General features: G+C 37.7%; 2 protein-coding genes across 5 annotated transcripts; one reads left to right on the top strand and one right to left on the bottom strand.

The window, feature by feature from the left end:
• Window positions 1-48,428: 48,428 nt before the first annotated feature.
• Window positions 48,429-88,666, bottom strand: myom2b (myomesin 2b). 2 transcript variants are annotated; one of them, XM_088610548.1, is made up of 37 exons: window positions 88,510-88,666; window positions 85,147-85,286; window positions 84,700-84,819; window positions 82,800-82,935; window positions 82,055-82,212; window positions 81,213-81,305; window positions 76,047-76,135; window positions 75,913-75,963; window positions 74,040-74,204; window positions 72,196-72,357; window positions 71,761-71,902; window positions 71,185-71,384; window positions 70,554-70,607; window positions 69,458-69,585; window positions 68,339-68,522; window positions 66,305-66,479; window positions 65,707-65,828; window positions 64,648-64,835; window positions 63,188-63,314; window positions 62,713-62,891; window positions 62,425-62,539; window positions 61,304-61,460; window positions 60,593-60,699; window positions 60,126-60,170; window positions 58,656-58,792; window positions 57,188-57,332; window positions 57,031-57,090; window positions 56,525-56,592; window positions 55,957-56,070; window positions 54,991-55,078; window positions 54,249-54,287; window positions 53,371-53,476; window positions 52,062-52,225; window positions 51,346-51,382; window positions 50,655-50,677; window positions 50,477-50,532; window positions 48,429-49,338 (listed from the first exon to the last, which is right to left on the bottom strand). In XM_088610548.1, exons 2-37 carry the CDS (start codon window positions 85,260-85,262, stop codon window positions 48,973-48,975), a joined length of 4,416 nt encoding a protein of 1,471 aa, XP_088466674.1. In that variant the 5' UTR covers window positions 85,263-85,286; window positions 88,510-88,666; the 3' UTR covers window positions 48,429-48,972. The 2 variants fall into 2 exon arrangements, with proteins under 2 accessions (XP_088466674.1, XP_088466675.1); XM_088610549.1 differs by having other exon boundaries at window positions 85,147-85,283; window positions 88,510-88,658.
• A 1,681-nt stretch (window positions 88,667-90,347) lies between these two features.
• On the top strand, window positions 90,348-98,951 carry rnaset2 (ribonuclease T2). 3 transcript variants are annotated; one of them, XM_088610553.1, is made up of 10 exons: window positions 90,348-90,826; window positions 92,601-92,694; window positions 93,057-93,111; window positions 93,668-93,720; window positions 94,652-94,709; window positions 95,046-95,110; window positions 95,651-95,764; window positions 96,089-96,134; window positions 96,505-96,579; window positions 97,417-98,951. In XM_088610553.1, the coding sequence occupies exons 2-10, from the start codon at window positions 92,621-92,623 to the stop codon at window positions 97,615-97,617; spliced, it is 741 nt and encodes a 246-aa protein (XP_088466679.1). In that variant the 5' UTR covers window positions 90,348-90,826; window positions 92,601-92,620; the 3' UTR covers window positions 97,618-98,951. The 3 variants fall into 3 exon arrangements, with proteins under 3 accessions (XP_088466679.1, XP_088466681.1, XP_088466680.1); XM_088610555.1 differs by lacking the exon at window positions 90,348-90,826 and adding an exon at window positions 91,336-91,450; XM_088610554.1 differs by lacking the exon at window positions 90,348-90,826 and adding an exon at window positions 91,378-91,529.
• The last annotated feature ends 13,728 nt before the right edge of the window (window positions 98,952-112,679 follow it).

Raw genomic sequence — 112,679 nt, 5'->3', positions numbered from 1 at the left:
ACCCCCATCTGTCCCTTAATGAAGCAAATCTGCACAAGGCCAGAAAAAAGGTGTGTGATTTGTGTGTGTTATTAGCAACAGAAAACATTTTACACACCACCTCTGTTTTTATCTTTATTTTCAAGACAATATTGCACTTTGGGCCTGATTTCTGCGCATTTAGTTAATCATGCAAATTTTATAATTGTTCTCATTTTCCTAGATAAGTATGCATTTATGATTGAAATAATTTAGTACACAGATAATTGAAACAATGGGCTGTATATTACATGTTCATATGGTGGATGTGCATTTCTTTTATTGGTGTATATAAATAAGGCAATTGAAAAGAAAATGAACAATATCCTTGGATAAATAAGCTACTAGCAGCAAAACAAGCAATTATAAGCAAAACATTCTGATGTAAAAATAAAATATACCAGAAAAAATAAGGTCTGCTTCAGAACACAGTTCTTTGAATAAGGGCTATTTAGACATAAAAGCGTTAGAGACATCAGCACAGCAGCTTTTCACACACTGTTTTGGAATGATTCTGAGACATGTGTGTAGATTCTGTGTGTCCTGTTTGCAACTTTCAAAGCAACGTGGGCTTTAGTTGTGAAAAATGACCTTCTGCTTCCAATTTTAGAAACATATCTTCAGTCGCAAGACAGCTACACAGACAGAGATCATGCAGATTGAACAGAACAGAAACAGGGTCTTGGTCTTGCTCTATCTCGATTTTCCTTCCTTAAACCTTCTTTGATTTCCCAAACTGGGTGGTAGAAAAAGAATAATCAGCCAGCAAAATAAACATTGCTTAAGGAGAGCATCTCATGCAAAAAGCCTGTGGCACTCTCTTACTTAGTATATATATATACTTTGCCTAAAGCCATTATTGAAATATTTGGATCTTGGCAATAAAAGCTTGAGTTTGTTATTGTTACTAATATTGCTCATTTTCTTCTTGATTGAAATAGTACAGCAACACATTTTTGACTTCAGGAAAATTCTACACAGCTATCAAATGATGTTGCTACAGTATGTGCTGAGGTATTACAGTGATGTACTGTATTCACCGGTTCCAATGATTTTCCATTTGGTAGAATTACAGAAATGTACACAGATTTTTTTTAATTGAATATTTTTAATCCAACAGAACACCTTTACACTCTAGGGGAAAGAACTTAAATGAGGCTTAAAAGAAGCAAAAACAAAAATAAAAAACAAGACACTATAGATCCTTGAGACATTGTGTTATACAATTCAAATCTGAATAATTTTACCTGAGTTTATCATTATTCAGCTAAGGCAGTCATTCAAGTTAAAGTCAGCCAAATATGACGCATTCCGCTGCACCCATTTAAAAAGGTCTGTTCCTTTGCCTCCTAGGAACAGCCAAAGACATGTTTGGAAATTCTCCAAAACCACTTTTCAAGGTCATTCTTTACTTGTGGAAAAACGGTTGAGGTGAAAAGAATACAGTGTTGTTTGTTTGACACTTGGTTGCCATTGCAGAAAGTGCAGAAAGTATTTGCTTTGATGATAAATAAAACCAAGTCTAAGAAAATTTGCAGCTACTTTTTTATTGCCATGGTTAAAAGTAACATTGCTGAACTCAATTCAAACTTTTCTTTACAATAACATATTTAAGAAAACCTTTAATTTTTTGTACTTAGGTTAATGTCTGACTGATGTAACAATTAATAAACATTTGATTTTTTCCCAATTAAATAGCAAAGAACTCCCTTAATATTTACTAAGCACCATGAAGCATAACTCATGACACAAGGTCTAAGTGGAATAGTGCCCCAGTGCAGCCTGACCACACACTCCCATCATCTGATCAGAAGAACAGAAGACTCATACTTCCATGTGGATTGGTGGATTGTCTGCTTCATTAAGGGGAATTCAAAAGAAGTTTTGAATCAGGAATTAACCTAATGCTTGCTCCAAAAATAACAAAACTGAAACATACAGATCTCTTGTACCTTTCATTGTCTTAGTTACTATATCCTGTACACCCTGTAACATTTTCAGGTAAAGGTTTATTCCATGCTGAAAAAATAAGAAAAGAAACACAATGTTTTGGCTGTGGAGCCTTCTTCGGGCATAACTAATTGATTCAAGAATCTCATCCAGCTGTTTCTTGGAAGAAGCCAACTTCAACAGCATAGCTGGACAGCATTATAGGTTTGCAATTTTATATTCCCACAATCCTTTGGGTGCCTCCTGTTCTCAGTTTTAAATCAACTTTCACAGATTTTCCACTTGTTAAACACAAACCAGAGGACTTTGAATACTTCAATTCCCCTCAATCTTCTCTATTGAACACTGAAAATGTTCAGTTCTTTAGTCCTACAGTATCAATGTATCAATTCCTATCAATTCCTTTTGGCCCATTATAGACAATATTCTAAATGAGGCCTTTGTAGTGCATTATATAATTTTAGCATTGCATCACTAGATTTGATTTCTATGCTTTTAATTATATCATAATATATTTTTGCCTTTTTAGCTGCTTTCCCACATTGTACAGTAAATGATGTGTGAGCATAAATATCCACTGTAAATCTCTTTTTTCTTAAATAGCTTCTTCCATCTCAGTGTTTCCCATTATGTATTCCAGTCTCTGCATTTGTTTACATTAGATGTTATTTTCTGGGGGGGGTTCCTAGTCTTGAATTAAACCTACATTTATATATTGAAAATTATAACTGTATGTGGTCTAATATTTTCAAGACTGGAGTCAATGAAGCTGGCTGGCATACTATACCTATGATGGCAAGCTTTATCTTTCCCTGATTAATTTCTAGAATTGCAAGTAATGAGTGTGAACAGTACCTCCATCACCAGTTTCTACAGGAAAAACACTCATAGTGCGCTGCAGGACTGCCGGCGGGTCCAAGCTAAGTCAATATTTACTTAAGACACATGTCTCATTTCATCGTGTTTCACCAACAAAACCAAAAAGCCTTTACAGAAAACCTTTTATCAATCGAAAATAGACAACTGGAGCTTCACAAAACCCTTTTCAGAACCAAAATACACCAAAGCAGTCAATAACAATCATTTTTAGCTGATGACGCACATCAGCAAACTTCCAAAGTGTGTCGACAAATAAACAATAACGCAGCAAAATAAGACCGTAAAAGCAAAACCCAGCAAAAAAAAAGTATACATCCCACGTTTTTACCTTGTTCAGGGCATCTGTAAGACCAGAAACATATCCACAAAACGCCAACCTTACTCATCTCCAGACCTGGAGGAAACTGAGAGGTATTGGCTATTGGAACTGAATTTTGAAGCTGACCGCCTCAAAAAGCTGGCCTGATTGGTGGAAAATGCTGTCATTCATTGTATTTTCAGCCACTCTTAGCTCTTAGGGGATGGGACTTCCTCTGGGAGCCTTTGGCTGCATTCTAGCTGTCATCCAGCTGTCAAATATTGACAGCAATAAATTCCCAATGCCTAACAGCAGAAAATGCTCTCTAGCAGCGCTTAAAGGCTTTCTTTTTATAGCAATTTCAATGGCTTTTACATATTTGTATTGTATTTCCAAAAACGTTTATAATTTTTTGGGGAATGTGAGAAATTTCATTCAATTTTGTTATCCAAGCTAGTAGACACCTAGGACAAGGCCTACAAGTATTTTCAACCTTATCACAGGCCTAAAAATGGGAAAAAAGACCAAAAAAACAATTTCACCTGCTGTTTTTTATTTCATTTTTTTGTCTGCTGAGTGGACACATTAAAAGATAAAAGAGGGTTAGCTTCAATTTAAGACCTGAACCAGGCTTCTGCTATGTTCTACTGCAGAGATATAACAATATTTAAGGGGAGAAAATTCCAGGCCTAAATTGGGTATAGAGGTCTAGGACAATAACAGGACAGGAGACAACACAACTCGTTGTGTTGAAGACAAAGCCCATTGCTGAGAAAGCAAATGGGTGTTTGCTTTTTGGGAACAGCATTTACAACCGGTGCTTTTTGTCAGACACCACAAAACGAGCTCACACCTGCTGCAGAAATGTCTGTTCTGTTGGAGTCAGTAAAGAAACATAACTGGCAAATGAGTGACATTTTCCTTTATTTTCAGTTGGCACGGCTCATCATGTACACTGGGGGTAGAAATGTTCCTCAAGAAAATGCTGTGCTGATGTCTTGACAGAGATTTGTTAGGGGAGCACTGCTTTCTTTCAAATAATTGTTTTAGAGATGGATGAATTTGTATTTGCTTCTATCCTAATATTCAGTTCCAAAAGCCTTCAGAGGATGCTGTCATTCATTGAAACTTGTCGGCTTTTTTTACCAGATTTCAACATTTCTGACAAATCTCTGCCTAGGAAGAAGCCAACTCAAGCACATACTGTACGTTGCAAAATTACAATTCAGATATATCATTGTGATTTATATGTGTGATTACATTGTAATACATTATAATACAGGATGAAGAAAATAATGCTTTAATAATAAACTTTACTTTATATAGTTCCTGTAAAGCAATTATCAGTGCTGTTTAGAAAACATAACAGTGGAATTCACAATAACATAAAAGAAGAAGATAAGATAATACATAATAGTGCAATAGAAATTGAATAAAAAAAAACTCAGAGCTCAATATAAATAGAGCCGCAATGTGTCCAGGGTGTATGCAATACATTATGTCCAAGTAGTGCAGTGTGCCGAATACAATGAAAACTCTATGTCCATGTAGCTATTACAGGTGATTTGCTAAAGGAACTGCAGCTTGGCTATTTAGCACTTCACAACACAGTTCATAACACAGTTCACAAGAGAATATTACTCAGAGGGGAGTAAACAGATGTTTAGATATTGTGGAGCTATACAATCTAGAGCACCAAATGTAAAGCTCACAAATTGTGAAATAAACTAGATACCTGAGATGGAAGCCTGCACTAGGACATCAAAGACAGGAGTGAAATGACCACCTCCTTGCAACCCAGTCGGAACTCTAGCTCCTAAATATTGAACATAAATCTTATTGTAATCTACTTTTAGAGACTGCAAAAGTGGAACGTGGGGTGTGAAAACTGTTTCCGTTAGCTAATATTTGTTTGTATTCCTCATGTTTCCACGTTACCCACCTGTTCTTCCTCTGAGGAGTAGAGTTCTTTATTTCAGCTGACCAGGGCCACTGAGGAATGTGTGACATTCTGTAGAGCAAGCCATTCTGGATTTCAATGAAGTCAGTAGTAGGCAGTTGTAGTAAACGGTGGTGTTAATGATAGAGCTGTGATGGAAATACCCAAGAACAATTAACAGTTGCTTACTTGGAAAAAAAATCTTGAATCTTGAATCTTACTTTTGAGGCTCATCAAAACATATGTACCGGTATATATTAAATTTATAATGAAAAACCAATATGGATTTAAGTCAATAGCTGCCAGTCCAATACCCTGAATATTCAATAGCTTTTTCTACGACCAATACAGATTTCTGCAAATAATCAGAATGTTGATTACTTTTTTAGAATAATCTTCTTCTCTTACGTGAGATCAAAACTATGAATAAAAGTGTGTATTCAATAATACAAGTCTGTCTTACTCTTTTAACTACATGCAATATTTTTAAAACCTTCTCTATTAAAACTTCACAAATGGAGACAATGCTACCTGTGCCACTCACTGCTGAAAATTAAAAACACTTTGAGGCTCCTGGGGAACAAAGACTACATAAAAGAACAAACAGTATTTACCTTCTGATTAAGTGCTACTGTATATCATTTGAAATGGTTCTAGAGAAAGACTACTCTGATTAAACAAGTTGTTTTCTCCTGTGTATTCTCTATAACATTACTGTACATCCATGTTTGTCACAGCTTTCAATCTATTAGATAACAGTGAATTTCTGATGATTTGACTTACTGAGAATAAAATAAGTTATACACAAGGTTTTGATCATTGATGATTGTTTTATTTTCCTTTTTCATATCAACCATATCTAAATGGTTTGTGTCCCATTTGCAAGTAATATACAGTACAGTATTGTTTCTGACAATGTATACAACTACGCATTATTTGGCAACACAGAGTAGGGATCGAGACTCTGGAATAAAGGGTCATGGGTTCACATCCCAGATGGAACACTGTTGACTTCCCATTTAAGCAAGGTACTTCACTCAATTTGCTCCAGTAAATGCCCTGTTGTGTAAATGAGTCTCCAGGTCATGATGACAAACAAGAACTTGTTCTCAGTTGACCTATCTACTTAAATGAAGAATTAAATAACTTTAAGCCTTTTCCTTGCATTCATCATCTTCTGCATAAGCACAGTGTGAGTGTAACATGTACTTTAATAAAGCAAAAGGGGAAAATGTGATTTTCGGTTACGCTAATTATGATTCTTTGTTTGTATTTCTTAAAGCACAGCAGACACATTTTACGCACAGATATTAAAAAGAAACAGGATGGTATTTGATAGCCAATGATTAAATAAAGAAGGAAGCAAACCAATGGGAAAATAATTACCGGTATTCTTGCCTCTGATTCAACTTAAAATCCTTCTGCTCCAACATAAAATACTTTCTTTCCATCTGCTGCAGGGACAGCTCTGAAACTGATTTTCACTCAACCAGTTCTGTTTTATCACAGCACTTTGTAACAGACTTCTGACTGCAAACATATGGGAGAGAGCCAGGAAAAGCACCAAGTCACAGGCATTGAGGCTCTGGGGTAACAGAGCATTGCTGCTGACAATCAGGAAAAGATCGATGTTTTCCAAACCGGTTTCCAAACCGGCCAAAGTAGGATTCTGAATCAGCTAGCATCGTATTTAATTAATACATTACACAATAACTATTCTATAAAAAGACTCAAAAAAGCTATGCTCTTTGCTGAAAATATCAGACATTTCATTAAAGGAAACAGGTGGAAGAATTATAATTCACAAAGGATTTCTGACCACAAAAAGACATATGAAGGCATTATGCATTTATACCCATTCCAGTAAGAACTACTTCATAGCATGTGCATCTGGTCCAGAGTAAAACAATGAGTAAGAGTTTTACAACCACTTTTCCAGGCTCCATCAACTGCTGTGAATTGATCTCATTAGCATTTTCAAATGACAGTATTGTAGAGTTTCCTTGAGAAAAATGTTTTTTTCTCCTCTCATACAAGTGAGATTCGTCACATCCTTCTAGCTCCATCACATGTGGTAGTGTGGAAGATGCAGACAAAATGGCCGTTCTTGTCTGAAATGTTTTCCAGAATGCTCTGGGAGATGACCTGCCACTCTGGGTCACCTGAGTACTTGGTAAAAGACAATTGGTCAGCTGGCATTTTAAAAAGTAGGAAGCAGGGGCTTCTAATTAAGTTTATCTCTGCTATCGGGGGAGCAGAGCCTCTTAAATATACTGCACATGAAGGAGAAGGGTGAAGGACATGACTACCTGTGGGACTGAGAAGCCTGTGTGTTGGTTAAGGAAAACTTGTTTTGCAAGTGTTGTTTTGGAGAGGCTGTTACATTTTTTAGATTTTTTTTCAAAATGCAGTTCTCAGTGCAGCATTAAAGAGCAAGGAATTTGGACTTTGCAATAGAGTAGATTTGTATTGTATTTCGAACAGGGGAATATGAAGTGTAGCAGTGGCTGGACTTACCCTATCTAACGGTCCAGCCTGGAAAAAGACCCCGCTTGGCAGCGGGGACCAGACTGGACTTGCCCTGTTTAGAGGGGTCCAGTCTGGGAGAGCAGGCAGGGAGTGCGAGGCCGAAACTGTGAAATTTGAAAAGGTAAGCCTGCCCCGGAATAGACACAGCACGGGACAGGTAAAAAGAAGAAAACTGGTCTCAAGCTCGGGTACAGTCCCCTCCGGGACTGCCGGTACACTGATCCTCCCCTTCCTGGAGGGGCGGGGCTCCGGGCGCCTTTAAAGAGCCCTCCCAGTGGCAGCTCGGCCTTGATTGGCCAGAGCAGCTGTGATTACAAAGGGGGGCGTCGCCCTTCCTGCAGGACCCCGCCTCCACACTGGACACGCCCCTCACGTGTGGAGCCATAGAAGGTATCGCCTTTTCCCTTGTACTCCCCAATTACTGTATATGAGGGTCATTCAATAACATTTTAATCTACCAAATAAAGGACAAATAGAGCAAGCAAAACAGACCAAACAACTTTGTGAACACATAATGCAACACATTATGAGCACTTTAGACTTTATGCAAGTTTAAAGGAATTCAAATGGCTTTTTTTTTCTCTTCTGGTGCATAGTTGAACATACCCCTAGTACAGTACTTACAATCCAAAGCCTCCAAAAAAGGCTATTTGTTGGAATTTTTTAGCTAAAAAAAACATCTCCATTTCTTTTCTGTACTGAAGGCCTGTACTGAAGGATGAAGCCACAGACATAATAATAGAAATACAAAAATGCATCTACTACAGTAACTGCAGTAGTTAAATTCAAATAGGATTGAAATGCAGTCAGTGGCAGGTGAAAGAAAGGAGAGGGACTAGATATCAGAAATTCATTTTTCATATAATCCACAAATATTGTGTTGAAATAAAACCAGTAATGTAGATGATTATGTAAAAAGATTTTAAATCTTTTTTGAGAATCAAAGTACTATAATTTGATGGATGAGTTCACCTGAAATATTTTAATCATGAAGGCTTTGATGAAAGCATAATAATAATAATAATAATAATAATAATAATAATAATAAAAATAAAAACAACAGTAAACTTTATTTTATATAGCACCTTTAAAGGTGGCTTCTCAAAGCGCTTTACAGAATGACAACAACCATAAATAAAAAGAATACACAAGATAAAACACAATTACAATACACAGAGGAGACCGTGGATGGTGGTACTAAGTATAGTAGGAGCAGAAGGGTAAAGAATGGAACCAGTTAAGTGAAGGCTCTTCTAAAGAAGAAGGTTTTGAGTCTGGATTTGAAGGAGTTTAGAGAAGGTGACTCTCTGATATCCTTAGGCAGAGAGTTCCAGAGCTTGGGGGCATAACAGGAGAAGGCCCTGTCACCCATACAACGTAGACGGGCTTGGGGGACAGTTAGGAGACCAGAATTAGAAGAGCGAAGGTTGTGAGGTGGGGAGTAGGGTGATAGTCGTTCAGACAGGTACTGAGGTGCCCAGCCATGCAGAGCCTTATACTGTAGGTGAGCGTGAGGATTTTAAAGTCCACACAGAATTTGACAGGAAGCCAGTGCAAGGACTCCAGGGTAGGAGTAATGTGATCAATTGAATGCTTTTCCAACTCAAAATTTAATTTCAGATGTAAATTTTTCAACAATCTATAGCTGACAAGTGGCCTTTTTTATTTTACAAGAGCTTTGTAGAAAGACTCATCTGTTTTAGACAATCAAGGGTATTTTCTTGGCTGATCTACATTGATTGCCCACATTGCTCATTTACAGTATAAAAAATACAGATACGAAAAAAGCCTTAATTTTTAATTTTTAATTGTTTTATGGTAAGAAACATAAATGGGCTTTTCATAGTATACATACTTTTTCATACTATTGTTCATGTTATTGTTTCCCCAAAAAACATTGCACCTCCACTTAGGTGTGTGCTAAATGCCCTGAAGAAGACAATGAACGCATTGTTTTATACAGATTGGAAAATAATGTAACACAGTTTGATCAGAAAGTTCCAAAAACAGAAATTTCAAGCCAAACGTGAGATGGATTACCTATTGGTAATTCATGATTGGAAGTGGCAGAATAAAGCAAGACAGTTTGTTACTGCTTCTAGACTATAACTTAGTGGGCCAGCTTTACCTCATTTGAAATTTAACATTTGGGAGGTTCATTCATCTGCCTTCAAGCAAATTAGTACAGGTTGTTCAATGCGATAGCTTTGGTTCTGTTCATATGGGAAATTGTTTTTCAATACAAAATGATGTATATTCAAATGAATATAACAAAATTTAATACTCTTACATATTTAAACAATGTTTAAAAGTGGTCTAGATTTGCCTGAACATTGACTGTAATTTCCCTGACCCATTCATTTTATTATAGAAATCCTGTTTTGTGAAGAAAACAGCTTTCAACAACTTTTTACTGCTATTTTTTTGTAACTATGGAAAGTTTCTTTCAGTAGGATAATTAAATGCAGTTTGAGTACTTGAGATTAGTTTTGTGCAGTACACCTGCTAATATTTACTTTTAGCTCATTAAGAAAATATATGAATATTAAAACTACAGGGAAGAGTTTTCTTTGAATAACAACAGTGCCATCTTATGATGATAGACAGCAAACCAGCTGGGCTTCAGCTGTAATTAAAAATATTTGATGTTTCTTTTATTCCAAATGGCCAATGCAGTTAAAACCATTTACATCCTGTGCCAGATGTGTGTTACTGTTTTGGTTTAGTAATCACTTGCTGTAAGCAAATCAAGAAATTTCTATGACACTTGACTGAGCAGCACTTTAAAACTGGTTTCAGGTTGTGTTATTGAATGCCCTTCACATAACTTTATTAACACCAAATACTGTTCTATCCTGTTGCTACCTGGAGTATCAGTTCTAACAGTGCTATAGTAACACTGAAGATGCATATTTGTAAAAGAGGTACCTATTCACACAATTAAAATGTGGTAATTAAATTAACAACAGTTCAAATTACTCTAATTATCTAAACATTTAACTTTATATCTTTGAGATGCAGGAAAGAGTGCCTGTTTAATCAAGCATTTTATGTACTGTATGGAAGAAACACTGGAGCAGATGTCAATGCAATCCAAGTGAAATATTTTAGCAAAAACTTTAGCAAACATTTATAAAGAAGGGCCATAATATCATTACAGTAGTTATGAAGTGGTAGATCACCTTTTAAATGACTTACATCTGGTGACATAAGTGGAATATATTTACCTTTACAACAGAAATAAATCTGCATTTGAAATTGAATGTACTGTACTGCTGTTACTGCAAAAGCAAAAGTGGTAAAAAAAATAATTTTACACTGTCTTCAAAGTAAATATTTTGTTAGGATTCTTAGGAGCTATAAAACAGTGAGTTAGACATGAAAAGATGTAAGAATATAAGAGCATATCGTGCAGATTTAAGCTACATCTGACAGAGCAGTACAAGGGAAATTGTTTCTTTTATGTTTGTTTTGTTTTTACTTGAATAAGAGGTCTGAATGAAGGGCTTAAACTCTGTGACATCCTGAAAGCTGAGCATGTCTTGAATAAACCCTTTGATTCAGTGGCAAGTTTTCAGTTTCTCAGCTCATGAGACACCAGATTTATGCATTATCACAGTAAATGTGTACAGTATAAAAAAAGAAGTCGAGAACAGAGCATTACAAAACCAAATACTTGTATTGCCGTACAGAGTGTTTATTTTTCTTCTGAAACCAAACGTTTAGCAGTAGATCGGGATCTGAAAAATGATTAACGTGTTCCCACATTATCCTAAACATAAAATCACCTACATTCAACCAAACAAACTTTAAGGACCCAAGATAGGGTTATTAAAAGGATTTCTGAAGGTTAATGAGGATTTGCTGTATGGTAAGCATTAGATCATTAGTGAAAAAGAAAAGAAAATAGGCAGAGATATTGCCCTAAATCAAGCAGGCAGCATTCAGCACCCTATTAAATGTTGACACAGACAACTGGCAGGAGGGCAGCTCCTACTATCTCTGCCTGCAGCTCCCTTGTGCTGTTGCCACCTCTGTCAGACACAACCCTGCTTTACCTTGATGTCTCCAATTCACACGAAATACTCAATTTATTTGCACTCCAGAACCTTAACTCCCTCTTGGCCCTTCAGTACTGTACCTTTAAATGCACTTCTGTTGATACCTAAGAACCAGCCCCTTCCATCTAGCCGCCTGACTGCAGCTAACCCTGTACTCCCTGTACTGTATCCCCTTACAAGGGGACACCATACCGCAGGTTTTTGGATATACTGGACCAATAACTAACCAACTGCTGAAAACCTGGAGGTGCTGTTTGAGTTGTCCAATTAGCCAAATAAACGGTATAATTTTGTAACACATCTGAAATGAATTCAACTCCTGCTCAAGGTCCTGCAGCCCCAGAGGGCTTGCCTTGGATGTCAAAGACCTTTCAGATATTTCTGCAATAAAATGATGAAATTGCAGACAGTTTTGGTGGGAAATCAGCCTCAAAATCACTTTTCATGCCTCAGTGATTCATGTGCCTCTCTATTTGTGCAATTAGAGCCAAATCATACTATCACTGGTGCCCAAGCTGATGTAAGAGATAAAAATTGGTTTTCAACAAGAATAATCTGAAATTTTATAACCTCCTAAAAGAGAGAACATTATAGCTCAAGTACATTTAGTCTTTTCCCAAGAAAACTGAAGATCACTGTGCCATATATTTGAACTAAATGTTCATAATTTAATTCCTTTATTTCTGTTTTTCTGCATCTTCAGCAGTGTGTGGTTTTAGTTTTAGAAGGATTCACATTGTTCAAAGAAAAAAAAAACTCTTTATGTCATGAACTTTTTCATTCTTTTCCTTCTCCTAATATATGTTGCTGTCAAAACATGTGAGAAAATGAAGGACATTTGTAAAAGCCATCAGTCTTGTTTTGACAGTTCTCTGACACTTCCTTTCAAAGGCAAGACACTGCTCTTAAGCTTCTGATGGAGAACATATCAAAGGTTCACTACATTGTGTTTTTTCCTGTGGTAGTCACACAATCCTGAAGTATGATATATGGTTGAATCTGTAGCTTCAGTATGATTACCATCATGATTTTTAATTTCATGAAGAAATATTCTAAATTTTAAGGGGGCTTACTTATTTTTGTGAACTGAAAATATTGCATGGTAATGAAATAACAGCAGCCTGAAAGCAATGCAGAATTCTGCTAAACTGCTCCAATAAAGCATGTATCTTTACAATTTCCCTAACAGCTTTCTCATTAGTGTACTTTATTGCCTCTCAAAGGAATACTGTGAAGTCTCTGAATATTCATTTGAAAAACTCCAGCAAACAAAATAACAGCAAGTATAATTTTCAGAAAAAAAGTATTACAGCTAACCTCATTTTACCCAACAGCCTGTATGCACTCTGCAATCTATTTTGATGGGTTAAGAAAGGCCAGCACAATCTTTAAAGAGTAACTTAGCTTACTTGACAAAATATTTTGTTTATAGAATATCTTTGAACAATAGGCTACATTAATACATAGATACAGTATAGTATAGATGTGGAATGCCATAGACTCTTCTTTTCAAAACAGAAAAGCTTTTTCGTATCCAGAGATTGAATTGAGTATGGCTGGATTGATGAGAAGCCATTGTGAATCCACACTCCAGCATCTAATCTTAGTGGAATTTATTTCCTGATTATTTTGATTGCCTGTGCAAGCAGGTCAATAACACAATAACACTTAAACCCCATCTTAAAAAAACAGATAAAAAGCACTGACTAAGAAAAGTAAGGACAAGGGCAGAATGGTAACTGAGTTAATTTATTGGTATTTCATAATACTTCAGATAATGTTTCAAAAAACAAAGCGGGTTTGAATTGCGGCATTGAGCAGTAGTTGACATGTATTCTGTTATCCTTGTAAGTTTACAGACTGTCCCAGACAACAGTAAACAAAAACTTTTGATGCTGTACTAGCAACACCACACATCCTCAGTATCAACTGTGATTTCACTGTCGCTCTTTGCCTCCTGTATGATGCAATAGAAGACACTGGAATAGTCTAAAACGTAGTCATTTCAAATGTCAAAAAGTTACTTTTTTATGTGCAATTAAATGTTAATTTAGCTTCAGCTTAAAGATCCAAGTCAAGCCTTGACTGAGAAAAGGTGGTGCAAAGAATGGGTTCCACTTAAACAGGCTGGCTTTATTTAACGATTTCACTGCTAATAAGCTGCTCATTTCTTCTGTACTCATTGAACTTTAAATGGGTTTTGTTCGATCCTGTCTGAGAAAATCTCTGCAGAATTTCTCAGAGCCTACTTGTGTGCTTAATAAACGGCCTACAAAATGTTAGGTATTGCATCCTGTATAGATCAAGAGGTTGGCCCTGTTTAGTCCAGCTATGAGAAGCCAAAGAGAAGCGCAGTGGTCACACACCTATTGTATTGGCTGAGTCTTGAATATTGATGACTGAACAGAGCACTAATAGCTTTGAATAATTTAACTCAGGCAAATGGTATATGTAACGAGACTCCAACAGGCATGGAAACAGCAAAGGCCAAAGCAGTAAATTCTTTCAAACGAGTCATTATTACCATTAGGACAACAAAACAGACATTATTTGTTGAAAGAGGGGTTCTATGAATGATAACTGATTTACCCTTTCGCCTTTAATATGTCATCTTATGCAGTGACCTTTATTTGAACACCAATCCTCATTACGTTGAGAATAATTAGAGCATATAATTGTCTTAATCAAGCTAATTAAAAACTTGCCATTAAAATGACAGTAAGTCTACCATCACATTATGTTATCCGTAATGGACTAGAATATTTTATCACATGTAAAATGTTTTTAGAAAGATATTAAAGATGAACAACTTTTTTACAGAACTCTTTTTTAGTTTAGTTAAATTTAGTTAAATTAACATCCATCTATCCATCCATTTTCAGACCTCTTTATCCATCACAGTCATGGGGGACCCGGAGCCTAACCCAGCAAGCAATGTGCACAAACACTCTAGATGGGAGTCCAATGGAGGGTGCACACTGACATACACAACAGGACCAATTTTCCCAGAAGCCAGTTAACTTACCAGTATGAAAAGAGAAGAGATAAAAAACACAACTTTTCGGCTGGGAAGCTTTCTTCGGGCGTGAGAGAGAGAATGGAGGAATGCATTAGTTTCTTCAAGTATTACCGGAATTTAAAAAAAAGCGTTACATTTTAGGTAAATTCCTTTAGGGATTATATTATAACGACGACGTCTGTAAAGGAATAGGAGTTGGTTGGAAAGCCTGGTTTCGGAACAGATCACTGAAGAGACGGAATGCTCAAACCTGAAGAAGGCTTCACAGCCAAAACGTTGTGTTTTCTCTCTTCTCTTTTCAGCATGGAATAAACCTGTTACTTGTTCCTTTGCAGCCTACGCATGCTGACACAGCTACCCACCTGAACTACTTAAATTTACCAGTATGCCCTTGGAATGTGGGAAGAAACCAGAGCACTTGGAGGAAACCCACGCAAACCTGGGAAACACAGTACTGTACAGTATATACAAACTCCACATACAGCAGGTTGCACTCGAGGAATTGAACCCTGGACTCTAGCTCTGCTAACCACTGCTCTGCCATGCTGCCCTACTTACTGTAAATCACTTTCTTAGTAATGTCAAGTGTGATTGACAGATTATAATAACAGAAAAACCTGTTCAAAAATGCTTGAAGAACACTGTGTACCAAGCATATCAATAGAATATCAAGACAGTATTCACTCAAATTAGCTAGATACAGTATGTTAATTTAGATAATCTAATTTAATATAGATTCTCTACTAAAATGGAAACTTTGTGTTAAAAAAATCCTAAGAAAATTTATATTGGACAGACAATCAAGATATTCAGCTACTGTATGTCAGCCTTAATTGTGGTACCTGTTCTAAAGACCAAAACAAAGATATAAAAAATAGATTGTCTCTATAAGAAACAAAATCTAAATTAAAATCTGTTTCTCTTTTGTGTCTAATACAGTATATCAATAATATATACAGCAGGAGACATACAGTATCAGGAGCTATCTATATAATTGTAGGCAAGGGCTGCAGCCTGATTTTATAAGTTGCACTGCGGGATGTGTTTTTGAAACTCTCATGGACAGTTCATAATTTCCCAAATGTCTGGAAAGGTCTTTAACGTAATGAAAATGCCCTTGAGATCCAGCACTGCTACAGGCACTAACGAGCAAGACTCCCTAGAACTGCTTGAAGCAGAGTCTATTCTTGTGAAGTAGCTATAGGGCAGCAGTGTATTGTAGCGGCAGCATTCTTAAGGATCATAGACAGGAGAGGCCCTGAAGACACAGGTGACTTAAGCATTGTTCTCAGCCTGGACCTTTTTATACTGTCTTTCTGAATAAGACTGAGTACATTCACTTGTGAGATTATGCATAAACATGAATATAGCCCACAGGTGTTTTATTGGTTCAGGCAGGAAATGTTATGAAAAAACAGCCTCTTTCTACTGTCTGCAGTACCCCTGTTAAACAACCACATCTACCCTGAGCTCATAAAGGTTCAGGTCAAAGAAGCAACGCACAAATTTTACAGACTTGTGTCTTTTGGGAATTTATTCTATTAATAAACATTTATACAGTATGTAGTATTTGCAACTTCTAATCAAATCTGAATAAACAGTACGGTTACTGATAATTCTTATTTGACATGGCATTTATAATTGAGGTGACAGAGCAAAGAGCTTTTTCTCCACTGTCCTCATATACAGTATCAAGCACACCAGTATTCATCACTGTGAGCTGTTCCCTCTACCCTGTCATCACCCTAACAGCAGTTTCCTGACTCAGTCTAGCTGGTGGAGGTGATCCAATAGTCTCCTTCTCCCAGCCAAGTGGGGGGTTTAAGCTCAATTCTATCTCAAACAGCTCCTGCACTAAAAAGCTCAAAACCATTTCTTAGAGTCTTCCAAGTACTAGTGATGATGTGCATCCTTTTTCAATTTCACCTACGGCTTCAAGACCACAGATATCCGTCAAATAGTCAGCATACATTGGAAGAGCTGTTCTGTGAATCATTTTAAATCACACCTGAAATATACAAGAAACAGGAAACAATTTTCCTTTGCAAACCTATTATTATAAGCGTGCATGTGAGTCTTTCCAAACTGTTAAAAGTAGTAGTACTTTTTCAAGTGACATAAAAACAGGAAGGCATTTACTTTAACCACAAAGGTGGGTGCAAAAACAAGGGCTTTCTTTTCTTATTTTGAAGGCTTAAACCGCATAATGTTGGTTATTAACCTTTCCTCATCAAGGAATTGAAAGAACACTTGACAGCACAAACTAGAAATACATTTCCATACTTTTTTTTTCCTGTGGTGTACATAGCTAAAAATAATCCCTAAAGTAGAAACTTTTTCCATGGTGATAATTCATGACATGTTACCAAATAAAAGGTGTGCTCCCAGGCTTCACACTACCAGCCTCCAGTAATTGTCAGTTTCAAATTCATCTTCTCCTGAATGCAAGCATGAAACCTGAGTATGCTGAAGGTTAATGTATTTTTTGAGCTTACATTGTTTTCATTTTCACCTTAAAGTCAACCAAAATAGTCGCACAATCGGCACATTTCATATGAGAAACAAATTCAGGTTTTAGACCTCTCTCAGGAGAAAGCAAGAATTCTTCAGCAAAACATTATGTGATAAAAATGTAACATAAGTTTTTACACCAGTTTTGTGAGACTGTTTGAACAAACATGTAGTGCAGTGAAAAATCAAAACAACTTTTGTATTTTATAAGTTTTACATATTGTATTATGTAAATATTTACAAAACTGTTTTTACAGAAGTTAAAAAATAAAATTATTCTATTATTATTTGTTCAGAAAATGGTCTTATCCAGGTACACAAGAGATACACTGTATGCAAAATGTATATTTTGACTTTGTCAAGTCTTTCAGGATTCTCTTAACCTGTCAGTGCAGGACACTCCTTTAGGCATGGTAGTGTATCTGATTGCTGCTTCCAGACCAGCAATATCTCTGAAGTGATGTGGTGATAATTGCACACAATGTTCTGAGATTTTGCGCATTGTACAATTTGTCCATATCATCCCCTGATGCATAATCATCATTATTAATTATACAGTATATCCTAAAATTCTGCTTACCTATTTATTGCTTTTACAATTTCTTACTATAATCCCACCACTGTCTAGAAGATGTAAGCATGTAAAGTGTCAACATAAACATCTGATAAAACAAAGTACTGTACTCTTTTAAACTCAGTATTTCCCCCTTTTTATTGATATTTGTTTCTACTATTTGCATGTAATGCTCTGCAGATCTTCAATTCTATCAAAATACTTTAGATATTTATCATTAAGAAATATGTTTGCTAACTATACCTGCATCTACAGAACAGCATTTCTATAAATTGGTCAAAGTTGCAGTCCTAGTAAGATCCCTGTAGTACCTCTTTAAAAAGATGACCTCAGTTTCCTATTAATCACTAGTTTTTCATACAAATAAATGCACTACTTTGAATGCCTACTATCTTTAATTTGAGAATGAATCACTTAAAACTTCATTAAACGTCTTCTGAAAAGCTAAACACTATTGTTTGTTTTAGGAGTGTCCATTACTGTTTGTGGTTGTTCAAAGATGTCTAACAAATTTGTTAAGACAAGTTTACCTTTCTAAAACCATGTTGAGTATTTTCATAGAATCTGTCTTCTGTATAGATTATTCTCTAATTTTAATCATGATTAAAATTCCACGTAACAGAAATAAATATTTGTTATACTGTAGTTACTTGGTTCAGTTTGTTCACCCTTTTTCTAGGATGGAACTGTACATAGACAATTTTCCAGCTCATGGGTATTTCCCCCGTCCCAGGAGACTGCTGGAAGAGTTCTGTTAAATACCCGTAAATAAGTTCTGTTTGAATCAGTTCTCTACAACTGGTAGAATGCCATCAGGCCCTGGAGATTGCCTTATCTTACTGTATATACTGTACTTCTATTACAAGTAACACTTCTGAATCTATTGCGACAGTGGAACACACCTCCCACTGCACGCCCCACTCCGCGGCACGTGGGAATGCGCAGCTACCACACCTGAGGCTAATCAGGGCTGCGCTTTAAGATCCCCACGCGTCCGCGGACGGCGTGTATGTCTAGAACCGAATGTGTTCACAAGTTGGCTACTCAACCGATGGCTCAACTACAAGAGGATTTATTCTCCTCGTTAAAACACGATTCTCTCCTATACCGGAGAACAATCACCTCCGCAGACGACTACACACCGGCACACCACACAGGGATAAAAAGCGCTCTTTCGGTGCTCAGGTAGCACCCTATTGAATCCGACTCTATCACACTATGTTAGTACTTTCCCCGGCTGAGGCGTCTTGTCTATTTTTTCTTTGGTAAACACCTGACTAATATCTTTGCTTGAAACATCAGCCAAAGTCGGCAACAAATGCAGTGCAAAATGCATGCTTCACGTCTTTAGTCTTAATTTCATCTATTGTTCCCTGCAAGATATTTCCTTTCAGTATCATTAAATATCAGACACGGTCTGAAAAAATACTTTCAGTCTTCTGTCTTTTACATGAACTGTAAGTAATCTTACAGTAGGTTGTCCACCAAATTTTTGTGGCTTGTGTGTAGGTGTGACTGTAAAATAGTAAAATAAAAACACTATCCAGAATAAAAAATACAATAGCAGGCTAAGCAGAGACTTTGTAATATATTCAGTTATATTTCCCCACACCACTCTTTATTTCACATGCACAAGTAAAATAATGAGAAGAAATGAGAAAATCTGGCACCCAGCTGATAGTATTTGGCTTCTGGGTGAATAAATCAAGAAAGACTGAGTTTCTTGTGGCAAAAGTAAACATGAAACTTGAATGTGTTTCAAAATTCCACCCATCTAAGAAATTCAACATAAATAAAATACAGGGGGTTAAAACATGCAGAAACTTTCAAATTCAAATTGGAGTAAGAATCGAGGCATCGAGAGCACACATAAAAGAGATTGATTAGAAATTAAATTACTTCAAAAACACCGTGAATGACAACGTGTGAAGTGATTGGTAATACCGAATTGGGAAGATCAGACCAGATTAGTGATAAGACACAACATTTAGTGGATCAAAGAGGAGCAATAAAAGAAAGACCTATTCAAAGTCTATGTGATGACTTTAAATACAGGTACTGTATAAAGCATTGGGTAAAGAAGTCAAAAAGAGCGCAGGAAGAGTCGAGATTGACTGGTATGACAAGCTGTCCTATAAACTTCAAAAAGCAGCAAAAAAAAAGGGTGACTCCAGAGGGTTGTTCAGAGGAGCCAAACTACTTGCTGGAAAGAATGTAATTTACAATAACCGACACAAATGGAATACCAATGAGAAAAGAAAACAAAAGAAAGAAGCCGTGGGCAGAACATTTCCAGGAGCTTTTCAATGCAGGTCCATTTGCTAATACCAGCTATGGCTTGGAGGAGGAATGCAACAAGCTAGAGGTTGGAAAACTCTGATGAGGAAGTTCAAAGGTGATCAGACAGAAGAACAGGAAAAGCCCAGACATTCACAAAATATCGGCATTACTTTAAACTGCAGGATCAGTTATAAAGTTATAGCCACATGAAATCTGTTGCCTGATTGGGTCAAGTTTGAAATTTCCCTAGGATGGTAAAAGGGAGTCATAATTCTCATCCACAAGAAAAATGACAAAATGCATTGCTGTAATTAGACAGGAGCCACACTTTTATCAATAACTGGCAATGCATGGTAGTGCTCGACAGTTCAGGCTAAGAATCAATTGGGAACCAAGGAAAGCAGAAGTTGTATTGACCAAATATTCTCACTAGGGCATCTGATAAAGAATTGTACAGAATTCCTAACACTATCAATAGCATGCTTTGTGGACTTCAAAGCACCATTTGAGAGTGTGAACCAACCACACAGCAACCACCCATCCTGAAAGAATAAGAGACACGTCAGAAAATTAACCATCAAGAGTCTTTATACAAAATCTACCTGTTGCATATGAAGTGAGGAGGTTGACTGTAACTGGTTTGAAATCAGTAGATAGACATGTGCTGTATTTGGTCACTGCTTGAGTCTGGTACTTTTACTGACTGGATACTTAGAAAGGCACTAAACCAGCAAGAACACACTATAGAGATAGAGAAAAGACACCTCTGATGCATCTAGGCTAGAAACAGATTTGGACTTTACAGATGATATCTTGTTATTTGTGCCTGCTGGGACTACTGAAGGTGGAAAGTGTGGTCTGATAATAGACAAGGTCGAGACTAAGATCGTGAATATTGCCAGTTGTGTCAGCAAAGGCTGATTTCAAATTCCTGTCATGTCAGCCTTGAGGCAGTAGAGCAATGTACCTTTCTAGGGAAGTAGAGGATGCTCCCAGGAAGTGAACATACAAATTGGAAAGGTGGCGAGAACCCACAAAAGCAAAACTCTTTAACGCAGATGTGCTAACTACACTGGATGTGAAAACTGGACATTGAACCAACAAGACAGTGAGAGGTTATATCCTTTAAGATATGAGGAGAATATTGAAGACGGCAAGATCATATAACAAATGTCAGCCAGACAATAGAGCTTAAGCGAATATCTGTCATTATCAGAGAACATCAGATGAGATAGTCTGGACTCATATATTAATGCAAGATAACAGAAGATGAATAGGCCACCAGCGGGTAAACACCTTCTAGGAAGACCTAGAAGGAGATGGGCTGATAGCATTAGCCAGAATATGGTGGAAAACAGGACAACATGATAGGAACTAGACGCACATACATCTAACATAGCAGGATTTCGAATGTCAATGAGGTTTCTTATAGCAAATACCAGGGTGAATAAGGAGTAGGAGAAGAGGTCTTCCTTATTTTCTTAATTGACTTTTAATTACTTAATTTGTCCTTAATAATTTAATTGACTGTACTACAGAAGATCACTTTAATAATTAAGGATGTGTTGGATGAAAGATGTACAGTACAATGGACAGAAATGGAGGTTCCTTCATTGCCTGCCCCTAATCTGCAGTATGTAAAAGATTTTCAGTGAGCATGCCTTCAGCATTTCCACACATGAAGCTATTGACAAAAAACATATTTTCCCTTCCATGATTTTAGGGCTCTTTGAAGTTCCTGTTTTGGGACTTCTGCCTTGGGAGGGTAATGGCACTGATCAAAAGAGACAGAAGAACCTACTCATACTTGCTGTAAGGAAGGTGACACAGTTCTGTCCTCTAGATAAAAATAGAAAAAGAAGCTTCTGTCTGCGCTCATAAAAATAAGCCTATTAAAGAATACTTTTATAAAATGATTTCCAAATGCATAGTCAGTTTAAATGAGACACTGAATGGGTTTTATTTATATGTACAGTATATAAACAGACATAATTTAAATATGTTTTCTGTTTCTTTAATCAAAAAACAAAGGAAATCTAAACGTATCCAAGAGTTTCAAGTATCTTAGCACAGGGTAGAATGACCTTGACATAACAATTACAGAGTTAATAGACATGACAACAAGAAAACAGAAACAGTTAGATGATAATACAGTACTGTACATATCAATGTAAAGCAACAGAGCACATGAAAAAGAGTTCAGTTGAGCCTGGTATGCTGACCTGATCACCTGTTGAACTGTATAAACAGTGTAGAATTCTGCTGTGACAGAAGACCTGGACTTGTGTAGTGGAGTTCACTGCTTTCTAAGGAGTGTTGCTGAATATGCTCTAAGCCTGCAAGCATCTGTGACTGAATCCCAGCTGGGCCCAAGAAGAGCTGTGCCTGTTACACATGCATATATACCTGTCAGGATCCGACACATGCCTGTTTTACATGCTGAACCCAGTTTCTCTCCTTCGCTCTGATGACGCCGCATTACCCCGAACATTACTTCACAGATCAGTCCATTGAAGCTGAGAGAGGCCCAGGGTGGGAGTCCATTTGGCTCATGGAAACTACATGGGATCTTCCAACAGCACGTCAGGCAGCCTTTGTGCACTCTCCAGTCAATGGCACACACATTCATGTCAGAAGAAAAAACAGGAAGGGGCTTGGCAGGTTCTACCTATCACTTAACCTCTTTACTTGATGTGAGGCATTGAGTTACAAGGAATAGACAGAGTCACAAATGGGAAAATAATTTTCACTGCAATTATTATTTATTTGCTTAGTATACACTCTTTTACAGGGTGGCTTACAATGTACAGTATACAAAGCTTTAATGTTGGTACTCACTGAGTTTTATGAACTGCAGTATTACAATTAGGCTGCTCCAGCAAATCTGCCATCCCTCTGAAGCTAGACAGCGAACATCTCCATTCCCTTTTCAACTCGATACAGCCTTTTCAAACTGAAACAACAAATAACATAATGGTATACCAAAAAAGATGATTCTGTGTAATCTGATGAAATAGAATAACTGGGATAAAATGCATTTTGAGAGAAATTTCACCCTTAAAGAGCAACAATGGCTTTCTACAATATAACCATACATTTACTGAAAGTAATTTTGAAAAAGCGCAAGGTAAGCTACAAAAATACCATAATGCAGCCTTTATCTTGTTAAAAGGGAAAAAAAAAATATTTACTTGAGGTCTATAATCTGTGCAGTATTCACTTTCTCCAGGCTGACAGATTGTTTTGCTCTGTGAATAAATCTATATTTGTGATAAGATCTAAAATTAATTTTATGAAAACTCCATAATTTATGACTTCTACCTTTACTTCAGAAAAGCAAGAACTTTCTGCATCTTATTCATATTTCTAAAGCAATCTTTTCAAAATGTCTTACATTTAGTCAGAGCAAACTAAAACTGCAATTCAATAACGTTCAGGGGTTATGATGACATCTTTGACTTTGCCGGCCTCCTCCAATGCCTACTGATCAATGAAGCAAGCGAAGGGGATTAATAGAAGTGTAATTATTGTGACAGCCAGTTTAGAGTTTTTAGGACTTCACAGGGTGAATTTCAATGGATTTCACTGTCTAACAGATATACATTGTTAACTCTTTGAACAAAAAATAATTGGACAAAATCTTGTATTCTTACAATGCTCTTGTGTCAATGTGAGAGTACAGGAAAGGATTCTTATGAGCAGCCCACTTCTCAGGTTTGTATTTCAACATTGCTTCTGAACTGATGAAGTTTGACTAAATGTCTTGCTTTCCCAGGCGACCACAATGCACATACTGTAACTTCGGCATGTTGTTTATAAAAAACTGTATTTCATGTGTTCAACCATTCATCTGCAAAACCGCTTATAATTGTGGAGAGGGAACAGGCACTCGCGATAGTGACTGCTGGAATATCAAAGTAGCCGCTTGCACTGATGTCTTCCCAGTTGACTTTTCTTTTCTGGAAGAGCACTAGAATGATTAGTAGTGTCACTGTAGCTACTGTCCCAGTGCCCCAAGTGTCACCACTGCAACCCACAGTGCTGACAGCTCTCACAAAATGCTTTTGCAGAACCTCATGCATTTTAACTCTTGATCACAAAATTACTCCCCTGTCAGTATTTATGGGGGAGCATTTAGTGCTACATTGTATTAATGGTATTCATGAAACTACATGCAGAATTGTAATTGCTGCAGGGCAAATATTTTCAATAGCTTTTATGCTCACCATTCATGAACGGATGCAAGAATCACTGGAACCAGACGGAATGCAGGTTTGGAAAAGTGTTACAAGCAGATCTGGACTTCTTGTTGTTATTAGATGTTGAATGGGATACATTGCTAATTGGGGACAAGACTTTGACTGGATGACAGAGGAAGCCAACCCCTATTCCCCTCTACAACAATCATCTAATCTAATATCACTGGATTGCCTTGAGGCTGTCAAAGCTAAACATCCAAACCTTCTAGAGCTTTTCCTTCTGACTCCATGTTCTCCAGAAAATGTCATCAGGCAATCAACTGCAGGCTAAATAGTCACTTACGAGTCACTTACTAAAAGGCTGTGAGAGGCATCCTATTTAGAATCTGTGTGTAAAATGCCCATTCTTAAACCTTAAGGATTTCACCAGGAACCCAGCTGTGGTAAAAGGCTCCCAGCACGTACCGACAACATGCTTACAGAATCCTGGAAGGTCACTTCTCCTGTAGGGCATGCATAGCTTTCTCAAAGAAAGAGGGTGGCCTCCTCTGGAAATGAGACATACGTACAGTATGTCATCTCCATCACAGACCAATTCGTGTTTTAAAGGTTTGCGCACCCTAACTCCACCTAAGATGGACTGGGGACACCACTTCATTATACAAGAGTGTGCCACACAGCCACGTAACCACACTCAGCGTTCAATTCACTGCACTGTATTTCGAGTGGATGGAGCCTGAAGTGCTCCCACAGAAGATTGGAAGTTGTTACGTTCTCTGATGGATCAAAATTCAGTCTGAGCTTTGCCAGTTCATCTGAGTTTCAGCTGGTATTTATTGTGATGCAGCATTGTTGTCTCATTGTTCAACATTATTATTATTTATGAAAACATGTATTTCCTTCTTATAGTTATCAGCAAAGCTCAGACTGAAGCTTGGGCCATCAAAGTGATTTCATTCAACATCCCAGATCTGTGCCATCCCCTCTTCCTGGCATCCAAGTACGCAGGGATGGCACAGATCTGGGATGTTGAATGAAATCACTTTGATGGGGCAGGCAGGATGGCCCAAGCCCCGACCAGCGATGACCATCCAGTAAGGGGCCAGTTCATCTGAGTTTCAGCTGGTATTTATTGTGATGCAGCATTGTTGTCTCATTGTTCAACATTATTATTATTTATGAAAACATGTATTTCCTTCTTATAGTGCGTGCACCAGGCCAATAATGTTACACTTGTTTACTGATACTGTATATTATTTTAAATCAGGAAAAATGTTTCCATTTGTATAATATCCATTTTAGGTAGTGATTTAGTCCTATGTAGTGTACTGTAGGACATGTTATTTCATAAGAAGCAGGTTCTCTCTTTTTCTTGTACAGTAAGTGTATTTGTATCTCAGCGTCAGGACAGAGCTGATTTCAGCTTTTTCAGCAGGGCCCTTGTACTCACATTCCTTTAAAATATTTGTACATAATAAGAGCAGATGTTGTAAATTATATAAATTATACATATATATATAAATGACCCTTGCGTTATTAAAAAAATTGGTCTGTTAGGTTTTGCTGCCTGATTTATAACTGCACCACCAGGAAACAAAAGAAACACATCTTAAAGTATTACAGGTCCATATTCCCTAAATATAGGGGATGTAATTGTAATTTTTATAATTAACTTGCATGGAAGGCTAGTGTCAGGACCCAATTTTCTTTTTTATATTAACCTCCAATATTCAATTATTCTCCTCCAGCTATCTGTCCTCTATCCAGTTATACCTCTATCTAATTGCAAAATATTATTTTAGTAAGGTAATACATTCAAAAGTAAAACAGGTAAAATCTCAATCACCATAAAAAACAACTAAAAAACATAATTTGCAACTTTGCTATTTACAAACTTTTTCTAGTTAAAAAAGAGGCTTAAAAAGGTGCTAAGGCAGTACAGATAATTTCTTCTTCCACAAGATGAAGGAATGTTACGCTTACTTATTTAATGAAAATAATTATCTGCATCATCCTTTAATACAGAACTGTCTTTTTAAAGCTAGAAATTGAAGAGCTCTTCCAGGTCCAAGGTCCTCACTGACCTTGACTTCAGATCAAAGTCACAAAGACATCCTTCCCCATTTCCTTAATTTTACACCTATATATGGCCATTAAAAGGTTTGTGTGATCCGCCAATTAGGAGATTCATATGTTCAATCAATTAATCCATTAAAATATTACATAATAAATGTAACCCTATTAGATTGAAATCACTCTGCAAATGTGACCCATTATCAAGTGTGGATCTGGACTGCCAGAATCGCAGACACTTATTTTGATAGGATGAATTATCTCATTTTGTGAAAGATGTATGAGCTCATTCTGAAGTAGGACACTGATTTTCAATATGAAGAGCTGTAGTTCCTAAAGTCAATATCATAAGTCAGTCATCCATACTCCCGGTCCTGAAGAGTCATGGGGATTTCTCGTTTTCATTCCCCCTGTCTTAATGTCTAAATTGAATCAAATGATGGCTTAATGTTCTGACTCAGAACTGTTTCTGAGTCACTATTTAAGGAGTGTGGGTTACCTATAAAATCTGCAAGATTGTGACTGTCTAGGCACCAGGACCAAGGATCACAGCTATGAGCTATTTTGTAAAAGCTCTACCAGCAACAGTTCGGGCACATTCCTTAGCAGTTTGATGCTTCCTGTGTTTTTGTATTAATCTGCGTATAGTCTGTCAGAGGATCCTCTAAACGATTATTAAGGCTATTTAAATATCCACAACCAGATAGAAAAAGGGTTTTGCTTTATTAACGTTTATCAATAATTTATTGTGTCTCAATATTCTAAAATATTTATATAATTTCAAAATGAAAGTAAATATATAATCTAAATGATCCACGTATATACTGTATGTAATAGTGTACTTTTACATTTGTTGTTCTCAAATGGTTCTCCGACAAGCCTACAGTATGTTTAGGAACTTTCGGCTCAAAATTAAACTTTGTGCTGCTTCTCTTGATACTGACTCTTTCTATCAGGATTTCAGTGTGGGAATTTGTCATCCTTGACCTCAGACCCCCCACTTGTTGAAGTGTGCTGATTGCTTGAAAGCAATGCGCAAAAGCATCCTTTTGTCTCAACTGATTGACAGCCAGTATGTCTCTTAAATGCTCTTGTTCTAAAAGTTCAGTCCGTTGTCAGTGAGTCACAAGCTCAACTTGACCTTGATGTTGGACAACCTCTACTCGACCTCAACCTTGAGGTTTTGTGTGCATTCTTTATCTTCCACTTCCACTAGCAGTCCAAAATCAAGGAGAAAAGAGGAGGAATCTAAGAAGCTCCATGTTACTTGAGGCTTATTGTGCATTTATTTGTCCTCTATTGACTCTCTCCAGTGTACCGCTAAGTCATAATGTGATATCTAGCTCTTAATGCCCTCAGGACAACTCTCATTGTGATTCCTCAGAATCTCAAAATTGTATATTTTTCATGTCTACAATGTGGCCATAAGCCCTCTGTGATGTTTGTCTTGATGACCAGACCATGTGCTAAATGGCTTTAGGAAAAGAGCACCTTTTCCATGCACAGTGTCCACTGAGTTCAAGTCCAAAACCAGAGGTGCTGAAGTGAGCTTTAATTGGAGAGGTGCTAAGCTGGGCCACTTTTGTGGACTTAATGCACCAGTATACCTACAAGTTGGAAGTTCTAGTTTACAACTAAGAAACAGCACCAGATCTCTAAGCCCATTAGTACAGCGCTCAGATTCCTGCATGGAAATTTTTAATTCTGATTGCATTAGTTTTTGTGAAAAAATACATTACAGAATTGCCTTCACAATTCTGGTTTCACTAGGAATGACAAAACCCGAGAATCAATTGTACTGAAAGGATTATGAAGTGTTTAGTCAAAATGTGTTTAGTCAAATTTAGTGATATATGAAAAATGATTCATGACTCAGCTACCACCTTTTTATCACTCTGTTATAAAAGTGTCATGTATCAGTAACATTAATTTGGAAAAAATCTAAGATCACTTCATTGCTTTTCCTTACAATAGCAAATGTGTTTCCCAGGCTCTTCGATGCCATCTTGTCTATAACATCTACAGTAGAAGGAGTGCGATCACAGAATACTGTAAGTAGGATAGGACAAAACTGTTTCAAAGTAGTGAGAAGTTACAAAATAGAATGCATGGGAACAGGATAACACTGAGTGTTTGTCTTCTGATAAAAAGTATTGTTCATTTTTCATTTAGCTTTGCTTCAAATCTGGTGTTATCTGGGTTGACCAATACAAAACCTTGAGCTGTCATCAGTCTCAAGACTCAGTGAAAAGCCTTAGTCCAGCAGTCACTTCACACAGGAAATATGCCAGGCATTAGCAGGAACTTAATTCTGCTCAAAGAGCCCACAGGGGAAACGGATGAAGAATGAGACTATAAGAATGATATAGCAAAAGGATTTCTGTGGAGAACAGGGCTTATATCAATTGACTGCTGGAAGTTACATCCTGCATCCTCATTTATTCTGTACTTTACAGATTCATGAAAACAACACTGCGTTAAGAACACGAATCCCAGACTTCATTAGCAAGATGTAGCATCATTGTTCATTTTACAAGTTGCATTTAATAAAATCTGGCACTTTTTTTTCTTTTTAATCAATAATATCCTTATATGCACCTCAATAAAAAGTGTCTTCAACACTTTTAGCACAATAAGTACTTAGATGAATATGTTAATTTTTTCCCATAATTCGTATAGGTCTTAACCACAAAAAAAATGTTGTGTGAGATGAAAGAAAAATGCTTTACTTTTTTACACTCCCAGGACAAAAGATTAATTCTTCTTCACATTTCAAAGACCGGTGTTATGCACGCATATTCTTTGGATTTTCTGACTGCTTGTGTGACTCATTTTCATCTCTTCCTCTTCATCTTCTCGTGTTTCCAATTTTAATGTGCAGTGCCCTAGTTTTTGGTAATTTCAATGTGCATACTACAATGGTGGTGAATGAACCAGTGTTTATGGGAGGGGGGCAGCAAAATCGAGCACCCCCATCCCTCCACCTCATGCATGCCTGCCTTGTCATTACAGCTGTCTCTCCAGTCTCTGGCATGACAGCTAATTATCACATCACTACTCTTATTTAAGAATCTCTTTTTCTTGCTTGGTGGGTGTGCGTGTATTAGGGGGATTCTTTTATTCTGAGCAAAATGGATATGACACACATTTTCCTGAGATTTTGTTCTCTCTAATATTAAAGGAATAGTATGAGTGCTATTCATTTTCTCAAAGTTGTCTGTCTTAGACAACCCACTATACAGTATGCCTTCTACATTGCAATTGATACTTTTAGAATTCATAATTGCTCTCTCCTGCAGAAACCTGAAGGGACTTTCACTAGTGTTATTGGTATGGCTGTAGTAATGACAAAACATTAATGCCCTTATGGTTTATCTGTAAGCTGACTAGATATGCCCCATGTGCCTCTAAGGCTGACTTATAGTAAGTAGGGCTACAGGTGGTTTTAATACCGTAGTATTTGTTCAAATATTTAACTATATTGAATGTGACATAAGAGTCAAGTAAAGGAGTGGGTTTTGACACAGAAAACAATTTTTTAAATATTAAATTAACACAGCTGTACAACAGACAAGACAACTTTACTCTCTGATACTCGTTTTGCCCCTTGGTATCGGTATGCTTTTGTTTTGGTTCTGCTCCCTACCTTTCTGATTAGAATAACCCATGATTTTTCTTCCTTTGCTCACACATTTGCACTTTGCCGTAAGATGATTATGGGACTTGCAGCCCTAAACTATGACATTGATGAAGTTACTTGCCTAAAAGCACGGTGTGAAAGAAGAAATAACATGGTTTCTCATGCTTGAAGACATTCCTCACACAGACGTTCCTGTACCGCTCACTAGAGATCTAATTATCCATTGCTTGCTCTGTAGAGAACAGAATTCTAAAATCAGGACTATAACCAAATCTAGATTTCAAGCTTTGAAGCTTGATGCAGAAATTGTCAATTTATCTTACTTGCCATGTCTTCAATAATGGGCAATTCGTTATCTAACACATTAGTATTGATGTGAAGCTGTTGACCCTCATAAAAACAAAGGACAAATAGTAAAAATAAAAAATAACATCCATTGTTCAGAAGTCTTAACACTCTTTATCAGTACATATACTGTATACCTAACCCCTAGGAAACGATCACATCGAAGGAAAATAGGTCAAGAAGCTTCTAAGTGGGTGAACAAGTAAAGACATTCACTCAGAGTGCAGATGAGCCTATGGCCTAGACGTCATGGGTTCAAGCTTGGGTTGTGCCCACTATTCTTCATGTAGCAGCTCACAATTGGTAGAGAACCCATGAGGCAAGGCAGGTACTAATTGACAGTGTCGCATTGGCTCCTGGTGCAGCAGGTATAGCATTGAGTTTTCGAGTGCCCGCAGGCTTGCAGTGACATGAAGGAGAGACACGCCGCTCGTCCTTTAAGGCACTTTGGAGCTGGTCCAATGACAAATAGCTTTGACAGGTGGACGTGTCACAGGTGCATATTTACAAATCAGGTGGGCAGAAAATAACTGGAAACAAACATGCCGGAACAACTTTTGTGATTTCCACAGGCACAGCAGACACATCAAATTTATTTTAAGAAACTTTCAGAAGATAAATCAATGTGCTTTTTAAAGGATTACTAACTACAATGTTTGTAGGTCAGACTTTGTTTATGTAAGGATGATTCTTTGACATACTTAGATCCTTTCCATTAAAATGCACAGCTATTTCAAAAAACAATAAATGAACAGCACGAGTATTAAATTATTACAAGCCTAGGCTGACAGAGTCCAGGTCGTTAAGGGGTTTGTAAAAGCACGAACAGAGCAGACAAAGAAACAATGCCTATCAGTCCATGGGAGGCACGGTTGTACAACAGCACTGCAAGCAGCGTGGTTGAGTACATCACTCCAGTTTGTGAGATTACTATGCTGCTCCCATTGATATTGCTTACAGTGTGCTGGCAGGCCTCAGCACAGCCCTGGCTACACTGTTCGAATTCTATTCACACTTTTGCCCTCACTTTTTTTATGAATGCAACCCACTGAACCTCACAGCAGGTGATCAATCAGCAAATAAAACCTGCCCACAATTAAGCACAGCTTGCTTTAGAATTCCACTTGTCCAGCTGTTTCAGGTCACAGCTGAAGACAGACAAAACAAGCTAAACAATAATATTCAGGCATGTCCAATAATTTGGTGGAAATAACATAAAGTGTAATGTGTACTGGGGCTTTCTGGTGCTCCTTACATTTGACTTGTAATTTTGCTTTCTTCGGCAGATGTCAAATTCAACATTATTACAGTACAAACCCACGGTATAGATTTGGATATTGCACTAGCTAACCCATTGTTTTTTTCACTGAAATGTTTTACTAGTTTTGTAGGATATCTTCAGGTGAGGGACGGTTTCTTATTTTGTTTTGAACAACAAAATAAAAATCGAAAAGCATAAATAGTGCATCACATTCATTTTATTATAAGTTTTAACTTACTGCAAACCTACTGTACATATAAGCACTGAACATTGGTTGCATGACCTGCTTCTATCTATCTGTCATTTCGACTTTGTGCATTACTGCAGAACTGTAAATTCTTCTGGTTCTGTATCCCTGTATTTTGTTGCTTATTATAAAATACTCACAACCCAGTGTAATTGTTTTGCAACTGCACTGTAATTAGCAGAGCGGTGTGTATGGTTCCTGTAGATTGCAATTATCCTCTTTTCTCCACCGTGCTTCCAGCGTGATTCTGAAAAAAAAACTTATCCACAGTGCTGTTAAACGGAACCCCAAGTATGACAGCTCACACTTCAGATCTCGCCCAAAGAAAAATAAAGAACAAATCACGCTATGAAAGGCTGGAAATTAGGTCTTGGCACATGGCAGGTGCATCTTGGTCCTGCATGACAGGGTGTTCAGGCCTTTATTCCTGAAGCAGAACAGAGAGAGATTGGAAGTGCCAGTGGGAAGCCTTTGTAATAGGCTTTCTGCCGGGAAAGGCACTGAGTCAAAGTGCCCAGTAGCTGTGGCACGGTTTGAAAGCACCCGGGGCAGATCTTCGGAACAGGCAACTGGTGGTTCGATAAGTTTTGATTAGCTCCCTCTCAGAGTCCCTGATCCCCTGTTATTTTTAGAAGAAAAAATTGCCGGATTGAGGATGAATGTGTCACTCGTTATAGCCTCACAGAGCCAAGGTACAGCGTACCACCTGCATTGAAAGAAGACAAGACATAAATGTTTTCTAGCAAGAAGCATATTGGCAGCCTAATGTTTCTGCAGGGTCTGTAATTTGTTTCTGTCTTTTAACAAAAGAATAATGATTCAGTAAAAATTGCTTCAAATTCAGAATCACGCTTAGTGGACATGATCCTAGACATTGTAGCTCAAAAAGACTAACAACTTTGATATATTTGTATTGTGCTTTTGTATCACTTCCTCTTTATTTTGTTTAAAAAATGTTTTCAGAATTTTTAGCATTCATAAAAGCATTATTTTTTAAATCAAAGAAGCAGTAAGCAAAAAACATTTCTATTTATTGATATAACCTTGATAAAGACAAGATACTCTTGCTTCCATACTACCATGTTGAAAATACCTATTATAAACTTTTGAAGGAAAAGAAACACCATGAAAATTAACAGTGAACTGGTTATGGGTATAGGTAACTAACAAACAAATAAAACATTAGCCCACATAACTCATAAAAACACAGAATGTGCAAGAATATTGTGAAAACTCAACAGAATTTGTGTTTAAAGAAAAACAAACAGCAGCACAAAAAATAAAATAAAATTTTTTACAAGTTATAATTTAATTACATATAAGAAAGATGCATTGAATTATTCTGCATGGAGGTTTAAAAGAAGCCCAAGAGGAAGTCAATCCCTAATCTTGCCCTCTACCACCTACAGTACCTACAAGTCAATATCATGCTTCTTGCTACCTGTTGCATTTGGTGTTTGCTCTTGTCAAAAACTGATCTTACCATAGTACTCTCTGTGACTCCTCTTTTTCTATTGCCTGCTCAGAGAAAATGAATGCTTGTGTTCCTACCAACTTAGCAAGCCATGGGACTGCAGCTGATTTGAAAGCAAAACCAAGTAAGAAAAAATATATATTTAGTTTTGCACTGTACTATTTTGCAGTGCCTTTCACATGATATAGACATTACTTTGTGTCTATGCGGCTGCTTCTTCTTACATAGAGAGAAAAATGCTTTGCCTTTGTACTCACCAGAGACTGAAACTAAACGTCAGCTCTCTTTCTGCCTCAGCCAGCCACTGAGCTCTAGCTCCATGTTAAAGTGCACTTCTACACTGGCCTTCTTGCAAAACCTATGACCAGTAGTCAGGTTCTTCAGGTTAGGGAGATAACCTTTGTCTCCCTACTTTGCCAAAGCTCACAACTCTCCCAGCAGCTGAATCCTGTCCCCCTTGTTCCAAATTAGCCATTCAGCCTCCTGACATCATAGAGGCTACTTGCAAACCCAGGTCATCACGATGTTCTCCTTTTCCATCAGCACCTCTTAACGATGTCCTGCCCGAGGTGGCTTTCAGTCCTTCACTCTGTGCCAGTTCTTTCTCTCTCACCTCTCTCAGTCTACACCAGGATACTGCCTGTCTTTTCTTTCACCACTGGGATGCTTGCTCTGTCCCTGAGTAGGCTGCAGCTCAGTTGTATCAGGTCTGAGCACCTTTTCCACAAGCCCATGTGGTCCCAATATTTCTACTTTTATGCAAGATGGTGTGGTGTCCGTCTTCTCCTGCACCTCCTTGTACAACAGGCTTCCTGGAGTCGCCAACACATATACTCCTATCTCCTCCTCCAGTGCAAACAGCTCCCATACCCTTCCTCTTTTCTCATTTCTTCTCCCCTCTCTTCTTTCTCTCTTACGGACTGCAATCCCCACATGCTCTGCTCTCCTTTCTACATCTCCCCTCTCGCTTCTGTCTCATCATTGGGGTGCCCTAACCATCACAGCTTCCACCTAAGTAATATCTCTGTGGTTTGCTTCTCTCCCAAACCCTTCATTTCCACTATTCCCCCAGCTCACGATTCCCAATCACCACCCTCTGTTGGCTGAGTGTCTGGCTGTAGCCCAGCTTCCTGTACAGCTCTCAGTGCCAAATCATACACATGCTTTAGAAACCTTTCTATTGCTTGATGAAATCCATCAAATCCATTCATTATTTGTTATTAGAATCTCTTTTAAATCCTTTGCCTTTGTAGAAGTCTTTATTAAGCCCCTACCTTCTGCAATCTAATTCTCAGTGCTTTCTTATCCCCTCATCTTCATTTTTTCTGACCATGTCCTCATTCATGGGGTCCGACTCACTGGTTTCTGGGGTTCAGACAGCCATGTCCTCACAGGAAGGTTGTCGTTCCCTCAGCCTTGCAAGTTAAGCCCATCGAGCAAACTAATTCCAATCATGCCACTACGCCATCTTAAACAAGATTTGTCCAAACCGTGTAAATTAATTTCATGCATTCTTATTAGAAAGTAAAGTCTTTTGAAGAAGTCAAGCACCACAGAAAATATGGTACATCATTGCATGATTGCAAAAAAGTCAAACAAAATATCACTTAAAGCACTTCCATGAAAAAATATAAATCCATACAACACATAATTGACCATTTCACCAGCTGAGGCCTTAGATTCTTCTGTAAATGTATGTACAAAAGCCAGTCAAATGGTACAACTTATACTATGTCTTGATGCCTTTTAATGACCAATGTTGAATCATACAGTATATGCTTTTTTTATTCAGAACCATTAATGGTTTGTGTACCCACGCTCTGACAAAGCAGAAAAATCCAGAGGGAAAATGTATATATTTCAAGAGAGAGGGCGTTAATGCATGCTTATGCAGTAAATAGACCAATGACTTATTCACATTTCCCATTTTAAATACATATGAACAGTCCAAGACTGACCACTTCTTGCACAGGACAACCTGCGTGTTTGTGAGCTCTCTATAAAGCAGTAGCACGCAAACAGCTGAGAGCATCTGTTAAATGGGTCCAATCAAGCCTGTAACTGGCTTTCTCAAAATTATCTTAAAAGTTGTACATAGATCAGTTAATCAATTAAACCACGGTCCAAAAAGTCACTTGGGTATTTTACAGAAACAGTTTTCAACTTGGGAAATGTGACAAATATATACTGGATATGTTGTTTATTTTAACCTACTTTCAGTAAACACTGTTCAACAGCATACGCTACTGTCTTAAATGGACATTTTTAGGTCCAGTGGGCTCTTGCATTGCCTTTTCTATTTGTTCCAAATGCATACATTATCAGAAAGCAACTTATTCGCAGTAAGGATTAGTGCTTGTTCCAAATACAAAGTAGTATTAATTTGTATAGCATAGTCAGGGTATATGAATATGAATGTAGTTGTTTGCATAGATTGGAATACATTTCTTTATAAAAATGCATTTAAATTGTGGACTCCTTAATATATTGTTTTGAAGGTAATTGAGTACAATAATAAAAAAAATAAACCTCCTAACTGAACTATGCAAAATGTAGAGTGTGCTATATAGGCAAATCTTAAATGTAAGAAAAAAACATAGGCGTAGAATAATACAAAATTATTTTTCTGTTTGTATTATAGTCTTAAGTCTAGCACATTGCGAAGGTAATTGACTTCCTATTCACAGAATTGGCTTGCAAATAAACTGTGTTAGCTTTGTCTGTGCATATTTATACCACCCACACACTTTCCTTCTCACTTACATACATTATATATGAGAAAGAGCTGTTTTCCTCAAGGTTTGACCATCACAGAAAATATTAGCAAAACACTCAGGTTTGAAGACTTTTGGCTTCCTGTATTTGGCAGGGAAATGTGTGTAAGTTTAAATATTGACTATATTTAAAACATTAATACTTTTAGTGATGTATTCAGATTTAGATGAATCTGCATGCCATTAATAAAAGAGTTCCAGAGGGCATTGGGGCATAGTTATTTTCTGTTACACAGGAAGGTATCTAGACAGTAGCTAAGATCTAGATGCATACACATAATAGTGTAACAATCACAATCATGTAAACGATAGCATTAAATGGGTGGTTAGCATCATCTTATGTTACTTGATGTTAGATGAAGTTTAAGTTTTCAACAGATTAATAAAATTAATTATAATAAATGTCTAAAGAGTGCAAAACCAATTTGAAATCAGCTGATCATTTGGTACGGTTTGGTGTGTGTTTTGTATTTTTCTTGAAGTGAACACGGAACAGTCATACATGACATTTTTCAGAAAGCTACAGTGTTGCTACTTGTTGTGGTGACATCAATGCAGTTTTTTTCAATGTTCAGACTGCCACAGTAGATGATGACATGGTAATGTACATTGCTGCTATAAAAATATATATGATTAATTTAAGCCAAGGCAAAAAGTACAAAAACAAGTAATGAGCTTGTATGTTAAGTTTAGCTTAATTATCTCTTTTTACTTGACATATTTGTTTATATTTCCAATTTAAATGAATGTTTTTTTTTGTAAATTGGCTATTTTGTTCACATTCATACTATTTTTGTTATGCGTGTATGTACAGTATGCACCCTAATAATATTAATAAGAATAAAACACAAAATTTACCGATGGGCTAGTTAACAGGAGTTAGGAGAGCTCTGGTCCAGAAGTGGTGAAAAAGTGGGAGTGGCAGGCCCAGTAGTAGAGCTCGTATTAGTGACAGACCAGGCTGGCTTAAAAACCTGTAGGACTAAGTCACCAAGGTACCTTGAAGAGACTGTATCTTCGACTGTACTGAGGTGCATCACAGGTTGCACAGGTAGGCTGCATGTTTGACAGGTCCAATGGAGATGATGAGTAAAGCCGAGGGACAGCGTTGGTCTGTTGAACCAGGGCGGAATGGAGGTGTTAGCACCTGGAGGAGGAGGGTGTTACTTGCTAAGGCAGGTAATCTCTTTGCACAGCTGAGACAGAGGAGCCTGGATGGCACAGGTTGAGTCCAAAGTACTTCCTGGTCTTTAAGAACAGTGGACGGGATGGGTGGCCTCAAAGTGAGGATAGCAAGTGAGAGTAAGGAAACTGCAAACCTGGCTGCTGTGTCAGGGATGCAAGTACTTGTTAAAGAAGGACAGCCTTGGCCAAACAGGATTAGCCAGGAGAGTGAAGAGTGACCTATCCACTGCTCCAGAGAAGAGTAATAATAAGACCAGTTAAATACTCCAGTTACTGGTATAAAGATAGTGTGAGCAATAAAAACAAAACAGAGAGTATAATGAGAAATGAGTTGTATGAGTTGAGACCTGCAGTAGGAAGGCCTGCATATTGAAGGAGTCTGTTCAGTAAAGACAAATTCCCAATACAAGAAATTGTATATGGCCAATAAAGTAATCTTATCTTATGTAGTCAGTGTATTCCCTGCCACAGGAATATTTACAAAATGCTAAATGCAGGAGAACAAATAAATAACCCCAAATAAATGCAATTTTTAAGGTGTACAATACTTATATGATTACTAAACCAGTTGTAGATGTTACTAAACCATCTGTAAATCTTTGTGATTTGATGTGCATTGTTCCTATTTCGAGGATATGCATACATTTGAAAGGAAATCATTACTTTCTATATATGATAAAGGCGACACCAAGGGAAACATTATGTTCCTACAAAAGTATTTGAGTAATGTACAAAGTAGAATGAGAAAATATTAAGCATCCATTTTCTCAAAGCCAGACCTGTACAAGTGTGTTGACCACCTGCTTTGAACGTTTCTGACATTTCAGCTGTGATGTCAGTCAGACCTGACAGGCCTCTCTAACATTCTTTTCCGTCTGTCTATCACTAAACATTTAAGACCCCAGCTGGCTGTCCAGGAGATTGGTTTAGCTTTATTTCCAAATCACTGAAATGCAAAATCTTGATTGCTTGAGGGAGCTCATGCAAGTATCTGTCCCAGGTCTGTTGTCATCAGCTCATCGTTTAACTTGTATTTAGTGCTTTAAAATGATCAGTCTCTCCCTTTCTGCCATCCCTGATGATGATGATTAGTAGCAGTTATAGACGTTTTATTAGTCACAATATTAATGTACTATAATAACAATAATAACTTGCACCGAAAACAAAATGCAGTACTTCAACAGTATGTAGAATCATAATTGACTAGCATTAAATGTACGTGGGCTCACGTTGATCATTTGTAAATAAGTTTCTGAAGTCAAGAGCACAGTAACAATATTTCATCGATTCTGTGTTATGTTCTGCTAGCTTGACATGTCAGGAATTTCCAACAGCAACGTGTTAAAACTTCTTTACTTTCAAGGTGGTCACCGATAAGCAAAATTAACAGTGGATAGGCAGAGGAAGTAGGTTATAAGCACTGCTACAGAAAACGTTAAATGAACTGAAACTTTAGTTAGATAGCCTATGTGATGTTTATAGAAATACTAAACAAGCTAATAAAATTGCCTAAGCTGGCATTACTGCCTCACAGCACAGGGGCCTGGAATCAGCTCGTGGTTTTTGTATCCGCTTAGAGTTTGCATGTTTGGCTCGTATGCTTTGTATGTTCGGTTTTTATGTGTGTGGCTTCCTCCAGGTGCTCCAGTTTCCTTCCACAGTCCAAAAACACGCTGGTAGTTTAATTGGCTTCTGGGAAAATTGGCTCTGCTGGGAGTGTGTGGGTGTCTGTGTGTGCTCTGCGTTGGACTGGCATCACGTTCAGGGATGGGCTCCGGGTCACCCAAAACCCTGTGTCGGAGAACATGGTTAGAAAATTAATGGAAGGATCACCTGAGCAAAACGTGTGAACAGAACACAACAGATTCTGACGTGAAAGCCAGAACAGGCAGTTCTGCGACTGTAATCCACAAAACATCTATGTATATTGTGGGTTTTGCTTTCCTCATGTTAACTCGTTAGAAATTGTCAGAGGTACTGTAGAATCATGTACAAAACAAGTCTGTATCAGAATGTGAAGAACATATTTGTAAAGACAGCTCGGATATTTTGTGTATGGTTGCAGAGCTACATTCAACTAGTACTTTTTATTTTGTAGATAAATATTTACCAAAACTGTTTTGATGCAACCCTCCTGCTATTTTAAACAGGGATAAATTTTCAATGTTGAACAATTTGCATATTTTCACTTACATTTGGATGTATTGTAGTAACTCTGAAAAGGGCATACTGGATCATAAAATAAAGATGTACTGTATTGCAGTTTTATGAAATGTTTTAATTCTGACCACAGTACATATCAAAAAGTCAATAGCTTGGCAGAATTGTGCTTATAAACCAGGCAAGAATTTGGAAGACTAATGCAGATTATCAAGAGAGCATGGAATATTCCAATGTTTTAGCTGTCAAAAAAATGCAAATGCACATGCTTTAGAAATGAACCTAAAAGTACAATCCAGTACTTCAAAGACATGGCTTTCAGCTAAACAGACCTGGGGAGTGATAAACAGACTGGAAGAGAATGGTGAATGCTTTAGTGAGTGCAAATAAAACAAATGTGACTAGAATTCATTGCATAAAAACCAAACAATAGCCCAGTCAAGAGTCAAAGGAGCTGTTTATGAAGGGACTGATAGGACTCATTAATTACAGAGGACCTCCAGGCCGAAACGGAGAAGAAAAATTAAATGTTAGATTCAGTCAGGGGAAGACATGGTTGTTGTAACATATTAGAACTGTTGGAAGCTGACAGAGATGACAAAACCAACAAACATGTTATAAGATATTTTATTCCCCAAAAGTACGTCCACTTATCTGGATCTCAACCAGCTGATGACTGAAACCAAATTGGCCAAAGTAAATAGCATAGATCCTCTCTTCTTACTGAGGCAGGGGAAGTGGAAACAGTAAAGTAACAGAGCAGTAAATAGATTGAGGCCCCCAATGCTGTTAAAGGACAGAAAAGACAAGAACAAGCCAGTCTCAACCAACTAAGACTTTGTATTGGTCAAACTATACACAGTCATCTTCATACTAAGGAACATTATTCAGGAATGCAGAAAATGGCAGCAAAGCTTCTAAGGAAATTATATTGATTCCAAAATGGCTGTTAAAAGTCCTGACAGAAGAGTCTCTGTTGAGTATTATACACAAGTAAGGGATCCTGAAAGAACACATGATCTCAAACAATGCTGTCCCAACCACACTTGCAATGCTGGTTATACTACCTTCTTTTTCTTAATGGAGACACCACAAGGAAGGATTTATCTTGGATATCACTTAATCGCAAGGAAAACGAAAACTGAGAATCACAACAGAAGCAGATGAAACCAGTTCTGAGGCCCAATATTGATTCGATATGTCACCCAGAGTCACATATTGAAACCAAAAAAAACAACAGTATTAACAATGGAGTCCTGACATGGATGTGTTAGGGATGAAACAGGAGAAGAGCTGGAAATAACTTGGTGAAAAGACAGAAAAACCGAGCCACTAGCTTAGAACATACCAGGGAGCTCAACAGAGAGCCAGTACTAATGGTCGGAAGATGGTTAGTGACTTCATAGCAAGCTATAGAGGACACCTCCTAAGCACGTCCTTTATAGTTTTTTGTCAATTGTAAACCTCATGAATGCATGGCAATAAAGGCCTGTCATTTTCCAACCAAGACCAAATCACACATCTCGGTTTCTGATTTTTTATGTTAAGAGAGCTGTGGGTACCTTCATTCTAAATGAGTGTTGTTTGTGAGTGTAAAGCTTAACTAAAAAAAAGGCAGTACAATGAAAGATGAGACCATTTTCAAAGCAAGTCATATCCTTAATGTACCGTAAATATTGGAATCCCATTCATTAATATTTTGGGATGATTCTTGAGTGAATTTTACTCTGCATTTCTTTGAGTTCATACACCTAAAAAATGATTAAGGATTACATTAAAGAATAATGAGGCAGAAATATAAATGACTTGTATTGCACAAAGATGAAAAGAAACATTTACTAATGTTGTGCTTTACTTCGCCCCTTGTTCCTGATGGGGATTTTCCCTGATGTTTTTTTTAAGATCGCTATTAACATTGCAAATCTGATGACATTTTTCAATCTGCATCACTTGTGTGAAAGATGATTCAAACTTTCAAATGGCTTTGTGCTTTTGTGGCCCTATCAGTTTCCATGCCTCCATGCTCAGTTAAGTATTATTCATTCAATCCTGTAGTAACATTCTTAAGCCATACTGGAAAGACCCCATTCTCATTTACTTAAAAAGAAGGTTTGCTGCTAGAGCCATACATATACAGTACTCAAGTATTGGTGACACATATACTATTCAGGTGTTATTTCTGTTTAATTCAAAATAGAGGTTCATCTGATGAAACCTAACAGACGTAGGAAAAAAATAATTGTTTCTGATTCAATCAGTTCTCACTTAAAAATAATCTTCTAACTGACCTCAAAACTGATCAAACTATAAAATGAGATTATTTAACTCAAATGAGACAAGGTTGAAGAATAATAGGTTTCTGCTTTCCACAACGAGGAGGGCCAGGAACTGTTTTTATGGTTTCTGTCTTGATATCCATTGAAAATACCTCTTTAAACAAAGATTAACAAAAGTACCCAATTTGATGTTTACAGTTAGGATGTGTGAGGAAAGTGTTACATGCAGATATCTTGAAAATTTGGGGTTACTCTAGAAAAAAACTGAAAGATATCACCCTAAAAATATTGATAGGTTATTAGAAAAGAACTGCAAATACAGTAATAATAAGTAAAATAATAGCAGGTTCTGAAAATATGTTATTTCCATTTTGTAAATGTATCTGGAATATGAATATTATACCATATGTGTATTTTTTTCAAACATAGGAAAACTGTAGTTTATAAAGGTATATTTGCTTAGTGACAGGAGACAGTCAATGCTACAGAAGATTAATCCTTTGAATATAATTTGGGGGTTCTGTGAAAAACAGTACTTTACCAATAATTCAAAATAACTAAAAATGTTATTACCAAACAGCTATTTTCTGATGTTGCTCAGAAGTGTAAAATTTCCTTTCTCACACACTACACAAAGAGAAGAAAAGCTCATTGTAAGCACACAACGTTTCTTTAATTGAAGCATAAGTGGAGCACTATCTAAAATCACTCTTTTGTGTTGTAGCTCTGTGCCGTGCCTGATACTGTATGGGCTAGATGAGAAAATCAGAGCCTTTGCACATACAGTCTCATTTTTTTCTAATACAGTATGTACAGTATACTGCTTTTATACAGTATGTTCCAGATGCTGTTATTTTCTTACATACCTGAAACATCCTCTGAAGCTGCAAACAGTCAGAGAAGATGAAATAGGGAATACATTTTTCCCCAAGAAATATGGTGTAAACACCAGGCTTGGGAATAAGGCTCTGTGATTGTGCAGGCCTCCAAGCTTGTTGAAAACAGTGTGCTAATAGACAGGTTTACTGAAACAGAATATATCCAGGCTTTACAATGCTGTGTTTCTAGTCCTCCTGTCAGTGTTTTAATTCATCCAAGCATACCAACCTCCACCGAAATCTGTCAAAACACATTGTGTTTAATACCAATATTAAGTAGTTAGAGGGTTAGAAACTCTTAATATTTTAAAGATGCTGTCTTAAATTTGCCCTGATCGAATATAAAATAGATAATATTCACAGGTAATATTTTATTTTGATCATTTCCTGGTTTCCCCTGCAGGATCGTTTGTGGACTTACAGCGCCGGAACACTGTCGCCACGCCCCCCAGCGCCGGAACACTGCCGCCACGCCCCCCAGCACCGGAACACTGCCGCCACGCCCCCCAGCGCCGGAACACTGCCGCCACGCCCCCCAGCGCCGGAACACTGCAGCCACGCCCCCCAGCGCCGGAACACTGCCGCCACGCCCCCCAGCGCCGGAACACTGCAGCCACGCCCCCCAGCGCCGGAACACTGCAGCCACGCCCCCCAGCACCGGAACACTGCCGCCACGCCCCCCAGCGCCGGAACACTGCAGCCACGCCCCCCAGCGCCGGAACACTGCCGCCACGCCCCCCAGCGCCGGAACACTGCAGCCACGCCCCCCAGCGCCGGAACACTGTCGCCACGCCCCCCAGCACCGGAACACTGCAGCCACGCCCCCCAGCGCCGGAACACTGCAGCCACGCCCCCCAGCGCCGGAACACTGTCGCCACGCCCCCCAGCGCCGGAACACTGTCGCCACGCCCCCCCCCCCCCCCGTCAGTCATCCCGTCCCGATCCTGCCGTGTTTCCCTGTCGCCCTTCTCCAGTCTCTTCCGGACTGTACTGTCGGCATAGCGTCCTAAATACTCACTACACGTCAGTCTGACCGGCTCCCGTTACAACAGGTCTGCAGACAAATGGAAACGTCTGTTGTGCAAACAGGAAATGCACAATATACAAATATCTAAACCAATTACAATGTAGTTGTTTACCAGCGATGATGAAGTTACAATAAGAATAAAAGTTAGAATCAGCTGCCTCGCCCTTCACTTCCACTTTTTTCTACTTTATTTTCTGTTCTTCATCTCAACGTAAACTAGCAAAGAACATTCGTTTACCATAACAATCCACCTGTGTTCACAGAGAGATTTAAAAGAAGCCATTCTACAACATATTGCTTCATTGCACATTTCTGGGATTTCAGGAGTGATTCATGGTACACAATCGTGGATATATCAACATACAGTATTGTGAATGTAACAAAACTGCAGTTTTAGCTATGCCTCTACTGCTCAATAATAGAGTGTAGGTTGGAAGGCACAGTATACATTCTTAAGGAGAGGATCAAAGTGACAAATGGCATTATGATAATTTTTCAAAATGAACTTATGGCACAATACTAAGCCTGTTACTATCTAATCATACTGATGTGTGTCTTGGCGAACTGCGATGAACGTCAGATCGACTTCCCATGCAGTCAGTTTGGGAAGCGACTACAGACCCTGCAATGGTGTCAGGAGAGAATACAAAAAACAGACAAAAGAGATTGAAAAGGGCTGTGTTAACTAAACCCATTACTTGGAATGGTACAAAATTTACTGTTTGTCGGATCAATCTCAGTGCCAGCGAGAGTCCAAACGACACACACACAAAACAAAATGGCAAGAGATGTATTTGCCTCGCATTTGTGAATACTTAGTGTGCTTTGGAAGGCACTGTCAAACATGGCTGGGCTGCAGAGATCTGGGAACCGGCTGCTGGCCACTGTCTGACAGCTTTCAAATACTGTTATTTATCTGTGTTGCACGTACTGGCACTTCATCCACCTAAATACTGCAATTTAGACAGATCAAAGAAATGCAGAAAATGCAAAAGAAACCATAAAAAATATAAATATGTTATCTGCGTCGCTTATCATTGTGGAACAAATTTACTAAATCCGCTAGAATTCTTTGTGAGTTGCTTAGCTGCCCTAGAATTACAATTACAATTACGATTACAATTTGCTTTTGCGGTTTTCCAAGTTACAGGTGCAAACATCTGAAGATGAGAAAAAAATGTATGATCATATACCTGTATTAATGCAAAGTTTATTTTTTTAATTTACAATTTAATTTTCACATTGCTGATCTTTCAAGGAAACAAGAACTACAGTACCTAAGCATTCTCTCAGCTAAGAAGTAAAAGATACCTCATTAAATACCACTCACAAGTTTAATACTGCTCACATATTATTTTAGATCATCAGAGCTTGCATGCAAATCTGTGTATATCCTGTGTGTACAAATATACAGTATATGCAAGCACATGCCCATTTAAAATATGTTATAAAATAATCATTTAATGTTTAATCTTCTATCTAAACAATAACTGTACTACACACTGGGAAATAAGTGTACATATCTTTGCAAAACGAAAGAAGAATTGTCAGCAATTGCACTTGGAAGAAGAATTTTGTTAGCATTGTTCTTTTCCTACAGTATGTACAGAGAATAGTGTCCTATCTTCAAAGGCATAAAATTCTCCACTGCTTTTATCTCAAAGCACAAAATGTCTTTTGCGCCCAAAGATAACAATTGCCTGGCTATCTGTTTCAAAGTAATCTAACAGCCTGTTTTTAAAGGATTCTGTGCAGTATAATTTTTAATCTAATTGTTACTACATAAAGTGGGTTTCTGTCTTTTATATGGCTTGTGGATCCACAGTGTGTGCTCTAAGAAAATAAAAAAAGACTTTTTCAAGTGAGGCAGGTGAAGAAATTCCAATGAAACATTAAGAAACTGGGAGAATCAAGGCTTGAATAATAGGGCCTTAAAAATACTAAACATGTGGGAGGACATTTGTCATATTTTCGTTGCATAATACAAAACAGAAAACAAAAGGCAAAGTGCCACACCATTGTGCTCCTACTGAAAGGACACTTGAGGGCAAAATCTAGTTCACAGCTGTTGAGATGACATACTTCTTGAAATAAATAAGCTCTGAATCCCTTACTAAAAGAAAGTGTAAATTAACGTTTAGTTGTTTGAGCACAAATTTATATTCCAGGTACTAAGTCATTGTAAAAGACAATTATGCGCTTTGATAGGTACATTTTCTGGCACTTGTTTAAAAAACAACAGCAAAGCCAAGAAAAAAAAACATACATATTTCTCTATACCACAGCAAATCAATATATGGAAGAACAATCCTGTGTATTCTGAGTGAAGCCTTTTTTTTTTTACTTCGGATACACTCACTGGTACACTGGTACCTCTTTTGCTTGAAGTAACAGTGCCATCTAGTGGCCCTTTCGTTTTCGGGAATTAGTAAGATTAAATCAGAATGCTTCTTTTAGCATCAGCTACAGCAAAGTAACTGGGATACACAAAGAAAAGGGAGGAAACAATGATAAAGATATCAAAAGACTTTCTACAGGACCTACTGTATATACAGACCTGTATACGTACTGAACACCATCTCTAATGGTATGGGGTAGTTCGTGTTCGTTTATAACAGCCTACAATCTCCACTTAAGGAATGAAAATAAATGCCCAATGCTGTTGCTGTTATATTTATAGCAAAGACAAGCTGGAAAGTTAGATTTCCTGATTTGCTAACTTGTTTATTAAATGTTTAACAACATCTTTTCACCTGCCCCTTGTTCCCTGTGTATTTTTCTGTATTTTATGGTTTTACCCTTCCGTGTCCCACTTCCCTGTTCCTGTGTTAGTCCTGGATGGGCTTTGGACGGCTTCTATCATACAGAAAAAATCACCGAATTTACCCAGTTAAGACTCTTGTTACCCAGCGATTTAAAATTAATATAGATGACAAATGTGTTTTTTGTGACAATAGCCCCGAAACTATTCAGCATTTGTTTTGGTTATGTCCCCAGGGTAAACATTTCCTGGTCTAAGTTGCAGACTTATATTAAAAAAGAGACCAATATTGATATTTGTTTTGATGAAAAAGATGTTGTGTTACGTTTCAGCCCCATCGAAAACAATATTGAAATTTCGTTAGTAATTAATTTATTATGATGGCACGTTATTATATACATAAAATGAAGTGGTCTGGGAAGACCCCTGTGTTTGAGCATTTTTAAATGGAAGTAAGGGGGTATTTGCAGACTATTTCGAAGTGCAAAAATATGAAAGCAGTGCGGACATTATTTTTACTTACTTTGTTTAATCTTTTTTCATAACTTGAATTTATGTAGTAATATGTACCCCTGACGATATTGTTGTCTTGAATTGTTACATGTACTCTTGTTTGTATTGTAATTTTTGTTCTTTTGTTAAGCATAAATAAATAAAATTAAAACCAACTTTGGACTGCTTCCTGATTTCCCCTGCAGGATTGCTTGTGGACTTGTTCGCCTGCGCCACGCCCCCCAGCGCCGGAACACTGCCGCCACGCCCCCCAGCGCCGGAACACTGCCGCCACGCCCCCCAGCGCCGGAACACTGTCGCCACGCCCCCCAGCGCCGAAACACTGTCGCCACGCCCCCCAGCGCCGAAACACTGCCGCCACGCCCCCCAGCACCGGAACACTGTCGCCACGCCCCCCAGCGCCGGAACACTGTCGCCACGCCCCCCAGCACCGGAACACTGTCGCCACGCCCCCCAGCGCCGGAACACTGCAGTCACGCCCCCCAGCACCGGAACACTGCAGCCACGCCCCCCAGCACCGGAACACTGCAGTCACGCCCCCCAGCGCCGGAACACTGCCGCCACGCCCCCCAGCGCCGGAACACTGCAGTCACGCCCCCCAGCACCGGAACACTGCAGCCACGCCCCCCAGCGCCGGAACACTGTCGCCACGCCCCCCAGCACCGGAACACTGCCGCCACGCCCCCCAGCGCCGGAACACTGCAGCCACGCCCCCCAGCGCCGGAACACTGCCGCCACGCCCCCCAGCGCCGAAACACTGCCGCCACGCCCCCCAGCGCCACAGTCGCCACGCCCCCCAGCGCCGGAACACTGCCGCCACGCCCCCCCGTCAGTCATCCCGTCCCGATCCTGCCGTGTTTCCCTGTCGCCCTTCTCCAGTCTCTTCCGGACTGTACTGTCGGCATAGCGTCCTAAATACTCACTACACGTCAGTCTGACCGGCTCCCGTTACAACAGGTCTGCAGACAAATGGAAACGTCTGTTGTGCAAACAGGAAATGCACAATATACAAACATTCTACAACATATTGCTTCATTGCAAACTTGGAAAGTTAGATTTCCTGATTTGCTAACTTGTGTTTAGTAAACGTTTAACAACATCCCTTCACACATTCTTTACCTTTTTTCCCCGGATCTGTACTTTTAATGCTTGGAGAACATTAATAAGTACGTCCTTTTCCAAAGTAATGAATTCCAAATTGTTTTCACTGGTTTGGGGAGTCATTAAATTCAACTGGTGCATTGCGATCACATGAACCGCTAATCTGTGGGCAATTGCAAAATGGAATTGAGTGTTTTGTTTAGCTTCTGTTATTTTAAATGTGGTCTTGAACACACTAAAAAGCGGTATGTGTCACCGTACTGTCTTGTTCCTATCTAAAAGACCTTCTGCTGTTACAAACAGTAAAGGGTAAGGAGAAGGCCTTATGATGGTTTATGATGTTTTGCAGTTGTGTGTTGCAATCTTTGGTGTGGACAGACCAGTGTGACTTTCGTGGGTGAGACATTTCATAATCACAAGTCTGTTTTTAGAAATAACTGGTAAAGAAAACACACATTGATTTCTAATCTTTATTAACACAAAGCAGAAGGAAACACAATACAGCTACTTTGCAATGTGTTGTAGTCAGGTGACGGCTGTGCTGACAGCACAGGCCCTAGGAGTATTAGCAATTCACTATACTTACTGTAGCTTATTCATCCACAAGGAAATTAATGCTTTAAGACTTATTCACTAATTGAAAGTGCAGCTTTTAAACACAGATTTAATAAACTAAACATCAAAGCTGGTCATTTTTCACCAAAGAGCCTCTGGGAAAAGTAGCCAAGTTATTAGAGGAAGCTCTGCTCAAGAACTATGATGACAAGCAGTTTCACAGCGGTAGTGATTTTGAAAAGTTAAATGCCTAATGCACTGTAATTTGACTTGGCTATGACTTGTTTTCAGCAATAAGTTGAAAAATATAAAGAAAAGAAAAACATAACTGCCCCCTTAGTGAAAAATGACTGATAGTGCCTACCTTGGCTTTTTTAAGACTAATGCTACAAACTCATAATTTTATAGTTTCTCAGCATACATACTTATTTTTGCCATTGCATATTTACTTTCTGGATGTTCTTCCTTTTTGGGGCTCAGGCTGCTTAGCTGCTGCTTTGGGGGCGTGAGCTGGGGCAGCAGGGGGTGGCGTGGGTCTGGGCATTTGGCCCAGTTTGGGCGGTGGGATCTCCTCCCCCTGCTTGTAGACACTTACGGTGATGTCCACAGTCTCCCCGCCATACTTGTTACGGACATTCATGCTGAACCTCCCAGAATCCTCGGTTGTCACACCCTTGATAGTCAGGCTGGCGTATTTTCCCTGTTCGAGGGTCACCACGTAGTGATCATCAAGCTCCACTTCCTTGTCATTCTTGTACCAGACCACCTCAGGAGATGGGTCACCGCACACAGTGCACGTCAAGCTTAGTGTCTGTAAAAACAAAGAGGCAGGATGCCGTTTTTCAGTGAATTCACCTTGAATGCAAATTCAGTGAAATTACATTAAGCATCTACTTTTATATTTCAGCAAAGAAGTGCAAAGGCATCTAGGGAAAAATAAGAATAAACCTTAACTTCCATTTTCTGCTAATGACTGAGCTATCCCCTTCTTTGTTTGTGGCTCTGATTTAGAAATAATGTAAAAAAAACAGTTGCAAGTTATTTAAAAGTCCCCTAACATGCTTTTTTCTTTTTTTAAATTGTTTTATACAGTACATGCACAACCATGCAAAAAATTTTACTAATTATAAATTAGTTTATTAATTACATTCCATTTTCTGATCAGCACTTCACATTAAAGAGGTTATTAAATGTTTTATCAATATTTTACACATTTAATAAACTGTTAGAAAGCATTAATTATTCTAGATTAGTTATTAAGACATTAGATTTGTTATTATACACATATTGTACTATGAAGGAGTTTTTTGTTGTGACGAAAAAGTATTGTTACTATTTCAATACCCTGACTGTAGTGTAGTGAAACATCTGATCTGAATGGCCTAGATAGCACAGTGTGTTAACAGTATGATACTGGACTGGATGTAATAAGAGATTTCATGTCACCATACATTTAAAATGAAATTGTGAGGTGTCTCCAGAAGTTAGATTAGATGAAGTCAAAGAGAAGTGTGATTCTCAATGCAACTAGACAAGTAATCTCTTTTAAAACACTCATGCTTAATTATTCATCTGAGCACCTATTATTGTTTTTCTGAACATGTGTGTGTTTAAAGCTCTCAGGTTTCTCCTCAATGGCCCTTTGGTCACCACACACACCACATATATGCTTCCCTGGGGTGAGACAAACTGACCACAGTAAGTCAATGACAGATAATCAACTTCGAGTTCTATCGCCAGGATCAATCTCCAGAAAACATGAAGTAGAATCTGGTAAAACATTTTCTTATGAGGGGAAACATTTCACTTATAACTAATCAAAGACGATATTTGTAGCTTTTAGAGTGTTTTTTGTTTTAGCCTTACTTTAGAATAAAATAAATACTAATGAAATGATCAGAACACTGGGATAGAGGAATGTGTTTTAAATGCAGATATCATTGCCTTACCTTCTTTTCCATGATTGTAACCACATCAGGCAGACCACCGACCACTTTACCGCGGTCTAAGGATAGAAATATTTGAATGTCAATTAACTCTTTACAGGGCTAAATACGAGAACACGCACACTAGAGTTAACATTAAGTTTCCCACTCCCTCTGAGCCCGCTGAATGAGAAATACTCACTTTTCTCAGCAAATGCCACTTGTCTGAAAGAGACAAAAGACACCAAATCGTCACCATGACGCATCAGCGGTGCATTTACAATAGCAAACCTGAAAATCTAAATATTTTTTAAATGTTCTATATTGGCTCATTTTGTCTAGCATGAGCCCTCCCAAGCCAGTATCGGCTCGGATTGTCTGGGCTTGTGTCAGAATGTGGAGGGTTGCAGGCAGAAAGATATGTTTTCTGAAAGCACCTCCATGCTCAGGGCGCCCACGTTAGTGCTGCACGTTCCCAGGCCTGCCTGGCAGCACAATGCATATTTAATGCTAATTTGGGGCATGTATTAGTTGTTATTTACTGTATAACTGATTAACAGTGGTGTATTTATTTTCTGTTTGTTCCACCATTTTGTGTCAGGATACAAACCCTGATGCGACCCTAGTTTAAATGGAGACCTTCCTGTCCATCCAGAGAATGTAGCCTGTGATTCATGGTGTAGGAGTCAATTTCTCGGTTACATGGTTCGTGTGCTGTATCACTGCTGTCTAAGTATTGGGCCTATGCCTCTTAAAACATTATGGGGGCAATTCTGTGGAAAACTACAGTTTTGTTACTTTTTTTGCTGTGTTCTCCTTTTCATACATTTTTCTTTGCACAAGAATTTCCTGCCTATTATCAATGAGGAGTAGTAAAAATCTAATTGTCTTACTTGAGTCTCTGGAACTCCGCGTATGCATCAGTATAAGCTGAAAAAAAGGAGATATAGATATTTTAATTTTAAGCACAAGGCTTAGATGGATAGGATAAGTATACTGTATGTATACAGATAAATTGATACATCATTGCACATGAATTAATTAAAGTATATATATAAATTTGCTGTATCCTTTGACTGCAAACAGAAATGTGGACTGAGTTTCTCAGTAGAAACAAGCATTAGAGCATATCTTCTATTAGCTTGATTTTCTATACCTGATTTCCCAGAAAATGTAAGTAAAATAAAACAGCTTGTATTGCTATTGCTAAGTATTGCTATTCCACCTTGGAATTGGCAGAGGTGTTCCTTGCTTTACTGTTTTGACTGTTGCATTGTATCACCCATTAGTGACCTGTCTTTATGGATTTTGTCATTACAAATTGTGTTAATTTCTTTATGTGTGTGACACAATAATGCCTTTGAACCTTTTGTGTATAATTTTATACAAATGCCTTTGTCTGACTATTTGAAGAAATACTATGAAAAAGGCATTGACCTTTCTTTTCGGCTCAATTATTGATGTAAGAATTACACTGACAACACTGACTTTGGTCATTGGATAGTTTAAGTTAATGCGTCTTGAAATGATTTGGTTCTATAAAAGGAGTGGTTGACTGGTACTGACATGCTTTATCTCCTCAGGCTGCGTTTCTCAAATGAGTTTTTACCTTGTCCAGAGAGGTCGATAGTGCGGGTGTAGGACTGCTTTGCATCTAGAATCTCAATGGTGTATTTTCCCTTTTCTCTCTCTGTTGGCTCACAGATCTGCATCCAGACCATTTCAGAGGTACCACCAATTCTCATCTTTTCAGAAGATGAAATCTTTGAGTCTCTGCAGAAGATGAAAAGTTAAAAAATCAAATAACAAGACTGGCACTTTACTCAGAAAGCAAAATCTTCAGCAAAAATGAGGATCTAAGGCCACACAGCCAAAGTCCAGAACATGATTAGAAGTTGTGGTTAATAGAAAGAAGAAGGAACTATTGGTGTAGCCAGCCTTTGTCTAAGATAGATTTAGAGAGATAGTACTTACAGTACACTGTATAATCAATGAGTCCATGTTTCTTTTTGTGAAAAACTAATCAAGCAGGCCACTTCCATACAGTATGTTGACATTCAGCTATCTCTCATCACTAGGACAACTACCTAGAGTTGCCTCTACATACAATATATTAATGGTGGCTTACAAAAACACATTATGCTTACCTTCAAACAGCTTAAACAGCTTTGGGATTGTTTTTCCCAGAAACCTTTAAGCTGTTTGGTATTGTACATCTCTCTCTAAGGCGCTGGCATCAGTTTGAGCAGCAGGTAAGCAGCTTAGAAACAATGTTAGAAAATAAGTGCTTCCTCCTGGACTAGACTGAGGAAGCACGCTTCGCTCTCCCATGTGCTTATACTGAGAAAGCCCTCTTCTGTAGGTTAGTCAGGGGAAGCTCAGCTGGCTGACCTATACGGGCAGGTTATATGGGTGGGGGCACAGTATACAGTAAGTTTAAACAAACGGGGAATCCATTCAGGTAATACAGGTGAAGAACCAAGTTAGGGTGAATGATTTTTACACCCAGATTGATCTGACCTTGGCCTGGTTTTCACCATTTCCTACAGTTTAATATTAGCAGAGCTATTATCAGGTTATAGTTAACAGACCCTTGCTAACCAGGCTTCAGGCTTGGTTCCATGCAGCCTGGTCAGGGGGACCCGACACAGGTACGAGTGTTGACTCATCGGAAAAACACATGAGATGTTTTTGCTTCACACTGTGATTCCAGTGTGAAAAATAAGAGTTAAACTATACTGCTCCGATGCTTGCTTATGCCATATCTAAGGCTAATGCAGATATCCTGTATAATTTCACTTAAGAATCAATCTCTTTATACAGTATGCAATATGGAAGCAATGCTGTGGGAATCACAATTATTATATGGATTTTTCCCATATATGCTTTCATAATGAAAAAACAGAAAATCTGCATACTTGTGGTACCAGACAGTTCTCATTTCCTCCGTATAGTACTTCATGAAGCACTGAAATCTGATTCCTTCTGGAGTACACTGAATCTTCAGCTCAGAGGCACTGGCCCCTTAATGAACAAATAAAGGAGAAAACATATATAAGAATGTGTATATATAGTTATTTATTAAACAGTTATACCACTAGAAAAAATTGCATTGATTTTAAAAGTCCTATGTGGCTTTTAACAGAGTATTGTCCAAAATGCCAAACATTAAAAGGCATGGGAATGTCCCCCTGGTGCTAGTTTTAACAACCTTTGTTATACTCAGCCACCTACTGGCCTGCTTTGTTCATTATTGATTGTGCCTCAGTTTCCTAACTGAAGGGAATTACTTGCACATACTGTGGCACCAAAGCATACTCTGTGGTTGTACAAAATGTGATGTAGCACTATACTCTATACAATAAAACAGTGTGAGAATCATTATTAATTCCAAGAGATGAGCTTAACTGTTATTTTTTAACAATGACTTATGAGCATCTGTTCTGTACTGCTGTACACATAGTGACTGTGTAATTTTGAAGACTGAATAAGATAAAGAACAGCATTACTGTTTAATATGGGTAAATTCCATGTCAAGCTTTAAATAAAAATACATTTACTTTCTGTAGTGTATTTTAGAGTGTGCTGGGTTTTTAAAATGATTTCAACATTCTTGAATGCAGTTAAAATTGAACATACTCTCAAGGAAGCTAGCTATATTTTGTGAAAAGCTCCAGATGTAAAACTATTGAGGGATGATTGCTTTGGCTTAAAAGCAGTACAAATGTTGACAAATGTTAATTCTTAACCCTGTTACTGAAATGATTAAAGTCAAGAATATAACATGAACCCTCACCTGCTATTTTGCTGATGCCATTTATGATATCTTCAAACACTAGAAAACAACCAAAAATAGCATGAGTATGCTCCAAAATAAACAGCCTTACAGTAGTTTGCCCAAACCTTTTAGATGCAATGCTTATCGTCAATAATAAACATATTATGTATGTAGACTGTCATCAAATCAATAACACACAAATTTCTATCTATACTTTAATCTAACGGTAAGCTCAATTAGATTTTAGATATTTTGATTTATTTTGTGAACAATACATTAAAGAAGAATCATCAGAAAAAGAAAACACAAACTTGCCTAATTCTGATGTTTTAATAAGGATAGCAGTTTTAACAAAGAATTATTTTCAAGTGATGAGAAATTGTATTAATTTAATATACTGTACATGACAGAAATTGGTATTTTAATATGCTAATAATACTATTATTATTAATAATATATTACATACACCAAAAAAGAAAACCCAGGATATCCTTATATAAAATCCTTATCATACATTATTGAAGTAAAAAAATGGCCCTTTGAATACTGAACTGAAAACCATGATTCTCCTTTACATGAAAAAGAACAGCATCTCATTTTATCCATCTTTGAAAATACTGTTCAACAGGGTAAGTCCCATCTGCAGCATGGGATTCTACAACAATGACGTTTGTTTTAATGTTAGTGTAAGTACTACTAATCTATCGCTTAAACACAATTTGAAATAATTTCAACACAGGACACAAAAAAGTGACATTACCTTTACCAGAAACATCAAGAGTTGACACATCCTGTCCTCTGTCATCCTTGAGAATGGCCCTGTACTCACCCTGGTCTTTCTTAGAGAACTGCAAGGAAAACAAACAAAATGACTGTGATTTGAGATACTGTATGTGTTTTTAATGTACAAGTTTATATTAAATACTCATAACAAGTCTTACATACACATTTTATTTAGCACATCAACCAATTCCTGCTTATTATTTTGCAATTGTCCCAAGAATTAAAATAACAGTACCAGCAAAAAATGATTATCTGTTAAGCCAGTTTAATTTTCATTCACTTTTTTTAAATTTCCATCAAACAAATTTTTACAATTAATAGAAAAATACACAGAAATGGAGGAATGAATTTGTTCTGAAGATGAGAAACGACATTTGACCAGATTAAGTTGAGTCTCGCGCTGGACTTTAAGCTTAGCAGTATGCAAGTACTGCTGAATATCATTAGCATTACCATCGCTTCACAGACATGACCTTCACCATCACTACTGAAAGCATAGATTGCAATATCATCCCATCAACCACTACAAAAACTCCCTTCATCTTGTTCAGCACTCAAGAAAAAGCAATGACTGCATAGTGTTGATTTTGAAATCTGTGAACATCGTCAGACTTCAGATGTAAAATGATTTGAACATTGTTAGAGTGCAAGAATTTTAAAACATTTAGTTCTTTTGTACTAAAAGGTGAATTTAAGCTGTATATGTTCCAGGATTTGGCACTTAAAAAGTTGTGAATTGAAAATACAGTAGTGAAGGACAGTGCCTTCCCTAGGAAATAGTTTTGAAACACATCAATAACAAGCAAGAGAGAAAGATGTAAGCATATACTGCAGTTAACATCAAAAAGTCAACATGATCAGATGGAGATCAAACTACCAGATATACCGGGTTTAACATACACTGGGAACTGTGCAATTTTATCCCCATATCAGGAAAGGGTACCTGAGGGATAGGTAACTTGCATATTCCAGACATAACATCCACCGGCTCATCAAGAATAACTTTTTCATCATCCTTGAACCATTGGAAGACAGACTCTTTCTTAACATTGGCAACCTGCATCAAGGCACAAGAAGAAATACAGTTGTATGTTATTTCATACACCCACTGACCAAGCAATAGGAAACCCCATGGAATAATATGTTGGGTTTCTCCAAACAAAATAACTTGAATAGGATGTAGCCTGCGATGGAATAGCAGCCTAACACCACTAGATTCTTCTCAAGGCTGTGATGAGAATAAAGGAGTGTAGGACTCCCATGTCAATTCCACTGGATCCACTAGACCTCAATAGTACTGAGATCTGTGGCTTGCTGTGGACAGGGAAGCTGATGACCGTCTATCTTGTTCTCCTCAATCTGACCATACAGTCTGCCATTAAAAATACATTTGGTCATTTTACTTTTTTTTTCATGGAGGCCAGTTAGTGTAAGTATAGTTGATTATAAATCCCAGTATATGTTGCACCTAAAATGATACGGTACGTAATTTAAAGATTTAAAAAACATACCTTGCAGACAAGCATAACAGTACAGTCTTCCTCCACATGCCAGTGGATATACTCCAGAAAATGAGGACCTAGTGTTACAAAAGTAACTCTTTAGATACTGCCATGTATTTTCACAGATTACTTCCCTAATTTCTTACACAGAACAGTGAGTTAGACAATCACGTGGAACATAAAGAAAACTACAGGTCTCAATAACATTGTGACAGATGTTGGTTAATTGTTATCTTTTACCAACTTACTGTACATGTTTGCATGCCAAAGTGCATCAGGTGAGTTTCTTTTTCTTAATCTTATATGTGTGTTGTACTGTATTTCATATTTGTGTGATGTGCTTTGTTCAAAGGTAAACAAAAGCTTGAAATTTAATTTCTGGAGGTAATTAATAAGGCTTTTCAAAGGCAATTTCCACTATATACTGGTGCTTACAGGAATTTAGAAACAAAGTTGAATGAATTCACATCCAACACCATGTTCTTGTTTACATTAAGTTTGAAAAGGTCATATACCTTGTTTCCTGAGGTACTCCCTTCTCTGGAATTCTGCCTCCTCCAGGGCAGCTTTGAAAACTTAGTAAAAAACAAAAGCGATATAAATGATGGCATTGTAACTCCTTAGAGCATTTTATTGCAATACAACACATTCCCGTTGTAGAAATTCCCTTACCATCTCCAATGAGCACCAAAGCAGACTGGTTCTTGGCTTTACCATCTTGGATTTGAACAGTGTAGGTGCCCTCACTCTGTGAGGTGAATTTGTCCATCACCATCTCAATAATACCAGTAGAGATATCGCAGTGTATCTTGTGAGACTGAAATTACGCAAAAACAGATGAAACAGTTTAATATTTGGCTTTGTGGAACACATTATTCGGACTATTATTAAATATGTTACATTTTAAAAGATTAAAGGCATTAGCTTGGGGGTGATGGTTACCCCCTGGTTCCATTGTCACACAATCATGGGTTCAAGGTCACCGTGTGGACACTTTCCTCACATTAGTGACCACAAATGCTCAGTCCACTTAGTCATATAAATGAATACCCCATGGGCCATATTCAATGGCCCATCTTTGATGAGCTTTAAAATCAGTCCACTGTCAATTATAGAATAGCCACTTTAGTATGCAAAATTACTTTAAAACTTTCCACTGACCACTTAAGCATTTTGTTGTTTAAAATGTTTTGGTATTTGTAAGTGTTGTGTCAACAGTAGTGCATCTGTAGAAATACAAGGCTGAAAAAGACCTCAGTCCCTTTGTCATTAATTCAGAAATTGGCCTTGAATTTATTTCAGACTACATTCTTTCCTTTTAAATGATATTCTCTTCAGGCATAAATTCATTAATCTCCCCAGTTTAATTAAGACAAATATATTCTGTGCTGTCTGGGTTTTACTCTTTAAAATGTGGCCAGAATTTTACATTTTGTTTTAGTGCAACATACAGATAATTACATATTTATCTAATTGTCAGATAATCTCATGTAAAGTATATGGCAAACAACCTAAATTCAAGGGCACATTCCAGAAGCTAAATTAGGAAATTGGTTAAACAGAATTGGAGGAATTACAAATAATTTGAATCTATCACATGAGTTTAAATCATATCTAATCATATTTTATTCTTTTTAACTTTCCAACAGAATCAGGTCAAAGGTAATAAGGTGTCACTTGATCAATAGTATCTTCAGCCACTACCTATAAATCCATCTTTTAAATAAATAGTCTTTGACCTTAAACCCAAACCCTAAAAAAAATGAACTAATCCTTTACAACAGGCAATAAAAGGTAATTTCCTGATATCAGTCCACTCAAACTGAATACTTCATTCTTCAAATGCATGCATTATACAAAGCAATTAAATGTATATTCTATATTCCTGAAAAATGTTATTTTAATGGATGGTTCTCAAAATTCACTTATCTGGGACTGATGAATGTCTTTCTAAATAGGATGTTCCAAGATTAACAATGGGAGACTATATCCATACATTAATGGTATTTTAGAGAGCATGAAAAGCATAGAGCACAATATGTACATTAGAAGTATTCATTTATGTATTAATGTTTCCTAGTGAATTCTAAATCCATTTAAGTTCCTGAAATTTCATTAAAGAATGAAGCAATCGGTGTACCTCACTGCTGGTGACCTCCCTGTCATTAACAATAAATTTGTAATTGACAGCAGAAGACAGCTTTTCAGCCTGCAGCCAGAAACGAACTTGACCTCTCTCAAAGATCTCGTAGGACAGCTCCTTTTTCAGAGGAATCACTAAGAAAGTGAGAAGAAAGGCAGTTCAGCATTAAAGTCATTGTGACCGTCCTTGGTAATACAGACACGATAGAAAAGGGAAGTGTCTGGGCTGTTTGTTAATTATTCAGGCATCTTCTACCAAGAAGTCAGGTAGGTATGGCAGTTTTCCTCCTGTGCCTGAAACCTCTTGCAACACATGTAATTTACTCTTAAAAATAAAAATATATATAAATGACTGAATCAAACTAAAAAACAAATATACAGTAACAATCTTCTACAAAACACATGGCCCTGCCTCTACTTTGTTTAGTAAGCAAAACCCCACTAAAAAGGATATAATCAGTTATTTTTACCATAAACATGTTAAAAATACAAATAAGCAGAGTCTGCACTGTAATGGTTATTTATAACCCCTATATTTATATCTATAAAGGTTATTTAATACAGTATTCCAGACAATTATTACAAATGTGCAAATTATCATGTGAGCTTCACAGACACTATAGCACTGAAAAAGAAAGAAAAGTTGTTATGATGCTCACAAGGTTTAAATTATGACAAAATCATGTTTTGTTTAGGACAAAAGTGTTCTTTCTTAACAGTCGAAAAAGGACTTTTGTTGGCCGTGCCCCAGAATCAAATGATCGTTTAGATATTTAAAAATCACCTTTTCATTGCACATCAACCTTCTCTAATACAGTACATATCACATTTGGTTAACACAAACTGGACATTTCTAGAGCTATTTAAAAAAAAATAATTCACGTTTGTTTCTGAAGAGCTAAAATCAATTAAATCCAATTTGTCATATGTACCGAAGAGATTTCAGCGACAAATTCAAAATGATTAAGTGCTTTTTCATACTATATGTTTTACAAATCAAGTGCATTGAATTGACATACTGTAAGCTTACAATACTTCAATACTTTTCAGTAGTTTGGCCAACAGGAATGAGCCAGGGAGCTGCTGCAAGGGTGAAGATGGGGTGGAAGGGGGGATGTCAGAAAAATGTGCAGAACGGGTGCAAAACAGGTGCTGAACAGGAGAAACAATTAAACAAGGGAGAGCAGACGTGGATGATATTAGAATTTGGTCTCCACCAAAACTCACATTCAAAAGCACCATTTGGGGGCTAGCAACTAATTGGATGTTCTTGATGTCTTTTAGGTATGTTATAGGTTATCACCTAGGAGCACAGGTGAGATTAAACTGAATTTATTTGACTTTTTTTTATTTGAATATTCTGTGTAATGTTGTTTATCTGTGCATGGAAAACACAAAACTGTATATATTTATACATTTGTATTTGCATTCCTAATAAAGATTTGAAAAGGGAGAAAGGTGGACTCACAAGGGTTTCTTATTTCATGGCTGAGAGCCATCAGTTTTTCCAGCTCTGCAACACAGTAAAGAAAAGATTGGAATAAAATAATATCATATCACCATTTTCTGTCACCTACAGGTACACTTTTGAAAATAAAATTAGATATAGACCTAGGCAGTTTCATTCTCTCCAGATATAACAAAAAATCATTTTACTTTTCCACTGAATGAATGAAAACAATTTCTAGAGTAAACTTTCAGATTTTCATTAAATAAGAAAACAAAGCCCCTGAGCAAAGATGAAAAGCAGAGGGATTGCACAGGAAATAAAATGCTAAATAATTATACGTATTCTGGCACACTGTTCTATTATAAATGGAGCACAATTGGTTTAACACTGTAACATATAGGTATAGTGCACAAACATATCCATACATTGTACAGTATACTGATACACTTGACACAGAGGGGTCAAATAAGACATTTATAACCTACCCTTCTCCTCCAAGACATAACTTGCAGAAACACCCTCTGTATCAGTGACTGCAACAGAAAAGGTTCCCAGATCCTCTTTATCTGGATTTTTGAAAACAATCTTAGAGCTGAAAAATAATTTAAAGAGCTTTGTAAGAGACCTTAGACAATTCAAATGTTATTCTGCACTTTTCTACATCTGCCTACTTACCTACTTAGATTGGTGTGAAGAAAAAAATATGAAATATATACAGTAAATAAAATATATATTCCATATTTATATATACTGTACATATGAAGTATTATATATAAATAAATAAAATATATGAAGTATCTGACTATACAGCAAATTGCTATTTCACTGACCAGGTATAGGGGCTTAAACAAAATTCTCAAAATCAGATTTATTAATCTGATTAGGTATGAAAATTGTTTCATCTGGAAAGAAAATAAATAAATCCAATTTCTTAACAAAAATAGGTTGTGATAATATTAAAAATAAATAGAAACAATTTATAAATAGACTTGCATTCTTGAAATGACAAAGATTAAATTAAATCCTCTATGATGTTTCAAGTTTGTATGGTGATAACAAATTTTACTCCAATTTCATTTTTATTCAGTTTTGAAATTTTGAGTTGCTTTTGAGCTCACCATCATAGTAAGAACATTTACTAAATTCTTGCCCTTAACAAAGTATTACACATAAAACAAAAAATCTGTTTTACTTACAAAGTTCCTTCGGTTTCAATGGAGACTCTTGAGAAGTCAACAATTTCTTCATATGATTTAGACCAGATAAACTGAGAAATGTCTGTCATTTCATTGCACTCAAATTTCAGGTAAATGTTCCCTTCTTCATCTACTCCAGAAGAAACCTCCTTTGTATCTACAATTCATGATAAGCGTAATTAATTAGAATTTAGATAATCATAATATTTTTTGCTGGAACAACATTAATTTATACAAAACCCGTAAATCACAAGCTTTAAAGCAGTTGTGTTTAACCTGAACACTGTGTATTGAACAGCTATGATTAAACAGCTTTGCACCTGGTGTAACTGAAGTTTTCTTCTTTACCAAGAGGTTTAGTCATCTGAAATGTATGTCAGATATCATTCTCAAGCACACAATTTTATTTTATTACAAAACTATAAGGAAGTTGTTTGGATGCAGTCTCCTCACAAGCTGCACAAGATTTGTAGTGCAATTTATCAAAATTACATCTGTATTGATATTATTTAACAGTGAACACTAGTGATTTATGTTCAGCAAAGAGTTTGTAAAATGTATTTGTTATTATGCTCTTGATCAGGAACATTTCACTTAATTCAAAATTTGTATTTTGGTTGGATGTATCGCTAATAGTTTCATTGTGAAACATCTCTTTGAGAACCTCCAATGCAGTTAGAGAGAATGTAAAATTGCTCTAGGGAAAATATAAAGTAATGAAAAAGGGCAAAACAACATTAGCATATGCAGTACAACATCGACTTTAATTTTTTTTGACTGAATTTATGTTTTTAAAGAAAACTAAGTTGGTGAAATGGATCTAAAACAGAAGAATGTCTAACTATATAAAAATGACTTGGAAAATCTAATTCAGAATTAAATGGGCATCTCACTCTTCTTAGAAATATTATTTGTGAAATGAAATTGAACGTTTTTAAAAGTGGTTTTGTTTGTTTCGGCTATCTGCCACTTTTGGGAAAAAAAATGAGACAATGCAAAATTTTGTATCAGTAGCAAACAATTATTTCTGTGTGTTTCCTGAATTTATGTGAAAACGCAACAAAACATTTTACACCTGGACTGAGGCCCTGTATTCCTAGGGCTAGTTTATCTTCATATACCTGGTCTTGCTTGAACAAACACTGGCTCAGAGACATCTGATGGCTTCCCCTTGCCAGCTGCATTCACAGCACGTACCCTGAACATATAGGAGCTGGCTTCTTCCAGATTTGTAACCTTTAAGACAAAAGGAGGTACAGTACTCAGCTACAATTTTGGAAACCTTTAAAATAGTCCCATCATTTACATGTTAGCTACTGTACATAGTAAGCTTAAGGCGTTAACTAAATGTAGTTTATTATATAAAGACGTGAATTGGAAGGGTAAAGTATCTGTCCTGGTTTCTTTACCTTTAGGTAGCAATGGGAAATGGCTTTTTCATTCACTGTAGTCCACACCTCTGACCCCACTGTGCTCATTTCCACATAGTATCCAGTCACTGGACTTTTCCCAGCATACAATGGGGCCTTCCACAGAATAACCAGAGAGGTATTTCTGATCTCACAGAATGACAGGTCATAGGAAGGTCCTGATGAAGAAAAGCATGTAAAAAAAACATACTCACCCTGTACGTGCTCTTTTGAACCTAAAATCACCACACACAGTGCTTTTGTGTTTTGCTTCGCAATCTTCAATATCCATTCATGACACACGGTTTAGAAGGTATGGATGCAACAAAGGGTGTCTACAATTTAACCCATGTTGACTGATATTTGTAAAAATAAAAATAATTTATTTTACTTCATCATGCTTTCTGCAAAACTAAATACTGCTTTACAGAAAATGTGCCTAACACCCGCTAACAAGCAATGTCTTATACAGCACCTGGCTCTGGCATAGTCCAGGCTTCACAGTTGAAGGGATCACTGGTGTCTGAAGGCAGCCCGACTCCAGCCAGGTTAGCAGCTTGGATTTTAAACTCATAAATTTTGCTTTCTTGCAGATTTTCAACCTATAATGAGAAGAGAAAAGCCATACCTGTTTAACCTATAAAAACACAATACTACTATTTCTTTCAGGGCAAATTTGTATATACCTCTTCCTTTCAACAGTTAATTCTAAGTCACGTGTTTTAGGTGTATTATTAACAACTCTCTTTCCTCAAGTCCCTCACTTTCTGCAGGAACATGAACTGCCATAACAGCAGCAGATATCATGAGCATTTCTAGTTCTATTAATGGAAGAGTAACTACATAACAGGCTCATTACAATTTTCTACTTGCATTTAAGTTGATTGGTCAAATTCTAATAACTGTGAAATGAGCCAATGAATATAAAGGAATAGTATAACGTCGTTTCTTGACATTCGTGAAGGTTTGGTACAGAGAATAGCCAAATTCAGATATAATCAAGCTCATCCATATGCCATTGCATAATATGCTACAGTATACTGTATAGTACGTATAGTTAAAAGACATAAGTAAACCTTCTTTATATATTAAACATGAATTCCTCCTCCGTGTCCTTCCTTTTTTTCTTTCTCTGCCTCTGTGATTATTATACACTGTATACACTGTAATGAAACAGGTAACAGCTGATTGCTGATTGCCTGTTAAGAGTGTTCGTTACAATATAAACACAGGACCACATCGAGATAAGGGTGCTGGGTAGAGGGTACTTGGGCAGGCGGCAAGGCGAGGCTCACTAACCAACTGGATTCGCCTCATGATCCCAGTCTGTTGTGCTACTAATTTCACTACCTTCAGTTCACTTTCATCCTGCTCTGCTCTTTTTCCACACAAGACCCCGTCGACCAGACCGAATCGCGAATAATCAAATTCGCAGACGTCGAGACCCTACTGTCCGTAATAATTTGGCATTGACTCGTCAGATTGAGAAAATAATCAGAGCTGTCACAACTCTCCACGCTTATGAGAAATGAACCAGGGAGGCAGTTGCAAGGGTGCAGTTGGGGTGGAGGCAGGGAATCTAGAAAAGTTGTGTCCAGAGTTGTAGGCAGCCAGAGAGTATTTTTATGAGATAGGAGGGGAAAGATTAGAATTTAAACCTCTTCCCAAAAGTCTATTAAATGACAACATTCAAAACACTGTTTCCTCCAGGGTCCTGTACTAATGTTGCCAATGCATTATAATCATGCAATTATAAGTGTACCTATAGTACTATTATTTATTAGTTAATTATTATGTATATATGGTATATTGTCTGTCATCTATGTACATTTAAAAATGAATGAAGTACAAATACAGAAATCAATGACACTAAAAAGTAATATGATCAATAAAGCAAAGAATGTTACAGTTGTGAAATGACTTTGCATCTTGTACCTTGTAAATCCGTTCTTTGATAGGAGGCACATGGGTCTCCCTCCAGTGCAGGTGCGACGCCTCACGCTGGTCGATGTAGTAGTCGGTGACTTTGGCTCCCCCAGAATATTTGGGGTGTTTCCAACCCAGAGTCATGGAGTGTCCATCGCAGTACAGGAGAGTAATGCCATAGGGTGGTGAAGGGCTGGCTGTGATGAAGTTGAAAGGCCTCAAGTGAACATTTATATATATGAATACAAATACATCAAATCAAATCTAATACCCCAAATCTGTCTGTCAGTCTAAAAATAATAAAGACCACATTTATTGTATTTCCATTAATATCCACTGTCTTATAATTGTCCCTATTCAATAGAGAGAACCAGATGTTACAGTTGTGCTGATGCTTATATTGTTTTTCAAGGGAAAGGTGACTACAAGGTAACTGACACTATCCCTAAAAAAGCATTTATTTGGAACATGGCAGATGGACATTAACCTTAGCCTTTCCACTTGAGAAAATGCAGAGAGATGTCAGATCCATCTTGAAAAGTGGGGCTACCTATAAGTGTGCAGAACTTTAGGACATACAGTGCAGTCCATGAGTATTTGCACCGTGACACAGCACTTTTTATATGGGAGGACTATGTATAAAAAAGGGCTGTGATTCCTATATGGTTCACCCAATATAGACGCAAATGCCCTTGAATTAAAGCTGACATTCTGCACTTTAACCTCATTGTTCCATTTCAAATCCAATGTGCTGGAGCACAGAACCAAAACAACACAAACAGTGCCACTGTCCAAGCACTGTACAGAAAAGAGCAACAGGAATCTCTGACAATGGAATTTAGAAGCAGCATCCTGAAAGCGAACATTGAGTGAAACCCTCAAAATGTAAAGTATTGATGGAAAGAAATGGCAATATTGACTGTTGAGTCTTAGTTTTAACGTAACCAGTTGAGTCGATGTCAGCTACTCACATATCTTTAATAGTGGATTACCCTGAAGCAAATCAGCCTCTCTAATGCTGTGTACATATCTCTGTTCCATACAGGTACCCGAGAGTCAGACACTTACTGAGCGCAGCTTGGACAGAGATGGCAGACGACTCCTGGGAGTCTTCACTGAATCCCAATTCATTGACAGCCTTCACACGGAAAATGTAGCTCTGTCCAGTTGTCAAACCATGAACCACAAACCTAAGCAAAGAATTAAATGTCCAATATTTGTTTTCTGGAACAAATGGTATGGTAAATACATTCTTTTTTAAAACATTTTTTTTCCCCAAAGTTGGCTGTTTATCCACAAAAGTGTGGTAATATTTTTTGCCTTGAGTCATGGAAAGCATTTGTAGGATTTTGTGTGTCATTATACTGAAATCATCACACTGTTTTTGTGTAAAAAATGTACGAAAGGCATAAAGCGTTACCGCAAGGTAAAGCTTAATGAAAGTTGAACACACTTAATTTTCAGGAATAATAAATTCTATGTTCCTGAATATTTTCATTATTAAACAGTGCATAATAATCTGTAATATGTTGTTTGTTTGTTTGTTTCACATTCATATCTGGTTTTGTAGTTGCATTCTTTGGTTGAGAAGCCTTGTTTTGCTCTTTGGAAAGGCTATATTTCATAAAGCATTGATACTGATAAGCTTTTGAAGCTGTTACAATACCTGGTGTGTTTATATGGTTTGTGGTTGCATGGAGCCCACTGCTTTGAGCCTAATAAGCTGGAGTCAATGTAGTAGCCAATCAGGCCAGCTGCTTGTTTAGGAGGGTCCCACTGCACAACCACAGACGTTTTTGTGTTTCTCGTAGCCAGTATACAGCCAGGAGCAGAAGGAACACCTGCAGGAGAAAGAAATGTGACCTGAGACTCTGATATGTGCATGTGATGAAAAAGCATGAACATAACATCTAGAACCATTGAATGCAATAAAAATTAAAAGGACTGCATGAACAATAGTGTGTGGTTCAAAATTCAAAATATTCAAAATTTTCATTATCCTGTTAAATTGGTTCATAGCCTGTATCTGGGGGACGCCTGTCTACAGCCAATTCTTTAATCACAGCTCAATGATTTTCGATTTCTATTTGTGACATTTTGAAATTTGCTTTCAGCTCCTATTAAGCTGAATGAGATTTGCAAAGGATATCAGTTTCTAAGTTTCAGAACCCAGCCCTCATTCGGAGAGTAAGCTGAAATATAGACAGACAGAGATCTGCTGATGGAAGAGCTATACTTCTTGTGGTGCATGTTCATTCCCAGTTGTGCCTGTTCAACGTTAATAAACATGATAAGGAGAGACTGCACAGTGTTCTGAATGCTGAAGTTATTGCATGAATATGCGTGAAGTTGGGGATTTTTCAAACCAAGGATTGAGTGCAGAGACAAGTCAACAACAATTCTAAACAAGCAAGCTTCATAGTCTTAAGTGAGTTCTGGTGATTAAATGTTCTTTTGGAACAAAAACCAGCAAACACAATGGTCCCCCAGGACCAGGGCTGGGAACCACTGTCCTGTTGCATTAACAGACAGGGGAACAGAAACATAACTGGGCACTATTGTTTCATAAATAAACAAGGGCCTCAATCCATTTACACATCAAATGTAAGCTGTCTTCGATGCACATATTGAGTTAGATAAGGTTTGGCTTAGTTTTCAAGATTATTTCCCAGAGAGGAGTTGATGAACGTACCATTCTGAAAAATGTATTTGGTTTCAGATCATACAGTATTTTTCATTAATTGTGACAGGTGTTGAACACAATACACAGGAAAACAATTAATACGTACAGTATAAACATACTGTCCTGCCACAGTAAGAACAACGTTTTGTTCTCTAAGACCATTAATCTTTGACCCCTCGTGTCCACACGAAAGCTAGAAGTGCCCAAATTTGGAGAAAGTTCTAATCATTTGACATCGTTTATCTCATTTCCAAAGTATTAAATCCAGAAACACATGATGTATGGATGTATAAGGTTTTAAAACATTGGAAAATCCCTCAGTGTAGCAGTGTGTGTAAGGTATATTCAATGGTTTCAATATTACAGACATACTGTAGAAATGTGATGTATTTCAAACTGTGATGCCTGTACAATTGTATCACAGATGATGCTAGATAAACTTGACATTGGCATTAAAGTTATGCTAAGTGAGTGATGATAAGTTACCATGGGGAATGTAACTTGTATGGTGCTCACATCTTTCATTAAAAGGGAATATTTTGCTGTCAGTGAAATTCTTGTTATTTGAATGCCGTCTCAGGAGCCCTTTATGTTAGTTTGCCACTAAGTGCTTGAGTGTGGTTTCTCCATCTTTCACCTAAAGAAAATAGTCAGACATAATGTTGTTTATGTTTAAAACATTAAAACAAGGCAATTCATAACAATTTGCATTACATCTTCCTTAGGCCTAGATAACTCAAACAATGAGATGGGGGCACACTGGTACACCCAATCTAAGCCCATGCACACACAAGGGACCATGGAAGCTCCACACAGAAAGGAGCTGAAGGCTGGTCACTGGAGCTGTGAGGCAGCAGTGTCGATATCAATGTCAGCCTGTCGCCCCAGACATCAAGCTCTGCCTTTATCATTTCCAACTCGTAGGTGAGCCTGATTATTTAGCAGGTGCCGTCGTTGTCCTAAGCATTGAAAAGCATCGCTAAAAACACTCAGCAACATGAGAAACAAAGGACTCACTGTGCAGCTCCTCCGTTTGAATGGGTGGAGTGGGCTCTGAGGGCTCACTGGTACCGTGCTTGTTGGCAGAGAGCACGCGGAAGAGATACCGCTTTCCTTCAGCCAGGTCAAACACAGCGTACCGTGGAGATCTCACGGGGATCTGGGTGTTCACCCGCTGCCAGTTTCCCCCATCAACCATGCACTGGAGAAAAACACAAGGTCTGTGTCAAGCTGACTGGGATTTTTAAGAAGATACATTTGTGTGACATAAAAGTATCGGGGGTAGGTGAGCCTCTTCATACCACTGGCTCTCATTCAGGCAAGTCCCTTACTGCAGATTTTATCTCCAAGCTATTCCATTAAAAAAAAGTAACATCGGCTGTGTGAGCTTTTTGACTGTACGCAAGGTCTAGACAAATTGTGTGATCAGAGGGAGCTCACCTACTCCTTGTTCCTTCAACACAGCAGTAGATGCAGTACAGTAAGTGTGCTTAAACAAAATCTGGACTGAGTTTTGCAGTAGGAGGAAATAGATTAGGAGGGAAAATGAAAAAGGGAAAACTAGCATTTGAAATAAATGAAAGTGAGTTAGAAAGCACATTGGTGTATTTAAAACCATCCATCTTCAACCATTATTTCATATATTAGATGCAATCCACTGAGGAAACATGAAAATCGTTTCTAGAACAGGCAACAAAAACAAATAACTTCCAATTGTATCATATCTTTATAGTATATCTCACAGCAATAATTTGCAAAGGGATCTAAGCCATAGACAGGCTCAGCAATGAAAGATTAGTGTAACAGTATTTTCTATATTTCAGCCTTTTATTTGTTCCAAGTAGGAACAGCTTGAAATATTGCCTTAGCTTTGTATTTCATGACTGTAAGTGCCATGATAATCAGATAAAGCTTAATATGATGCCATAGATTATGTATAATACTTATGAATAGTATTACAAACTATATCTTACATACAGTATCTTTACAGACATTACACAGTTCTCACAACGTCCGTAAAACACTGTGAAAGTGAGGGTGTGTATTCTTTCTTTGCACACGGCTAGCACCTGAAGCAGAGTGTGCTTTACTGAAGGGGTTCCTGCAAATCAAGTGTTAAAGATAATTGCGTAACACCTTCTCAATGTAGTACATCAGGGCTTCCCGGCCACGAGGAACTGGAGGCTCCCAGCTGAGCACAACATATGTTCGGTTTGTCTCTGCAGCATGTACATTGGTGGGAACTCCTGGGATCTTTACGTCACCTGTACATGTAGTGAAGTACAGAATATTATTACAGCATTCGACTTCAGAGCAGTTATTGCTCTACAGAGCATAATAACAAAGACCTTAACTTCCTAGATATGTTTTCTTTGGTTTGAAGGTTAAGCACTGCACATGTTCCGTATCTGGAGAACGGTTTGTATATCTGCTAAGCCACGAAGCCCCGGCAACAAATTGCCTCCAGGAAATTAATTTATTTCAATATAAAAAACCCCACAGATGTTTGCAAGTTAGCCTTCTGATGAGATCCTCATCAAAAACTAATCAGCACCCCCTTAGATGAAGCCTAATTATAGCCTCCGTAATGACTGCTAATTATTGAGAAGAAAAAAAATATTCTACTATTCTGCAGCACAAATGGCAAGGAAATTTGCTGCAGAAGATATGTATGAGTTATACAATGGTATCCGAAACAGCTGGCAGAAAGCCCAAAGATTTCAAACCAATTCCAACGGAATTTATGTTTACTGCTGTGCAAGCTATTCAAGAAATAGTCATGAGCAATTCAACCAGGAGCTGCAGTTGCATGAGTGATCACCGCAAGGATTGTCTTCAGGATTACACTATTCTAAACCAGCATAGGCCAGCACTCATCACAGTCAATAACGCACGTTATGGAAACGGAGTAAATAGACATAAAAGTAATCATTTATTTTGTTTTTGTTTTCAATTCAGCCTCCAGATTGAGGTCCCACATCACTTTCATTGAGATGTATAATCAGTTATCCAACAATGATAGAGTTGAAATGTTGATTATCCTCTTAAAAAGCGCATTGTTTATGTTTCTCTATGCAGGTATTAAGAAATATCTCTCACAATTGTAAAAGATCCCAAATCTTAAAATACTCTCCAAAGAATTGTGTTTGGATTTGCAAATGTACCCGATGTATAATCTATTCAGTGCAATTGTGCATTTTGCAAATCTGTACAAAAGAGTGGTTTACATTACCTTCCAGGTCATCCTGATGGATCACAATTTGCTTCCCTCTCTCCAGGTGAATAACTGTTTTAACAAAGAAAAACACAGTAGGTTTAATGCACACTCACTGAGCAAAACAGGAATCCAGAAATATAAAGCAGTGAGGATTGCAAATGCACCACTGCTTCCCGGAAAGAGTGTAAACATGTGGCTCTAATAGTTTATCCACTGTAGTATAGCGTAGACATTCATCTTTCCCATCTATTTTCTAACCACATCATTCAATTCAGGGTTTCAGGGGAGCCAAAGCCTACACAGGCAAGAAATGGGCATAAGACAGGACACACCCTGGACAGGATGTTAGTCTATCACAGTGCACACGCACGCACACACACACACCAGGGCCAATTTTCCCAGAAGCCAATTAACCCACTGGCACTTCTTCGGACTGTGGGAGAGAACCGGAGCACCCGGAGGAAACCGACATAAACACAGAGAGAACATACAAACTCCACGCAGACAGCACCCCAAGTCCAGAACTGAACCCAGGGCCCCAGCATTGTGAGGCATTGTGAGGCAGCAATTGTGCCACCATGCCACCACTTAGATATGAATTTGATATATAAAGATTTAAATACAACCTTGATCAATGAGTATTTACCATGTAGTCGTTCAAGGTCAGCAGGATCCAGGGCTGCAATGGCATCAGACACCCTGGAGGGCCTACTGACCCCTGTCTTGTTCACTGCCCGCACCCGGAAGATATAGGAGTGTCCCTCAAACAGACCATGTACAGGGTATCTACAGATCTTAATGGGCGAATCATTGCACTGAACCCAGTTATTAGTCCCAACCTCACACCTGTAGTGGACAAAAAAGGAAAAAAAAAAGAAGATCGAAAAATAAATCATTTTAAATTATGTTTCAATAATTATCCTGGAATTACAGAAAACCTGTATAGCTGTGTCTGTGCAGTAGGCAAGATGAATAAACAGTTTTTAAACAATATATTTTAGAATTTATCTCAGTTCAAGCTTCTTCTTCTACCTCAAATGTTAGTGTTAATTTTGCTTTAAGTCACTTTTCGTCTGTATTTAAGTAACTGTTTTATGAAGGTTTTATTTTTTGTCTTTTTTTGCTGCTATGTTTTGTTTTCTATTGAATTTCATGTTTTGTTCTGTTCCCATTTCTCAACACCCTCAGTTATTTGTGACAGGAAAATGGCTAAAAAAATAACCTGTCTACAAAATATCCAATAACGGGGCTCTCGCTGGTAATGTTGGGAGGTTTCCAGGACACAATGACATAATCTCTGTTGGCATCGTGGATTGTAATATCCATAGGGGCTCCGGGAGCACCAGCTACAGTAGCTGGAGCATCTGTAACACAGAATAACAAGCCTGTGTCATTGCAGCTCCAGTTGTGTTGGATTTTTGAGGAAACTATTTTACGCATAGATTAATACAAGCTCCTTGATTAAAAAAATAATCAATTATTTGCACCTTTTCTATAAACATTGAAATTAGCTTATTTCAAAGTATTTCTTTGGTAAGCCAAAAGGTTTCTTTCTGAAATAAATAAATGAATGAATGTAAAGAATTAGTTTAGTCAGCATGGACTGCTCAGGATATATACATTATATAGTTTGCAAAAGCAAAATGTAGTTGTCTACCTGATACAAAGACATACGCCCTGTGCTCAGAAGTGCCCCCTCTGGTCACCATGCGCAGGGTGTAGAGACCTTCATCATCCTTGTTAAGGTGTGTCAGAGTCAGTCTAGCTGACCCTCCTCCACACTTCATTTGAGCCCATTTGGATTCCTTAATACGGACATCTGGAACACAAAGACCATCAACTTTAGAGATTAAGTAAGTGCATCTGAACATGGCCATTAGTAACAAGGGGTGTGCAATAGACCAAGTACTCAATGTTTCATTTCAAAAACACCATTTTAGGTGATTTAAATTAATGAATTCACTTACAAATCAATCAGAGAGTGAATTTCAATTAACATTTCATCTGCTTTTCTTTTGTTTTTGTTTTACATCTGAAAATAGAACATACCATTCGCTCTGTGTGTTTATTCCATTAGTTCCACAAATATAAAATAATGTTCCCCATCCTAGGTTGATTAAATTTGTTTGTGAAGGCCTTACAACAAAGGCACAGCATCTGAAAAAGGCATACTAAGTTTTTCTCAGATTGTTTTATTAAAATGTATTATCACACGTTAGTCAACAGATATCTGAATGTAAAACTCTTCTGACATTTTCCTAAGTAAAACTTGAAAGACAGTAGCTGGACTAGATGATACACAAAATTTTCAAAACAGGAACTTTCTTTTTCACTTCCTATTCTGTATATAAATATTATTGATGATATATTACTGTATATCATCATATTATACATATCACATACAATATTACATAGCTGGACTACCATTATTTACATTTAAATTTACTTCTATATTACTATATCTCGGTTTCTTCGTGTTTAAAATTAATGTTTTTTATTTATTTTTGCAGGTCTGGGAGAATCGCACCTGTCATATGTTGTATTATTAGCTGATTATGTGCTAAACTGTTAATGCACTTATTGTGGCTGTACAACAGTCTCCTAACCAGTACTGCTGGACCGCATGACAATAGCTAGATTTAACAGAATGCTACAGTGAAAAAAACACCAGCTCTTAATCTGGGGCTACATTACAAAAGCAAGAGCCATGCGATTGATTCACTTGAAAGTGTACAGAGCCACAGAGAAACCGATGAGAGCCTCCCACTGCTGAGTTTCACCCTTCAGGGATCTGCAGTGCAATTTTGTTCATGTAGTGTTTTCACAGTGAGGAAATCGTTTTGATTTTCCCCTACCTTACACAGATGTTGACAATATGGGATTAACTGCTAAAAATGGTAATTGGGTTACATGTCTAATTAGCAGGTTGTTGTACCGTATACTCACATTACTTTGTCTGTCTTCCTTGTGGTTTATGATCAATTAGGCATGGGAAATGACAGGCCTGGAGCAATTTTAGACTAGTTTAAATGAGGAGCTTTTGTTGCAATTTAAGGGAATAAAAAAGAATGGAGAACATCACAAAAAATAACTGTCCAGCAAGCTAAAAACAGCAAGGAAAGGAGTGTCCTGTAGGGTCTTTGAGAAAAACTGAAAAGTTAGTTTAACTGAAGTAAATCAGGGCTGCTGTCTTATAATCAGGGCACCGGGGAAAAGGTGACACTCTTTATAAATGCAGTACAGGAAACAATGCACATATTCAACTTGACAGATTTAGTTCTGCAACAGACACAAAAAACAGAACAAAGTATTTGCTTAATTAATTCTGGTTGTGTTATAGATTTTTATGAAGAACCTATTGTGGTCTTATAATGAGACGATCTAGACATAACATTTTTTTCTCTCTGGGGAGCACCAATCTCTCATTCCAGTCAAAAAACCGCTTTACTACATTCAAAGCTGGGACACTGTTCAATGAGCACAATTATCGGAATTCCTTACCATCTCTGTACCACTGGGCTTCAGGCTGCAGGTTGGCCAGGTCAGGTGCAATGACCATCTTACAAACCAAGCTCATTGTTTCTCCTTCAGTCCCAAAGGTTACGTCAAACTTTTCCACGAAGCTGATGTCTATCTTAGTGTACTCAATCTCAGGCATCATGGGGACTTCCCAGATCAAAGCAACAAAACATAAGTTCTTTGTTATATTTTAATACTTTACATTATTAGATTGAACATGAAAAAAGACAATGATTTATTTTAATAATAATTATTATTATTATAACAATAACAACAACACTAATCATAATTAATCATAAGAAAAAGCCTGTTATGAGCACTTTTCAATAGTTATACATATGGACACTTCTAGATTTAATTGTAAGCTTACACTACTAAAACCAGGAGCACATACTGTACAATACAGTCAGTGTGACCAGCACAGACCAGTGAAATGATGGAAAATACAAAACTTTTGGTTTCACACACCAGCTTGTTTTCCTGCTGTCTTACAGAAGACATTACATTAGCAATCCAAATGGGGCAAGTAATTACCTAACCTTTGCATAATTTAACACCACTAAAGTTGGGTTATAAATTTCCCTTTCAGTCGTTATAGAATCAAGCTTGTACAATCTGGGATAAAATGCCTGCTTTACACAATTATGCAAGATTACACAAGTATTACACAAGAGACCCTCAAGGTCATTAAACTAATGCCCCCTGGGTTCAAAGTCATGGCAAAAGCACACAGTGTGGAAAACAAATCTAATTAAAGCAATAAATAGTCATGAAGATTTATGTTATAAATATATCAGTATACACGCAGCTCTTGTAAAATACAGCATAATTCATTTTTGTTAATTGCTTTTTGTCTTTATGTAATGCACTGTCTTAAAATGATAATCAAACTCTAATCATCTACTAAGTTTATAATAAATAAATAATAAATAATAAAATATATGTACAGAATATTAGAATATTTGTATTACTTTATTACTTTTCTTCTGTTTACTCTGTTTTATTAGCTATCTATATCACTGCTACTGTATATAGAGCATATCTGTTATAATTAAGATTTCCTTGTTATTAAATCTTATTGAAATGTTATTAATAATTTCCTCCTTGAATGTTCGAGATTCCCTCTTACAATGTAAGCAATGGTGCCTTTCTTTTTCAATGATTGTCCACTCACTAGGCTCATGCTTAAATGTATATTAATTTGAACAGCCAGCTGGGTATGTATAAAAGTAAAGTTTAATATCTTTGGTACCATCCTCAGTGATGGTAATATTCTTCACAATAAAAGTGAAAAGGCTGAGTTCTGAAGTATTTTTAATGAAGCTCAAGGAAGCTGATACTTGCAGCTAAGGCCCAGATATTGTGACTAAATTGTTTACAGGGGTGTTCAGTAGATTCACAAAGAACATATACATTATTTTCATTTTTATTTATTTATGTAGACATAACAGCCTACATAGGATTTTAAGCATAAAGATTGTAAAATCAAAGAATAAAACCTTACATCACCATTTCTAAATATTTAACACATCCTTAACAGAAATTGGCAACATTATGATTACTAGTTAGCTGAGCATTCAACATTAAATTGACAAGTCATTTTGATCCACTTCCTTTCCAGTGGCAAGGAAGCAAGTAATTTGCTTCATTTACTTTACATGTTTAAAGGGCTAAAGTGGCCAAATTAGCTCCTCTCATTTGTAACCTTTCTTGTGTTGTGTCTAACCGAATGCTGCCCAGTGGTTGTCATCATCATGGTCTGAATCAGAGAAAGATCCAGCTGTTCACTGCTTGTCATCTAATCTAGAACCAGTCCTGAGAGAGACACACCGCCACTGAGCTGCACAGTACTCACTCTGAAGAGGGAGCAACACTGAGTGGTAAGGTTCCTCCTCTCCTCTGTACCCTGCGAGACAGAGGAGATCGATCAGCACAAATCCACAGCAGTCCCTGGCCCATTGAACATGGCCGTGTGGAGGAAAGACTTACTCTTGACAATCACTGCTGCCGTAGAGGTGGCCTGACCATGGGCGTTCGTGGCCACAGCTGTGTACTGAGCAGTGTCATGAATATCACACCTGGACAAAAGGCAAAACACATGCAGAGTAACTCATTCATTACCTGAAAATAAAAGTATTACAAGGACAGGGACAGAACAGTTCTTCTGGAAGGAGCAGCCAAGCTGCACCACACTAGAACTGCCTGTCAGCTGTTACCACAAGGCTGAATTGTCCTAGATTTAATCCTCAAATGAATGACGATTCTCCTCAAGATTGCAATAATCACTTCCCATTTCCGATTTGTCTCTTATATGGTACTTTTATGTTATTCGTGACTCAGTTCTCAATATAAGATTTCTTCCCAGACGGTCTACCCTCCTTTGAGACTCTGTTCTTAGTTAAGAGGACAAAGTGTTGTGATTTAAGGATTTTTAACTTTGTGATTTATATCCCAATGAAAAGGTGTAGCTCCAGTTTTATAAAATGCAGGAATTATGAGAGAAGATTCTTTGTTAAACCAGAAATAATCAATAACACACACCATATATTTTATGAGTGGGTGACTAGTGGTTTTGGATATTGAAGTGGAATTCTGGAATTTGGGGATTTGTATGGAAGATACAGTAATTCTGACACTAGAAAACTTTACCAAAACACCGTTTGAGCTTATTATTTCATACTGTACATATATTTTTGGAATTCATCTAGGAAATAGTTATATTTTAAAATGAACTAAAAGCAATGTGGGCTGAATAATGCCTACTGCCCTGCTGTTCCTGCTAGAGCACTGAGATCTGATTCATCCACTCAATGGCTGCAATCACTGTTCTCAGCACTATTTGCCAATAGTGGAACCACCTTCTGTACAGAACAGTCAGAGATGCGGACTCACTGGCTATCTTCCGGAAGAAACTGGAAACTCCGGCCTTTAGGATGTACCTGACCCCAGAGACCCCTGACTGACCCCCTCTTACTGACTACGCTCTTATGTTACTACTTCCTGCTTCCTGTCTGCCAGGCAGCACTGAGACTCGTTAGCCCTGTGCAGCATTCAAGAGCTTAATTAACACTAATAATAATGATTGCTTACACTTATATAGCACTTTTCTGGACATTCCACTCAAAGCACTTTACAGGTAATAGGGACTCCCCTTCACCACCACCACCAGTGTGCAGCATCCACCTGGTAATGCCGCTCTTGCTGTTTTCTGTGGTTTTATTGGTGTTTTAAGCTACTCTTACATGCACTCTTTGCATCTCAGACGGAAGCAATTGCACAGTATGTCGCTTTGGATAAAAGCATCTGCCAAATGAATGAAGGTAAGCATACTGGCCAATTAAAAAGACAATGGTGACCTTGTGAGGGCACTGTGCTTGCAAGCCTCTCTCATGCATTATGAACCTACTCTGCACTGGAGACTCAAGCGTGGATGGCAGCAGTCTAGAGCTGTGAGAAGAGCACAGACAAGAATGTGTGGAAGAAATGTGACCTTCCCCCTTAAACCTACTATTTTAGGGCGCGTCTGACTCCCTTATAGCCCTGCAGACTTAAAATTCAAGAGTTTGCTGTGGTGCTCAAAAAACGCTTCCCATCAAATTCAGTGGTCTCCAGCAGGAATGTGGCGTTTGTGTTTGTCAAATCTCCAAACGCCAAATAAAAAAAGGGAAGATCAAGGACTTGCATAGCAAAGCTGCTCCTGACTTCAGACTTGATTTTCCAGCTGACCCACTGACAGAGTGACAGCCAAGAGATTCCAAACTGCTTTAAGGAGGAGACGGATCGGATGACGTGCAGCTCAGCAGTTTGGTATGAACAGCTGAGGCGTCTTGAATGCAAAGGTCGAATGGAAGCCATTTTCTGTACTAAATTGGAGAAGATCACTTCTTACCAAACCCTTTATAAGCCCTGCCCTGATATTCCTTAAAGGAAAGATTTCCATTGAAGCATCCACACTTTACTTTAAAAGAGAATATCAAAAGCGATTCCTTCTGAGAGTGCCAAATTCACATTTAGCAGATGCTTTGCGTGATTAAATTGAACATAAAGCCCACTTAAGAATGTAAGTAGCTCTTTCCACCCCAAAGCTCTTTACATACTGTATAGGAACATCATCATCCCCCATTGAAGTGCAGCACCCACTGGGTCACACACAGCAGGCACTGTGAGTGACTGGAGGAATGGTTACAGTTCTGGCCTGCTAAGTGCAAGGCTCTGGGTTCAAATCCTGGGAAAGGAATAGTGTTGTATCAATAAGTTCAAAAGTAAATCACTCTGGATAAAGGTGCTGGACAGATGAATTTGTCATGTTATGTGCCAGCAGACAAATGGACAGATGAATTTGTCATGTTATGTGCCAGCTGCACACCAGATTATGTGGAGAACTAAGAAATTGCTTTACCAGTTGAATTAAGGGCGAACCTTAGACAGAGCACAGTGGGAGCTTTAGTGATCAAATAGCCAGATCTTTAGTGTAACACCTCATCTGAAGGATCGCAGCTCCCACGGGCCAGTCCTTGGTCACCACACTGGGCACTTATTTTTTACATTTCTGGTCTAGACAGAACAGGGCCTTAAAGTTTTAAAATTCTTTCTTACATTACCTTAAATTCTTACTTAAATTAAATTCCAAACTCCAGATCAGTGGACATTGCTCAAAATTTAAAGAACTTACAAACTGAGAAGTTTTTTTCCCTAAACAAGGGTCAGATTCAGTACAACACTTTCACTGAGAAAAGCCTCAGGCTTGAATTCATAGATTTTTTTTAAATATGTGCAATATAATACATACCTTTCGATATGTCAAATGCCAGACTTCCTCTAAAACAACAGCCATATCCCTAATTACATAAGCTGGCTATAATTCAGGACATAAACTGAAACATCAACTTAAAAGACATCTCTGCAATTGAATGTGCAAAAATGTATTTGAAATAATATGTGACTTTTTCTATCATGTGTTTATTGTTATTCATATATACTCTACATGTTTAGGCTTCCTAATGAATACTGCCATCACGACTCTCTGAGGCTTTTCTTCAATGTTTTCCCTGATAGCTAACTGATCCTGCAGAAACAATGCCATTGAAAAAAGGCCTTTCCAAGCTTACTGAAAAGAAACATCACAACGACATGAGCAATTGTTATGCTATGATAATGCCCATTTTTTAAAAAAAAACAGCCTATTGAAAAATGCTACCATGCTGCTGAATTGCTTCCATTTACTGGCAATCTGTTTTTCTTTAAAAATTTAACTTGCAAAGATAGCTAAATAGCAAGGCAAACAGCAACAGACAAAATTTGCCGCAAGACAGTAAAAATTCCTGTGTGAGAAAATACTGCTTTTTGTGCCTTCATCACAGGTGGAAGAGATTTTGAAAAATGAGATGTAAGAGTAAACCTTTCAGTAAGCATGTAGTCCTCATATCTTCCTGTCTATCTTAATTGCTTAAGAAAAGTAATGTCCGATAAGCTATTCAGTATATTTTAAGATGGTGTATGTACAGCATTTCTGCCAATGAAAAGAATACATAATAAATATTTATCATGGTATACCAGATCCATCACATTTAGGTCCACTACTGCAATGGAGCGCTACTTTTGTTTTGTTTTTTGTTTTTTTTGTAAATTGCTTTTTTTCTAAAAGGGATTATTATACCTAGTTATAGGTGCCCGTATTATACATAACTAAGGGGCCTAAGTGGTGTTATCAAAATAATTATCCTACACACAGTGCTTTCAGACACCCTGGAAATGGAAAGCATTTGCCCACTGCTGAGAGAGTTATTTCCATGTGATTGAAAAGGGGCCAATTACTTCTCAAGGGTTTCCATAAACAAAAGTAATATAAGTGTCAGAAGGAGCTGAGAATGAAATAAATTCATTGATGATGAATCAGCAGGGCAGCGCAACTTACTCAACAGCTTTATGACTTACAGTGTAATATGTAATTAAAGCTATAGGACACTGGTCAAACAGAGAAAATCTCTTAATTATATGAAGTGGGTGCACTTACAACACACACACAAACTATTCAATGAAATAATATCTATAATATGAAGCCAGATATACAGCATGTAAATGTGTCATTAAAGATGTGATTTGTGTTTTAAACCCATGTGAGACAATATGATATACAATATAGCTCTAAACAATTTGTGGGCACAGCTAAATAGTAAGTAAGCACATTTTATATTATCCAGTCATTTCCTAACCACTCTGTCCCATACAGGGCTGCTGTCCTGGCACTCTGGATGGGATGCTTCTCCATCAAAGCATTGTATTGTATTATATTATATGTTGTTCATTTGTCTGCACATCAGTCCACCTTTAGCAACTAAGACTGGACATGATCAAGCCTCTCAAGTTGTGATATCGTGTGACCAGTCCCAACACTAACGAACAGCAAAAAAAAAAAGATGAGAAACAGTATTTGTAAGGTCTCAATTTATCTCCTAACATATTTTTGAGCTGGCAGCTCCACTATGTCATTTTATTTGAACCTAGGAACAGACAACTAGGTCAGCTAGACCTTTCCTAATTTTCTGTATCTGTTTCATGCCTTTTAAAAATTCAGCACACTGTTACTACTGTCACTATAGTCTAGTTGTACAACTCTTTGCCAAAATTTAAGTCAATGCTTGAATATTGTGTGCATGATGCATCAGACAACATACATACCCTCCCTTTTTGTATGGCTTTACTAGTAAAAGAAAGGAATTTAGCTGCAGTCAACTTATGTAATGACTTCCTCATTATGAATAGCATGCATTTTTTTCAGAGGAGAAAGCTAATCCTCAGGAGTGCAAACATTTTCCTGGGATCAAAGCAAAAAAGATCTAATAATACTGTCTCTAGTTAATACATGTTGTTTCCAAACCTCTCCAAAAATTATGAAAAAAGTAACTGTATTCAGAGAAACTAGCATATTGATTTCTCTGAGTTGATTTATCAGCAATGAGTACATTCTCCCCAGTATTACAATTTTCCTATCAATAGGAGATTTTCATCTCATCACAATTAGATAACGCCCTCTTTAATGCCAGTGGTATATTACAAATAACAGTAATTTGACAACTTCATAAGAAATTCAAAGATGATTGTTCTTTAGGAGTATTCAAAGCCAAACATTCATTTTCAAACAACAGTGTTGCCTACCTGTGAATTTCCAGGCTGTGCACTCCATATTTGCTGTCAATTCTGTATTTTCCCATCATACTAATTGGATCAAGGATGACATCATCTTTAAACCTGTAAAACACAAACACCAAGTCGATCATGGGATATTGGCACAACAGGCATCACAGTGTCAGTAACTGTCCATTGCATTCAACTTGTGAACCAAAGTTATATTCATGTATTTTCTTTCAGAATGAAGATCACCTAGAGCAACAGTTCAACATCTTCACTTCCATTGGATGATTCAGAGTTTCAGTCACATGCAGTAGTACAGACTGGCAAGGCAGCAGGGGAGTAGAAAATATGACCTTGCACCTCTTAGTTCCTGTCAAAGCAGGAAAGTGGATTTCCATGAATTCAGATTCTAATGGATGTCAGCAAAGTAACTACTGAACCAACCCTGATCGAAATCTTTGCTTGTTACAGAGATTAAAGAACTGTGCATTACTCTGTGTATATTGTATTCATGTCAGGTGTTTCAGTTTAGTAACAATTCAAAAAGAAATCCGAAGACTGCATTGTCTTATTTTTGCTTTCCTTATAGTAAGTTAGGAAGATGTGACTCAAATTTTAGCAACCTTGCACCTTTTACATACATTTTTGGATCAGTTCTCCTTCTTTAATTCAGAGAATGTGTTATCTTACAGCTTTTTTATCAAGCTTATACAATATAATTTAAATGGCTTAGATAGAAGTATTGCAGACAGATCCTTTACTGGGCACTGCAGCTGATGTGTCATGTACTATAATGTATGAATTGGTCGAAAGGATAAAAGAAACACTAAACAAAAGTAAATAAACGAAAATGAAAACAGTCTTACCATTTCACAACGGGGGAGGGGTAGCCCTCGACAGTGCAGAACAGCCTCACTGGACTCATCTCCCACACCGTGTGAGACCTGAGTCTTACAAGAAAATCGGGACCACGGACCATGGACTGCTCATGGATATACCTCTCAGAAGCCATCCTTTCCTCGACCTGTTGGGAGGCAATGCACACCTGTTAGAAGACACACTACGCAGCACTGAAAAGAACATGAAAATCCTGCTGCTTAGCGCACCGTGTGAAAAGCTACAGTAAAAATGAATGACCCGCTAGTTGGTCATATTTGAATTAGTCTAATATGTAAGTGTTGTTTAGGACAGCTCTAAAAGCAAAACTGAATTTGGAACTGTTGTGCTTAGTGGTTCATTAGTGGACAGCATGGTGGTGCAGTGGTTAGCGTTGCGGCCTCTCAGCTCTGGGGCCATGAGCTTGATTCTGGACCTGGGATGCTGTCTGCAAACGGTTTGTATGTTCTCCCCATGCTTGTGTGGGTTTCCTCTCACAGACCAAAGACATATTGTACGGGTGGGTTAACTGGCTATGGGGAACATTGGCCCTGGTGTGAGTGTGTGCTTGTCTGTGTCTCTGTGTGTCTGGTGATGGACTTGGGCCACAGCCAGGGCGTACCCTGGATTGCTTGCCGAGATAGACTCACAACCCTCAATTGGATAAAGCAGTTAGAAAATGGATGGATTTTTTTTTAACTTACAACTTCTTTGACAGTAAACTTTGCGATTTACCATTCTTTGAACGGCGAGCTTGTCCACTTGCTCTCTAGTGGCCTGTCGAGCCCTGTGGACCTCGCCCTCCAAAACAGCCAGGTCATTGCCAAAATGGACAACTCTGCGCTGATACTCCTCCTGCTCCTCTGCAGATCTGCATTTGTCAGTGACAGAATAGATGTGTTATTGTCTTGGCGGATGAAATCGCTCCAGCAAAACAACCACAGGAGTAGAAAAGTCAAATGTTTCAGCTTTTGTTATACAACACCAACATGAAACTTCATTTACTGTCTCATCTGTATATAATATTGAAACATGTACTCCATCTAGCTAAGAGACTAATAAATGAGATCTTGACATGATCTTGTATGTCAAATTAAATTGCAATTAAACTCAAAGAGGAATGTTGTATTTGTATAAGTGTGAAGATTAATTGTGTGCCTTCATATAAAAAAGTAGTTGGGTATTTGAAACAGACTGACAGGGCCTGTCTGTGTGAAAGAAAAATACATCAGTGTACAGCAGCATACTATACATCTTGAATTAACATAACAGAACTTGTTTTATTTTGGTTTCATGTGTTCAGTAATGCACAATAAATAAATGAGCTCATTAACAGTGTTTTGCCTTGAATGATGTTTAACTCTAGTGAAGAATCCATTAAGATCAATGTGTCATTCATATAATACCACTATCATGCCATTCACTTTTATTACTTCATCATGTGTGTCCCTCAGTTTAGCATTAGCAGTGCTATTTACACTATTTACATGACATATCCTTAGAATGGTTTAAAAACAATACTCTGCAAAGTTCCACTAGGTTGCAAAGCTCCTTCCTAATCCTACAAAGGCATTGCTTTTGCTTTTCATTACTATGAATGTTGTTACACTGTGACATAACTGAATGATAACCTATATGAGCTCTTGGACACATCATCAGTGATGTAACCAGGTTGTTTTGGGTGTTTCAACCTCAATCTTCCTAACTGAACAGTAAAATTAATAATATGCTGTAATTTATACTCTAATATATTAATTTTAAATGAATTATCTTCCTTTGTCTGCACATCAGTCCACCTTCAGCAGCTGAGATTGGGAAGCTTAAGCCTCTGAACATGTGTGATATCATGCAACCAGTCCAAACATGACTGAACACCAAAAAGCAAGATGAGAGACAGTAAGATCTATGATTTATCCCCTGACATATTTTTTTATATGATTCATGAGTCAAACGTTCTTTGCAAACAGCATAAACAGCTAAAAATGGTTATTTCAAGTCACAGGAACATGGACAGTCAAAAGCAAGCATTAAGCAAAAGAAATGATTGCAATTTTTATTTTCATTTCACACAAAAAGAAAAATATGATGTGGGATTAAAGCAAACTGTCCCTGCATTCTGTAAATATGAAAGCCCGACAGAACCAAATCCATCTGGAGAAGGACTTTCAAGTGTCATCTGAATAGTCTGCGTGGTGCTGACAACTTCAGTGGGATCATTCAAGATATGAAACATAATATACCAAATACTTTGAGTTCAAATCGTTGACATGACCTCATTGTTTCCTTTTGTCAAACTGTGAATTTTGACAGCAACTGAAGAGCGCACATTCAAACCCACACTGAGGAGTACAGCAGTTAAAATGGTGTCCTCGAAGGAAGCACAGAAAGCAATTTGCAATTGACCTAGGTTTGTTATACTGTATAATCTTTTATCCAAAGTGCTCTGTAAATCATAGCTGTGATTTGTTCCCCTTACTTTACAGCAGATAGCAATGCAGGGAATGGAATCTGCTCAACATGTTTTAATTTGATTGCTCTAGACATATCAGCCTAGTTTAGCTAATGTATTAATTTACATTATCTTAAAATAGATCGCTGTATGCCCTCACAGAGGAGAAGATTTTGTGAAACTAACCTGGTCCTGAAGGTTGGCACAGTATAAGTTACTTCTTGCTGTTGCTCTTCCTCAGCTGCATGAAACCTCTTGGACTGGGCACTAAGCCTTGATTTACTACTTGATTTTACTGCAGATGTTCTAGAAGAAAACATACTGTATGAGGCGTGAGTTCCCAGGTACAGGACAAGGTGAAAACAGACGAGCATCTAAGAGTAAAAATAATGACACTCTGAGCGATATATGATTTGTAAAGTGCTCATTTTCAAAGTAACGTGTATTTTTTCTTCCTTACTCATTACAAATATGATTACAGTTTCTTCCGATGCAATTCAATTGAGGTACTATATACTGCTAGAGGTCTATGATATGTTCAAATTTACATACTTTAGAATATCATTGCTGAATAAAAAAGGAGTTTATGAAAATGTCAAATATTAACAAGTGCTAGAGATACATTCTTTCTACCTTGACCTTGATGAAGCTGCATATTCTTGCACCACATATCTCGTCTGCGTGCTGCGGTAGTTCTGGTCAAAATGCTTGTGTTTCCGCTGGTAAAACGGTGCAACTTTTGTTGCCATGGCTGACAAGCTTCAGCAGACCTGCTGATCAAAAATATTATTCACACTTTTAATTCAATGGGTACACAAGTGAAGGCTGACTGAGTGGATCTCATGTTCATGGGGAAATCTGTCTTTTAAACTGCTATTGAAACAGGCTAAATATCTGTACTATCATTTATTTTTAACTTTTGAAGTGACAGAGGATAGCAGAGTACCAGCTTCTGCAATCCTCTTAGGCCATCAGCAATTTTCAAAATTAAATTTTAAGACCACTTTGTTACTGTAACGTTAAAATTCAGATCATAATGTACAGTAAGTGTAATACTTTTCATTTCCATAAAAAATAACCATTGCAAACATTCCGGAAGGTCATAATTTGGTTATCTGTCCATCAGCTTTTCCTGATTTCATTGGTAAAGGTGGCAGCACTCAGGAGGCTGCTACAAAGATACACAAGGTGCAAAGCAGAACTGGGGGCATTTGAGTACTCTCACCCTGGACGCAATGCAACCCCATCACAGTGGCATGGAGAAAGTGACCATTTAGAATAGCCAATCAAACCTAGCTAGAACGTCTCTGGGCGATAGGATGAAACCAGAGCACACAGAGAAATCTCACATGAATGTGGGAGACATGCACCCCAGCCCAAAATCTAACCCAGGACCTTAGAGCTCTGAGGCAGCATCACTTATCCCAAACATACCGTATACTGTACAGTAGCAGAATAAAGCAGCATCCAAAAAAGTAAGTCAATATTGAAGCTTTACTGAGTATAGAATGTTTCAACAATATCCCTTGGATTCTACTAATTTTCATTACCACAATTTTGTGTTAAATTTCAGCTTTTTTATTCAGTTATCTGGGTTTTAACTGTAAAGGCATTGAGTTTTTGGATGGGTACAAGACAAACCCAATAGTAGCTTTCCTCATTGCATATTAATTAATGCTATATGACCATCCTACAGTGATGTAGCCATGGGAATAACGTCATAGACTTTTTATAATAGCAACAGGAATGCTATAAGATATACTCTATATCATATTCTACATCTCAAATTGCAATGCATGCGGAGATTAACGTGTATCACAAGATGTTTGCCAGTTTTCAGCCCTTATAAGAAATGCTGTGCTCTGGTATCTTTGAATAGATAATAATAACAACTAGAAAACCCTAGAAAACTGTTCTTTAAAAATTAATGTTTTCTTTAAAGTCTTCTTACTTTTTTGTTGTACTAGGCTTTAGATCTATGAAAAATATAATCAGTAATGTTTGATGAAATGGTTATTTACAAGAACGAAGTCAATAAATAGCAACATTACATTTTCAGAATGCTATCATAAACAGAATCGCACATTATGAAAAGCAGGAAAATGTGGACTGTATTTCAGTCAGTCAGTACTCATCATTTTATTTCTCCAGATTGTGGTTGTAGATACAGTACTGTAGAAATAACAATACAGAGACACATGTATTCTAACAGATGGAGCACCTCTGCTCCCATTCCAGCTGCAATTTTATTTTCTAGAAATATTATGTAGCCGTGCTTTGATGGGTGATGACAACAGCTTAGGTTACCTTTTCTACCCTATGGGCTTGTTCAAGAAAAGTTCTCATTCTAGACCTGGATAAAAATCTCCCAAGGGAGGGCAGAGTAGTTTTAGAAGCCCAAGCTAAACGGAGATCATTTGGCCAAGAACAGCTACAGTAGCAAGTCTAAAGTACAGTACCTCTTTGTTTTGACAGTTTATTTTCCATGTAAAATCTGGATCAATCAAACTTGTTCTGTAAGACTCACTTATGATATAACCCTCAAGATTACCCTACAGAATACTTGGCACAAAGTACAATCTCTTCTGTCTTCACCCATTAAAGTTTCAAAAGAACGGCACCAACATTGAAACCATGCTACTAGTATGCCTTTACTGTCACCTATATTTTTGGGAGTCCTTGGCGGCTCAGTGGCTAAACTGTCGCTACCCCTACGTGCTTGGAGAAGCATAAGGTCTTTCATCATCCCATCTTGTAACACAGTTTTAGCATCGGGCGCTTTACACAAATATGAATGGCAATATCGGTCAAATGTTTAGTTCTAATTCTCAGATATACTGCCTCTGCACTTCCACATGGGATGTATTCTGAAGTACAGTAAAAATCCAAAAGTGAGTAGTCCAAAAGTAGCCCAATTAGAATAATAACGTACAGTACTGTACTGTATGTCCATTCAATAAAAGTCCCAAGACAAACGCTCCCTTCAGTACATGTTTTTTTTTTTTATTAAAAGTTATTTTAAACAGTTTATGGTCTCTTCATGCAACTTGCATCAAGCGTGCGCGCAGTTTTCTTTTCCTCTGTTGGCCCCTTTTGCAACAGAGACCCTCCATCACTGGTGCCCGTTTGAAATACTCACTACAGTTCACCCCACTTCACATACAGTACCTCCCAAGTAAGCTCAGTACACAAGGTTTCACCAGAGCTCATAACTCAATCGCTAACAAGTATATCTCATAAAGGGTTAAATACTTGTAAAAAAATAAAAATGAATGTCCGTATCTTAAGAAATAACTCGGCTTTTTATCCTTCAATTTTGTTTTTAAAGACTAACACAGAACGTCTTGCAATCTATTTAAAACATTCATATACAAGTAATAGCACAATAATATAGGGGAAAATCATAAATTTAAACAGGGCCGTAGGAATTCCGTATTTTAATCATCATCATAAGATTTAATCATCGTGCAACGTTCTTCATTTGCATCTTTTATTTCCGCGAACAATTCCTTAATTCTGAAAGAATAAAAGAATGATAAAACAATCAATGTAACTGGCAATAAGCAACGTATCCACTTAACCTTCATAAAGTAACAATCAAAATGCAACAGGTTACATTATCTTGTTTAAACCTTGTTACATTAGTTCCAATTAACCTTTAAAAAGGTTAATCCGTGAACGTTAATGAACGTCTGCACCGCCAATTTCTAAAGCCGCTATGTTTCGCATATTGCAAGAGCTTTTCCTGTGCTTGCATTTCAAAAATGCCTTAATAGCAAAAGTTTAGTTTCCTTGTTTGTAGTTTGTATTTTGCTGACCAGGAGCACCAGATCTTCCCCTTTCTGCAATTCCCCCCCACACACATTGGACATTCAGCAAGACGCATTAGTCCTCCAAGTGAATTAGTGGTACTGTAGAAGTGAATTTGCAACACCACCTGGAGGGGTGCTCATTAATGTACGAGATGATATAATTACGAATTGAAAACCAACTTACCCAGAGAGAATTAAAGATTGCGGAGCTGAGGAGGAGATCAGCCTCAAGTCGCCTGGGAGCCACTTGCTGATGAAAACAAAAATATTATCCCACGGTAGAGGAATGCTCCCTCACTCCCTCCCCATTTATGGACAGGCATGAAACTATATATAGAATTTACATCAACGTTCGCCTTCATTTTTTGTTTTAAAGAAAATCGTTTAATGTGCAGATCTCATGCGGAGATAGGGCATTTTAAACCGCAGAAGAGTTTTGTGCTATTTTTTAAATAATTAACCCCAAGAATAGTAACCACAGAATGAGATAATAGGGCTTTGTCAAATTTCAGAGTAAAATATTTTCAATGAAAAGATAATGGTCGGTTTTCGTGCACTTCTGGAGTTATGGTTTTGATATCCATAAAAATTGCGTTGAAACGTAGGCGACCCTGGAGTGTCTTCAATGCGATTAACTACAGGCAATTAAAATTGTTGTCCCATATTTAATCTTAAAAATAACTCTCACGCGATCTTGAGTATCCAGACGACAATGTTGGTACAACGTGGAATTAATTCACTCTTAAGTTTCATTTCAAGTTAGTTCTCTGGGGATGTTTAACACCGTTCCTTTACCAAAACCTTTTTAGGCTTCTTAAGACAGTTTGCTATCCCCTCATAACCCCTGCCAAAGACTATTTTTAACAACACAGATTGGGTTTTCAGAAACTGTGTGGTGGGTGATACGCTTCTAAATTACAGTACGGGAATAATTTCTATGGATGCATGTTTAAAAAAATACCATCCATGAATACTGTTCATTTCATTTTCAGTCTAATTTCATTCCTCTCGCCCATCATCAAAGGTCCAATAATTTAATATATAAGGATCTTAACCTGCTGATTTAGCGGCGTTACAGTCAGCATCTTTACGTTGTATCAGGTTACAAAATGTCCTGCCAGGTCTTCTGGCGATCCCTACTTTAACTGTAGGGTCACTGTATAATTTTACTGTATAACATTGCAACCTACTATATTTTGAAATGCCACTGTCTTCATCTGCGTTGCTTTTGCTTAAATAAAGCAATTTAAAATTTCTTATGTAACTCTGTTCTCCTTCAGTAGGTTGTCCCCAATTCACCATTGTTTCTTACTAAAGTAAATAACTATTTGCATTAGTTTTGTATGTCTTGATCGAAGTGTGTTATACGAACGCAGTCAAGATGTACAGTGAGTTGTTCTTGATATTGCTGACGACCTTTCTTCATTACATGAATACGACATACAATCCACGGTACACTGCCCGGAAATCGGCTGCATAACAACAGTCAAACGCATGACTCTCCCTGTAGGTTGCATTAATGCTGAACCCCACTAACAAACTGGTGATTCCTTTGCTACTGTAGCCCAAAATGATGCACAACAAAGCCTTCGGAGCTAGCGTGAACGCTCTATAACACGTTTGCGTTATCTTCATCTTTCTTTCATTTTCAATTTCAATAGCATCCTAATATCCTAGTCAGCAAAAGATATGTCACTAGGAAATGAAACAAAAGTTAATTTGCTCTGGCTACGAAAAGTCCACATGGCTTATTTCCCCGGCTACAGTATTTAGTGCCTGAACCGTGGATTATGGCGACTGTTTAAAGACGATGGAGTTCGCAGTCATTACAGTATGTCTCTGTTTGCTTTTCCTTAACATGTCCATATCTTGTCCTCGGTCAGACAGTTCCGTCGCCCCGGCAACGCGACCGGCAGCTGTTTGCACCGGATCGCCGCAACTGCGCAGCTGCAGCAGGGGCGACTGGACCCACAGTCGTCAGGGCAGAGACTGCGGACAGCAAATCAATTCGAGCCCACTGCCAACGAGCAGTCTTGCACAGCGATAACGGAAAACAACGAGAACAAATCCCCATGGACAATGATGGCCCGGAGACCCATTCACTGTACACAGCAGGTCCCATTACTAGTGCAATCTAAGATTTAATCGGAATAAAAAAAACATCCAAAGATAGCGCACGGTTAATTGAGTGTTTCAGTCACAGCAGTGTGATCTTATCCCGCCTGTCTGAGGGCCACAGGCCGAGGAGGCTGGACCCCCGAGTGAGGACTGATCAAGGGGCAGCTGGGGGAGATGGGTGGATGAAAGACGTAAGCGAAAGAAGGAAGTGAGGAAATGACGTCAGGAATGATCACACAAATTACTGACAGTTGAGGATCATTGAACTGTGTCATGCCTCACGAACTTTCCTTATAAGCTCTATGAACGCTGTGGCTGAAACCGGTTACAACAGCTGAGTCAGTGTGGAGTCAGGAGCACCGCAGTGGACTAAGCTGTAAATCGTAAGTGTAATTTGCTGAACATTCAACCGTGCGTTTTGTGTTCATTTCACTTTTCGCTATTACGACTTCTACAACAGAGGAACACTCTGTTTCGCGTTTTGAAACTGTCTTTAATCGATTCGCATGGTGGTCGGGGACTTGCTTTCCGCGTAAGAATCGTTGCAAAAGAAAAGATAAACCAGTGTTTCGCTGACTTTCACACATTAAACTCTTATTTGTACGCTACTATCCACGAAAAACAAAAGCTGCCGTGTAATTAAAGGGCCCTTTCGGAATTGATTCTTATCTTATGGAAACCGTGAATTCTCCTTGCAACGTTTTTCATTAATTTGAGGAAAACGCGTCGGTAACGGAGAATTTGGATGAAATCCTTTGGGGTCGGCGATGCCGGTCTTGATGTGTATCCACAGCGAGACAACCTGAGGGTGTGATTCACTGGATCCTAAGCCCGCAGGGACACCTTTCTGCTCACATGACGCACAGTTGCGCGCAGCCTCCGTCCGGCTACAGTGTTTCCGTTCAGTTCGCTTTCATGAGTTTAAAGGTGTCTGTGTGTGATGGGGAGCTTCTAAACTAGCTAAAGCTCAGCTGGAGACGTGCATGCAGTCTTCCCAGAAGAAAGAGGTTGTCACAGATCACTTCCATATCGTCTGTCCAGGCGGCAACGACAGTCTCGGTTGAAGCGCTTTCCTGTTCTTGTCAGGCAAGTTTGAATCCGTCTCTTGTCGGGGTGTTGTTGACTGCGGTGTTGGTTTTGCGTGAGAGTGCGGCAGGGTTTCGTGCCGCTGTGGCATGAAAAACAAGGTTTCAAGTTGACGCTGCTGCGATTCGCTGAAACGTTGCGTTAGTCTCCTGAAGAAATTACTGATCAAATAAGTGTTACTCTCGGGCTACGCTCTGTTACGTTTGACATTGTTTAACAATTGTTCTTTTTGCCTAATGAAACCGTCGGTCAGCTTAGTATAAAGCAGAACATTGCTATAAAGGTGCGAAATCAAGTAATTATCTGCAAGTGCTTTTGCTCCTAGTAACACTGTATGTGGACATTGTCATCGTAAAGTTAACCGAACAACAAAAGAGAGCCTGCCATCAGTGCAGGACAGATTTAAGAAACTGATAATACCTCCCCATGGTTTTCTACACCCTAGTATTTTTTTTTGTTCCTAAACTCAGACTTGCGCTGACAGCTTGAACCGTCCTCACAGGTCGGTCTTTTAGAAATGCTCTACACAAACGCGACTACGACGTGCGATCGATACAACCATTTAACAGAGCAAACTTATACCCCTCTCCAATACACATACTGTACAAACCCCACCCCTGAAAGCATTTTGTGCCTTTTTTTTTTACTTTCAAGTTTGATAATGCAAGTTTGATTTAACTTCCTTAAAATGCATAACCAAAATTGCTGACACGGCAGGTAATCTCGTGCTACCTCATGACCTGATAATAGCAAGATCAGCATTGCAGGTTACTCTGAATCAGGAAATAAGAAGAGACGTGTCACAGTTCCTGGAACTATAACTTTTCAAATACAAAAATGAACTTGACGCGAGTATATCGGCGTTTTGCGATATTTCCAAACTGCGGTCGCTGTTCAGAACATGCTTACAAATGCTGAAGGTTAATCATTTTCCCTCTTTGTAATGATTAAAATGTAAACTACCTTAAACGAATGTGCAAAATAAGAGGAGCACTTTACCCACTGTGTAATGAATTGGGAGTTTTAAAATTGACAATTTGAAAATTGATTTGCCTTGGCTTTGCTACACAGGGTTACTTGTCCATACTGCAATGAAGGCCTTCAGTCTGGTGCTGTTCCTGTGCCTGGGCCATACTGTCTGGACGATGTCTAATCATTTGTACAAGTAAGAGATGTTCTTTATAATCATAAGCATGCACTATGACACTTAAGTTACAAAGTAATGGTCCATAGTAAATGCTTCCAGCAGATCTACATAAAATGAGAAGTGTATCTTGAAATGGTTCTGCTTTTTTGGTAGTACATTTAATAAGCATATGTAGTACAAAGTTCAGAAATGAAACATCAACCAAAACTGTTATTGTTCTTCTAAGGCTATGGAGGACAGAACGGGTATGAAAATCCAGTTATCTTCCCTTTTTTTTTTAACACCTGGGTACTTTTGTCACAAGTGTGCTTTGGGGGTAATTCCGATGCCTTGTAGTTTTTTTCCTGATTAGTCTATTTTGTACCAAAACTGCTTTTCAGACATGACTGGAATAGGCTGATTTTGACCCATCACTGGCCACAGACCCTGTGCTCTGTAAGTAGATTAACTTCATATATGGTAACAAGCTGTAGAAAGCTTGCCTCTACCACAGTAAAGAATGTAGGAGGAAACTAAACTTACAGCATAATGTGGTTTCTGTATGTAATGGTTAGGGTCACACCAGATCCAGGCTGATACTGTTGTTTGTCAGGCAAGAGATCATAAGACAGAACAATAGACTATGGTCACAAATTCCTGTATGTTTGCAGTTTGAAACGGGAAGGAATTAAACTTGCTGACTCCCACCGTTATCAATAAAAGGATGTGATAGGACAGCTTTGTTTGATTTGCTGTACAGTATAGTCACTTCACAACTACATCGTTTATTGTTTAATAGTTAGAGTTCTTGTACCATTAAGCTACTGGCAACAGTACTCAAATACCATGGGTATTAGCGTGCGTGCTGAAACATCTCCTCGTGCGTAACCTTTGTTCATAAAACATGTGGCCTAATGTGCTGGAGAATGTTCTTCACTGTAAACTGCACTTATAAAAATAACTTGTGAGGATCATTATGAACACTCAGCTTATTGATGTCCTTGTTTTGTAGTTGGAACATATCACTTGCTCCCAGTTTAACTATTGGACCTTACATGGACTCTGGTAAGAAGTTTATACATTCTGTTGTTGGTCTCTAAATCGCAATGTTAAGTACATCAGGTTGGTGAAAATGTGGGGCCAAGCCATAAGCCTGTAAAGGTACTGTATTCTCCCTCCCTTACTCGGTGTACATTAGTAGAAAAAGCCTTAACCAATGAGCACAGCTGAATACATGCATGTTAAAGCCATGAAAGACCAGGAAGGAACTGTTAGAGCTTTAAGAACGGATTCCTTAGTGTGGTTATTTTCCATTGTAGTCCTGGTTTGAGATAAATGAATGGTCAACAGTCTTTTGGCTTCATGAAAGCTTGGCAAATTTGAGAAAGTGTCTTTTTAAAAGCAGTAACTACTTTTTATGATTGTATTTACAAAAGGAAAAACATCTTTGTAATGGTTATATAAACCGTTATGGTGAAACGAAATGTCACACAAATCAAGTTGGAAAGGCTTTCATCATAACAGATAAACCATATAAGTTTAGTAACAGATGAGGGCCACTACATGATTATTTAAATGCTTTCATAAAAAGATGTTCTAGCCAAGACATCACATACAGTAAGCGGTGCTCAAATTGCTCCACTAAAATGCCTTAACTGTATAAATCTTTTCTGCAGCTCATTGTAAATGTGAATTTCTTTTCCATCACTTTGTCTGGTTAAATAAGTTTTTGTATGTTTTAGTACAGAGAAAATGCAATCTATTTGAGTCTTTATTTAAATAGTCTGTAATTAGAAAGCAAATATGCTTTTGGAAATCATAAGATTCACTCTGCTGTAACTCGTTTTCAGTAAATGTTAAATGACCATGTCTTTCATGCCTTTCTGTGAAAAGCTACGGTCAAATTTGACTGAATTAAAATGAATACTAACCTTGTGAGTTTTTAACTTGGGTGTCATTGAAGTTAACACGCTAATGTTCTTGCTTGTTTTCTTAGGACAGATAAAGCAGATATGTGTAATTCTTCCTGGCCTTTTGATGAAAGACAGATAGAGGTACCAGTATATCTTCCAATAAAACCTGCACATACTGTAGCTTAGCATCACAAGAAACTGAATGCCTGTCACATGATGAAAATGAACATCATTCAGTTTCCATTACCAAATTATGAAGTTATTAGATTTTCAAACAGTTTTGGGCATGCTGCAAATGTTTTTTTTTCATATTTTAGTCTAAAACAAATCTGTTGATTCATTCTGTTTCTAGTTTATTGGTTAAGTGCCTTTTGGCACTGAAACTGCAAAACTAGTTTTGTTTTAATCCTGACTTTAAACAAAGACATGAAAACCACTTCCTAAAATTTTTGCTGTACATTGTGCAATGTTTTTCAGGACCTAATGCCAGAAATGAATAAGTGGTGGCCGGATTTGCTGCAGTCAGGTGCCACTAAATTCTGGTACGATTCTTAATTTATCTGCCCAGTGAGCCACAGGAATCGCAGACTGACATTCCAGCATAGCTGCAGGTTCCTGGGAGAAACGGGCCATCACTCAGCAGTTGAGCCAAGTAATACAAGAGATGTTTGTTGACAAGTTATAAAATGTCTTGACAGAGTATAGGATTATATAGATACTCTCCAAAATTCTTTGAGGTCAGTTCTCTCATTCTCTTATTGACTACAGTAAAACTACAGTCGAGTTTTAGGCAAACAGCTTTCACACCATGCGGAGTGTTCCTATACCTACTGCACCTTGGTGTATCATAAACCTCTGCTTTGAAAAGCTCACTGTTGCACCCTGGTCCTGCAAGGTTTTGGACTTCTTGACAAATGCACATGTACCAGTGTGACAAATTTTTCATAAATTCAATTCTATGAATGTTAAAAAGGACTTGAATACAAATTAGACAGTTCCTCCCCCTCCCCCCATAACATAGATTTTTATTGCGTGAATTTTGTTTCCAGTGCAGAATGCATGTATTTCTATACTCTTTTTAGGAGTCATGAATGGCAAAAACATGGGACTTGTGCAGCACAACTTGAAGCCCTGAACTCTGAGCATAAATACTTCGGTAAAGCGCTGGAGCTATACAAGAAAGTGGACCTTGATGGGTACGTCTGTCATTGCCATTTTGTATTGGTGCACATCTGTATTGATTTCTCTTGAAAGAGAATGCTATGCTCTTCCATCAATACCATCAGAATCAGTGTGCATATGTTTGAGCTGTTGAGTCATTTGTCTTTCCAATAACTTTTAACGAAGAGGCAGATTTAGCAGAGTAAGTGAAGTTGTAATGGCTGTTGTTGCCAGATATTCTAAGTCACAATAACTGAATAACTTGTAATTGCACATGCATTAATTAACAATTTAATGTTTTATAATTGAGCTGTCCACTAGTTTTGTTTTGAAATGTAAGTGATTTTATTTATTTTCAGGATTTTGAAGAAATTTAACATTGTCCCATCAACAAAATATTACAGTGTGAGTAATGGTCATGTATTGTTAATACCCATTCTTAATCCTATGTTTTTAGTGTTGTAAGTCTGTGAATTACTCAAGGCACCCTTATATATAATGATGCACAAAAGAGAAGTTTTAGTGTGATGGATATAATCAAGGTTAAACCATAGCAATCAAATGATCGCAGAATGTCGGTACAAATGTGTACTTGTTAATCCTGCATGCAGATCATGTTAGAACACTTCTGCAGTGGAATGTCTGCTGCACAAGTTTTTTTTTTCTTGTATATTGTTACTCGCAGGAAGAAATATTTTTAGTGGCTAAAAATAAGTTGCGTTTAACAAACTAGACTTTCATGTTGAGACTGAGTTAACACTCTTTTGTGTTGTAGCTGGATGAGATCAAGGGTACCATTGTCAACTTTTACAGAGTAAAACCAAAGATTCAGTGTGTAATGCCAAAAGAGGTGGGTTTTTGTTTCCCTTTATTTGAGTATTTTTGTGTTTATGGCTGATGCAGTACTCCTGCTTGCTTCTAGAGCTTGAAGGCTTTATGTAGCGGAACACTTTTATTTAGCATTGTGGCAGGACTGCCACTTGCAATGGGAAGGATGTGGGCTCAAGTCCTGTCTGATACTCTTGAGCAAGTTACTTCGATGAAACTGCTTGATTAGAATGGTCAGCTGTATAAATGGGCGTATAGCAAGCAATTTAACTTTTATATTGCAGCCCGTCTTTGTTGAAATTTCTGTTGTGGAGAAACTGCTTTGGAAACGTTTGGTAGCAGCACAAGAAATTCAAAGCACTAGCAATATTTTGTCATTTGGAACAATATACAAAACTTTCTCCACAGTTATCAAAGTTAGTTTTATTTGGTTTTTGACTGCTAGTTCTAAACTAGGAATCATCACGCAACAATTTAGACCAGCCCAAAATGTAATATTGTAAAAATAGTATCAATAATAAAATGTTAATCTATTTCCTAATTTTCATCTTCAGCCACTCTCTGTGAAAAGCAAAAAGTTCAGTTTGTGCTACATTCAGATCATGTAGCCTTGTTGCAGTCAGTGTTTTTGTACATTGTAGACCAGAATAAATGCTGGTGAGCTCTTCGATTCGTGCTGGAAATCATTCGGCCAGTTTCTGAAAGGCACTGCTTTCTATAGGCGAGCATAGAAAAACTCAAATCTGACGTGACTGGATTGATGTACTGTACACCTTGGTAGTACTCTGATATAGTAAACCCCTCTGAAACCCAATCATACAACAGACCGCACCTGAAAGATTTTTTTCTTCCCTCACAGGAGGAAGTGGCTCAAACACTGGGGCAAATCGAAATCTGTTTTGACAAAGAATTCCAGTTGGTCGACTGTGTGCATTCTAAAGAGGAGCTTTCTGACAGGACAGATGACCACCTAACCTTTGGTTTTCATTCCCATTGGGAATATACCGTCTGTGATGAGTCCTTGCAAGTTTACTATCCTCCCACACAAGAGAGGAGTTAGCTACTGGCAAAGGAAATGGCTCTTTCTGCAGGTTTTACAATGACTAAATTCCCTTAATGTTTGCTGAAAACTGTAAAGGAATGAATATTGACATTTTTAGCAAAGAAATCGACTGTCTGTTATGCTGCAGCCTTACTTGCAAATTGTCCTTTTTCATAAGACTTTTCTGAATGACAGGAAGTGCTAGTTTATCATTTTTCCCAGAAAAGGGAATATACACTTCTATTTCTCGCTGTGCAGAGAAGTTCTTTTTCTCCTGTTTCTTTGCATGTCATTTTGGTGTTATGACTCAAACGTCATACATTTTGCTAAAGAAAAAAACTTAAGTTGATTTAGAAACTACTTCTCTAAATTGATAACTTGCAAAATTAAAACTTTGTCTCTGTAGGTAAGAACATTGATTTTCTTCATTTGCTTTCTTGGGGTTGTTTTGTTACATTTATTCCTGGATTGTTGCCTTATAATTAAAGATAACTATGAGCACAACCTCTAGACGGCCATCAGCCAGTAACATTGCAAATGACTTTTCATATTTGTCACATTCATAGCATGTTTCATCACAAATCTTTCTAGGGGCATTATAGACAACTTTTTGTAAGGACTATTTCTATTTTTGCAGAACAGTATAATTTGTCTTTCGAGGTGCACTAGAGTTTTTTTAAATGTTAGTTTTTGTGAGCTCTTGTAATGCACTTAATGAAAGTTTACCAGTTACTTTGCATATACATGTTTGGACTTCATTTAAGACACAAGTACTGTAAATATGCATTTTTTTGTACTGTTAAAAAATCAGATTGTATCACTTCATTGTAAATTCAGCTCCATTCTTGCTTTAATTTGCAAGAATACATAGATTGTCTCAAGGGAATCACATACGTTAAAGAACTTTCTTCTGTCTCACTAAGTGTAGGTTAATTTTGGTGCTTGGGGCTGAAAATGTACTAGATAAAGATGTGGATATAAAATTTAACTTGAGACTTCCTGTTTGTCATGTGGTCAAATGCAAAGTTAATGTACTGTTCAATATACTGCATGGCTTTGTGTGATGGCCATGCTTACGCCTGCTCATTGTGCCACTCTGGACTAGACAATCGCACCATGTGCAGTACAAGTTGCAAGATGAGGGGTCTTGGTGTCTGGTTTGGGTCTGAGTATAATAGAGAAACATTGGAAGAGGTTTTTTTTTACCATTTCTCGGCATAATGTACATTAATGCAATACCAGTTGATTGGGGTTCTTATATTTCTGTTAAATTAGTTAATAACAAATCTATTCCAGACAATTTATTGTACTTGATTATTTTTTTTGTGTGCAATAAAACAAATCCTTGTCAACTTTTGGTTTCTTTTTTTTTTTAATTTAGAGGCATTTGGTCCCATTTCAGATCTTAACCATTTTATCACTGGAATGGGAAATTCTTCCATTACAGTATTGTAAACTTTTTGTATTGTGAAAGTCAGATTCTAGGACCATTATTCACGGTTTTGCTCTGTTATTTGTGCTTAGTGAGTTATGCTTCTTGGCAATACTGAACTAATCTTCTATGGATTGGTTTCCTGTTCCAAAGGAATACTGGCTAGTATAGCTAACTGGGTCTTTAAATTGTCACTTGGTGCGTGAAGTGGGCTGGTGTCCTGTCCAAAGCAGCTCTTGGTTTGAGCCCTGTGCTTCGTGGCTCGGGATCATCACCAAGAACAGGTAGGTTTCCTCCCCCACCCCCTCCAGATGAAAGCAAAGCAAAGACGGTTTTCAGAAGAAAGTGAGCAACCATTAACTTTTCCTTTCTAATTCCGTTTTATTATATCCCTTAAAAGCATTCAATATATGTAGAAGGTACAGGTAGGTGTAGCAGGAGTGTCCATTAAGTGCTTTTGGCACAAGATCACTAAAATGTGGCAGGTTATGTAATGCACAGCAGTCATTGTGTCAACTACACATCACAGCCACTAGGGTTAAAGAGTGCGATTGCTTCGTAAAGGCAGGTTGATAAGCCTGGTCAAGGGTGCCAAAGTCCTGCTGGCAGGCATGTAAAACATCCACTTAATGTTTTAGTCTCCGATTTGCAGAATTTGCTGCAGATGGAGCACCCTGGAAGGATTCCAGCAGCCACACTACAGTTCATCTGTGAAAATGTACACAAACTCTAGTCCCTTCTTGACAAATTAAACACTGGAGCTGGAGTTACAGGAACTGGAAGAGTACCACAAAATTGAGGAAGTGGTAAATTCTGACGCGTTCAAGGAGGTATTTACCCCATGTCCACGGTAACATGAAGAAGCTGGTCCCAGATAGTCAAAGGAAATGAAATACAGAAGTCTATCCTAATAACCCCCACTTTACAACACATTGCCAAACAAGTTTACTCCACTCGAGGACTTGGAAACAAACTTGCAAGCTCAAAACCACAGCTCTGCACACCACCATCCAGATCCTGAAGTTCAGACACCAGGAAACTTGATGATGCACAGCTGTTAATTCAATCTTAGTGTGTTTAATGTGTTTTAAGACCTTCTGCTGAAGGTGATGCTGAGTTCCAAAGTTTTTATTATGTTCTATTGAAATAATTTTACATATTAATCCCCACTACGATTTATACAGGTATTTTTTAAGTTCCTTAGATCTCACTCTGTTGCCAAATGTAATAACGCAAATTCAAATTTGTGTTCAATTTAATGAAAAAAAAAAGATTTTGCATCAATTCTGATTAATGGAATGGTTTTATTTAAAGTGTGGAGTTCAAGAATGTGGAGAAAGATAAGCATGAAATTTGCTGAGGAATCTAAATTTACAAACATGAGCCACTAGGTGACAGCAGATCTCAACACACTGGTATAATATAATAAAATCCTGCAGCTCTCCAGTTCCATGTCAGGATCCAAGCACCTACAGTACAACAGGATTGTTGTCATACCCAGCTGTGCACGTATACATACTGTACACTGGATATACAACATTTGTGCATGTGTCAATTATCCTATGTTTGCATACATTTTTATGTAACATGTTTTTAACAATTTCACAAATAGTGTTAACATTATAAGCTGCAGATCTGCACCCTTCTTCTTAATAAAATGCATGTTTTAATGGAAAAAATAATCTAATTGTAATTATTTTATGTATCTGAAAAAACAGTAATAAATTATTTTTAGTTTTGCAGTAAGGCAGTGTAAAGAAAATCATTGAGTGTCTTAGCCTTTCCCCTTACAAACTGGTTATTAGAGAAATACAGTGCTGCTCTAACATGAAAAGATACGCTCCTGGTAGTGTTTTGATAACAACTGTTTATCTTTTAACGTGGAAAAGAAATGCGCATCAGCTTCCACCCGTCATCTGTCATCAGGCCACGCACGGCCAGAGACTCATTTGACTTCTCCTGTTGGTAAAACCTGCTTCAGATCGGTCAGCGGGATATCTCGCTCTTTCCACCGACATGGGAAAAAGGCCAGTGACAGTGCATGCCAATGCACGGAAGTGTTTACGCCATCCAGCGATTGCTGTGTTCTCGCAACAGATTCAAAGGAATATGTTTTCCACCCTACTTCCGAGACCCCGTGACACACTGGAGGTTTCAATCTATTCTGTAATCGCTCTGTCAAAGCCATTTGGGATTTTGATACAGAGCTGGCCTGTCTCCAAGCTGTGGGGGTAAATCAGAAGATGGATCTGCCTCTGATGAGCCCGAGCTATTAAAAAGGAAAGAGGACTCTAATGTCATGATTCCCAACAGATGGTCAAACTGATGGCATCATTCCATTTGGATAGCAGAGTCATGGCCTGTCGATATTCCTCTTTCATCTCACACACAGGGCAGGAATTAGGGATTTGCTTTCTGCCTTAAGAATTTGCACAAACTGTTCTACTATATTATACTAGAAGCGCTGATAAAACAATTTAAAAAACATCTTGAAAACTCACCACTTCCTTACAGAAATCTGCAGTAATACTGATGCAGTAAGAGGAAGAAAAGACTAGTGTGTTACAATTAAACTGTTGAGGCTGCTTATTAAAATCCATTCTTATTTTTCCTGATGTGTTTTTTTTGCATCTTAAGTTAAAAAAAGATTTTTAGGCTCCCAATCTCTTTGAATGTAACACATTCTAAAGTGTTGTCAATTTGGAGTTACCAAGACAAAAACAAACATGTAAAAGGTTGAATGATGTGAAATCCCACTTTTATGTGCTTTCCACAATATAAAAACAGTGCTGATGTCTTTTCACAGTGTTCAGCCATTGCCTACCTAACATAAGAATAATTACATGTATATATTCCACATAATAGGCAAAGAGCTATTTCATTTTTAATGTATTTCAGTGAAAAAATCTGCCATGAATACATTTTTAAAAATTGGATGAGAAAATCATTCCAGAGGAGATACACTTTTGCATCTAATTTCAGGAAAATTATTTTTTATGTTATTAAAATATGTTAGCAGTTTTATTAATACATAAAATAATTTGTGGATTGTATTTCAGAAAGAAATTAATCAATATTTGAGTGAGATAATTTTCTAATATTTTTGAATAAATTACATGTATTTTCAATATACACAATATTTACATGTAAATGTATGGACATTCACTTGTAGTTTCATCCGTCTTATAGATATATGTTTAGGTAACTGAGATAAATTTATGTTATGATTCATTTCTTGTTTTTTTTAAAAACAAAATAAGACTTCCTCACAGGATGAATAATAACAATTAAGGAATGTTTGTTGCATATATCTTTGCCTAGACAAAAGCATATGTCCCAATGAGGGCTTGTATAAGCTGAAATATATATATACTGTATTGTTTTTGGAGTACACACAGCATCCAGCTTGTGTAATAGCTCTATGGAGGACATTTATATTTTTGTTTTCCCCAAACACAATAAAATAAATGTTGAATTATGTAAAAATATGTCATAAAATATGTAATACAATAATAAATATAGCCATTCTCCACCTCAGATGAAAAATATGTATCAACGTGAAATTATTTCAGTGTCATGAAGAACATCAATGACTCACAGCTTCATTGGTGTTTAGGTTTGTTAGACTGGAATCTACTTTAAAAGGAAGGTAATAATCCTTCTGTTTTTCTTACCACATGCTATTTAAACACCAGTCAATGAACTCTAGTGAGAATAAACCTTAGGATCTAATGAAAGCCTTGTTCATGCAAATAAATATTTAAATTTCAATGCTACTAGAGTCACGGGACTAAATTATTTAAAATTAACATAATTATTTTTGCTCCAGTAGTTAATTTCCTGGCTCTGATGACACCATCCACACATAGTATCATAAAGAAAGAAAACATTATGAACCCAAAGGGGTACTGATACTGAAAGTAGAATATGTTACAATTCCAGGAAAAAGCATACATTTAATGAAGGCAGGGTATGGACACAGTGTCGAAAACAAGCCAGTCCTACAGTTCGGGATATCAATGCTACTGCAAGGATACAGTATGTGCTCATGTAAGATCTGAAGTCTCATCTAAATCCTAAAGCTATCAAGCAGTGTAGTGTTGATCTGCTTGGCAACATGCTGTGATAAGCCGGCTGCCCAGTGTATTAGCAAGCCTATACTGTATGTGATCACTCTCTTACAAATAATGATGTAAGATTTTTACATAAAAATATCTAAAAAATAAATTATGCAAGGATCTGAGGATCTGTCAAGCAAAAACGTGTTTACTTGCTTTACTTTAATGTTCTGCATTGAATCCTGTAGACTGAGGTTTTGCCACTTTTTTCTGCTTTCTGTGCTTACTGACTAATAACCTTTGCAATGTAATAAAATCATATACTAATAAACATTATTTTATACATTACCTTTGGGAAACGTATCTCACATAAGTGATATACAGTACACCAGAAATGCAATGAAAATCAAAACATACTTAAAAAATGTATGTGCTAGTGCTAGGATAACGTTAATGCAAAACAGAAAAATTAAACATTGGAAGCAATGAGAGTGAATAGATGGATTTCAAGAATTGTCTTATTGCAGTTTTGGTGTCTTGCAGCACAACAATTCATTGGGTGATACAAAGCCACCCAGTGTCTACAGCTCCATATAGAAGGTAAGATGAACCCTGAATCTCTTGAAACAAATAACTGAATAACAGAATAACGGAGTAACAGAAATGTGAAACATATACTTTCAGATAATGTCAAGGAAGTAATACACAAAAACAACATGTTCCTATCAAAAGTACCTAATTAGGATCTTGTTGAATTCTTACTTAACTGAGTTTTTCACCTCCTATCCGTTGTACTGTGACTTTGATCATAGAAGATAATCTAGCAATGTTGCTTTGCTTTAAATATCCTTTCTTTGTCACGTTCCTGTGCTTCCTATTCTTGAGAATCTACAATGTTTGCGAGAGACTGATTGAATTTGTAATTAAAGAAGTACTGAATATTGTCAGGAATAAAAGTACAGCATAACATTTTTGATAATATGTTGCCAGAAGATCCCAACTGCCTTGTTGACTGTGGAATGCTAAAAATAACATTACATACACAGTGCACCCTTGCTGTATACTACACACCTGGAAAACTGTTATTTAGGATGAAACTTTAAGCCAGGTTCCTGAAAGATCTTTCTTACGTGTTAAGAACTGAGTTGTTACCAAGATGTCCTAGCTATTTTCCAACTTGGTCTAGCACCCTCTTAATTCAATTGGTGAAGCACTGTCTCTCTTCTGCACCTGATCTGCTGTGCAGTAAGACCTCTGACACGTCTGCCACTTATCACCTACTGTAATGGTTGCTGTACTTCAGTTGTGTATGGAGTGGGTCTCCTCTTATATGCAAACTGCTTTGAGATCCTTCAGAATGAAAAGTGCTGTAGAAATGCAAAGAGTTATTATAAAGCCAGACTGTTTCCCCTCCATTTCACAAGTGTAAGTGTGTAAATGAAGTGCCTCCTGCTCTCGAAGAGGCATGGCTTTGCAGTGCCAGAACTGGGCAGCACTATGGGGGCAGGAGTGTCCTACACAGTGTGATCTGACTTTTAGATAAGCTCTCACTGCTGCATGTGATGAAGTCCCAGTTCCAGTCACAGGCAGGGGGAGGGGGATGTTTAGAGAAAAATACAGGTATGTCCTTTTCTTCTCCTCAGAGAGATCAGTGCTGAACCTAATGAGATTTTTACAGCTAATCAGGTGGCAGTGTATACAGGTGTATGTGTGTACACCTGTACACAGGTGTACAGTATGTGTGACACGAAAATGAATTGTCTCATAGCCATTTAAAATTCTGAAAAGGTCAAGCTAAACTGCCTTAATAGCTCTTTATTAGCAAAGCCTTCTGGTAACCTTCCTTTTGCTTCTTCAATGCCCGTTAAATGTTTTTATGTCCTTAAGAAATCAGGATGCATGTGAAATTTCCTTTATTATAGCAGCATACTCAAGGTCTTTGTAATGCTTCTGGCAGAGTGTTTCCATTCAGTGAAGGTACCGAGTTTGACACAGCCGACTGCCTTTGAAGCCCTGTGGATTGATGGAACTGTGTTCCAGAGATAATGGTCACTGCTGAAAGCTATTCTGGCTGCTCTGGTACCTTTATATGCACTAGCAACATCCGCTGTTGCAGCTAAGTCCTTGTTTTCTTTTCTGATTCTGGACAATTCAGTGGGAGAGAAGAAGTTAAGTGAGTCATGTACAGTGTATGCTCTGAATGGCACAAGAAGGCATGGGTAGCTAACCTGGGTGATGCTGTGTCTGGATATGGAGGCACTGTCAGTGGATAGTGCTTTCTTCTCTCTGACAGAGGATGACAGGCTTTTTGAATCAACCCATGAGCTTCCCAAGGCAAAACCGGTTAGTAAACTGTGTTTTAAATCCTACTTTTGTCCATGAGGATGAACTGTGCATTTCTATAGGCAGATGACAGCGTGAAGAATTAAGCGCACAGTCAAGCATTCTGTGGGGACAGGAAGCAATCACTGGGGCTGAGCTAAGGAGGTTCTTTTTGCAAAGGAGGAGATATAGACCGGGAACAGCTTTGTTTCTGCTGACTGGGCCAGTGTGCTAACTGGGTTACAAGCACAGCAACGTACTGTAACTTAACTTGTCAGCACAGCAGCTTGTGCAATACAGAAACGCCAGACAATTCGGTAATGCTGCTGTAACGCAGTTTCAGACTCGTGATTTTATTTCCTTCAGGGGATTTTGCTTTTCTTTTCTGCGAAATAAATGATATGTTTGATATGTGAATATGCCTTTTGGCTGTGCATGCTCTTGAATTTTAACATGTGAGTTACAGTAATTCAATGCCTACTGAATAACGAACTCAAGAGTTATGTTCTTACACTGTAAGGCTTATGAATCCTCAAAGATAAGGATTTAGAACATCTAATACCTTAATGAGGTTGACATTTTTACTGAGTTTCTAGATTCAAAATGTAGCGCAGCTTTAAAAAGTGTGTATTTAAATTAGATGACAAGCTAGTGAGTGTCCTGAGATACCTTTATGTTGTACAGTATGGCTTAATTTTGCTGTGCCGCTGTAGCCAGAATATAAATATGATTTCTTGGCATTGAACTTGCTGTTAAATTCAAACGTCTGCATTCTGCAGAAAATTATTGAGAAGCATCTTGTGAGAATAAACTACTGGGAAATAGGGAGATGTTACAAGGCCTCAGTGTAATTGTAATAAGCTGAGCTCACTTATTATGAATAAAAAGTCAAACTAACAAGTAGATTAAAATAATACTTCATGCGTTTTAGGTGCCCATGCTTATTGAAAAATATTTTAGGAAAGTTTCTTTTATCAATAAATATTAAAAAATCAGACATCTGTACATGTTCTTCCTTGAAGTATAAACAAAAAACTCAGAGAAGAATGGCTAAGATTCTACACGCTTAAACAGAAGATGTATTCTTCCTATAGCTATAGCAGAACAACTGGACAACGAAATGTAGAAAGAAATAAGGGGGGTTAGCACATACTGTACAAGAGTCAGAATTCACACAGCAGTAACGGCTGTGTTCTATTCTAAACTGAATTGTGGTTTAGCCCAGAGAATTCTTACTCAGGTTGCAGGAAGAGGAGTGAAGATGTGTTCTTCTTACATTAATTGGCTTTTAATGCTAAGTAAAACTACACTTAAAGTACTGTACCGTAAAAGAAGAATGATGACTCTTTGGGAAAAAAGGTGCCTTTCAAGTAAAACTACAATTTTTGTAGTTTAGATAAACTTCACATTAAGTAAAGATGTTTATGCTGCAATACTGTACCTTCAGCTTTAACATACCTGGCCAAAGAGGTGACCCCTAGCAAAATGAATCAGGTGCTTGGCCCCCTCAAATGAACCAGGGATAGGGTAACTGAGCAGTAACTGAACTGTCACGATCATCATACCTCCTCTAGAGGGCGCTCCTACCTTTTTCACTGTGTTCCCCAGCCTTTTGTATCCCAGCTGTTTCCTATCCCCGTTTCCCTATTTAAGCCCAGAGTCTCCGTAGCTCAGGGCTCAGCTTTGGAAGACGGATGACAGTAGGCGTGCCTATCCACCGGGCTCAGGAGTAGTCCGAGGGCAAGGCCTTTTCCCCAGACGTCCTGACCTACTGAGTCTGGGGCTCAAAGCAGGAATGGAATCACCTGGATGGGACCAGGAAGAAGGGAAGATGCCCTACTTTCAAGGCTGCTTCCATGACGCAGGTTGGTCAGACTGGAGAGATATTTGTACTGTAGGGAGGCTGAAGTGGACAAGATTAGGGCTTGACCTCCTCCCTCCTGCTCCCCCAATGTTTGTCCAACACTCTTTTATGGACTATTACAAAACAAGATTGCAGATAACTAGTAAGATTTAGGGCCACAATCACGCAAGATTAAATACATTTCCAGACAATCACTTCACTAGCATCACACGGTCAAATAATGGAAGGCTCACCAATACATTTGATAAGATGTGCAAAAACCAAAAGAAAATGAATGTGTAAGATGATATTTAAAGCTCAGTCTACTTTACTCCCTTCTGTTCATTTATGTCCCTAAAGTCACACGTTATTTCTTTACTATATGATACTCCAACATAATTTATCAGCAGCTATACTCCATGTGCCTTAAATACAAAGGTCACCCTAGCATTAGTTCCCACATTTCTATGTTGCAGTAAACAAAGAAATAAGACGTTCCTTAATTCTCCTTAAAATCCTGACGCTAATCCCCCAGCCACAACACTAAATAAATGAAAGTTATATAGTCAGTAAATTCAGGTTAAATACTCAGACAAAGCCTTTGTTCAAATAAATAAGGTGTTCCTGGATTAGAAAATTAATCTAATACAGAAAATACAGTATATAAACTGCAGGCATGATACTGTCAGCATTTTTGAAAGATAGCCTATATACAGTTTGAGATTTTATTATTAAAACCAAGATATTAAAGAGTAAGAATATCTTGAAGATCCCTTAGTATTGTACAGGATTCCTTTTTTTCAAGTGCGGAAAACATTTTTGTAAAGAAAGATCTCGTAATCGTATCATGAATTATAAACTAGTGCCTGTATGGTCTTGATGAAATGGTGAAAGGCATTAGGTCACGTTGCTGAAATGTTGACCTAATGATCTGCACAGCTGAGCCAAGATGCTTTTGCAGTGGAGTGGCAACAAAATCAGTAAGCCAGCTTCTGCGTGGATCCGTGTATTCATGTTGTGGATTCGCATGTTCCAAGGAGTGCTTTTTTAGTGGGATAGCAAGGTGATCTATAGGAGATGTACGGACAGACAATGGCGGGTACTGCTTTGAATGACACAGTCCTGATGGATTACCCTTCGAATGATTTATGGCAGCTCTGAACTACCCAAGATAACTCTGGACCCAGACTGCATTCATAATCAGCTGGCAGCCTAAATGATGCCATATTTTCATGACACCCCCCTTCAACCCCACAGGGGAGAGAAATCAGTGAAACATTACCCACCCACTGCTCACACAAATGTGAACAAATTGGACTGGAGATTAATTTAAATATGTTCTTTTCCCTGACTTTCATATGCCATCTATTTGATCAACTACTCATCACATGCTGGTGGCTCAACATCTACTAAATGTCAGGGATACTGAAACTGGAATGACAGTTTGAGGATTGATAAGAATCTGGACAAAAACAAACAGAATTGAAGGTGATTTAGTTCAGTGGAATTTGTTTACACCCTGTTTTAAGTACTATATAGAAAATCCTTTTTCAAAGTTACTGCATCCGCGCTGCATGGTGAAAAACTGTCAGTAGCTACTGTTGCTGAAGGTCTAGGATATTGACACTCTGAGTCATGCAGTGACGAGAGAATGAGTAGGATTGTGGCAATTTGATATTTTTGAAAATCTGTTTGTTCAAGCTTACATCATTCCTGCACTTATGGTTTGTAAATGAACATGACATTTACAAAGAAAATGATATTTAATCTGAAACATTACATCACAAGGTTCAGTTAATTTTGATAAAATCATTAAACTGATTTAACTTATCAAAATCACATCTAAATTGTCAAAATTTATTGTGGGTGAAGTTCTTTTCAGCTACACCAAAAACTCTCAGATATTCAAATAATTCAATTTATAAGCCACTGGATATCCAAAGAAACAGATTAAACAATAAAATTGGAAATATACTGTACATGTTGGACCATGAATATTCCTTTTGTGTGGGTATGGTTAAGAGTGTGTGAATTCACCTGACCTACAGGTCCGCAGCTTTGCTGATATATATGTACATGTAATTTTCTTCAGAGCGTGTTGCCAAGGTTCATATATTTTCTCAGGGTTCAAATCTTTTCTGGGACCTGCATACCCCAGTGCATACCAGTATAATATTAATGGGTTTCTGACATTTTGTGTATATGCATTCCCAGATTTGTGGTTGTAGAATTCCATGTAGGTAGGTATGGACCAAAGGAATAAAAAGCTTGTTAGATGCCAGTGTTGGGGAGATTATTTAAAATTATTATTCAATTGCACATTGTTACACTGGGAATGGCATTGTGGGTTTGCTTTCAATTTATTTTGAGAAAAGTGGGCCATGTTGGTCAATAAATTCATTTAACCTTTCTGGGTTTCTTATCACTTTTGTAGTAGACCCCAGGTTACACATTAAATTCCTTGGTCAAATATCAAGGAAAACGCTTAAAATATCAAAGAAAAATTGAGCAGGAAAAGGTCATAAGGGGCATATAAAGTCCACAGTAGCCGGCAGACTCAATTCATTATTACAAACCCACTGAGGCTCACTGTGAATACATGAAATAAATGTTGTTCTGTGCACAAGCACACTATTCAGTTTTTGTTACAGGGCCTGACATAATGAAAAAAACTTGCACCAACAAGCATCACCTTGGTGGAGCTCTGCTTTAAAATAATAGAAGCTGTCTGTCTTACTGCCATTTATAAATGTTTCAATTCACTTAATAGGTTTCCCTGCATTTTTGGCTCAGAACATGCAGTTGAAGAATGTTTTTTTTTACCTTGAGCATTTCTAGGGTACTCCTCCTATTTGTTTTTTTGTGCAAATCAAAGTAGAAAATAGGGAAGGACCTAATGTCCTTAGGAAATGTCTTCCAAAATATATTTGCATTTTGCATTTTGCGGGACTGCTGGTGTACTGATCCTCCCCTTCCGAGTGTAGCCCTCACAGCTGCAGCTCGTCCTTAATTAGTGAGAAGTACAGTAGTTCAAGTAGGCAGCTGCGTCAGCATGCGTAGGCTGCAAAGGAACAAGTACAGCTGTATTCCCTGCTGGAAAGAGAAGAAAAGAAACACAATGTTTCGTCTGTGGAGCCTCCTGCACGCGTCACACCTGAGGAAGGCTCCAAGGGCCGAACATTGTGTTTCTTTTCTTCTCTTTCCAGCAGGGAATACAGCTGTACTTGTTGTCTTGATTAGCCAGTGAACCGGCCAACTGAACACGCCCCTCGCGTGTGGTGCCACACGAGCAATACTCAATAAAAGCTTTGCCCAGGTCTTTAGATGATCATTTTACCTATAATTAATCAATCAACATGTTGGTGTGTCCATCATGTCCATTGTGTAACCAGGTGGGGGATATAGTAGTACAGTGTGGATGGATGAGCCAGGTAGAGTGTCTTTAGAACTAAGATGTGCATTCAAACCTGAGAGCAGGAGACCCTTTTTTACACAAAGGGTTTGGTGGAGTGTGGACCAAGCTACACTGTCATGTTCTTGAAGCCGACACCCTGATGTCTTTCAAGACAAGATCCTCAGTTTAGTTAGCTAACAGCACCTCTGTGAGTTAAATGGGCTAAATGGACCGCGTACCTTTCTTATATCCCAGCTGTGTGGGAGACTTATATAATCTCACATGCATAACAATGTTTTTTTTATTAATTTAACTTTGGTAATTGACTTTATATTCTCTGACATGCTGATATACACTGCATATTTCTGAAGAGCTTTTGTCATGTACTTTCATGAGTCCTTTTCCAATAATAAAATGTCATCATAACCTTCATCCTCCTGAATTTGTGTTGTTCTTGTGTACATCCTGTAAAACCACTTACCTATGTACAGTTATTATTTGACTGGCTAAGATCCCATCCAATTATGTCCTCTTTAATAAATATGACTTTTTGGTAAAAAAATATGCACTCTGTCTTACCTTTTACAGTATATGTTCGTTATAATAAATGACACTCAATCTTAATAAATGTACATCACAGCTCATCCATCACTATTAGGGTGGATATTCTTTATTATTTGTAATCTTTTTTCTGACAATAATTGATCTCTTTTTCTACCCACATATCTGTGTGAAATTCACCTGTCCAATTTTTTTTCTGGTCAGCTTGGTTTTGGATCCACTTGTCTGAGTAAAATTCCCATGAACTGAGAACAGGGTAGTATTGGCAAAACACAGCTGTAATGCAAGGAAAACAAGAAAGTCCCAAAACCAGCAAAATAATTTCAAACCGTTTTAAAACTCAAAAAGGCGATTAATGTTTTTTCTTAACTTGAATATGGTTGGTTCTATTTAAAACATTCCCTGATAGTAACTGTGAAATAGAGAGAGGTGGCTTTGGAAGAAAGCCACCTGTTAATTAGATAAAAACCTGTACAATGAGGGACACCTGGGCTAATTGAATAATTAGTATTCAGAGGGATGAAATGATATATGTGGGAAAGGAGTTGTCTGTCTGGGCTCTGAGTGGACTTTGCTATGTGTCAGGGCTAATTGAGAGGTCTACAAGAACAGCCAGCAGGAAACAGGTTTCAGTCTGTGTCTAGGATCTAGTCTGGTAAAAAAAAAGAGAGTGAGGGCTCCCATGAATAATGTATTGGGCTGGTTTATAAGCCTATGGGCCTCAGTGAGTGGAGGATGCTTGAGAAAATCTAGCTTTCAGTCCACACTGAGGGGCGTCAGAGGTGCTGGACAGGTTTGCTGCATAGTCATCAAAAAGGGGATCGTTATTAAACGTGAGCAAAACTAGAGTGACACCCTGTCAGGGTTTTGATTACAGTGGAGTGTGCTGATGTTGTACAGTAATGTGAAACTTAGCAGTTTGAATGGCATTGCTTTTTATCATGTGTAGTACATTGTGGTTTCTGGGAACTGCTTTAGATCTTGATGTTTAGCAGGACACTGTTTTTGAAGTTGTGTGTTTTGCATAGAAGGTCTGTACAGAATGTAGTGTTTTAAAGCAATCAATATTCAGTGGAACTGATTTAAAAGCCGACTGCTCAGGAAGCCTTGGTTGGGAGTCTGTTGTGGGATGTGGGGACCCATTCCTAGACTTATTATTATTAATAATTGCTTACACTTATATAGCGCTTTTCTGGACACTCCACTCAAAGCACAAAACCCGCCCTGTTGGATGCTTTTCTCAATGGGCTCTGTCTTATGGCAGCAGTATCATGCTCCTGGCAGTAGCTATTCCTCTGAGATGTTTTTTTCTTCTAGTCACAGCTTTCCAATTTTTCTTTTCACTTTCCCCCTGCATCACTTATCAGTATCGTGCAATTACAGTAAATTGTGCTCGATACAAGGTATAAACTGGTAAAAGCAAACACCCACTACCCTTTATGTCCTACAATAGCTTGGCTTATTTGATTA

This window comes from Lepisosteus platostomus, chromosome 17 (genome assembly GCF_059453375.1).
Source record: "Lepisosteus platostomus isolate fLepPlt1 chromosome 17, fLepPlt1.hap1, whole genome shotgun sequence".
NCBI lineage: Eukaryota > Metazoa > Chordata > Actinopteri > Semionotiformes > Lepisosteidae > Lepisosteus > Lepisosteus platostomus.
The sequence above is the reverse complement of the archived record's forward strand: the minus strand, read 5'-3'. Positions and strand labels throughout refer to the sequence as shown.

Bases quoted from the DNA above. Each gene is read 5' to 3' on its own strand.
- rnaset2 (XM_088610553.1), top strand. From the start codon at position 92,621: ATGAAGGCCTTCAGTCTGGTGCTGTTCCTGTGCCTGGGCCATACTGTC. The intron at 94,710-95,045 runs GTACCAGTATAT...AATGTTTTTCAG, and splicing joins TTGATGAAAGACAGATAGAG to GACCTAATGCCAGAAATGAA. The intron at 95,765-96,088 runs GTACGTCTGTCA...ATTTATTTTCAG, and splicing joins AAGAAAGTGGACCTTGATGG to GATTTTGAAGAAATTTAACA.
- myom2b (XM_088610548.1), bottom strand. From the start codon at position 85,262: ATGGCAACAAAAGTTGCACCGTTTTACCAGCGGAAACACAAGCATTTT. The intron at 82,213-82,799 runs GTAAATCGCAAA...GCCTCCCAACAG, and splicing joins AGCTCGCCGTTCAAAGAATG to GTCGAGGAAAGGATGGCTTC. The intron at 61,461-62,424 runs GTATATGAAGAT...CATGAATTGTAG, and splicing joins GTTTGTTCAAGCAAGACCAG to ATACAAAGGAGGTTTCTTCT.